The following is a 130,993-nucleotide window of genomic DNA, read 5'->3' as shown; positions in this document are numbered from 1 at the left end:
TATCATAGCAGCTGAGTGCTTGGAGTATGCCATGCAATTGGAGCAACAAGTCACCAGCCAGGTGCTAGTAAAACAGGACACATTAAAGCACAGCCAGTAAAGCTTAAGGTTCCAAGAGCTATTCGTTCACATTGCCTTTTGGGCACTAGAGAGTTTTAATACTCTGTTCCATAGCTTTTAATTTCACTATTGCATCTATTATTGATAATGTCTTGGGTCAGGTTTATGTTACCAAATAGTTGTCAATCCCCTTTTTGCATGACTTTGCTGTGTTATGCCATTCATACAAGAATATGGCATGAAATTCCTATGATTCCATCATAGAATTACCAAGAAAGAAACCTGAAGGAAGTAATGCCAAAAAGAAGCAGCATTCTTTTTTGGTATTGGAGTCACTTGTAGTTCTCCCAATCTCCAGCAGGTGCCACAGTTATTGCATATTGCAAAATGTGTAAATAATGTGTAACGTAAACATAATATGAACACATTTTTACCATAAACACTCATTTATGCCTGAATTAGTTGTAATTATCAATTCCTTTGTGTTCTCTGCAAAAGATATTCGCGTGCATTTCAAAATGACACTAAGTAACCCTGAATGTAATGTTCTCAGTCTCAGTTACTGTCAAATTATGTGACATGCAAATTGACTCAAATGATTTTTTTGGAAGATTCCTTTTTCTTTATGCTTCCACTGTAAGTACTTTTATAAAGTAGAAGCACAGTAGTTTGTTAGCAGCAAAGATTTTAGCCATATCAATTGAATTGCTTTAGTGGTACACCAAGGTTAAACAAAACACTAGGCATCCACTGCAGCTAAATATTTCCTTTTGTTTTCACTATTTCACAATCCTGTCACCATCATACTTCCTGCTCCAGTTGGGACACCAGATTAACCTTGGAAGAAAACATTGCTGTCCAACACAAAAACCATCCAAAGGACAAGAACACTTCTGACTGTGGGTATCGCACTGCTCCATTTGCATTTAAGGAGCTCTGCACAAGCAGAGGATCGAACTCATAAATTTCTAACCTGCCTTGGCTTCACTACTCAATGCCTTAAACAGCTGACCATCACCTGCACTGTTGCTTTCAACAACCAAATCTTTTTATTTAACTTGGGTCAGCCATTTGATTCCCTAAGAATTAATCCATCTCAAATCTCTCATATTGGACGCATTTCATTCTGAATTTCTATCTGCTGATAGTTAATGTCTTTTGAAGCCTTTTGACTTCCATTTTAACACCAGAGCATCAGCTAACAACTGACCTTCAATCGCGGAAAGATTCAGGCCACGTATTTAACCCCCGTGACAGGCAGGACAGAATTACTCAGAGAAGAAAGCTGCTAAGAAGGGTGGTTATAAAATGTGAATGGGGGTGCCCCATCCCAATCTGTTACAGAAATGTCTGCTGGTGCTTTTATACCAAGGGCTGGCTAACTGTGGACTTGACTGGGACCTCATTAACATATTTATGTTAGCCTAACCCCATTGGAGTTAGGAGCCCAGTTATAAAGTAACAACCAGTGGCTTTGTTTCCCAAGGCTCAAGAAAATTTAAGACGGTTAATAGCTCCATTAAAGTAGAAAAAGCAAGTTAATGTTTATACAATTGGAATATGACAATCTTTGCTAATTTAGCTGAAGAGTGGCAACCAACAGGTAAAATGTTTTAAGCCTTAAAAGCCTTTTATAGCATTCAACCTCAACATCTGTTACAGTTTGCAGTCAATGCCATGATAGGCAGCTTTCTCCCTCTGCTGTCACAGTGCCAAAAAAACAGCGGTTACAGAAAATAAAGGAAGCATTTGGTTCAAAATTAAATGGAAATTATTGGCTACACATTATTCACATAATCTTATGAAACCCTATTGGCCTGTGGTCACCATCACCACACACAGAATGGAACTCTATAACCTTGGAAAGCAATAACAAAAGTAAAGTAAAACTGCATTTTCAGCAGGCACACTGCACAGAGATTATTAATAGCCAGCACAAGCAGCAAATGTGCATTGGGAGTCCAGAGTTTTACCACATAGTGACCTTTCATACTCCCTACACACTGAATGCAGCACTCAAAATAATGCCTTGGATTTCCCCTGGGAAATTTGCAGTCTTGTCCAAGTCATCTTTCAGCTGATTTCAGTGTAGATCTGCTGTTGAATATTAAAAGTAATATGTATATGCCTTCATGAATTTTCTGTCCATTTCAAAAAGATGTTAGAGATCATATGGTTTATCACATGCCAGGAGTCAAACCCCAACCATAGCAATGATGATTTGTTTGTTGTTTGGAGAGACCTTTCAGGTCTATTGTTCCCAAAGTACTTCTCCTACTTGGCCTTGTGGAGGAACAAGGGCAAACTGCTTAGGATGTGAAATGAACTGAAGACTGACTACCCAGATCTCACATGGCAAATATAAGGTTTTTCACTTTGTCGGGAAGGATATTAAAACAGGAATTTCTTTCAAATGGTGAAAAAATCCAGTCAATACTGGCATAGAGGGAGATCTGGGTATGCTTGTAGACAAAAGAGTAACATGGTGGTGTAGCAGTTAGTACTGCTGCCTCACAGCTCCAGGGACCCAGGTCTGACCCTGACCTTGGGTGCTGTCTGTGTGGGGTTCGTATGTTGTCCCAATTACTGTGAGTTTCTGTGGGATGCCCCGGTTTCCTCCCATAACCCAAAGGCGTGCTGGTAGGTTAATTGGCTCCTGTGAATTACACCTTAGGGTAGGTAAGTGGCGTATGAAAGAGGAGTTGTTGGGCGTGTGGGAGAGAATAAGTAGTAGGGATGCAGAGACAGAAGAAGAGGGGGATATGGGAATGATGGGATTCTGTTGGGACCCTGCATTGACTTGATGGGATGAATGGCCACCTGTGTTGTACTAAGTAGGTTAAAACAGAGAAAGTTTACAAGCACTTGTGCAAGCGTTTTGGAACCCTATGGCACAATGGCCTTCATTGTCATGGGGGTTGGTGAAGCACTCTGGGGATACTACCCCTGGAATGCAGTGTACAGATTTGATCTCTGGACCTAAGGAAGAATATATTCCATTGGAGGGGGTGTAACACGGATTTATCAGATTGATTTCTGGGATGAGTGTTTTGTCCTTCAGGGAGAGATTGAGTAGGAAAGATCTCTACTCCCTAGAAGTCATATGAAAAATTGACAGACAATTGCTTAAAATGCCTCTTCTGGATGGAGAGTCTAAAACTAGAAGGCTAACTTACCACATAGAAAATATTAGGTATTTTTCACTTTTTCAGGAAAGATATTAAAACAAGAATATTTTTCAAACAGAAGGCAGAGACTCAGTATAAGGGGGACAGTTATTTAGGGCTGAGGTGTGGAGAATTTTCTTCATGGAAGGTTGAGAATCTTTGGGGTCTCTTTGCCAGATGTCTGCAACTTCTCAGTTTAAGGAAACTGGAGGTGCAGAGGAATAGGGACAAGATATTGGACCGCCAGGATCTTTTTGAACGGCAGAGTTAGCTCTAGGGGTTATATGGCCTCACCCTGATTCTATTTCTTGTGTCCAGACTAAGATACATGGAAATGACTGAGCAGTACTACTTCCTGTGGCTCAGGATTGGGTTCAGCTGAACCTCAATAACAGAGTGTTACTGTTTCTGCGAACTTCCTATGCGATACACCAAAGAACATAACATGGATTTGTCGAAAGAGTTTTGTAAAATCACTGGAGTAGAGATACCACGAGCAATGCCCACATTTATTTCACATCTGTAAATCACGAGTATGGACCTCAGTCATGAACTGCAGCAGTCATTGGAACAATGGCGCTCCCATGTTGGTGTAGGGATCAGGGTTTTAGTCCAATGATGATGAAGGGACAATGGCAGATATTCAAGTGTGGCCTCACACAGAAAGAGATCATTCAGTCCCAGTAGGTCCATGATCCACACAGTGGGAATTTGCAACTGGTTCAGTTTCAATCATGTCACTTATCTCGTGTTTCTCAAAGTGAACTTAAGTGTACACTCTACTCTGGCCAGTGCTGGAATTGGGAAGGAAATGTTGAGCTCAGTTCTGGTGTACTGATCAAGTGTCTTGATTTTGATACTGCTTAGAAAGAGTAGCCAATTTGTAACTTCAACCTACGAATTATAAGTGATTCACCCTGTGACATCGTGATGTATGGGGCTAGTGACTGGATTTCGATGGGAACCAATTGACACTGAAAGGGCCTTGTTCTTCTAGTGCTATTTGCTGAGAAGGTACTATAATTGATTGCTTGTTATGTTTTTGATATTATGACTGGTCGATCCTGTCCGATTGCAAGATAAGTCAGAGATAGAATGACAACAGGACAGAAAACACAAGAGCATTATTCATTTCTGTTCCAGCTGTCCTGTTGCCGTTAGAGATTTTCTCAATGTGCTTACTAGCAGATGCAGGCACAATCCTGAAGCATCTATAAGATAGATCAGTCCCTGCCTCAGGGTTTTTCCACCACATTGTAAGTTTACTGGATGCAGACAAGAGAACTTCTTGCAGGCTTGAGCCCAAGACCTTTATACTAAGTTGGATTTGCGAACTACACCGTATCCTGTACAGATCAGTGTTACCACATGCCCACAATATGCCCACTTAAACTAGTCCCATTTGCCTGCATTTGGCCCATATCGCTCTAAACCTTTCCTATCTATGTGACAGTTCAAATGTCTTTAAAACATTGTAATATTTATGTCCCCTTAGATTTGGATTCCCTTACAAGTGAAAGCATTTCTCTACTGCTGCCTTATCATTCATTTAAAGACCTCTATTAGTTTACCCCTATCCTCCTCTGGAGAAAGAAGCCACACCTTGTTTAGAGGAGGTTGTGAGGGAATAGTTAATGCCTGGAGGCTCGACTATAAATATAAAACCTTCTAGTGGCACTTTCTCTCATACATGAAGACTCTTGAATCATGTAGACAGTGTCTCCTGCAGTACATTACAATCCAGTCTTGTGAGGGTCCTATACTACATGTAGTTTCTTTCCCTGGTTCATCAACTCTGGTGTTGGAGCTTTTTTTGAAAGAACTTTCATGCTGTGGTGTCCCTGTACAAAGTGAGAGAGCAGCTGCTCGGCCAAGTCAGAATGAACCTCACCCGCGAAGACCCTGTCTGGCTGCCCCATCGGAGAACCTGTTCTTCGAATTGCAAACACGGAGGGTCCACTGTCGAAAACAAATCCCCAAATACCATCAACAGATGGGAATTACGCCTTTAGGAATTTCCCAAGTTACCACACTGATTGAAATTTGATAGTTAAAAACATGAGTTTCAGCTACATCTTTCCATAAATTTATCAAACTTAACATGTCCTCATAAATACCATTAACACACCAGATAGACAAGGCGAATCTGAGGCTTGTAACTTCCATCATCTCCAGAAACATTGGACAATCAAGGGCACACATTCACCTGTTGGACAGAAAATCACCGGCCATTCAGGGATATGCTGAAGCAGCAGATCATCTCTGGCGAGCCTGTGATTGACACAGACCGATTCCACTCACTTCTTTGAATTAGGTTAATGTTCACTCTCACAAAGGGAATTATATTTCAGAATAACTTCTTAACAGAATTTCTTCTAGCACGGAATTGCCATGGCGCCTGCATTGAAAACATTTTTCCCCAATTTTATTCCCAAAAGAACACAATGCACAGGCCGTGCTGGATGTAATGATCTTGTGAAATAGGGAATCAAAACAGAATTATGAAGTGTTTCCCCTCTCGTTTGCAAAAGCTTTAACTTTCTTGACTAATGCTTCTGAATATTAGCATAATTTTAAAGAAGTAAATAGCAGTAAAGACGCTATCAGAAACCACCATATTTGAGTAAAATCAACATTCGAGCTTTCAGATTTCCTCTCGGTCTTAGTTCAAGCAGTTCTTATGCCAAAAATCACGTCTACTTAAAAGGTTATCCTCGCCTGCAATAAACACTATCAGACAAGACAGGCTGCTGTTTGCAGGCCAACTGAATGAGCTTTAACATTTCCAGTCTGCTAATTACACTGAAACAAAATGTTTTAGAGTCTGGGCATAAGAAGCTTACTCTCGATGAATGCATCAACTATTTTAAAAGTAAAATCTGCTATAGATACTTTGCAATATTAGTGAAAAGCTAATGCCTTGCTGGTTCAGCTAAACCCCTGATCTGTGGAATTTTGTTGCTGAACCTTTTCACACTAAACCTGTCTCCTAATTTAAGACAGCTTAAAACCTACCATATTAAGCAAGCTTTTAGTCACGTGTCCCAAAACCTTTCACTGGTTTAATATCAAATTTTGTTCAAAACTCTCTCCTGTAAAGCACCTTTGATTGTTTTACCGCACAGAAATTATTACACAAGTTGTGGTTCTGCAGTGAGTACAGATCTTTTACTTTTAATGACACAGGAGGCCATTTGGCTCATCAAGTCCATGCCAGCTCCCAGGGGAGCAATCGTCTTAGCTCTATTTCTCCTCTCCTCATTTTCCTTTACTCTTGCAACTTATTGTCTCTTGCATATTTATCAACTGTGATTCTTCTTGCCATTAACCTACACTAAGGAGTAACCTACAGCAGCCAATTATCCTTTCAGTTATTCCAGATGAAGGGTCTCAACCCGAAATGTCGACTGTCTATTTCCCTCCACAGATGCTGCCTGACCTGCTGAGTTCCTCCAGTGGTTTGTTTATTGCTAACCTATCAGTTAATTAAGATTCACAAGCCCCATATAGTACCTGGATTCTTGGAAGGCATATCCACATCTACAGTATATGCAAATGTTCTGTCAGGACATAAAATAGGTGACAGCCAAAATTTTTGCTCCTACATCTCCAGTTGTTCTTCCTGTCCAATAAATTAAAGTTAAGCGATATTTGTAAGAAAATACACACCAAGAAAAACTGCAGCAGAATGGCTGACCCGAGGCGGATGAATCATAATCCTGAAAAATAGTGTCTTAAGATTCTAAGGAGCTTGTGAAATACTTTTAACTTCCAACATGAAACCTCTGCACTGCAGGGGGCAACAAAAAATTATGATTTCCTGTTACCAAATGTCTTTCCACCATTATTACAAAATGCAGTGATTATACCTTTCATTGCCTCAGCTACAGAGAGCTTATGGAGATAAATCATTGCTACTAATCATGACTCTGTCATCTGAGTTCCTGGGGCTTTCGGAACACATTAGTCACATATATCTAATGGAAGATAAAGGCTCACCAGCAGGAAATAGATTCTGCCTCCTTTTGTAAATGGATGATTTTTTTGGGAGCATACTAGGAACACTTAGACAGGAGAAAAAAGAATTTGCAGGGGAAATAAAATAATATGGATTAAGAAGTTTGGAAATAGCTGGCAATGGATGGAAAGGTAGGGAAGGAGCAGACCAGTGGAAGGGAAGAGGCAAATGAAGGGCAGAGATCATTTTAAGAGGAAAAATACAGGGGAGCCAGGCAAAAGGACAGCGTTGATGGAGGGGGCAGGATGGGCTTCTGTGGAAGGAAGAAGCCCAGGGCCCTCCAGAACCTCTGATTTGGGACGGAGGGTCTCCAACCTGAAACATTAACTCTGCTCCTCTTTCCACAGATGCTTCCAGCATTTTCTGCTCTTATTACAAAGATAGTGAGCTTAAGATTCCTCCGCATTTATGCCCAGATTTCACAAGTCCCAACAAACCCCCTCAAATTGAATAAGTCAATTGCAAGGTTGTAAAGATATTGTGGCATTTTGAACAGAGGTAAGTTACATGAATTACTACCATTTATGCAAGTCTCGTCAACTTAATACACTGTCCACCAAACCCTGATGAATCCACTAGCTTCCAAATGGGAGAGTTCCCCAAGCAGCTTTGTTCATGGGATGATTCAATGTCATGATCAGATTCTCAGCAGCAGGAAACAAAGTTACCTTTCTGTTCTTTTAATTGCAATTACTCAAGCCTTTTACTAAAACAAAAATATCTTCTGCCCTTTTTGGTATATGTTTATGGTACATGTATACCAGACTAAAAGTTGAAAATTCACTCCAAATGCATACACCTGTTGCACATGAATAACGATTAAGAGTTGCATCTTAAATTTTATTACTCAAAGAAGAAGAACTGTAAGTATAGCATTTCCTTGGGCCCTGTTTGTTTATGCTGAACTACATCCAATTTAAATGTGAACATTTTCTAAGAAGTTGGATTGAATATTGGGTATAACTTCACATCCACACAACATTAAGCACATCTTTGGGTCAAAAAGTTCTGCTTGACAACCGAGCTCCAGGGTCAGGAAAGCAGAAGTACAGTATCGTCCAATATTAACAAGAACAAGATGCATTGGGAATAATGACATGACGATTTTTCACAGAGAACATAAAAATGGTTCATTAATTGGGTCTGGCTGGGAAAATTAAACCCTTGTTATTAAATCCTTACCTGATATATTTGTTAATATATAATAAACCTTTGAAGTTTCAGCACTGTGATTTAAATAAGTTGATGTAAACAAATACCACACCATAGAAGGGCTGTAGTAGCACTAGAAAGAGTGCAGAAGAGATTCAGCAGGATGTTGCTTGGAGTAGAGGGCTTTAGTTATAAGGAGAGATTGAATAGGCTAGGATTGTTCCCACAATCCTATTGAGGGGTGACCTTATAGAAGTTTATAAAATTATGAGGGGCATAGGTAGGGTGGACAGTGACAGTCTTTATCCAAGGGTTAGGGGTTTCTAAAACTAGAGGACATAGGTTTAAGGTGAGCGGAGAAATGTTTAAAGGCGATCTGAGGGACAAGTTTTTCACACAGAGGGTGGTGGGTATATGGAACAGGCCGCAGAGGAGAAGTTAGAGGCAAGTACAATCACAGCATTGAAAAATCATTTTGACAGGTATGTGGATAGGAAACGAATAGAGGGATATCAAAGGTTATGGTGAGAAGGCGGGGAATGGGGCTAAATGGGAGAATGGATCAGCTCTTGATAGAATGGCGGAGCAGACTCGATGGGCCAAATGGCCGACTTCTGCTCCTTTGTCTTATGGTCTTACAGTCTTATGGATATGGGCCAAATGCAGGAAAATGGGAATAGCATAGATAGGCATCATAGATATGGATGATTCAGGTCGAAGGGTCTATTTTTGTGCTGTCTAATTCTATGACTCTATGATTCTATGAAATAGGTCCACATTGTATCTTTATATAATATCAAAGATAAAAATGCCAGAAGGACCTAGCCAAATGGCTAGAAACATTCTATTGAATAGTATTTAACATCTGTAATGCACTGCTGAAATCAGCCTTTACTCAGCTGATTGCTATCAGACTAAAATTTCTTGTGGAAAGTTTAACCACATTGCAGATCTTGATATGATTTTGTCCTCTATTAAGATCACCAGTACTGTACAGGTATAGGGACAGCAGTGCTACAAGATGTTTTCACCAAAAGCAGTTTATGCATTTCTAATGTAACCTTTTCATGCTTGATTCAATTTTACTCTTAATTAATTAATTAGTATTGAATAGCTTTCTAGAAAGTGAAAGCATAAATTTATTTTGTAATGTCATTCATTTCACCTTTGAAGCATAGTTATAACGTAGGGAGAATTGTGGTTGCTAAAATTGTATACAACAAGGACCATTGCATTGTGATAAATTGCCAGGTAATCTGTTGAATGTACAGTGGTGGAGGGTTGAACAGCAGCCTGGACACTGGGAAGACTCCCCTGTTCATCTTCCAGTCGTCAGTAATAAATCCAGTAAGAAATTCAGGAGGAGCTTCTTCACTCTGTTTGGAACTCAGTATCACATCAAGTACTGAGGCAAACAGCAGAGAAGCCAACTTATCTTTAGAAGGCAAATGAGTACTTACGTGAGAAAGGAATAAGAGGCTATGTTGACACACTGAGATGAAATAATTTGAATGGGATTCAACTTCTATGGAGAATTTTAAAATATTCCTGAATTGATTAGATAAGAGAATGGTCTGTTCCTTTTATTAAATTTAATACACTTCAACAGTAGGTACCATCTACTAATTGCACTGTATCAACCCATTGACAGCAACTCTGAAACCCAGACCTCCACTAACTGAAGGGGATGAGTAACACACACATCAGAATGCCTCCAGCTACTAGTACCCCTGCATCATGACTTGGAAAAATTGTTGTTCCTTCTTAATTGCTGGTTTTAAATCTCAAAGCTCTCTAGCTAACAGCTCTGTGGTGTACTTTCACCACCCCCCCCCCCCCCTCCCCAGGGACTCTTGCATCTGGAGAAGATTACTTACTTCTGTCCTCTCAAGGGCTGTTAGGAATGTACAATAAACGCTGTCCTTACCAGCAGTGTTTAAATCCCCGAGATAGTCTTAAAATTTGGTGCTGTGATTTTTTGTATCTACCTCAAAAAGCATAACATAAAAAAGACAGCACATTTTATAGCACAATTCTCTCACTATAGCACTAAATTGCCAGCTTCAATTATGTGCTCAAGTCTGTGGAGTAAGACTTGAACCTATGACCTACTGACGCAGAGGCGTATCAAGCATTCTTTAGCAAAATTGCTGCAAGTCACTAATATGTCCATTTAAAGGGTGTTATGACTGATTCACTAGGGCCCCATTTTAACATGAGAAAGCTCTATTTGCAGCATTTTTTCAAAGATTTACTTTAGTGTTCTTAAACCCCCAATTGCACTAATCTGTAAAAGTAAATTTAAAAAAAAGAAGCTACTTTATTAAAGAATCTATTCACATTAATTATAATTATGCTGCAGTGTTTCATTACCCCTCAATGATGCATTTAATCTTACTAAGCACAAGCATTGACACACAACAATTTTCATTATTAATTGCATTAAGTTTTGCAAATCTCACTCTTCTGTGAAAAACTAATTAGATTCAAGGAGGAAATTAATACAACACATGCAACTCCAGCCCATTCAGTTCATGCCATAGAGTAGCAAAGTTCACCGTGGGAGTTGACACCGTATTTTTCAATAACTCAGCATAAATATAGGTCAAAGAGTGATTGATTTAAAAGAGGACTGAACAATCTGTTGAGGATAGAACTGGTTCAGAAAGAAAACAAGAACTTTTGACAACTATTTTTAGAAACAGCAATTACACTGGCACTTCCACTCTGCATGTGCTAATCTTGCTTTTATCCTAAACCCAGCTGAGAATTATAAGGAAGAGATACTATCAGTCATTATAGTACACTCAATGAGGAAGCTCGTACTTATTTTCTTGAGTTGGCAATACAAGTTGAAATATGCGTGAGTTCTCAGAGGCATTTATTTTTGTGTGGAACTTTTTATAATAATGGAATGAAATGTAAATATACCGTACATCAAATCTGCAACCTGTAGCTGTTTTGTGTGAACTAATGCTAAGATATTCAGCAATGCTTTCATTCCATCCACCAAACTTTCATTTCATATGCAAACTCTGGCATATATGTGTAAAAAAATGTAGAATGCTATTTTAACAGCCATTATTAATGCAGTTAAAAGAGAGAACAGGTGATGTCATTTGTTTTGCCCAAGTATTAAAATGTCTCCATGGAATGGTTAAAAAGAATTCCAGAGGACTACCTGCATGCCTGCTAAACAGCAATTCATTTCAGGCTGGAATTATATTCTACTTGGTATTTGGCCCACGCTCTGTGAATCAATCTCCTGGAGATCATCTCTTAACTTTTCTTGAGGATGGATATGTTCTCCTCCTCCAGTAAGATGTTTAATTGTCCGCTACCTTTCACAACCAGATGTGGTAGGGCTGCAGAGCCACATACCACCAAATTCTAGAAAACCAGTATTAGAGCAGCAGCTTTACAGGCACAAGTGGAACTGCACCTAGAGCACTGCATTAGTTTTAATCCTGAGATTTAAGAAGGGATGTGTTTGCAGTGGAGTTAGTGCAGAGAAAATTCAGTAGGTTGATTTCTGGGATGAAAGGGTTGATGTATGAAGAAAGGTTAAGCAGGTTGGGCCTATTCACATTGAAGAGAAGTGAATATGGAAAACTTAAAGGTGATCTTACTGAAACATTGAAGATTTGGAAGGGGATTGAGAAGATGGGTTCTGTGACGATTTCTCCTTGTGGGGGTATTTAGTAGGCATTGTTTCAGAATGAACGACTACCCATTTCAGATGGAGATGCATAGAGGAAAGACTTCTTCTCTTAGAGGACAGTGAATCTTTGGAATTGTCTATCCCCGAGAGCTGTGGAAGCAGATTCGTTGAATTTATTCAAGATGGAATTAATCACCTTTGTACTATATTAACCAGTAAATCAGACCTTCTAACAAATATTCTCAAGGGAACAAAGCACTTCTTGACAAAAATAACTTTAAGCAAATGGAAGAACTATAATATATCATCTCCATTCCTTCCATATCCTATAGTTTGGATTTCTATGTGGAGTATTTTCTCTTCTCTGTACCTTACAAGGGTTTAAAACTATGAAAAACAAATTCAATTCGGAAAATTCTCCTTCACAAAAGAGGCAGGTAAACCTATGCAATGGAATTCCAGATCAGATATCGGAGCTAAAAAGCATGTGCTGAGTTCAAAAGCTTCCTTCATCGGTGCTATTTCTGTGATTGTATTTTAACTTCTGCTTAATTGATCTTAAAGTGATTCACAAATAAAATATCTCAACAAAATAAAGTGCATTTATTCAGAGTAAGGTTACTATTTAGAAATGACTGGATAGATTTTAAGAGTTCTCACTTGCAAATCCATTAGATGCCATGAACCCCATGTAAAATTTATAGTCCTGCTTGCTCTGATTTTGCTCATTGTAAATCCTTTATGAGTGTTCTTGACATCTGAGGTAGCTCAGAAGCCTCAGCAAATCAACACTATAATTTCTAGGCACTTCAAGTAAAAGAGTCTATATCTGATATCTACTTTGTTCTTTTACTACTATACTGCATGTTACTGTAACATTATTTGTGCCTACTCCTTCTCTTGTTTCTTACTCTCTTTTCTTACTAAAGCTACCTAGGCAATTTTTACAAGATGTTCATATTTCTGCTAAAATTTTATTGGACACACGAAGTAATCCCACAGAAGTTCATCACTTTGTAGCAGTTTATTAGGTTATGAGTTATATCACATGTAATGATATACAATGGACTTATGAATGATTTCTGATTTCACTATTTCATATTTTAAAGCTACTTATGGAAGAGATCAGCAAATAAAACATTCCCATTATTTGAAGGAGGTTTGAAATATAATATAAGGTCTTGAATAGACCCTATCTGACATCTTATATTCAGTGCTGGGAACTACACCAGTGGGATGATATTTGGGCCTTGGATGGGGAACAGTACAGGTTCACAAGCATTAGACCATAGTTTAGAGTTAAATTATGAGGACAGGTTATATAACTTTGGCTTCTATTCCTTTGAGTTTAGAAGGTTGAGGGATAATCAAATTATTTTCAAATGATGAAATAAAGTTTGGGAATTCTCCACACAGAAGACTATGGATGCCACTTCAATTGATATTTTCAGACTGTGATTGGCAGTCTTTTATTAGATAAGGGTATCAAGGAATAAGGCTCAAGGCTGAGTACATGGAGTTGATGTAGTGGGCAGCCAGGATCTAATTAAAAGGAAGAACAAGTACACGGGGTGCATGACCTCCTCTTGTTTCAACATCTCATCATGGGACCATGTTCCAGTGTCAATATTTACTTTGTATGACATCATTACCTTACTGTTGAGTTTTTTTCATGAAGCAACTTAGATAAACTATTTTCTTCTAGTGGGGCAATTCAAATCTAGGGAGGGGAGAGAGGTGAAGTTAGAAACTTTAGTTTAGAACAAGCTGAACTTGAAGCCTATTGGAAATGAAATCAATGAGCCATGTGTTAAATCAAGAGTTAGTGAAGCCTGTTGGAAGTTAAATCATTTTTTTACAAAATGTAATGAAAATGTAGGATTCTCTAACCAAAAGGTTGTGGATACCATGTCAACTGACATTTTCAGGCTGTGATTGACAGTATTTTATTAAGTAAGAGTATCAAGGGATAAGAGTCAAGGCTGAGTAAATGGAGATGATGTGGGGCAGCCAAGATCTAATTAAATGGAAGATAAAGCTGAAGGTCCAAATGGCCTGCTTCTGCTTCTATGTTCTCATCATGGAACCACGTTCTAGTGTCGACATTAGGTTCACGTGGAATAAATATTTTACAATTCGTTTTCTCCTGAAATGGACATGAATCATGTCCACTTCAAAAATTGCATTTGACATTGTTGAACATGCAGAGCCATCTTGAATTACAACATGACAAGCTGTTGCATACTATGTTCCATTTACCTCACAGACATAGGTCACCCACAGTGATGAAACGGCATGTCTTCTCTACATGTTAGCAGCCTGATAAGTGGGCAATCAGAAATCAGTTCCATTTAGGTGTAGGTGCTGCTCAGATCTGTTTGTAAGCCTGTATACATTGACTCCAACATGGTGTTCTTATCAAATAAGTGGTAAATCCTTCCTTGAGGACAGATTTAAAGTATGCTTCAGTGGCAGATGATCAGAGCTGTCTTCTGTATTTGACTCTACTATATCTGACCTAAGAATATTTCATTCTGTAACTGGTTTGCAAAGGTGGAAATGGTTTCCAAGCTCCTCTGATGTTCTTCAGGCATATATAGAAAAAATCATCAAGTGAGATAGTTAAGTTAATCCAATGGGCATAGCTTCAATTGTTTGGAGCTATTTACTTTGATCCTACTTTGAAATAAACAGACTCATCTCCAGAATTAGTACTTAAAATCCCTCAGAAGCAAATAGATTTTAATCAGACTTGTGATAAACAGACTAACTGGAAGCCCCAGAATTTCATTGCCTCGTCATCCCAGGAGAGGAGAGGCACTGAATGGTTAATTAACTCCATCCAAAATGTGACCTTGTTCATGTTAGTGAAGGGAGACATGTGATTTAATGCCTATGCAACTGTAGTTGTAATACTCTTAACTGGACACCTTGAATCTTCAAGCACCAACTGTATTTTTCCAGTAAAAACAAAATAGAAAACAAGGATCGATACGACATGATTTTCTTTCAAAGCTTTGATGTAAAATGCTGATAATGTTTGTTTTACTAATAAAACAACAAATTGCTTTTGGTCCTCAATATGAACCATATATCAAGAATTCTATTTCATGGCAGTCTCCACTGACTACTCCACGTGAACTTGATCTGTAACAAAACTGAGGAATTTTTGAAGCTTGTTAAAGAGACACAGCCAATTTTGATGATTTACAAGTCTGGAAGTCTAACACTCAAACCAAAGATGCAATTTTGTAATTCAATACAGTTGGAAAGGATTGTAACTGCACAGCAAGAGGATCAAAACATTTTATTGAACGTTAACATCAGGACAGACATGTACGTTCCCATCAGCTTAATATTAGCTCCAGGCTGCCAAAAACTATTATTCCATGACAACATGTATAAAGAACTTAATACCGAAGGTTTCATGTGGTACAAAGGTCTTGAACCCTGTAACATGTGACAAAACTTTGCAATACTGATGACATTCTGATATTTCAGGCTTTGGTTTTTATTGCAAGGTGAAAAGGACGTTGTTGATATTCCTTCACTATAACCGTGGCTTTACTGCAATAATAAGGAAAGGCTGCCTTGTTGGAGTTGTTTTCTTTCAGATGAGATGAAATAGGTGAATGTAGAAGCACAGCCAAATTGAATTCTCAGGTGGATTTTTTTGAATGAGAGGAGGAGAGTAAGTCCCAGAGAATTGGCCTTTATTTATCTTACAGCTGACATCTGAAAAGTACTTTGGCCTGAATTTGCTTCCATTTGCAAGCCTCCCACGCGCAACACTGAATTGCTCCCTAAGCCATCCAAAGGGTGTGGACCAGTGAGATGGGAGTGGACCAGTACAAGGAACACTCATGAAACAGCTGGAATAAACTTTGTTAGCTTGCTGATCCTTGGGTTACCAAACCTGTCAAGGATTTGAATGCTTCCCAAAATCATTAACACCCAAAAAGTATTAAAAAATCAATGAAGTAATTAAAACATCAATAAATATTAAAATGTAAAATCTTAAAATCTCAAAAATGCTCTTAAATAATTAAAGCTAAATTATTTGAAAAAAACTAAATTTCCTTGTGTTTACATGGGTCCATGGCAACTGTTCCCCTTTGTTGAAACCTAATGAGTAGGTTGTTCCTGAGACAGATCAAAACTGATACAGATCCAGCATGTTGATTCATTCCACATCTTAACTGCTGTGTAACTGTAGAAAAGTTGCACTGTCAGTGCTGCACTTCATGAGGAACATAGAACATAGAACAGTACAGCACAGAACAGCCCCTTCGGCCCACAATGTTGTGCTGACATAGCTATTCCCTCCTACCTACAGAATGCCCATAGCCCTCTATTTTCCTCTCATTCACGTGCCCATCCAAGCCCCTCTTAAAAGCCCTCAATGAGTTTGCCTCCACCCCCTATCAGGCAACGCATTCCAGGCATCTACCACTCTCTCAGTAAAAAAAGTACCTCTCACATCTTTTCTGAACCTACCCCCTCTCACCTTAAATGTATGCCTTAGTAATCCATCAGAGTGCAGTTGGGGAATCACCATTAAAAATTAATTGGCAATTATGGACTTGCATGTTCATCCAGGAGTTCTGAATTTGATGGAACTTGCACAAAATAATATTGGCATCTCCCAAAAGTATTTAGACTATTATCTGCACATTAATACGTTGTTACCTAGTGGAGCTTCTGTTCAGAAAATGGCAGTTGTGTTTCCTCCATTACAAAAGTATAACTGCAAAAATACATCAATAGTTGTAAATGAATTTAGAACACAATGAAGGTGTGAAGGGTGCTATATAAGTGCAAAATAAGTACCTAAGAGAAAGAAGTAGGAGTAGTTTACTTAATCCCTTGATCTTGCTCCAGCATTCAGTCAGATCATGGCTAATCTTCTACCTCAATATCATACATCATATCTCTATACTCATTTAATAACCAGAAATCAAACAATTTCTGTTTTGAATGCAAGTTTTTCTTTTTTTATCAAATATTATACTACTAATAAGGTTAAATATCCATGACAAATAAAATACCTGCATTTAGAGCACATCTAGAGGATGATTCTACATATCCATGCTTCGGCATTATACAAATGCAAAATAATCTGGAGCAATCTGATCTAAAGCCATAAAATTACAAGTGATTACAATTGCCCTCTGTTTTTACGAACAGCAGGAAGAACTTGAAGTTCCCTACTCAGACCAAGTTCCCATAGGAATACTTGATAAGTGACTATAAAGAGCAGTTTAAATGGAACTCTATTTTAGCAGTTGAACAACACTGCCACAAACACAATCATTGGTCCAGAAAGTTGGATATTCTTGCCTGACATATCACTTTTGCAGGGAGAGGTTTAGATCAGCAACTTATTGTGGTTCAACTTCCTCATTTCCCTTCTATCTTACTTTTTCAATGGCTTCATGATCCCACAATGTTTAAACCTTTGCAATACTTAGACGCAAAAAAAAACATATCCCCATTAAACTCTTCAGTTAATGGATAGTTCACATGTGGTGCACCAGTATTTGTTTCCACTGTGTTTTAACTAGTCCAAGCTAATGCTCCACATAGTAATTGAGTCCAAACAATCAATACAGAATACTTTGAAGTAACAAACTTTCACAGAGATGGACTGAAAGCCACCAGGTTAACAATACCCAAACTCTGTGGTCTGAATTTTGTAGTTTGCTGTTATTCGACTGTAAAACTGACAGCAGCTTCTGGACTATGCACATATACAGCTCAATGCAGGAAACCAAAAGTTGCTGTTGACGATTCCCTGCTGATCTACAGGATTCATTGTTTTAAAACCTTCTCCAACGTAGTGTTCCTGAATTAGTGAAATTATTGAAAACTTCAGATTTTTACAAACTATTCCTGCAGTAAACCAACAAAAAATATTAGGTTTTGTTTCATGAGCTTTTAATAAGGTTCTCTTTTAGTTTATGCTTGGCAAACTCTACCTGTAAATAACTAGTTTATGTATGTAGGTATTTTTCAAGTATATAATCATTCATGGGATGTAGACATTACTGGTAATGCCAGCATTGATTATCCATCTTTAATTGCCCTTGAACTGAGGAGGCTTTTAAGAGTCAACCATACTCTTAGCTGTTAACCATATGGATGAACATTTTAAAATTTATATTATAATAAATTTTAAAATAATTTATATTTCAGTTTCAACCTTAATCTCACATGCACAAAATCTTGGAAAAATATGGATGGACATTTTAAAATTTAAATTATATTAAATTTTAAAATAATTTATATTTCAGTTTCAACCTTAATCTCATATGTGCAAAATCTTGAAAAGATGTTTTTTTTTACTTCCTGGTTTGCTGTCTGGATGAATTCTTTAAGTTCAATTGGCTGCTACTGTCAGGGGCTGCCAAGAACTGATGAGTAACAGTGACTGACTTTAGAAATGGGAAGCTCAATGCCACAGAGATTGACCGATGTTTACTGAGAGCTTACTTCAAGACCAGTGGCTGCTAACCACAAAATCCAGGCTAATTTAATTTCAGATGTACAGCTGCACAATGGTCTCCACAAAACTGATAACCATCACCCTGGCCTTCAAATTCCATCAAGGGTTCACGTGTGCTCAGTGTAATTTTACTGCTCCCTTTTCTGCTGCCTGGACTTCTCAATGTGGTTGCAGTGACCCTAAAGTCAGATTTGATGCTGCATCAGCCACCACTTCCATTCCACCTCCCCAAAGACTACATTTTTTAAAGAAAATTAAACTACAAAATTCTGAATATTTGATTTACGGTTTCTTCTTCAGTGAGGTCTGTCTCTCTCCCAGCTCAGAAATTCCAAGGTCTAATTCTTGTACCTAATTTAGAAGTATATAAGACTTACTCACCAGTTGCAAGTATGGAAAAATGTTCTATTTTGGAGCACAATCTTAACGAGGATTTAAAAAGGCATTTATCCTGCTGTTCTTGTTTGCTTTCCATCTTATCTGTTTATCTTATCTTGAAGGAGTTTTTATTCCACTTTGAATACCTTACATTTGGGATTGCTCTCTGCATAAACAATAAAACAGACTTTAAGTTCAGGCTACATATTCAAGCATAGCCTATGATCAAGCCACACAGAGCAGATGATAAATTGCATGTGGTACTGTAACAAAGATTAACTGGAAGTTCTGAAAGGATTTAAATTTTTTGAGAAAAATTCTAGGAAAGCAATCTGTTGTGTTATAGTTCTAAATTCCATTGTTCCAAATCACAGCATAATTGTTTCAAGTTGTGTAAAACAGAAATTTTCAAACTGGGTCTAGGAGGTTATGTCCATCTGTGACTTGGTATGCTGCTCGCTGCGAGCTTTATTTTAAAGTGATGCATTCTACATCTTTCTTGAATCTGTAGACATAAAAATATGCAGTTCCCATAGCCCTATACGGATAACGGAGAGTTCCTGTGGTGAGAGCCCTGTGGTCATTTGGGTTTCTGTTGCCAAATTCAATGTGAGGTGTCTCTGATCCTCTATCAATATTTAGAAGGAACTCCTAAAGTGTTAAAAAAAATCACTCTAGCTCCCACTCAGCCAGAACTGCTAATTGGGCCTAGGTTCTGAAACCCTCCTTGGTAACCAGTCCCACACAACATGAAGCATCTCTTGGAAATGCCCTCAGTGCCATTCCACACCACACAGAGACATTTCCTGTAAGGGCTGCTCCTACACACTCTCCACTTCCTTACCCTTGTCTGCCATTGGAACATGCCTTGGTAGTCCCTTCTACCACCTGGCAGTGAGGGGGGCACACTGGTGGTCTCTCTAAGTGGGAGCCCTTATCTTTTACATTGGAGATAAGATAAAATCAGATATCTTTATTAGTCACATGTACGTTGAAAAACACAGTGAAATGCATCTTTTGTGTAGAGTGTTCTGGGGGCAGCCCGCAAGTGTCGCCACGCCTCCGGCGCCAACATAGCATGCCCACAACTTCCTAACCAGTACGTCTTTGGAATGTGGGAGGAAACCCACACAGACACAGGGAGAACGTACAAGCTCCTTACAGGCAGCGGCTGGAATTGAACCTGGGTTGCTAGTGCTGTAATAGCGTTACGCTAACCGCTACACTACCATGCCTGCCCAGGTGGGGACCAGGGGTGGAGAGTGTTGCATAGAGCAGTGCCATGCAGCTGGTTTTTAAGTTGGTTCATGGCTGCTTGCCAATATTGCGGCCTGGAGGAAACTGTGTTCCATGTTTATATGGAATGTGAAAGGTTGCTGTCCCTGATTGAGTGCCTGAAGTAGCTGGTCTTCGAGACCTGGTGCACTGGAGCCCTAGGCTCCTGATCTTTTGGCGCCTGGTGTGTGGGGGCAGAGTGGGGGTGAGAGAGTGGTGGTGGAGATGTGAGTGGGTTAGGAGACTTCCTCAGTGGTCTGCTCCTGGGTCTGGCCAAGAAGACCGTTAACAGGTTCAGGCAGCAGGCCATTGAGGGACTGCCTGAACTGCCTGCTTGTCAAGGATATGCCGTGTCGGGGTAGGCCTGGAGAGAATGCATACAGAGTTGCTGACTCGCTGGAGGACTTCCTGAACCAGTGGGGGCTGGAGTACATCCTGGACAAGGATGATAATGTTTTAATTTGAAAATTATGTAAATATTGTAAATATTTAAATAAAGCTTTTATTAAAAAAAAAGAAATCACTTATGTTACTTCACAATCATTTGTGCATTCCAAAGTTATTCCATGTGAACATAATTGTTCTATAAGATTTCAGATTGTATCCTGGGAATTGTAACTGTTTTAATAGTTGAAAACAAAATTCTATTTTTTATGAGATGTAAAATTCATGGAAGTATTAGCAAATTAATGAGCAAGTTAATTTACTGCCTTTGCGTTTGAACAATTTATAATGCAAGTGCATTGTATACAATATGTCGGATTTCCGTTGTTATTATCTCTCAGGATACAGGTTTGATTCTTTTTTGATAATTTTCTCAATATAAGCACCAGTGTTACAATTATAGTAATTAAGGTCTGTATGGTTTTTATATGCAGCTTTCACATTATCATCTAAGCACACCCTTAGGATATAACCAAGGTATTCCACAGCAATTCTTCATCCTGTATATAGGTGTAGTCACTCCTAGTAGTTAAGCTAGTGCAGCAGCTAATTCATGCCTCCATAAAAATCCTCCCATAACAAGCAAATGAGATAGTTCTCTATAATTTTGTTGGATTTATTGGTTGAAGGAGATACTTTGTACAGGAGAACAGTGGCACAGTGATGCAGCTAGTAGAGATGCTGCTTCACAGCTCCAACACCCTGTTGTGGCCGCACATATCCAGTGACCTGGGTTCAAATCCTGGCCTCCACTGCTTCCTGTGTGGAGTTTGCCCGTCCTCCCTGTGAACGCATGGATTTCCTCCTTGTGCTCCCGTTTCTTCACACAACCAAAGGACACGTGGGTTAGTAGGTTAATTGGCCACTGTAAATTGTAGATTCTGCTTGGAGGAGTGATGGAGAATAATAGGAGATAAGTGTACGATTAGAGTAAATGGGTACTTGGTAGTTGGGGCAGACTCAGTGGGCCAAACAAGCTGTTTCTGTGCTGTAATATTCTATGGTTCCTTTCCTCAAGTAGCAACAGAGGATCTTATTGCATGCAACTGAACAGGTAATTGGAGCCCTTGCTTTAATGTCAAAAATTTGACATCTGTAACAACGCACCTTCCCCCAGTCCTGCAATGAATATCTTGAATCACTGTACCACTACCATCTTTCAAACACATTCATATTGTTCTCTGATAAATGTAATCTGAGCCATCTGGTCTTCTTCACTTGAAACTTTAATAAAGGGACCAGAATGAACATTTTCTCTCTTTCGACTGTGTTCTCATTATCTGCACCTGCATTTTGTCGGACTTCAATCCACATCTGAGTAATTTGTTACGTGTTCTTTCCCAGATTTACTTAAAAGTCAATGTGTTCTTAAGCTAGAACTGACGCCAAGTGTTTGGATCCCATCAGTGAAGGATTTGCACATGACAGATTAGCATTTCCTATAAACAATAATAAAGAAATATGGTTTTAAGTCATTGTGTCACAAATTTATATGTGGATGAAGAACATGTCTTCAGTGGTATATCATGTTATCTGTTGCTCTGCATGAGTACCTTGATCAGTATTGTTTTATTGCCAGTGTTTTTATCCCATTGATCTCAGGCCAAATCATTTATCTCATTGTACTGGAATAAATCAAGTTTAACCTGAATTTAACTAGTCCAAACCATCAGATGCTATTCAATTTAGTAAATTCATCCAGATGCAAAATATATCTGTCTGCGATACCTCTGCAAATTGCTCCAAATCCATTGGCAGAATAAGAGATTCAATCTCTAGTCTAATCAAGGGTCTTCAACTTGGAACATTACTCTTTTTTCCTTTTCCACAGATGCCATCTTACCTGCTCAGTATTTCCATCATTTTTATTTTCAGATTTCCAGCATCTGCAGTTTTTAAAAAATTTCCATAGCTTCTTCACATGGACTGAGAAATTATCTCAACCATTTTTCCAAGTACTATCATTCTGTTACAAACCTGCAGTGTCCAGGAATGGTAATACAAGAAATGACAGTATTACGCATAACAACGGCAAATAGTTTGCCAATATGTTAATAGTAAGTGATCCAAAAACACTTACAAATAAATATTCTGCAATAGCGGTTAGCGTAATGCTTTACAGCGCCCGCGACCAGGGTTCGATTCCGGCCACTGTCTGTAAGGAGTTTGTACATTCTCCCCGTGTCTGCGTGGGTTTCCTCTGGGTGTTCTGGTTTCCTCCCACATTCCAAAGACGTACAGGTTAGGAAGTTGTGGGCATAATATGTTGGTGCCGGAAGCATGGTGGCACTTGCAGGCTGCCCCCAGAACACTCTATGCAAAAGATGCATTTCACTGTGTGTTTCGATGTACGTGTGACTGATAAAGATATCTTGTCTTGTCTTGACTTATACTGTTGATGAGAAATGTTTGATATTTGTTGCATTTTCAAGGTGAGTGAAAGAAGTTCTAGTCAAACTACTGCACTATAAAATATGGTGGATTTACAATTCAATAAACTCTGGTCAGGGCTGTTAGCTTTGCATAAGCCAAACAAAAATATAAAAGCAGTGCTGTGTATAACTTGTTAATTAAACAAATCCAACAGAAATTATTTGGTTCATTAAGAGGGATATGTATTTTGTTTTGTTCTATTAAAATTAAAACGTCTAAGGAATGGTGAATCTGTACAACAAGTACTATAGGGCATAGCTGTAAGTTAAAGGGGGGAACGTTTAAAAGAGATGTGCAAGGTAAGGTTTTTTTACACAGAGAATGGTAGGTGCCCAGAAAGTGCAACTGGGGGTGATGGTGGAAGCAGATATGATAGTGATGTTTAAGAGGCATTTAGACAGACATAGGAACATGGAGGGAATGGAGAGATATGGATCATGTACAGACAGACTTCATGTTCGGCAGAGAAATCGTGGGTTGAAGGGCCTGTTCCTCTTCTGTACTGTTCTATGTTCTATGATCTAAATAGTAAATTTTCCATTCTCTTTCAACTTGCCAATGTACCAAATTATTCAAATAAAGGAAAATAATGGAAAGAGGTGTATCAGATTGCATGGAGTATTACAGTAAGAATTTGTACTCAGTTAAAACATTTGTACCACAGGAATTGGTTTTAACTCCCTTAGTATATTGGAACCAGGCAGTACAACAAGTATTTTACCATTTCATTACCATACTGTTGTCTGTCCTTGTTAGCCAGCTGAGCAGGAAAGACGTGAGAAATATACATTTTAACTCCCCTAGCTCCTGGCTTTCACTGAATATGTGCATAGTAAGGCAAGTGGCAGCAGTGTTAAACCTGAGGCCACAATTTAGAGACAATTGTCACTTTATAACAAGGTACATCTTGATCCCAAGTAACTCCAATCAGATCTGTTCTTTGCTCCATCAAAATCATGGTCTTCTGTAATTTTGTTAAATTCAGAAGCTATTTAAGAATGATAGTGCTATATTTAATTTCCATGTCATAAAGTGAGACATTAACCTAACAATTAGCTTTGACATAGAAAGTCAAGTTCTCAGACAGCTTTATCCATCTTCAGCTAACCTGTCAGTTCAGCTCAGAAGCTGGCTCCTACTATACTCATTAAACTTAGCACATACCTAAATTTAACTTTTTCTATTTATATATGCTGTTAAGTAGGAAGAAAAATATATTACCATTACAGAAAATTTTACATTATTACCAAATATGAAAGTATTTTTTTTGAATGTGTGTCAGGTTTATAAGAATCTTTTGTTGCATTCAAGCAGCGAAAGACAATTTAGGATTATTAATTTTGCAGAGCTTGCCGCACTTCTGGCAAGAGAACATAAAGTAATATTAGTCTAGCACAACACCATGTAAAGATCTAAGCAACTTGTTGTTTGACACGTACAACACAGACCTAATAGACTGAGCTAAGTGTGTATTTCTGAATATGGTCTTTTAACATCAGTTTTCAATTTTAAAAATAAGATTTAAGGGTATCAAAGCAGTGGTTGCTTTCCAACATTGCCTGAAGCTGCTTAACCCTAATCAATCAGCGCCATCTGTTAATTAGGACCTATTTGATGTAATGGGTCAAAAATGGACCAGAGAACAAAAGTCTCCAGCAACAAATTGGCCATTATAATTACTCAAACAGCAGTCTAAATTCATTTCTTGTTTATCTTGTTAACAAAACAAAAGGGGATTGTTACTTTTCAATAAGAAATCCACTGAGCTTATTTCATTTTTTTTTATTGTGAACTGCAGTTACATGTTATTTCTTTCCGGATTCATTGCCATGTCTTTGAGTTTATTTCTGTCTTGAAAATTAAAGATTACTGACAAGATTTACTACCATTTTTGCAGTGGAAGGTTTCTTCCATAAACCAGTCGATAATTTATAAAGGGGCATGTCTACCTCTCAAAGTGGTCTTGAAGCAAATAAATCAACGGTAGGGACAGATGCTATATGGCCAAAACTTCACAGGATACAGATGCGTGTACTCGCCTAAAACTGTCTTGTCTTCAGCCAAGCTCTTGGAGTCAGGAGAAGGTCCTTTGATAACTATTGACAGAGTCAGATTATTCAAATAGAGAGGCCTTGAGGATACCAGGCTCCAGAGCAGAACACATATTGCAACAGAGCTAGGGTCAGGAAGGAAGAAGGGTTGTCAGCTTCGACTGTACATTGCCCTGGAAACATTGTCATGTGGCATCCATTGATCCAAACACCACTTTTCGGTGCAAATCAACAAATCGGCAGATGCTGAAAACCTGAGATAAAAACAGAAAATGCTGGAAGCCCTCAGCAGGCCAGGCATCTATGGAAAGAGAAACAGATTTAACATGACTTCTGACAAAGGGTCTCATATCTGAAACATTCACTCTGTTTCCCTCACCACTGAGAACACCCTACACTGTTTCTCTCTATCTCGCCAGCTCTTTGATCCATGTCTGCATTGTAGATGTGATGAGATCTGAAGCCAAACTGGCCATGAGCGAGCAGTTTAATGGTGAGTGAGTGCCAATTGATAACACTGGTAATGACAATCTTCCATTGTTTAACTAACAATTGGCAGTACAATGATTGGTCAGTAATTAGAGGTTTGATTTGTCCCTTTGTTTGTTGGTGGGTCATACCTGCCTAATATTCTGGATTGAAATTGTACTGGGACAGTTTGACTAAAAGTATGGCTATTTCTGGGGTGCACATATTCAATGCTAGAGCTGGGGTGCTGCCTGATCCTGTAGCCCTTGATCAATCCAGTGCTCTCAGCCATTTCTTGACATCAAACAGTCCACTTCCCCACAAATGAGAAAAAAAAATTTAGTTAATAATTTGGTGAGCTTTTGCTTGCAGTAGTTTCCAAGCTATCAATTTTAACTTTGTGGATTATTAACTCACAAAGAAGTAATGCAGGCAGCTAAAGTGTCACTGCAGTGTCAGTGGATGTTTTTCTTCCTCTTCCAAAGTTATAGGAGAAACCTTTGATTCAGGTTCTTGGAAAAATCTGGCATCTAGTCCAGTCCAGTTCTCTTTCAAACTCCTCCATCCACTTGTGGAAACTGTTCGGAAATAGTCACTGGACACATCAAGACATGCACACTCAGATGACCCAGATACTTATACCTGGATGTAACATTAACATTTGAGAACCTAGACACATACACTTGGATAGTCAACGCACTCACACACAGATCACCCAGACAAGCATACTTAATACATTGAGGCAGATGTCCTGACTCACTCAAAGCATGAGCTTCCAGAATTCCAAATATCCAGCAACCAGTGAGGAGGAGTAATGATCAACTGGTGATTGGCTGCCACGCCACTTACTATGCAGCCAAGTTCTTATTTAAATGAAATAACATGCAACAACAGGCAAGTAAACTACAAAGAAACAGTTTTCCTCAGTTGACAGTGACAATGGTCAGGATACAAGCTATCAATAATGAGAAATTCCTGACAAAAAGAGGGTTGGGAGCTTTAGTGGAAGACTACCTAATGACATCCTTTGTAAAATAAATGTTTCCTTTCTTTAGTGGCTCTGTACTAGACCCTCAGTTGGAGCCCAAAACTGTCTTCAGTCATTAAAACAATTGTTGTACCAGTGCCGAGCCCCTGTCAGATTTAAGTTGACAAGAACTCATTGTGATCATGTTACTGAGGATCCAGAGATGTGAGTTTTTGAATCTCAGTGTGACAGCTGGGGAATCTGGTACCAGTGATAGGGATTGTGAAACTACTGAATTGTTCGCTGATTTCCTTCAGGGAAGGAAATCCTTCAGGGAAGGAAATCTGCCATCCTTACCTGGTCTGGTCCATATGTGACCACAGAATCCACAGCAGTGTGCTTGATCCTTAACTGCTCTGCTCTGGAAATGATTTAGTCAGCGACTTGGAACAGGGTAATTGGGGAAGGGCAATAAGTGCCCGTATTACCCACATCTGCAGCCAGCTGATAGATCAAACATTATAGCTAAGATTTCTAATGTTCTTTGTCCTGGTTCATTTCAGTTGTCAAAGGCAAAATCAATATGACAGCTAATTAACTGGATAATCGATGGCTTATGGCTTAGGTATCTTGCTTTCTGGGTCCTCAAAGCAGCAAGGTGATGCTTTCTGCTGAGATATTAGGAATCCTTGAAGACCAGTGCGTCGTTTGCTGCTCTGCCTGTTTTGCACACAGTGTTTTGACTTTTATGATTACTGAGCTGTATGAAGCTCCTGTTTCTGACCCTTCCCTATCGAGTAAAGAGCAGGTGATTGATGTTGGACTCCAGTATAAACGTCCCTGATAGATTTTATTAAGGTAAAGTCATGGGTAGGGGATGTTTAGCATAAATAGCCCCACGTAAACATGTTTTCCATGGTTTCTGCAGATTTACAATGTCATGGACCTCATTTAAGCAAGTAGTAGACTTCACTGTTATAGTCACCATTATACTTTAAACTGTTTAATACAGTCCAGGGCCTACAATAATTTCTGGTGTACATGTATCAATTTTTTAATGGTCAACATTTCCCTTTGCTTCAGCAGAGCTGACAGATGAGCTGACACTTAGGACAGCCCTCTTGGCCTTCCTTGTTATTGTCACCTCCTCCTGCTCACCTGGGCTGAAGGATTTTTCTAACATATCCCTTCAAAATAACTATCGAAGACATGTGGTCTGCTGAATTCTGAGCCAATGTTTAGTGTGGTAGGATGTACACCTTAAGGAAGAAGGGAGAACGATTATAACTTAAATTATGCCAGGAGGAGAATACACAAACCAACTTATCTATGCATGTGTTCTGGAAAGAAGCAGTTGGATTGGCCAAGAGGTAAAAAGCAGGTATGGCACAATTAGCTTGTTTTGCTAGTATGTGAAAAAAAGTACAGTTAAATCTTTGTTTCCTTCATTACTTTCTTTGATCAGGTCTCTCTGATCTTGTCTCTTTACTTGTTCCATTCCCACCCTCTTTCACCTGTCTGATCTTTCCTGCCTTCCTCCCTTTCACAGACATCCCCTTTTATTCTCTCTTACTTTTTATTTGTATCTTAAGACCTGTTTATCATGAACCTTTGCAACTCTTAATGACCATTGACCTGAAATGTTAAATCAGTTTACTTTTCCACAAATGGTGCCCAGGCTGTTGAGCATTCCCAGCACTTTCTTTTTATATTTCAGATTTGCAGCACCTGCAAAATTTTGCTTTTACCATGAACTCTTCTCTGTTACTGTTCGAGAAATATGCTAAGTAATGAAAAATTATTGATTGTGCAGACCCAAATATAGTTATTGCATGTTAAAATAAATTTCAGGTGTACAAGGTTGCTTTAATAAAATATAATCTTGAACAGAGAAAGACATTTGAGATTTTCCAACTAAGATTCCATGTAATTATGTCTTTTTTAGATTTCATATTGTTTTCAGGCTTTTGATAAACACAGAAAACGGTCTTAAGATTGGACAGCATCTATGGAGAGAAACAGATTCTGCCCGAACTATTGATAACTTCCAAAATCTATGTCTGGAATTCTCTAACCCAGAGAGCTGTTGGATCTCCGGACATAGATAAAGAGAAAGTAGATACATTTTTGAAAGATCAGGCAATTGAGGACTATGTGGAACTGGTACATAAGAGGAGCTGAGGCCTGGGGTAGATCAGCCATGAATCATACTGAATTGCTGGGCAGGTTTGAGGAACCAGCTGGCTTACTCCTGCTTTTATCTTCTTGTGATCATTTTGCTTCAAATTTTCCACATTTAACAATGATAATACTGTTACCTGATTGTTATACTAATGTGTGGGATACCACAATTCAGAGATTATAATGGTGCAATAAAAAGAAACAACAAATCGATATAATGTTTGGAATCTATCATCTACAAAGGACAAAACCACAAAAATTCAAATAAATTTTCAACATTTCTGTGCTTAAAACAAATCATTATTAACTGTGGTTAAATCTAACTCAAACCAACCACCAAATAAATTATATGATGGGCATCACTTGACTTGCAGCACAAAATATTAGGCTAAAGAAAACAGTTTTGTAATGTGTAGCTTTAACTATTTTGTAAAATACCCAGTGGGGTAAAAGAACATACATTTTTGTATCAAACGAGCATTGTACAAGTTCCTGTTCAAATGCAAGGATTAATTTTTAGCAATTCTTTGGAACACATAATCATAAAGTAATTACATCTCAAAGGAGAGAAAATATATTTCTTCCTGATTCCTTTTCTATTCAAGACTAGAAAATTGATGCTAAAGGGTTTTGTTATTGTCTATCAATAGAGGTGGGGAGTAGAGAGTGTGAGCAGGAGAAAGACAAATGTGACCAAAATAATTTCAATCAGAAAAGGAAAGTACACCAAGTACTCCGCATTTGTTTGAGTCTTCTAGCCGATGATGAAATGTAAAATGAGTAGTAAGAATTAATGCTGGCTGATGGCTACAATTGCCTTATCAAGAAATTTCAACTGAGTCTTTTGAGCCTAATCAGTAATGAAATGTATGTTTGTCTAAGGTGGTTACTAGGGCAACTATTGGTTACTTGATATTGACTAACTTAAATCTAAATAAATTCGAGGATCAAATAGCACCAGCAGCATCTAGGTGGTAAATGAATATTGAATTTTATTTTAGGTAAAAGATAAACCAAATTGAAATTAGGATTGAATCAAATTTCTAATTATCTTGCTTCTGAAGTTTCAGTTATTCTGCATGTTATATTTGCTTCTCTTTCTGATATCTTAATTTACAGAGTAAGGGTAGATTGTTCCACTCTCAATTGGGACCTAGCCTTTCAATATAAAAAATACCCATTGGTGCACAAGTAACTGGAGTGTTATGGAAACCTGACCTGTTGGTGAAATAACCAAAAGGAGATGAAAAATCATTCTTAAGACTCTTGCACAGATATTTAATAGCAGGGGTAAAGACAACTGTGCAGCCATTGACAATGTACATTTAATTTTAATGCAGAATTATACTTTTACATTTCTGCCCAGATCCTGCCTACCCATCACCCTTATGACCACTTGGCTTCAGAAAAGCAATGCTTCAGCTTGAAAACTCTCATTCTACCTCTTTAATGTCCTCCTGCCCTTTACACCCAAGTTGACTTTACATATCCAAATCTAGACTGTATTCCCAATGTTATTTGCTCCCTCTTTGGTAGCCTTACCTTCAGCTGCCTCTCCCCGAAGTTGCAGAATTTGCTTTTTAAACATCTCCACCTCCTTCAAAATACATCTTAAATCCAATTTCTATGGCCATTGTCATTTGTCCCAATAGATCATTGGGTGGATTGGTGTCCAATTTGTTTTGCTAATGCTCCTGTGATGCATCTTGTGAGATTTTACTAAGTTAAAGACAAGGTGTTCCTATTTTTGTAAATCAATCTGCAATTAATATTGTAATGAATCAAAGCATTTAATACAATCTAGAAGCAACTTTAAATAATTTTCACAAAGCACAAAAAGACAACTAATTTAAGCAAAAGCTACAGTGATAGTGAAACCAGGAAATAGCTACTAAAGATAAGTAACACATTTCAACAAACATGAATGGTTTCAGTGAAGAAAAATGCAAGGATTTGTTTGGCATCGTAACAACAATGCTCATAACAGAAGGTTACTAAAAGGTCTGTGCAATCAACAAAGTTTATTATACAAAACATTGCACAGAACTTAATAATTTCATATGGCACGCAACAGAATGCATTTCTAAGAAAGGTAACTCTACCACCTGTGTCCAATATGACCACCAAAAAATGATTGCAAATTCTTCTGACCAAGAGACCTGAAAATGTTTTTCTTAAAGTTGACTCAAAGAAGTCATGCACAAGGATATTATTCAGTAAGTTTTTTCATAATAAATTTGCCAATAGCATGCAGTAAATTCTTATGAACTTTAATCACAATATGGCTAAACTATTTATATTTCTTATACTTGAAAAGATTATTGGATGCATTGTAAAATCTTGTTGAAAGTTCAATTAGTAAAATTACTTTCTGATGTCACCATAAATGTGCATTCCAAACTCAGTCCTTTGTTGTTATTCCTGGAACCCATCCCCACCTTGGAGAAGAATGTGACATAAAATATGAGAAATCTGGCAGTGGATGGGGAGCATGAAATGCAAAGTCACCATTGTCCAGGGATCAAATCTTGCTCTGTTTGATTGCACTTCAGGATGAAGGAAATGCTCAGGAACATCTTGAGGTGCAGATGAAACCACAAGTGATGAAAAGACATATCAGTTACAACAGGCAGGTTACGGCACACCATCCCACACATAGTACAAAGCATATGCTGGACAAAGGGCACAGTTACATATGACATTCTCTGAAAATGAAGTATAGTTCTTTTCCACCCCACCTCATGATATTGTACTGCCCACCTGTTTTAATCTGCTCATTGCGCAAATTGTGATCTGTTCAAGGATATCATTGATCTGATCTTCAAACAAAGTTTCAAAACCTCAAACTTAACAAAAACTCAAGATGTACTGTGTAGCAGTGATTCCCCCCTCTCTTCCCATATGCTTCCAAGACATGAATTACATATAGCAGCCACCTCAAAGCACTAGAGAGGTTCCAACAATATTGCTTCCTTAAAATCATCCAACAGGATAAGCAAACTGTCAGCATTCTCTCCTAGACATCCCCAGTGCTCTGGCCCCAATTGCACCACATCACCTCCAATGGGCAGGCCACATCAGTTGCATGCCTGACACAGGTTTCAGAAATAGGCACTTTATTTAGAGCTCTGCTCTGGCAAGAGATTACCAAGTGGATGAAGGAAAAGATTCAAGGACATTCTTAAAGCCTCTCTGGGAAAAAAAACTGGCTCGCGGGAATCCCTGGCCCATGATTACTCAAAATGGAGAAAAGGTATCCAGAATGGCTTTGAGAAATGTAGTACTGATATAGTTCTCAGACAAGACAAAATAAATAGCAACCATTGATTTTTGAGATAGAAAAATTGGTAAATTGGTTTATTATTGTCACATGTACCATGGTACAGTGAAAAACTTGCAGTGCATACCGTTCATACAGATCAATTCATTACAACAGTGCATTGAGGTAGTACAAGGTAAAATAATAACAGAGTGCAGAATAAAGTGTTACAGTTATAGAGAAAGTGCAGTGCAGGTAGACAACAAGGTGCAAGGTCATAACAAGGTAGATTGTGAGGTCAAGAGTCCATCCGAACATTCTAGGGAATTGTTTAATCATCTTATAACAGCAGGATAGAAGCTGTCCTTGAGCCTGGTGGTACGTGCTTTCAGGCTTTTGTATCTTCTGCCTGATGGGAGGGGGAAGAAGAGAGAATATCCAGGGTGGGTGGGGTCTTTGATTATGCCGGCTGTTTTACTGAGGCAGCGAGAAGTGTAGACGGAGTCCATGGAGGGGAGGCTGGTTTCCGTGATGTGCTGAGTTATGTCCACAACTCTTGATGTCATGGGCACAGCAGTTGCCGTACCAAGCCTTGATGCATCCAGATAGGATGCTTTTTATGGTGCATCAATAAAAATTGGTGAGGGTCAAAGGGGACATGCCAAATTTTAGTAGTTCATAGCCCTTAGTCTCTGGGGTCTCATGGACATTGATGATGTAGGCTTCAATGCAAAATTAACCAAGTGCATTTAGCTTTATCCCTCACTCCTCAAAGGTCGATCAATCAATATCCACATGGGTTTTAACCAAGTCCACTGGATTCACTGTTTCCAGTGGTCAAAAATACCACAGCTACTTAAAACCCCAGTTAATACTTAGCTTCATCCAGATTAGCAACTCACAGTACAATAGCATTGTTTAATATTATCTTCCTCAAACGGGTCATTTGCCTTTTTAACTTGTCAATTACATTTAAAAAAAGTTTACTAATAAATTAAGCTATCATCCCAATCTTTGTTCAATTGTATTTGTTTTTCTAATGTGATATTCACACCCATTCCAATTCCATTCTTCCTACAGTCTTTCAACCTAATAAATAATTGGTCATAACCAATTACTAACCAATCTGCAAATTTAATGACTCTGGTATTTTGGTTTGCCTCATCTCTGTTCCCAATCTATCAAAATAAGAAATTGATTGCTCATTGCATTAACAGTTACTTCATGGAAAGGCTACATTAATAAACCCTTAGTTTTGCAGCAACTTCTCAGCTGATTACCAAACCAAAGAACCTTATTGTAGTTAACAGAAGCTATCACATGTATGGTTTACACAAGTTTTAATCTTTAATTTACTTAGCCAGGTTTCCCATCACACCTTAAGCTTGCAATCTTACAACTATTCACAAATAAAGGACAAAATGAGGTTTGTTAAATTGTACAAGATCTCAGGAGCACTGCGCCTCCAAAACATCTCACCTGCCTGTCTCATCAAGAACTTCCTGCCCCACTAGTAACAGTGTCTGTGGGTTCCACAATGGCCTCATTGACCACCTTAGAACTGAATTGGAAGCAAGTCATCCTTGATCCTGACAGACTGCCTCACTAGTGTCAGCAGTTGAAACAGGGGATGAGAATGGAAAACAGGGGTGGAACTGCAGATATGTGGTCTGAAAGGCCTCATAGGGATAAATATAACACCAATGCTGTGATTAGTCTGGGGTTGTTTTAGAGTATCACCCAGAAGAGGGATTCAAGTCAGCAGCAGAGAAAGGGATCTTGATCTTCCCCATATTTAGTGATATTTTTCCAGGATAGCAATGTTCATGGACTTATAGCCATCATTTGGGCATGGGACAAGAATGCCATCTATTCAGCATACATTATAAATTGCAAAATGTTTTTTTTAAAAAAAGGTTTATCATTTCTTCAGTTCTGTTCCGTCAGCATTCATCATGATTTCAAATTATAGCATGAGCCTTGACAGTTTATTAATTAATTAACCTATATATTTTCCTTTCAAAGTCTCTTCTTTACAGTCTAAGCCACTGAATCTATAACTTTTGTCATTAGGTGACCATTTTGCCTATTTGAGGAGAGCACTCGGTACAGAAATAATGAACAACAATTACAGGCCACAATATTAAGGGTCATTCATTATCTTGTCTAAAGACTGTACTAGAACATTACCACCCTTGACAGAGATGGGCTTCAGATCACAAGTTCATCACCAAGACTGCCTGCTTTCACTCCTGTAACATTGCACAATTCCTCCTCTCCCTCAGATCATATGCTTCCAAAACGCTTATGTGTATTAGCAATAGATTTGACTATTCAAAAGGTTTCCAGGTCAGTGTTCCATCTTCCATCCTACATAATCAGCTCATCCAAAATGCAATATATTAACTTGTATTAAGCCCTGCACACCCAGGACCCTTGTGTTTTCTAATCCAAATTAGTTTTATTTGATAATACCTAGATTTTAAAATTCCAGTCCTTGTTGGCAACTTCTGTCAAGGCTTTTCCCAAATTTTCACCCCTTATCCAGACCAGGATCCGAAAAATGTTTTCCTTCACAGGTCACGTATTACTTTCAGTATATGTTCCAGCTGATGCAATCAAAAATAATCAATGGCGATGATTATCTCAATAAAGAAGTAGCTGGCTTTCCAACAGACAAAATCTGTAGGCAAAACAAAATATTCTACTAGCATGAGACACACTATAACTACAGGAGAATGGTCCAATGTCTCAAAAATCTCATCTTTATTAACAATGAATGAATAGAATGTACACGTTTGCATGTATTGCTTTTGCCAAAAAAGCAGCTAATAAAACTGTTCATTATGGTTCCTATTCCTGTATAATTGAAATAAATAGATAAAATAAAGGTTCAGCAAAAGGTCACATCTCTTTATTTATCAAATCTTATTAAAATAAATGAATACTTTTACTGTACTTTAATGCCTGTATTACTAATTAAGCACTTGAAGTAATCCTGCTACGCTTTCATAATTCATGTACAAGTACTTTTTGCTAATATCTTTCCATATCACTGTATTCACGTTCATGTGTTGTAGATCATTTAAGGCAATACATTGCAGTCAATATGTTATACCAAATAATCTGTGCAGTTTTAAATATTATAGTAAAACAATCACTTTACATCATACATTCTTAAAGCTCAATATACATTCAATAATTGTAAAACATCTTTCTGAAAGATATTTTGATTAATTCAAAGCAGACTACCTATGAAATCAGTAATAACTTCACAAAACATTTAAAGATCATGAAATATTCTTTTTCACAGATTCAGTCATCCATTCATTAAATATTTTGTCCATCATATTCCTTTCTTGCCAACTTCCATTGTTAACTGTAGGAATAATTTTATTTGGTTTAAGCCACTGTACAAATCTCTTCATCTCAAGGTAGCTGCTGTGTTCACTATAAGGTACACCTGCAAGAGATGGGAATTTCAAGAAAGGAAAATCACAAATTAATAATAGGGTGAATGTTAATAGATAATCCCCACACCATTCTACACATATTAATCTTGTTATATTCCTGACATTTCCCTTATATTTTCAATGTTTTATTTTGATTATGCTCAATGATGAACAAGTTGGTAAATTATCATGGTTTAATTTCTTTGCTAGCAATTTATGCTATATATGTAACTAAATAAAACTTGTTTCCTCACAAAAGTCATGACTATGAATCAAGTTTGCAAGGATTTTTGGGAAGTGGGATCGTGCAACAAATTATTCTAGAATTTAAAAAAAATTAAAACTATTCACAGCATTGCTTAGTTCAACATGAATAGGGTCTTATTTTCCATATTTTGGCATGTTGCTTATTGCAAAAGTAGACCATAATTGAACAAAAAAAAACTTTACTGTTGCACTTTTGCTGAACACAAAGTTTTTAAAGGACATAGAAAAAAGTACTTCCACGTCTTACTAATAATGTACCAACCATATATCGCAATCTTTCCTTGGACCCGAGGTTTGATGTCAAGAACTGTGCCACTCTGGCTTGAGTATGTCCATCCAGTTGGTTTGAATGCTACAACTTGGTCATACTTTCCTGGAAATTTATTCATATGCGCTTGTAAACCCTATAAATAGAAAAAGCAGTTTAAGAACACAATCAAATTATCAGATTTTTCAATAACTAATAACAATCTTGCCCTTCCTTGGTAATTATTTAATAATTTATTCATAGACGATTCAAATTTAGTAGAAGAGTTAATTTGCACATAACATAATATGGACAAGAGGCTTTAAAAATGTTATATAGTTGAAAGCATACTGATTTTTAAGTCAATTTCCAGCACTGGATGTTCACAAACTTAAATTACAAAAAATTTCAATGGTTTCATTCAGTTTGTTCTACAATACATTCACTTGTATTGGCCCCTAATGATTATTTTGCAGCAGTTTCTTAATTTTCTTTAGTTATTTATTGCTAGAGGCTCTGCCACATCATAAGATTGACAACTCAAGCTCCACTCCAGACATTTGAGCACAAAAAATATGGGCTGATGCCTCCAGCATGTTCTTTCATGGCTCCCACATCTTAGATGAGGACCTGATTGCTCACTCAGGTGGGTAAAAAAAGCCCTGGTTACAGTAAACCTGCACGCTCAAGACTTTGGTTGTACCAGACTGGCAGGTTTATCAGACTATTGGATATTATTCCTATTGACACCCAAATGACATAGTTTTTTTTTAAACAAAGATGTTACACAGTGTTATAATACATTTTCCAATGGCAAATTTAAAGGGCGTGTGGGGCACAGGCCCCAGTAAGTCTAAAGGGTGAATAGGGAGCAGCACAGTGTTTAGTTCAAGGGAAGAATGGGAAATATCACCTGTGAGCCAAATGCCAAACCATCACGATTTCCATATCATACAATAGCTGATTACTGGAGTTTTACTGAAGGAAAGACAGTAAATTATTCCTGGTCCCCTGACTATTATTTGATTCTTGATCAAAATAAAAATGCAGATTATCCAATTGTCAAGACACCATTATTTGTGGAAGCAAATTGGTCACCACAATTTCTACACCACAACATTGATTACACTTCAAATATATAACATATTGTGCCTTGGTTATTCTTAAGTCATGAAAGATGAGACAGAAATGAGAGACTTTTCATGCTTGTTTTTAACCACAGGAATATTTACTATCCAGTCATATGGAGACCTGCTATTTCTTGATATATTTTGTTTAGTAGATGTTTATAGCTAAATGGGTTCAAACAGAAAATTTGTTAATTATGTGCAAAGTTATTTTCAGAATAAAGAGACATTTCCACAAAATATGGTTCAGGGATATGGGGTTAATGCAGGAAAGTGGTGCCAAGGTAAAAGATCTTATTGAATGGTGGAGCAAGTCCAAGGCTTGCAATCAAATGGATTTATTTCTTTATGCTTTATTTCTTACGCTCACATGAAAGAATGCATGGATGTTTTCCATTACTTTAACAGTGGGATAAGCAGACAGTCTCATTTTTTAAATATTTTGAGCTGCTTGGTTGCATCACATTAAAATATTTAAAACTTCAGTCTGCTGTCCCAACTTGCTGGCCCACATTTATGTGGACCAGGTGCAGAGGGCTGAAAATGCTGAAAACACAGCAGGTTAGGTAACATCTGTGGAAAGAGAAGCAGAATTGACATTTCAGCTCCTGACCCCTCAGCAGAACTGGGGAAGGGAGAAAACAAGTTAAAGGTGCAGAGAAGATGGGGGAAGGAATATATTGGATAAAAGGCAATACTCTAATAGGATGTGACCACATGGGTTAAGGTGGCAATCAGAAGCACATTATGCTTCTTTGTCTGTGTCATGTGTTACTAATGTGGGACATGCTCAGCAGTTCAGCCTGTGCTAATGGAGGAAGAAAAACTAAGCCAAAAACCATAGATAGATGACTGACAGAAATGGCCAGTTCTGACACAGACAGAAAGAGCAAGTTACCTAAAGTAGAAGAATTTAATATCAAGTCTGCAAGAACTGCAATGTGCCCAGGTTGGAAGGGGCTTCTCAAGCTTGAGTTGAATCCCATTGTAGCAATGCAGCAGGCCATAGACAGAGGTCAGAGTGGAAGTGGGATGGAGAATTAAAGTGGTTGGCAATAAGAAAGTCAGGTTGTTCATGTGGACTAAACGTAAATGCTCCACAAAGTGATCACCCAATGTGTATTTGGTAGACCACGATGTGAACGGAGAATGCTATATGTTAGATTGGAAGTGCAAGTCACCCAGGTCTGTGCATGATGGAATGGGAAGGGATCAAATGACAGGCATTGCATTTCCTGTGGATGCACGGAGAAGTACCATAACGTACAACATGGCTGTTGGAAAAGAAAGAGTGAAATGTGCTAATGTTTGTATCAGGGACAAGATAAAGGGGAAAGGGAGCAAAACTATCAATGAAAACTACCATTTTTAATTGTAAACATTTAAATTACAGATTCAGCTACATAACACTTGGAGTAACTTTTTATTACAATGGAAAAGTTCAGATAAGGAGCTTAGTTTAATAAATGTTATCTCAGAATTCACAGTTGAATGTACCATTTCAGGTTCTAGCCACAGAATATTCAAAAGTATGTTTTTTTTAAAAAAGGCAGGAAGTTCTTCTGATGTTCTGGCCAACATTCATCTTTCAACAAAAAACATCAAAACAGATTAACTGGTCTTTCATCATATTGTTGTTTGGAAAGTACTTGCCATATTTCTCTACAAAGTAAAATTTCAGAAGCAATTTTAGAAAAAAGATTATTTAAATAAAAGCACTTTCTTTTACTTATTTAGCATATGTCAATTAGTTGAATTGGAAAGGAAGGTATAATATTGAACACTGCAAAATAACACCCCTATTGATAATCCATATATACACTTGTATATCCATATTGATAATCCAAATGAATATGCTTAGAAAATATTGCAAATCCAGATAAAGCAAAACAAAATGGAATATTCCTTCTTCATTGGTGCACTATTAGTGTAAAAATACATAAAGATAGGCATTGTTTTAGCACCTTTTCTAACCTCAATGTTTCAAAGCAGTTTCCTGTAACTTCTGCGGTGTTACCACTACTGATGATAAATTTTGCACAAATTATGCACACAGCAAAGCTTTCTGACAATGATCAATCTGGTTTTAGTGATGTTGACTAAGGGACTGGTTTGGACACCTCAGGTAACTTGTCCACAATACTTCAAAGTAGTGCCACAGGAACTTTTACAGAGAAAGCGCAATTTGTAAACTGGTATCTTTGAGAGTGTAGCATTCTTTCAGCAGAGCAGTGGAGTGTCAATCTACACTTCAAAGTTCAAGTATTCTTAAATCCACAACCATGAGATTCAGCAGAGACTGCTCTTTAAGCCTCAGCTGACATTAACAGATACAGGTATTAATAACATCCTTTTCTCACAAATAGACTTTTTTTTAAAATTCAAAATGGAGAATACATCACAAACATTTGTTGCAATGAACTGGAGAAGCTGGATTGATCATGAAAACTGGTAGGTTTATACTTTGTAAAGAACCATATACCATAATTACCTAGATTATCAACGAGCAATTCCACACTACAATCTACAAACACTGCTTGCAACCTACCAATTATTGAATCAACTGCTTTAAAATTTTGGAGAGAAACATTCAGGGCACTATAGATAAAATAAGAACTGCTGATAAGGTTAACTTAATATCTGCTAAAAGGACAGGATTTCATATCATAAAGCGACTCATTAAATAATCTAAGTCAAACATTATTTGTTACATGAGATGGTTAATGCTTGAATTCCAGGTAATATGATCATACTGCCTAGATTCATACAAATATAAATTCTGAAGTTTTACAAGTAGCAGTAAATAACACATTACTGACATAACACATTTAATTACAAGTAGTCCTCAAGGTTGGACAGTCAAATGATAAAGCACCGAGGGATACATAACTTCAAGCAGTATGCAAACATACGATGAAGATAATTTTGAAAATAAATATCCTATCAACTTTTATATCAGCTACACAGCTATTCTGTACTTCTGCAAGATTAATTTTTGCTAATGGAAATCAAAAGGATTTTTCTTGTTGTGCAATGCATTCTATTTTCCAAAGCCTAAATAATCGCAGGGAATAAGAAATCCATCTACAATATTTGCTCTAATTTTTTTGAGTCAGAACAAACATCTCAGCAGTGTTAACTAAATTGTAAAACTATAATCAATTTTAATATTTTCAACCTTTTTGTATCGGAGAAATATCCTATCTTGTTAAAACAACTTAATTAGCTGCTATCAGCTATCTCAGGAAAACAAACTCAGGAAGTAAGTAGAGGATATCCCACAGAGACTAGTGAAATTTAAGGTTCTCTCTCACGTGAAGAGATCCAAATAACTTAAGTATTTTCTCGAGTTAAAGATAATTTCAAATTAGACAAAAATAAATACCAACTTATACCATTTAACCTCTTCAATACTGATTGCAATTATGTTGCAAGAAAACACGTTGAAAATTATGCTAATTTGTGTAGAATTTAGCACGCAAAACTAATTTACCACTTAAGAATTTCTCACAATTGCAGTCTAGTCCAAGCATTCAATAGTTTCCACATGGCTAACAGCTAGAACTGAGCATAAAATGTTGTCACAGATAAAACTTAAACCTCCTCACTCCACCAATGATAGCCATGCTTTTGGTTGCCTAGTCCTAAATTTTAAGATTCCTTTCCTGAACCCATTATCTCCCTCTCCAGATTTAACCAACTCAATTTTAGCAAGGCTTTTGACAATGTCTCACATGGCTGACTGAACAAGTAAAAGGCCCTAGCATCCAAGCGAAAGTACCATGTTGTATCCTGTTCAGTGGAATAAAACAAATGGTTGGTGGGTATTTAGTAACAGGAAGGTTTAATGTAGTGGGGTTCTCATCTTAGTACCAAGCCCCTCGCTTTTCATTGTATAAATAAATTATTTGGATCTAAACCACAACTAAGAAATTTGCTGACAATGCCAAAATTGCAACTGTGGTTGAGTGCAAGGAAGAAAGTTCTAAGTTACAAGATGATAACAATAGACTGGACAGATAAACACAGAAAGGGTAAATGCAATTCACTCTGGAGAAGTGTGAAGAAATGAATTTGGGGAGGCAATCCAGGCTAGGGAATACATGATAAAAGGCAGGATTCCAAGAAGGATAATCTAACAGAGGGATCTTGGAGTGCATGTCCACAATTCCTGAAGGTAACAGGATAAGAAGATGAGATGATCAAGACAGGATGGAGCAAATTTGCCTTTCTTGGTTAAGGGACAGATTAGAAGAACAAAGAGGTTGTGACAGAACTGTATAAAACTTTAGTCAAGCCACATCAAGAATACTGGGCACTGAGTGGCACTGCTAGTTGAGCTGCTGCCTCAACTCCAGCGACCCAGTGCTGTGTGAAGTTTGCACTTTCTTCCTGTGAATGTATGGGTTTCCACCCACATCCCAAAGACAAGTGAGTTAGTCAGTTAATTGGCCACTGTAAATTGCCCCTTTTGTATAGGTGAGTGCTAAAATCTGGGGTGGGGGAGGCAGTTGAAGGGAATGAGGGATGAATAAACGGTAATCAGTGCAAATGGGTACTTGTACTCAGTGAGCCAAAAGGTTCTATTTCATTGCTCTAAGAATATGACTTCTGGCCATCACATTACGGAATGGATGTGATAGCAGTAGCAAAGGTGGAAAAGACATGCAAGGTTTTCTGTGAAACAAAGGTGCCAGAATTAAAAAGTGTACAAAATTAAGAGTAGCCCAGATAGTTCTGTAGTGTTTAATCTATTTCCCTTAGCAGGGAGGTCAGTAAATAGAAAGCAAAAGATTTAAATTAATTGGTTGAAAGAGCAGAGAATAGTTGAGAAAATAAAAATCACTCAACAAATTGTGGTGTCCTGTAATTCTCTGTCTGAAAGAGCGGTGGAGGCAGAAAACATCATTATGTTTAAATACTTGACGCTTCAAGTGAAGAGCTATGGACCAAAAGCCAGGAATGTAATTATGTAAAGTTCATTTTAGCCAGCATAGATATTATGGGCTGAATGGCCTTCTGCTATGAACTACCTTGGAATCCCACCACTTGGTACTCTTCCTGTCTTAAAAAGATGGCATTGTGTGCTGTTATTGTCACAATGCAAGCTGGATAAATTGCATTAAATGCACAATTTACCCTTAAAATCGCTGTATTTAGCCATTAATTTTCTACATTACTTTTTGCTTAATTTAAATTGGCCAATTCAATTAGTTTATGCACAAAAATAGCTGAATTATCAGGATATGCATGGCACAAGAGAATCAGTGCAAGCTCAGCGTGGAAGAGCTGAATAAGAAAATAGGATGGCAAGTTATTTTGTAACTTGCAAATTACCTAGGAAAGATGAATGAAGTTGGTGGGGAAGGTGTCAAGAAAAGAGGAGAGGTGCTTGAAGGGCAAGGGGATGAAGGAGGGGCAAGGGGCAAGAATTTTTATTCCCTCAGGATGGAAAAGTAAAGATAAAATTCAGAAATATTTGATGTGGTTCAGTAAGTCACATATGATAACTTTGTGCCAAGACACTTTTACAGTTACCAGCAATGGACTAGATTTCCAGAGCTCGATGACATCAACAGCTGAAAGGAAGCAAGAACAGCTGGATCCAGAGGGCAAATGTGCTTCTAGCAATTCTTGAAAGCCAATATGCTTCCCTCCACTCCATGACAAATGTCTTCCCCACACTCCAACTTTACTTACTGTTTTGCATCTCTTTTTGCCTTCTATCCTGAATGTCCAGCCCCAGTATTATCTGTACAGCCTTTCATCACAGGCTTCCCGTCAGCCAGTCTCTCAATCTGGCTGGCTGCCAGGGTGCCCACTGTTCAGCATGGATGAGTTGGGCGGAATGGCCCATTTCCATGCTGTATGATTCTACTTCCAATCTTTCTGCCAGTGGGGAGCTTTCCTCTATTACCTGGATTTTAATTTTGATAGCCCTTAATTTAACTTTTTTTCTCCACATCTGTACCAACGGTGTAATCTTACATCATTATTTATCATTACTTAGAAAGATACAATTTTGGAATTATGCCTTTTGAATGAATAAACTCTTAACAAACCATACTGACATGGATTGTGTATTTATAATTAACAATGAACAGCCTAGATCAGTGCTAGCTCTTTAAATGAAACACATTACCTTTGCCTTTTTCAACTACTCTCCAATTCCACCTAAAACAAAATCACAACCTCTACCTCAATAATCAAGTGGTAAATATCTCCATATTCTAATAATGAGAAAAAAAACTGCTAATGTTATTGCTACATAGGTGCCCCCTTATTACAGATTTCTCAATGTATGGAGACTACTGCCAGAGCAAAGGATAGAATATTGTAAGGAAACTACTTAATAAAAACAGAAGCATTTTTATCTTAAAGCTGATGCCATACTGTAACTGAATATGGGCTCTTATGCACAAATGCATGTGAAATGAAATAACAAGATTGAAGATTTTGAAAAATGCTGGTCACGTATTATTTAATTTAAGCCATGTTTTTAATTAAAATAAATGATCCAATCAAAGACTTACTTGTGCAGTTTCCCCAGTGTGGTATTTAACTTTGAACTAATTCCATATTTGATAGAAAACAGCAAGAAACAGAAACAGTTTAACATCAGAGTTATTATGAAGAGCTTTTAAATAGAGTGCACAGTACATAACACCCACCAAACTAATACAAGTAGAACAGTTGATCATTCTCAAAACAAAAGTGTTCCAAGGGAAGAAAAATATTCACACAATTAAGAAAAAGTCATGGAAATTTGGATTGGTAGTTATTTAATGAAGTTGAAGCAAATAACATTATTTGTAATGATCACAAATGTAAATATCAAATAAAGTACTGTAAATCCAAGACAAAAATGGCAATTCTCATCAGCCAATTTCACAATGGTGTCAAATCATCAGTCATTTTTTTTAAATAAGCCATGCAGTAAAACTGCACAAAGAGATGAAACTAAAGGTTAATACTCACCCAAAACTGCATTCAATCAAGTTAAATAATGTCCATTTACGCTATATTTTCTATTTACTAGTTCATTTTTACAAAAATTAATTCAAAAGACATAGGCATAATTGGCAAGACCAACATTTAATGTTCACCTGTCATTGCTCCCTAGTGGCTTGCCAGGTCACTTCAGCAGAGATTTCAACACCAATTCCAGTGCTGTTGTATGAGCTTGCATAGACCAAAATGGGTAAAGGTAGCAGATTTCCTTCCATAAAAGGATATTAGCATTCTAGATAGGAATTTTCCATAGCCGCATGGCCACCACTACGGATACTTGTTTTTGTTTTGGAAAGGTAAAAACCAGATCCATTTAATTACATTTAAATTCTGCAGCCTCAATGTTGGAATCTAAACTACATCTCTGGGTTATTTGTCCAAGTCTCTAAATTACTGATTCAGTAACAATCATGATGCCACCATATCCCTGAGCTCCTTGTGAAACACCCATTGCAAATAACTTATTTTCAAATTACTTGGATCAAATTTCAAAATGCATTAATCTCATGGAAAACAAAAAGTCATAACTATGAACTCAGGCTAGAATTATATTTGAAACAAAAGGCAAATGCCAGACATTCTCAAAAATATGTACCATAAACTATCAGTTAATGGGCTGCAAGACAGACTGGAATTAGACAATCAGAAAGGGAGAAACTATATTGTTTGCGTGTGTGCGCGTGTTTCAAGGATGCTGCAGTCAACAGCATTGGCTTCAAATGCACATTCGACTCTAAAAGCGATCCCTCCTACATTATAAGTTCAGTCTAGTAGTAGTGAAATTCAACCACAAGTTTGTAAAGCCGATGGAGGGGAAAAGCTTTCAATTTACTTTTGTCGTGCATACTCGTATCTCAAACCAACCATGGAATCAAAGGAAAGACAAAGAAATAAACGTGACTAGGAAGGAACAGGGTTCCAGCTACACATGATCTCTGCCTCCCAACTAGCAATGCTGAAGCCAAATGTCATCCAGAATTAAACAGACAATCTACAAAACACCTACAGGAGGATCTTCTGGTCAAGAGGACAAACTAAATTATCAAAGAACACAATTGTTGGATTGCCTATTCCATCCAAGAGTGCAGTCTTATTATATACACAATTGTAGAAGCAGTTGCATTTTGCTAACATAATATTAATCAACCAGATTCATAACATAATAATTTGGAAGAAATAGCTTTAGATTCAATCATTAAAATACACCAAAGGAACTATTCTAGTACCTACTTACTCTGATGTTCGTCTCTTGCAGACGAGTGCTGAATTATCAGGAAAGTGTCTCTTCCACCTTCAGCAGAGAGAACAGCTCTCTCAGGAGAGTTTCACAAGTCAAGTGCCCAGAAGCAAATATCACAGTTTGTAGCATTTTCAAGTATAACTACTTAAGGCAGACAGGCACTTTATGAAAATACTAGATGTTAAGGAGAAGCTTAATGGTACCTTGTATTTTGTTCTTTGAAACCGAACCCAGGAAAAGCTTAGTAATAAACTAACAAAGAATCCTTATTCACAGAAGGTTAGCTATTTTATTTTTCTCTATCTTCTTAATGGTACCTAGGCAACAGCACCATTTTATATGCACTAAACAACATTTTTTTTGGAGTTGTTTACAGAGAAGTTGTCAGTTTGCTTTCTTGCTGAATGTTGTATGCAGATAGATTTCTATCCAACCAAAGGTATGAAACATACGTTTCTTCCAATTTCTAGTTTAAAGTCTGCAATTATTCATACAGATCATAGTCAGTGCTTAAAGACAAAGTCTATCATCCCTTGGAGGAAAATGGGTTCAAGGTAACTTACCTTAAAAGTAATCTGCATCATTGGCAATAGGTGAAGTTGAGATCTTTCCCAGTCCAAAGTGATAACAGAATTTATCTGTTCCCAGTCCAAGCATCGTAGAATATCAAGCTTATTTTTAGTAGTACAGACTTTACACCCAAGCACCTCAGCTACGGCTTTAAGTAAAATTACAGAAAAAAATTAGTATGTCTTCTTGGATATTCTGGCCCCCCCCCCCCCCACCCTTCTTTGCAAGTATGCAATAGGATTTAATTACGAGTTTGTTTACTAGGTAATTACAAAAAGGAGCACTCTGGCCAAGCTAAATGAATATAATATTCAGATGAGTTAGCATGTAACCAACTCATACACACATTCTAATATTTTGGTCGCATTTATCCATTGTGGTTCAATAAATAGGTCATGATGAAGTATTATGGACCATTATAGTTTGTGTGTCAAACTTACAAAATACGCCATGAAGATGTCTATTTATTGAACCAGAATGAATAAATGTGACCAAAATATTAGAATGAGTGACTTCCTGAAAAGTGATATTTCACTAACAGAATCTTTTGAGGTCTGTAGTTGGGTATCAGTTGGTTGCATGCATACTCATGAAATCTCATTGCCAGGCAGGCAAGCTGGTTAAAACAGGAAATGCTGTAAAACTTCAGCAAGTCAGGCAACATCTTTAGAAAATGTTTCAGGTCTGCAAACCTTTGTCAGCTCTGACCATTTGTCTCTCCAGAGATGCTGCCTGACCTGCTGAGCTTTTACAGCATTTTCCTGTTTTTATTTCATATTTCCAGCATTTGCATTTCATAACAGGCCAGCGAGTCTGACGTCAGTGGTGGGCAAGTTACTGAAGGGGATTCTGAGGGACAGGATCTACCAGCATTTGAACAGACAAGGTTTGATTCGAGATAGCACGGCTTTGTGCATGGGAAATTGTGTCTGACCAATCTATTAGTTTTTCAAGGAGGTGCCTAAGTGGATAGATGAGGTGAGGGCAGCGGACATTGACTACATGGACTTCACCAAGGCCTTTGACAAGGTTCCGCACGGTAAGCTAAACTGGAAGGTTAGATTGCAAGGGAGGGCTAGCTAACTGGATTCATAATTGGCTCAGTGGTAGGAAGCAGAGGTTGATGGTGGAATGTTGTTTCTCGGACTGGCGGCCTGTGACAGCAATTGGTGTTGGGACCTTTGTTGATTGTTATTTACATAAATGATTTGGATGAGAATGTATACGGCACGATTAGTAAGTTTGCGGATGATATTAAAATAGGTAGTATCGTAGACAGTGAAGAAAGTTATCAAAAATTACAAAGTGATCTTGATCAGCTAGGTAAGAGGGCTGAGGATTGGCAAATGGCGTTCAATCCAGCCAAGTGCCAGGTGTTGCATTTTGGAAAGTCAAACCAGTGCAGGATTTCTACAGTGAATGGTAGCCCCCTGGTCAGTGTTGTGAAACAGAAGGACCTAGATGTACAGATACTTAGTTCACTGAAAGTGGCATCACAGGTAGACAGGGTGGCGAGGAAGGCATTTGGCATGCTGGCCTTCATCAGTCAGGACATTGAGTACAGGAGTTGGGAAGTTATGTTGCAGTTGTACAAGACATTGGTGAGGCCACACTTGAGAGTATTGTGTCACCCTTTTATAAGAAGGATGTCATTAAGCTGGAAAGAGTGCAAAGAAGATTTGTGAGAATGTTGCCAGGACTTGAGGGCCTGAGTTATAGGGAAGGGTTGGGTAGACTGGGGCTTTATTCCTTGGAGTGTAGGAGACTGAGGGGTGACCTTACAGAGGTGCATAAAACCATGAGAGGCATAGGTAGGGTGAATGCACAGTCTTTTTCCCAGGGAAAGGGAACCAAAAACTAGAGGGCATAGCTTTAAGGTGAGAGAGGAAAGATTTAAAGGTGACCAGAGGGGTAAGTTCTTCATGCACAGACTGGTGCATATCTGGAATGAGCTGCCAGAGAAAGTTGACACAGGTACAATAATGATATTTAAGAGACATTCAGATAAGCACATGGATATGGTTTAAGAGGGACAAGGGCCAAACGCGGGCAAATGGAACTAGCTTAGGTGGTCACCTTGGTTGGCATGGACGAGTTGAGCTGAAGGGCATGTTTCCATGTTGTATTACTCTACGACTCTACAACAAGCTAGTAAGGTGATGCGACATGCAAGAAAGATGGAAAACATTTACATCCATGTATGTACAAAATGAATATACCGCATGGAAGCCTTACCAAGGAAAACCTTCTCTTTTCCAATCGAATATGTACCACAGACAACTAATGTCCTAGGGTTTATTGTTACACTTTCAAAAGCAATATTTCCCACAAGTTGTATGGCTTCTTGCTGGGAAGGAAAGGTGTATTCTGGACTGCAATATCTACCAAATAAACAAAATTGTGCTCAGGATACAGTATTTAATCAATATGGTCAATATGAATATTCCAAATATCTAAATTAAGTGATTCACTCTACAAACAATCTATTCTCATTACTGTCATTTTGAAGGATATTCCAGACATACGTGGGCAGCAGTTCTAGATCAACAAATTTTAGCCACACATATTAATTCACCAGAAAATACCATGCATTCAAAACAATTAAATATGCTTACTAAACATCTATTGTCATTCAGTCCAAAGGTTTGTCTTTTACTAATGCTTGGCATTCTGGGCTGAATTATCAGACTCAGCATATATCAGTACAAGTTCTTGGGTCCCCCCGGGCAATACTTTGACTTAGAAAATGACAATACCATCTGGAATGCACTTGGATGCTGCTTGCTCTTTGCTATCATGTGCCCTAGGGAACTGTTCATTATTGGATAGGCTCATCTGGCTGGCCTAGAGCAGCTATGCCAAATAGCCCAGCTCCTCTTCCCACATAATAAACACATCCATGCTCTACTTCTCACTTACAGACAAATACGAGTATGCAATGCAAAAACAAGTACCACAACCATATTTGAAAAGGTCCCTCATGGTAGGTCCAGAAGATTAAGGTGCATGGGATCCACAGTGACTTGGATGTTTGGATTCAGAATTGGCTTGCACATAGAAGACACAGGGTAGTGGTTGATAGGTTTAATATGGATTTAATTCTGGCTGGAAGTCTGCGACTAGTGGTGTTCCACAGGGATTTGTACTGGGATCTCTGCTGATTGTGATATGTCTTGGATCAAAATGTAGATGAGTGGGTTCATAAGTTTGAAAATGACACAAAGATTGGTGGTGTTGTGGGTAGTGTAGAAGATTGCCAAAGGATACAGTAGGATATAGATTGGTTGCAGATCTAAAGAAATGGCTGATGGAGTTTAATCCAGGCAAGTGTGAGGTGTTGCACCTTGGGAGATCAAGTGTAAAGGGAAAATACTCAGTTAATGGCAGGACCCTTAACAGTGTTGATGTACAGAGGGACCTTAGGGTTCAAGTCCATAGCTCCCTGAAAGTGGCCGCACAAGTCAATAGGGCAGTAGAGGCGCCATATGGCACGGTTGCCTTTATTAGTTAAGGCCTTGAGTCAGGAAGTTATGTTGCAGCTTTATAAAACTCTGGTCAGACCGCAGCTGGAGTATTGCATTCAATTTTGGCAGCCCCATTATAGGAAGGATATGGAGGCTATGGAGAAGGTGCAGAAGAGGTTACCAGGATGCTGCCTGGATTAGAGAGTGTGCGCTATAAGGATAGGTTGGACAAACTGGGGTTATTTTCTGTGGAGCGTCAGAGGCTGAGAGGAGACCTGATAGAAGTTTATAAAATTAGCGGCACAGATAATCTCCACAATTCCACCCCCCCTCCCCCCCCAAAACCAGGTCAAATGTCTAATACTAGACTACTAGACGGTATTCATTTAAGGAGAGCAATTTTTTTTTTAAAAACACCAAGAGCAGTAGATGCCTGGAATGCGCTGCCAGGGGTCATGGTGGAGGCAGACATGATAGAGATGTTCAAGAGGCTTTTAGATAGGTACATGAACATGCAGAGAAGGGTGGGATGTAGACCATGAGCAGGCAGAAGGGATTAGGTGTCATTAGCTTAATTAATTCGGCACAACATAATTGGGCTAAAGGGCCCGTTTCTGTGCTATATTGTTTTATATTCTAACCATATGCAAAATAACAGCATTTATTCCTCATTGTTAATTTACTATTCACAAACCTAGTGGGCAAGTCAAATTAAGAGATACTTTATCACATAAACATATGCAAGTAATTTCCCTTACGTGGTATCAAGATAAAGAATATCAATTTTTTGACCCATGAGATGAGAGTAACGCTCCATGGAGGTATTAGCTCGAAAATCACCAGTATGCAAGAGTGTTTTGCCATTTGGAAGCTGAAACAGCAGCATAACAGCACCTGGACAGCTGTAGAATAAAAATTACAATGATTAAAAGATATCAACTTAAGTGTAAACTTTATTATATAAATTATGCCTGTTAAATATTTGAGCAATCATATAGTTACAATTTTTTTTTTTTGCAGGCTTTACTACCAAGCTAACTTCACCTGCACTTCCTGGCACTGCAATCTCCAACACCAAAGTCAATGAAAACACCTAAAATTAAAAAGCAAACATCTCAAAGCTACACATCATCCTGACCAGGATGCCTATCTCTGCTTTTTCATCAACATATCAAAATCCTGGAATTCTTCAGCCAACAGTATTATTTTTTTTTCTAATTGGGTTTGGTGGGAGAAAGAGTTACAAGGAGGGGGCAGACAAGGGAGAATTTCATTCCAATATTTGGTTTTTATGCCCTCAATCCTCAGGTGTTCCAGATGCTTTCTAGTTAATTACTTTTTTGTTTCCCATTGAACTTACTGTTTCCCAGTGATAAACGGTGCCAGAATATCTGAAGGCGACTCTTTCTCTTCTGAGGTTCCATAAGTTTTTTTAAAATTATTTAAGGGCATCTTATCTGCTAAATGCTGTACTGCATGTTGTATCAGGTTAGATTATATGATCAGTTCCTGAAAAGGGACCAGAATCCATAACCCACTACTGAGTAAAAGTTGATATCCAAAGATACCAAGACTTCAGAAGGAATCAGTAAGCTTTCCACAAAGTGCCTGGGACTTCAAGTCCTTCCTTAGCATCACCTTTGACTTCTTAATGTTGTTGGACTTAAAAAAAAGTTGTTCGCTTAATGTCAACTTTAAAAAAAATCAGATGGGAAATCTAGAATGGCAAAAAGAAATACCTTCAGCAGGGGAATAAAAGAAAATTTCTAATGGATTAATCCAGTAAGAATTGAACTGGTTATTTAATATTGCAGCCAGTCATTTAATTACTGATGGCAGAATTTCAAATTTTGCAAAAATATTTTCTTATTTTTGTTCTGAATGAACTTATGGTGCAGGGTGTCCAGAGTTCTTATTAGAGGCAGAAATCATTCTAGACCTGACCTAAAGTCAAAGGACTGGAAGACTTGAGGTAGGGAGTAGGATAGTTAAAAGAGATTGAAGTAATGGTAATGCCAGTATATTTAAATAGGACACATGGTAAAACACTTACTGATTTGCATCCAAAAGCACAACCTTAACTCCATCCACAATACATTCAGTGTTCATGGGTAGACTTGTAACATACTGATCCTGTACTTTAAGTTTAGATATCACCAAATTGCGTGTTATCTGAAAGTAAAAAAAAGGAAAAGAGATCAATTTTAATCACCAATCTAATTATTATGGACATGTATGCTTTCTTCCCAACAACGTTTAAAACTATTAGCATGATTCAGCAAATCCTGAGAATGGTATTATCATTAATTAGTTGAGCAAACGTCAACACTCTAATATTAATCCCCTGATGTACACAATACTCTGCACATCAGATACCACCTTAATAGACAGAAGAGGGTCAAGTATTAAAAATTTCAAAATAGGGGGAGGATTTTCAAGGTGATGGGACTTGTTTCACTGCACGCACTTAATAAGCATTCAAATCAGGTTCCCAGAATGCAATTCGGAGGCAGATTTAAAGTTAACAGCTCTCTATTAAACTTCCCAGGAAACAAGGGAAAAAAAGGAGAGCTGGGGGTTGCCGGCTCAAGTAAATAGGTATGTTTCATAGCATTCTTCAGCCTTAATCAACAGGACTGTGATAACAGAATAATGAAATAAAACAATTAAAGCAAACTTGATTTGCTGCACCAAATTGAGATCAAAGCATTATTAAGATCCATCAAGAAATGTGTCTCTATTTTGTAAATCATCTTAGCAGATTGTGAATGTACCTGAACTAGTTTATATTCTTGACAGCAAAATCAGATTTTGAAAACTTCAATTCAGACTGGATTGCAGTAATGGTATCAAACACAAATACAGAAATAATATGGAATAGGCTATCTAGTTACCTACTCTGTGCTTGCACTCCTACTCCCAATACTTTTCATATCCATACCAGGCAGGTTAACAAAACTGATGTAAATGGAATTAGAGGGTCAACTTGGGATTTTATAAAAAGACTGATTTAAGGATAGAAAACAGGGAATTGTAATAAATGTTTGATCCTAGGGTCAGTGCTAGAATGAATGCCTCTTTTATTACATAAATGAATTAAAAATTGTCATAAAAATAAAATTTCAAAATTTGCCAATAATACCAAACTTGAGAGGCATGTTAAACAGAGAAGATAATGCCAATCAACAAGATAGGAAAAAGGGTAGACAAGTAGAATTTAATATAGAATTGTGAGGGGATGCATTTAGCAGAGGAAATGGGAAACCATTGCATTAATGGCACAGTTCTGAACAGTGTGCAGGAACAGAAAGACATAGAGCTCATGTATATAGATTGTTGAAGGTGGCAAGACAAATTGACAGACTACTAAACAAAGCACATGAGACTTTCAGCATCATTAGTAAAAGCATTGGGTACCGAGGACAAAGCAAGAAGTTACCGTGCTTTGGTTAAGCCACAACTAGCGTACTTCAACTGGCTCTGGTCATCACACTAGATGATCTTTGACAGAGTTGAGTGGAACTTAACCAGAATGGATTCAGAGGTCAGGAATTTTAACTACAAGGCTGGATTGAAGTTGGGTTTATTTCCCTTTGAGCAAAGCAATTTGAAGGGAACATCTATAAATGATGTACAAGGTTGTGACAGGTTCATAAAGTAAATAAAAGATTGTTACCATTAGCTTATGGTGCAAGAACCAGGCTAAACAGATTTAAGATTTTGGGAAGGAAATACAGGGAGAATGGGAGGAAGAACATTTTTTTTAAAAAAAAACATCACGTGCTAATGACCTAAAACCGCCCTTACTGCCTACGAGGGTAGTGGAAATGGAGACGATCAATGAGACCCAAAGGAAATTAGATAAGCAGTTGGGGTGCAGGGAATAAACTTGCAAGATTAGACTAAGAGGATAGCCCCACAGAGTCAGCACGAACTCCATGGGCTGAATGGCCTCCTTCTACGTCATAACGACTATGACTCAAACTTTTGATAACCAAACTGCCCCACTTTGCCAAATTGTCTGAAACATTCAAAAACTTTAAGTAAATTAATTTTGGAACATACATAATTCTAAACTTTACAAAGAATCAGTCAGAAAGTTCCAGACTTATGCATGCAGATACATGTGCCTCAAAATCCTAAATTTACTTGCATTTACATAGGTAATTGCCAATAGCTTACTGTGGAAGTCTGGCATTTACCAACAAGATTTGGCACCATAACCTCAGATCAGAGAGCATTGATTTTGGATTTCCATCACCAATCATATTTTGCTTGTGTTTCTGCCTAATAAAAATCATTGACTAGCTAATGTGGTTTGCTTGGAATATTGTTTTCGTAATATAGACTAAATTTTGCATAAATACTTTGCGTACACACCCAAAAGAGCAAATGAAGTTCCTCTGTGTACCATTAATGAACAGCAGTAATCATTCAGTAAAAGATTCAACAATTGAAAAATGTTGATGCACTTGTCACCATTCCATCTTACCAACATACACAAAATATATGTAGGTATGCAACAGAAATACTCAAGTATTGATGCCCAACTACAATGACTATTAATGTTATTTACTGATCAGAAATGCAGTTTCCACATCTGGAGTGCCAATAAACTCAGGGGGGCGAGTGATTAACATTATTCAGTGCGCTATAAATGTCACAACCCAGATCAAACCAAAGAAGGGTTTGCATTAAAGAAATGTTATTACATTCTATTACTTACTTTTCATTGGTTTTCTTAAACAGACTTGTTATAAACTTACTGTGCTGCAGTAAATGGGGCATCTGAAATTCTTGGTAAGACCTCCATAATGATCTGAATGAAAATGAGTAAGAAAGTAGCCAGTACAACCCTCAATAACACCATATTGGAAGGCATCCACTGTGAAATTAGTTCCTGAAAGCACAAGATAACTCATGACAGCAGATTGCTTGCTGTAGTGTAACACAAATATTGAGGATTTTTCAAAGTAGCATGCAGAGAACTTACATAAATAGCTAATTTTTTTGCTTGGGGAAAATAAGGCTGATTGGGAAAACTATGCCACATTTATGTTAACTTTCACCCAGTCTTTGTTGTCCCATTAGTCCTGTCCTTGCTCTTTCGGTCTTTCAAATATTTGTTATTTCGGTCAGATTCCTATGAGGCAGACAAGTGCTGCAAGCATCTTTTTTGTTACTGACTCCTCGTAGAGCTTAACTGAACATAGTCTGCAGAAGCATTTAAAAAAGTGAATATTGGGCTTCGCAATGCGGAAGTGGTTGAAATTAGAAAATGGGCATTGTGAATTTACTTAGTTTGAGAAAATACAAAGTCTGGAAAAACTATGTTATTTTCATTACAATGCAGACTACAGAGCAAAAAGATGAGAGAGAATAGTAGACTGTTTCCACAGGCCATCGATAGAAGTTGAAATACAAGGAATTCAGAACAGGACTCAAGAAAAAGCCTCGTTACGCATGGGTTGACAGCCTTTGGCATTCATAAGAACATAAAAGAATAGGAACAGGAGTAGGCCACTCAACCCCTCAAGCCTGCCCTGCCAGTCAATATGATCATGGTTGAGCTGTCCCATGCCTCTCCTCTGCCAGTTTCCAATAGCCCTCAATTCCCTGATCTTTCAAATATGTATCTACTTCCTCTTAAATACCCCTATGATACAACCTCCACAATCCTCTGGCATAGAGAACTCCAGAGATTCAGCACCATAAAAGTATGTTAAAGTTTGCATTAGGAGAAGGATGATTGAATTCTACAAAGACATGGGGAAGGACAAGTAAATATATTTCAATGCAAAGAAGGAAAATGGTGTTAAAAATTGGTTCGGCTGAATGTTTATTTATGCTTTGTAACATCTGTGTACTTAATCATAAAAGCTACAATTTAATAGCGGCAATATTACTTCTTGGCCAGTCCATCTTACCTAACAGTTAAGCAGCACTTAATTTCATCAGAATTTGAAAACTTGCTCCTGCTCTTTGCAAGTGCACATTATAATGGGAAGATGTGCAAGGACAGCTGGTCTTGCTTTACTGGCAGGCTCAAAAACATAATGTAAATAGATCCTGACTAGACACTCTTCTACATTATACTAAAATACCACAACAGAACTGCTTATAATTTGACACCTAACTAGTTATCTAAAAGAAAATAATCTGTCTTGAAGCAATGTTCAAATAATTGATAGCTTACCTGGGATCTTCTTGTAAAAAGGACACTGCTTATTTTTGCTGTATGTGCTTCTTCTTCTTCTTTGTCTTTTCACTCTGCTTTGTTGTTCATCAGTAGGCCCTGTTTGAAGTTTTTCTACATTCCCAATGCAAGCTTCATCTCCAACAGAGCTATCAATTTTCCTCTTCCTTTGTCTTTGTCTTTTAGCAATACATGAGATCTCTGAAAATAATTCTTTTGTTTTTCCTTGAGATACATTTTTGAGACATTCTTTTTCCTCTTTGATTTTTGGTTGAAGTCCAAAGAAAACTCCAATATCAGTTTGCTTTAATTCTTTATTAACAGCAGTCCTCTTGGGGGAATTTATGGAACCTCTTTCCAATAAACTCAGTGATGCCATTTCCAAAGACTTTGTTGTGTTTTTTGGACCATTATCCTTTTGTAAAATGTTTCCCAGTTCCTCAGTAATAAAGTTCTGAGTATCAGCCAATGAGATCTCCATGGGATATTTGGAATTACCTTCTTTTCTAATTTGATAATCAAAAAGTTTTTCAACAACAGCATGCATAGTAAACTGGGATGAGTTACTTTGTTCCTCTTTAATTTGAGGAGGCTCTAATAAACTGCGAGAATTTGAGTCTTCTGATTCCGATTTAATTAAGTCTGATCCTGTTAAATTAGATTGTGATTGATCATTTACCTCTTTATTGTTTTCATTATTTAATGGAATCCAGTTATATGCCGTCAGTACAGATTTTGGCTGTTGTAATTGGCTATTTTGTGTTGAAATATTAGCACAATCTGGGCCAGTGCCTTGAGCAGAAATACCAGGTGTGACCATGTCCTTAATGGCACTAGATTTGCACTTTAGCTCCTGACTCCTAAAGTCAGAAAACATTACATTTTCACTTTTACAACAACGATTAATACTCTGATCTTGAAACAACTGCTTCCTTAGAAAAGATCTAGAATTATGATTAGGAATTTCATCGTCACTAGAAAGTGGAGAGTAACTGATATCATCATCATTATAATTGGTAATTGAAGCAAGGGCAGAAGCAGATTTATCTTCTGAGAAACTCTTCAGCTTCATTGTTACATTGTTGACTGCTGCCTCATTAAACAATCCATCCATATTGATCCCAGGCTTTACTTCTGTTGTTAATTGTGGTGCTGAACGAGGCAATCTTCTATGAAGGTTACCAGATGATGATGTAGACACTCCTTCCTTTAAAACCTTTTCAGAAGAGTGTGTCCCTGTTTTTTCTCTTATGAGTTTGAATTTGTTTGAGTTTCTTTCAGTAGCTTTGCTAACAGGTGATTTTAGCAACAGCAGGGCATTTTGGGTTTTTCTTGCTGGACTTTCTTTAATCTGGACAGATTGACTGATTGGCAAGGATTGGCAATTATTGTTAAGGTCAGGGGAAACAACCAGAGTATCTTTCTCTAAGCCATTGCATGATGCAGATTGAGTGTCATTTTGGCTCAAAGCTCTATTTTCAGCAAGCAGGAAGTGGGAGTAACGTTTGTAGTGTCTTGGAATTGTATTGTTACAAAGCAAGCCATCTGGGCATTCTGAAAATAAGGAAACTTATTAGAGAAATTTTCATTCAAAAATTCTGATGAATTAACAATTTATTTTTGTCTAATTTTAGATCAAAATAATTCAATTCATTTAACTTTCCATGATCTCATTCCTTAATGACACCTAATGATTTTTTTTGGTATTTTGATTAACATTCCTTTTAAAAGAAATCCTGATGTTTAAGGACTTTGAGGGTAACTGAGACACTGGGTGTTTCTGCAATGAACCCAAGGATGAGAGAGAAGTTCCAGATGAACTCAACTATCTTGCAGAACTCTCTTCCTCATCCATTTTGGCCCCTGATGTACTCCAGAAGAAAACAATTGTACCCTACAGGCATATCAGGCTTAAGTCAAATGAACCTCCCTCCTCCAATAAGATGGGACCTGAGCCAATACAGCTTCACAATCCATATCCTGCTCACGAATCTCCTGACCTGCTAACATTCTGCTTGGTTAGTTTATAATCTAATAGTATGAATGTTGAATTTTCCAACTTTAGGTAACCCACACCAATGTTCTCCTCCCACACACACTCCCCTATCCACCCACTTTTCTTTGTCCACCTCACTTGTACCTCTCCATCCCACCATGGTTTCATCTGCCCATCCCATCTGGTTCCACCTACCACTTATCAGACTGCAACACCACCACCCCCTCTTGTACTGTTATATACTGGCAATCTTTCTTCTTCCCTCTCAGTCCTGATGCAGGATCTCAACCTGAAATGTCAACTTACACCCAAGATAAAAGAATGAGTTACCTAAAGTTAGAGCTTTTGATATTGAGTCTGGAAGGCTGCAATATACCCAGATGGAAGCTGAGCTGTTGTTCCTCAAGCTTGCATTGGGCATCATTGAAGCATGCAGGAGGCCACAGACAGACAGGTTCTGAGTATCAAATGGGATGGAAAATTAAAATTACAGATAACCTTAGGATCAATTCTAACCATCAGACAAGATGAAATTTGATCACTAATTCTTTCTCAAATAGAAGGTTTATTGACTGTTTAAGGGTAATTTATCATTGATAATTATTGGCCAAAGAAAGATTCCAGCAACTCTTTTCCAACTCCCAGCCACTGATTATTATAAATATCCCTAGTTATTTGCAGCCAATTACATTCTTCTGAAGTACTACCTTTATTGTAATATAGGGAACAACAGCTCACTTGCACACACAGGTGACCCACAAACAACAATGAGATAATGATCATCTGGGTTCATGATATTTTTTGATGAAAAATTCTGGCTTGGCTATCAAGGGAAACTGCTGCTTTTCCTTGAATACTGTCATGAGCCTTTTTAAAAAAATATATAGTTACCTGAAAAGGCTGATAGAACCTTGGTTTAAACTACTAGTTTTCAAAGTGGGGGCCACTGGATGTTTAAATAAACGGTCACTGTCTCTGTTGCTCTAAATAAACACCAGACTGCAGACTTGACAACTTGTTATTGTTGGACTGCATGGGAAACCATTTGATTAAATGGGCTGCTGGAAAAAAACGAAGTTTCAAAACCACTGGTTTCAACCCTTGATCAACTGACAGCGTCTCCAACAGCACATCAATCCCCTGTATGGCACTGGAATGTCAGGAGTTCCCAAACTTTTGTGCGTGTAAGGTTAGTTTCAGATTGGAACTGAAGACTCAATGCCAAAATTATTGACAGAACTTTTGTGCAGAACTTGTTGGTGCGTGGAGTTGTCTGTAAATGAACAGTATGCATGGCGCCACATGTGTAAAAGTTAATTGTGTGTATAAGGCCTGTGAAGCACAGAAGCCTTGAATATTGAAGCAGATTTTAAGTCTTCCCATCTTATCTCCAACCCTCCACAGGTCTCCACCCTTGCCGATGAAGGGTCTTTGACATGAAATGTTAACTCGGTTTCTCTTCCCACAGATGTAGCCTGCTGAGTATTTCCAACATTTTCTGTTTTTACTCTATCCTTACTACACCATTGATCCCCTTTAGGGGAACCACCCCGCAAGGGTTTCATCCTCTCTTCAATGGCTCATCCACTCGCAACCTCACTGCCTCTATCACCCCAAACCCTGGCTGCAATCCGCTCTTTGGGCTTTGCAGTGTGCTACCCAAAACTTTTTTTTAGCGATTCACACTTCACAATAGCAGGAGATCGCAGGGGAATTTTTTTTCATTTACAAGCACCTCGGCCTTGCATGTGGTATAATGTTTGAACCTGGGAGTGATTCAGAGGTACAAGCCAAGGGTTGCCACAAACCAAATTTGGCCCTTTTGTGTTAGTTTGATCATGACTGTCTCAAAGCTTATTGCTAGTCTATGACTTGAACCCACAGTTTATTCAACTACGACCCAGGCCTGATCACAAGGATTGACTCAAGTTCTCTCTTATTTGACTACATAACTTTTTTTTAAATCAATTCTATATTAGGTTAAGAAAAGCTAAAGTTGCATGGGCAAATAACATAGAAAAAAAATAAAACAACTGATGATCATAAAATCAACTAGTAAATGAGATATATTGCAAAAGCTACAGCATCAGACATTAATTACACTGTGCTAAAATCAAGAACACGCTCTCTCTGTAAAGATGGAAAATGTGAATATCACTTAGTCTTTTGGATTGAAAAGCAAGAACCTCATTACATTTGTTTAAGATTGTATGACAGTTCTATAAAACTAAATTTAAATCTCAGGCCAAAAGATGAGAACTTCTTGTTTTAATTCCTCTGTAAGTCTGGTACTAGTCCATGTCTCCCAATGTGCTTCAATTAAAATTTGTAAGTAGATAAATATTATTGAATGTAATTTGGGGAACTCAACCCTAAGTTTTCTAGAAAATCCTAAAAGATGTGTAGGTAGAAATTTGGCCTTAGACCTACAAATAATGAGGAATGTAGAACAGATTGTAACTACATAGTCTTTTGGGGTGCAACAAAAGTGGAGGAGTGGGATCTGGTGGAGAAATTTTAAAAGTTAAAGAGATAAGAATATAAACGGATAGTGCAGATAAGCAAAATGGTTAGTGATAACCAGAGTCTGTCAGGAAGAGTCAGAGCATACAGACGACACCTCCAGTTTCAGTCAGGGCAGGGAAAACTGGTATAATGACAAAATTGAAGGGTCTTTGTCTGAATGCATGCAGCAATGATGATTGTTAGGGACTATTTTGAACATCTTCAGATGGTATGGTTAATTCAAACGAGAACCAGTCTTTGATATATAAAAAAAACCTATTCACTATTTAACCCACTGATACTTTAAGGCCATCAAAGCTAGTCATTGGGTGTGGGATGTTCTAATTCTGTAACACTGTAACCACACATGGGAAGACAATAGATAAATTTTCATGTTATTTGGCCTTCATTGAAACCCCCATGATGAGATCAGGGAAGGCATTAAGTGGCCATCTTCCATATTAACACATTGTTAGACATATCCCTGCAACTTAATACACAGTTCAGGACATGTCTGTTTTGCCTGTTCTGGCTGTTTGTATATCCAGGCAGCCATCCTTCTACATTGTAACAAAAGTTGAGTGTTACCAGACATTCAAAATATACTACATGTCAGGCAGCATCTGTGGAAAAAGAAATGGAGTTAATATTTCAGCTTGAAAACTCTTCATCAGAACTGGGAAAGTGATGATTACAAAATATGTACAGAAAGTCTATCAATACACTTTGTTTTGCTTTGACAAACTTTAAATTTCAACAGAGAGAAAAGGAGACATGCATACAATGAATATCTATTTCCCTAATGTTCTAGCCTATAATATTTTCTTTCCAAGCCTGGAAATAACTTTCATCTTACTCTCCTGCACCTTTGCCAAGTCATCCAGAAGTCAGCCTGCCAGTTATCCCATCATCTGAACTTATTTATGACTAAGATTTATCTTCACTAAATTTGAATGAATTTTTATTGCTCTTAACTTCATGCTTAACCCTGCTAAGTAATTGCAAGTTTCTTACTGAAGCCATAGCTCATGTAATGTCACATTAATTCATTATTTGAGTAGGTATGGCAATAAATTACCAGTAAGATTAATGTGAAAATAATGTATGTTTGTAATCAATGAAAAGACTTTAGATTCTCATGAATCAGATGGAACTTGCAAACACATTACAAAGGGTAAAACCCCAGATCTTAAACATCTTTTCACAACTGGAGAGTAGGTAAAACTGGCCAGATATATTTGATGCAGGTATCACGAGTCCTTTCCTTAACTTTATTTGGTATTCACTATTTAGGATTGCCTGAATTATAAATACATTTTTTTAAAGAAAATATTATGTACTATTTAAAGGGAAGTACTGAAAATTGGGAGCAAAACAAAACTGGGGATTATTGGGGATTTTTTGCCTTATAAAAATATGAGAATTTTGTCCTTTTTTAATACAACCTTCCATTTATCAGTTAAACAGGCATGGAATACGACGCAGAACATTAGTAATACAAAGACTCTCCGAAGCTCTGACACTCTACTTTGAAAAACATCAGCTGTGGTCTGAACCTTTGAAAAGAATGCATTAAGTAGGGATAGGGAGTATCAGCATTTTTTGTGAGTGGGTTGAAAATTCTACCGTATAAAGTAACATCTGTCAAATTTTAATTCCAAATACACTCTATCCTCATGGCAACTCATTTCTGGAAGATAAGTATTCTATCTCTTAGCAAGATTGCAAACTTAACATACAAAATGCAGCGTGAAGAAGTCAACAGGCCAAAGTCAAGTTGACTTAGTGTTGCAAATTAGAGCCTCATATTGAGGTTGGATGGAATACATTAGAATTCAAAAAACGTAGAAGGTGATCTTTCAAATTTTAGTACCAAGTAGCTTCACAGCTTTGATAGCTTCCCTTCTATTTTCCTACTCCAGAATCACTATAGCACAGAAATACACTAAGAATGCCAATACAATTAAATTTGCAGGAAAAACTAATTCTGAGTTTATGTCTTATGCTTATTGAGTTCTGAGAAAAGTGAACAAAAAGTGCTCCTCCTTCTCAAGGATGCTGCCTGGAATGCGGAGCATGCCTTATGAAAGCAGGTTGAGGGAACTTGGCCTTTTCTCCTTGGAGCGACGGAGGATGAGGGGGGACCTGATAGAGGTATACAAGATGATGAGAGGTATTGATCGGGTAGATAGTCAGAGGTTTTTCCCCAGGGCTGAAATGGTGGCCACAAGAGGACATAGGTTTAAGGTGCTGGGGAGTAGGTATAGAGATGTCAGGGGTAAGTTTTTTTTACTCAGAGAGTGGTGAGTGCGTGGAGTGAGCTGCCGGCAACGGTGGTGGAGGAGGATACGAGAGGGTCTTTTAAGAGACTGTTGGATAGCTACATGGAGCTGAGAAAAATAGAGGGCTATGGGTAAGCCTAGTAATTTCTAGGGTAGGGACATGTTCGGCACAGCTTTGTGGGCTGAAGGGCCTGAATTGTGCTGTAGTTTTTCTGTGTTTCTATGTTTCCATCAGTCATTTCTGCCATAGTTCAGAGCTGCCTCTTGCACCTATTTCAATGGAGCTATAAAATGTTTTGTACTGCAGTCTTAAAAATAATCACTAAGGATTGTCAGGATAATGCTTCAACTTAAATTTACTTTAGCTAACTCTCCTAACAATTTGACCCATGTATGTTGGATGTGAACCTGTATTCTCACAACAACACCATTTTAATTTTCATTTACATACAAAAGCAAATAGCAACCCAATTTTCAAACTTTTTTTGACTTCATGCTGAATACTGAGGAAAATTTCTATCCTCATTTATTATGTTATACAAATGATTCATTGCAAAATATAATTAATATAATTTACCAATTCATATTTATTTATTATCAGTAGAGCAACCTGGACTGCAAACAAGCTCTATGGTTAGATAGAAATTCATGACTCAAGTACCAAACCCAAGACATTCATAACAAAATACATGTTAAACAAAAAGACCTTACAATGTCAAGAGTAACACAAAGTAATCTATTGCCTGGTTAACTGCAAATACCACCTCATAATCTACATGGCAACATGATTTGATTCCTCATTATTTAACATTAAGGGCAAGTACCCTGGAGCCTGGCTTCCCAACATGAGCTTAATTATTGGTGTTGGGTTTAGGTCAGTTCAGGTCAGATGAGGTGAGATGCATATTCTGAAAAAACATTTAGATTTGGCTTGGGGTTGGGCCAGGCCAAGCTGGCCTGATTGATATTTTATCTAGGTGAAGATAATATACTTGTTACTACTGCAGGTAAACTCTGGGGCATTTTGATTAAATTAAACATAGTAGTTTTAAGATTAGAAAATACAATGTCTACAGCACTGCTCAGTTAACACATAACTCAGTAATATGAAGATATCTATAGATACCAAAACCCTTGAGCTTGGAGGATCATTTTCTGGTCAGGGAGGAAGACTATATACCAGAATCTTTGCCTATCCTGGCCTCCTGTTGAGCTCCAAAATATCAGGGAAACCGAAAACTGTAAGACACACTGAATCCTGGAAATGCAATGGGCCCTGACAGCAACTAATGTTGAAGACTTGTTCACAAGGACTTGTTAGGTCCCTTGCCAACTAGTGAAACTACAACACTTGATCTACTTGTCAAAGTGGAAAACTACTCAGGTGTTTAAACAGGACAAGTCCAATCTAGCCAATTGCTGCTTTTAAGTCTACTTTCAATTATCAGCAAAATGATGGAAGGAGTCAACGGTGTTACTAAATGGTACCCTTAATTATGAATTATAGTAATTATTGATAATTGTATGCAAGCTGAGCATATCAATTGGGAACTTGTATCCACTCATGTAGGAGGAAGAGGGGCACAAGCTTATTTTGTGTATGTATGGTATGGAATGTATATTTCTGTGAATAAAAGATTGTAAATAACTAACGACTGAGCTCAATATTCCATGATACAACCCAAGTCCAATAATGGATTAAGAAGCTGAATTCAACAGAAGGAGTGAGAACGTCTGCCTTGGCAGCAAAACATGTCGGAACACAAATAGAATTAAAGTCAATAGGGACAGCAGCAAAACCCTTCACGGGCTGGGGTAATATCTAGAACAAATAAAAATTGTTGTGGATATTGGAGGCCAATGTCAGCCCTAAGATACCAATGACAGAGTTCTGCTGGCCAACCTCCCAAACCCACCATCTTCAGCTGTTTCATCAATGGCCTTCCCTTCATTAAAAAAAATCAGAAGTGGGTTATGTTTACACACTGGTCATTTCCACTCATTACTCTTCAGGTAATGAGGCAGTCTCTATCTGTTATGCAGCAGGACCTAGACAATACACAGGACTGAACTAGTAAATGGCAAGTAACGCAGTTGCATACAGATGTCAGTTAGTTATCATCTCCAAGGAGGTGGCTAAGCACCTCCCCTTGAATTCAACGCTATTACCATTGCCCCTAACAATCAAAATCCTGGAGGTTACAATTCACAAGAAACTCAACCGGACCAGCTACATGAATACTGAGATTACAAGAGCAGGTCAGTATTCTAGAGCAGTGACTAAACTTTTTCCCCTAATACCTTTTCACTCCACAAAGCATAAGCCAAGAATGTGAGTGGGTTCAATACTCTCTACTAGTCCAGATAACTGCAGCTTCAAAAGTACACAAGCAACTCGGCACCATACATAACCTGCCTGACTATGAGGCACTGAATTCAAATCTTATATATACATTCCATCCACCACAGTACATACAATCTACAGAATACACTGCAGTATCAAACCAATGTTTCTTCAACAGCACCAGATCTCCTTTGCCCTCCTTTGATCTCCTTGGGTTTCAGACACATGGGAACCACCAGCATCCATATTTTCTTGCAATTTTTTTGGATTGAAACCCTGCATCAGGTCCTGATACAGGTTTTCAACCCAAAATGTTGACAATTCTGTTCCTCCCACAGATGCTGCTCGACTGACTGAGTTTCTCCAGCAGATTGTTTGTTGCTCCAGATTTCCAGCATCTGTACTCTCTTCTGTCTCCGTAAATAGAAATCTCTAGTCAACATTACTGTGAGAACATATTCACCATATGCACTGCAATTGCTCACCACTACTTTTACAATGTAGTTAGGGGCGGGCAATAAATGCTGGCCTTGCCAGCTACATTCACATCTTATGAATTTAAAAAGAAACCTCATGATTCCTTAAAAACCTGCACCAATTTATCAACTTACCATTGTTCGTGCAACCTGGTGTATCCAAACATTCTGCAACATGCCACCGAGGCGTTTCTATCAGCAGCAGAGAGAAGGGCATTTGACAGATTGGGCAGTGGCCAGCGTGGGCCGGCTTGGAGTCTGTCAGGGTACATTTTCCATCGGGCGCATTGGTGTTGTCAGTCTGGTTGGGTGGGGTAGAAGGAGCAGCAGGCCGTGACGGAGGGCTGGGGGTGGCGTGGTGATGTGCTGGCGGTGCAGGGGGACTGAGAGGCCGAGAGGAGAGCGGCTCTTTGACCCCGGCTTCCCGCTCAGTGTGGCGGCATTTGACTCGGCTGCTAGACCGCAACCCATCGGCGACATCTCTGCTACTCCCTCCCCGCTCGGCTTTCGACCGCCTGACCGACTTCCCAGGAGGGGGGCTGCCGACCTCGCCATTATTTACGGGACGCCTCAGTTTGCGCACAGATTTATAATCCCAAATATCCTCCTCTCTATCGCTCATCGCGCTCCTCTGGCAACCGGCGGCCGCTCAAAACATGCCAACCTCGGCCTCAAATCCGCACATTCGACACAGTTTCTCAGACAATCTCAGAATAAAAATAAATTACACTCAAACGGTTCTGGATAAGTTAAGCAATTTTATTTTACGCAACACGTGGTTCTTGGTGTTAGATGGTAAAGTTTTGGTGTGAGGCTGCCGGTGGCGAATGTGAGATTGGCCGGGCGGTGATCGCTGTCTGGCTGTCGCCATGGCTGCCGCGTTCGCTGCTCAAGCCGAGCTGGAGGCCGCTCTGCCGACTGTCGACAGCCCGGCGGAGAAAGAGCGGCTCATCCTCCGGCATGTCAGAGAGATGGACGGCAGAGGCGCGGATTTCAGCGTCCCTGAGTTTGAGGAAGGTGAGTTCTTCCCTGTCCCACATATGCCCAGCGGGAAGGGAGGGAGGGGTCTCTGGTTCCCAGCTGACTTTGGAAATGAAACGGGCTGCCAACTTCAACAGTCATTTCCAAACCACGCAAAGACCAACGGCTACCCCTGTTAGCAAGGCTCCAAACCCAGCAAGTATTACCGCAAAGCTGTCCCCCGGACAGGGGTTTAGAGTTGGGGGCTGGGCGAGCGTGCAGCCGGCTGCCGCCGCACGAAGGAAGCGACAGGTTGGGACGGTGTTTCCTTTAGGAGAAGTAGCTGCTGTTTCTTTCGGAAGAGAACGAAGTGCTGGGTTTCTGTTTCCTGAGTCAGAGCAGTCACCGAGTTCTCTGCCGCTTCTTGCCTACAATTCGATTAATTGAAGTCGAATAAATAAAAACACCAGGCATTGCAAGATAATGCAGTTGCAGTTTTCTGCCCAGTCGAAGATAGTGAAATTTTGGGATTATGGAGACCTACAGTACGTTCTCTGCTCAGGCACAACATTTTGTATATTTTATGTCCAATATTGGATTGTCCATTAACTCAGCCCCTTATGGAGGGTTATGGAAGGGTCAGTTATTTGGCATTGTGCGCAGAATCTAGAGCTACCTTAGAAAATTACGTCGTTTACGCGGACAAAAAAAGAGTAACAGCTAAAAATATGATGTGATGACGATATGTGTAGAAATGGCCATAAAAGGTGAAATGGCACTGTGAGCATAAGGAGGTGGAATTTCCGTGCCTGGTTCTTAATAATTACAAGCCAATATTGCTCCCTCAATACGACCGTTAATTGAATTATTCGGCTTATGCCGTTTTTGACATCTTCCTATGGTTTCAAGTTATACGATTTAGCAGAGGACAAAATACTAAATGCGTGCATATCTTGTCCTATCTGCCCTACTTTACTACCCAGTTGTATTTTAATCTATAATGAATAATATAGATGCTTGCCTTTACCAGCATATCTAGCAGATATTCCAAAATCATTGCTGAAATTTACATTTGTAAACATTTAAATAACATCTTGTGGCTCTACTTTCTGACTAAAATAATCTTGTGTTTATAAATTAAAACACGAACTATTTCAAATTTTCAGCAATACAAACAACATGTGGAAAGGGAAATGAGTTAACATTTCAGGTTAATGACCTTTTATCAGAAGTTATCCCTCAGTTATTAAAAACACTAAATACTTTGAATGATAAAGGAGTGTAGTTAGAATTATTATGACTAAATGCAATGTTATGCTAAACAATAAACAAACTGCTGGAGGAACTCAGCGGGTCCAGCAGTGTCTGTGAAGGCAATTCTCTCTTCTCTCCTCTTCCATCTGGTAGAAGATACAGGAGCCTGAGGGCACGTAACACCAGACTTAAGGACAGCTTCTACCCCACAGTGATAAGACTATTGAACAGTTCCCTTATACAATGAGATGGACTATGACCTATGACCTCACGATCTACCTTGTTGTTACCTTGCATCTTATTGCGCTGCACTTTCTCTGTAGCTGTGACACTTTACTCTGTACTGTTATTGTTTATTTTTACCTGTACTACATCAATGCACTTGATGTAACTGCACTGTGTAATGAATTGACTTGTACAATCGGTTTGTAAGACAAGTTTTTCACTGTACCTCGGTACAAGTGACAATAATATACCAATACCATAAGGATGGTGGACAATTTTGGTCAAAACCTTGAAGTTTTAATTTTCCCTTTCCCTAACGAGCTGTGTGTTTTAAGTACTTTATTATCTGTAGTTGGTAGCTTCTGCATTTTTCTGACAAAATTAAATATTTTTAATTCGTTTTGGCTTTATGCTTGCTGTTTGAAATCCAGCTAACATACTTCAGTAAATTAAAACCAAAGAGCCAAACATAATTTGGTGAAGTATTTGCTGTATCACCAGTTTCTAGGTTCATGGATGAATGATTTAACTGAAGTAATGTTCTCTTTTTGTTCACCTTTCATGTGCCTGGCAGTTCCTATTTAAATTTCATTTTTCTGGTATTCAAAACATAGGAAGTCTGGGTGACCTTTTCTCTAGAATATACACAGATTTGATCTGCTTGATTTGAAATGCAACTTGAAAATCTGTTAAAGAAAAAAAAACAGCCAGATTGAAACTCTAGATGGAGAGACAGATTGGGTTGTATTTTCCTGGAGCTTTTTAAATTGTTGTCAACTCCAGACATGATATGAAAACTAAGAAGGAAAGGAATATAAAAGTTATTTACAATGTGCTGTTCTAGTAACTTTTCTACTCAAATTGGGTCACAGTTCCAAAACTATTCCAACTAAAGTAACCCAAAAGGAAAATACTGTAGATGCTGAAACCTGAAATAAAACAACATTTTGGAAATAGTAAATAAGCCACTTAACATCTGTGGAAAATGATAGAGTTAACATTTCAGGCTGATGACTTTTCATCAGAAGAAAAGTCATTTACCTGAACCATTAACTCCCTTTCTGTCTCCACAGATGGTACCTGGTCTGCTGATTATTTCCAACAGTTTTGGTTTTATCTCCAACCAAAGTAATAGTTGACATTTTCCACATGTGTGATTGCATTGTTGTCCCTTTTAATCTACTCCGACTACCCCTTCCTCTGATGTCCTATCGAACAGGAGTGTTAACCTCACGATCTACCTTGTTGTGACCTTGCACCTTATTGCACTGCATTTTCTCTGTAGCTGTGACACTTTATTCTGTACTGTTATTGTTTTTACCTGTACTACATTAATGCACTCTGTACTAACTCAATGTAACTGCACTGTGTAATGAATTGACCTGTATGATTGGTATGCAAGACAAGTTTTTCACTGTACCTCGGTACAAGTGACGATAATAAACCAATACCAATATTTGGTGTCTCTCTTGCCTATTTAATCAAAAAAGGAATGCAGTTGTCATTGAATCTTTTGGCATAGGAGATGCCCATTCAGCCCACTGTGCACAATGCAACACTTTAAAAAGCTATCCCGTTAATCTCACTCTAATTTTTCCATAGGTTTACAGATTTTTCTTTAGAATTATAAATATAGCTTCTCTTTTCTCAGTTGCTGCTACATTTGTTTCCATTATCCTTTTTAGGAGTAAATTCTAAATCATAATTGCTCATTGCATGTAAAGTTGCTTCTCATCTTCCTCTGTCAATCATTTAAATGAGTGCCTTCTGACTATAGACTCAGTCACTGGTGGAAACTTCTTATTTCAAGAACCTCCTTTTATCAAAGCATTTTCTCATATCAAAGCCCTTTATAATTTTGAAACCTTCTAAGAAATTTCCCTTTAACCTTGGCTCTCAGTGAAAAACCATCTTAGCTTGTCTATTCTCACTACCTAACGAGGTTCCTCATCCCTGTTACTATTCTGATAAATTTTCTTTGCACCCTCTCCAAGGCCTTGGTATCCTTCCTAAATATGCCAAGAACACTGTTCTCTGGATAAGGCTCAACCAGTAATTTAAGATTTAGCAGAATTTCCTTGCTTATGTATTCAACACATAAATTCATAAAGCCAAGAATCCCAAAACTTTTTACATTTTTTAACTTTCCAATTTATAAGTGAGCAAAAGAAGTGCACCTCCTTTAAAATTGTACCAGCTTAGCTTAAATTACCCAAAATGCATTACTTGACATCCTTCTGCATTTCTGCCATTTTACCAGTTTTTCTATGACCTGCTTATCTATAACTATACTCCTCACTGTTCACTATATTTCCAAGTTTTCTTTGAAGTCGTGCTCCCTGTTTGCAGAATCAGATTTGCCATATACAGTGCCTTTTAAAAACAAGTGCAGTGGTCCAAATACCTGCTCCTGGGGAAATACCAGTGCACACTCAAAGACAACATATCTGCCTTCCATCTCTTAACCAATTCTATCCCCATACTCTCACTGTCCCTTTAATCACATTAGCTTCAGTTTGCTAACTAGTTTATTATGTGGCACTTCATTAAATACTTTATAAAATCCCACCTAGAACAGTTTCATTTTCCATAACTGTACCATTATCTGAAGACTTTCCCAAAGATCCTTCCTTGACTCATTCCTCCGCACTTAACTATGTGCTACTATTTGATATCATCAACACGTACACTGTACTACTCTACAGCCTTCAATCTCAATACTGTTTTAATGTTGGAAATTGTTTGCCTCACATTCAATCCTGGATGAGCCATGATTTTTACCACTTGTGCATTAGCAATAGTGGAGCTGTCATTTTCATTCCTCCCATCAATCTTATTCACCTCATCCTGGTTACTGCCTTGGGCTGAACCAGAGTGTTTACTAATATGCTCTCCTACTTAACTTTGAGGTAGGCTTCTGAACCCCCAACAATACTTCCATGTTAATGATATTAATGGTGCCTTCAAGTACCTCTGTTCATCTTCTGATGCATCACTTGTTCATGCTTCTGTTAGCATCAGATCCTACTATTCCAGTTTTGCAAGCCAGCTATTCATATTCAGCTCATTGTAAATTAAGTATCATTCAAAGCTTTATAACTTAGGAACTCCTGTTAAAGGACTAAGCATCCAAACCCTTGCACAATATTGGAATTGGTTTATGATTGTCACTTGTACCAAGGTACAGTGAAAAACATGTCTTGCATACCGTTCATACAGATCAATCCATTACACAGTGCATTGAGGTAGTACAAGGTAAAACAGTACAGAATGCAGAGCAAAGTATCACAGCTACAGAGAAAGTGCAGTACAGGTAGACAGTAAGGTGCAAGGTCATAACGAGGTAGATATGAGGTCAAGAGTCCATATTATCACACTAGGGAACCATTCAATAGTCTTATAACAATACCCTTGCCATCCATTAGTTCTCCATCTTTTGTAACCACATTTAAATCCCCAGCTTTCTGTTTAATGTCATCCATCATCTTATACTTTTCCCCATTTTAAAATCCATTATATTTTGACATTTCTATCTGACTGAAACACAAACATAAGGCTTTTTATTTAGCGGGCTAAATATTTAATCCTGTTGCAGGGTTTCGACCCGAAACACCAATAGTTCCTTTCCCCCCCCCCCCCACGGTTGCTGCTCAACCCACTCCCTGAGTTCCTTCAGCAAACTGTTTGTTGTTCCAGATTCCAGCATCTGCAGTCTCTTGTCCCTCCTGCTAAATATTTATTATAGTTTAGTGGACCATTAAAATCTTTTAGTGTAACATTTTCAGTATATTTTACAGCAAAATTTATTTCTAATTATCTTAAGTCCTTTCAATTCAGCTGATTACCCCTGAATCCATTGGAGAAGAAGCAAAGCCCTGCAGCCTGTGGAGGAAGGATAAATCATTCACATCAACTAAGGGATTTCTGTGCTAAAGAATGCACACAAAGAAGTCACAAAGTTACTGTCAGTTTCTTAATGGCAGTGAGCCTATATATATTTATACTGTTATTACAACCACAACATTTGGGTTATGGTGTGAGTAAATCCTATAGATAGATATAAGCAATGATTTGAATTAGATTAATTTCTCATTTATTTTTAGAGTTCATATAGGGTTCTGTATAGATTTTATGATTCTCTCATTTTCCTAATGTTTGTCTGTTTAAAAGAGATGTCAATATTTTTCAACCAAAATTTGAAGGTAAGTTAATTAGGTTTCTGATAGTTATATTTTATTGGTTACATTAATTGCAGAAACTGATGTAATCGATAGACATATGAACAAATTATTATGTTACTCTGCCATTTTTAGCCAAGGAAATGGTAAAGCAAGTGAAGTAAAGTCATGTGCTTATAAAGCACACTAAAGAAATAAAAGAAGTATGAAGTTGAGTTTGGCGTCAACTAATTTTCTTAGCATTAGAATTTACTTACCTCTAACAGCGATTATTTATAGAGGTACCTTCATAATTCTGAGTAATTCAAAACTGCTGTGCTCAGATATTGTAGATTTAACTAAGAACACTATATTTTGCTTTCTCAAAATGTTGTGGTTGACGGTTTTGATGAAATTATGGTAGAGCTTTAGTGAGCTGAAATTAATTACTCTTTGAGTATAAAAATCATTCATTTATGAATAAACAAATATCACTTAAAAGTTTGTCAAATTGACTTGGAAAGTTTTTGCATGGTAAATGAGCAAAGCTCAATTGACAGTAATAGGTCCAAGAATATCTGAAGTCAAGCACAACGTAGTCTGGTGACAGACACAAATTATCAGGATCACTGGTGTTTGAAGTGATTAATATTTATACCTGCACAACAAAATACTTATTACATGATGGAAATTTAAAATGAATAATCTTTAAAAGCACAAGTGGTAATTCTGTAATGGTTTTTAGTGCAACTGGTATTACTATTGAAAAACAAATGCCCAGAACCTGTAGGCTCCCCATTCCACTAAGTGCAAAGTCTGGTAGTTAATCTTGAATGGATCTTTAGGATGCAACTTTCTGGACAAATCCAAATCCATCATCTGATGTTTCTAAAACAAACTAAAAACTATTCAGAATTAATAACCATTTATGATGTTTAAAATAGAAACAATACAAACTAAAACAATCACAATTAACTGCATTTAATCATTTTTATGTATTGTTAATTTAATTTGTTTATCGTAATCACTTTCTTCATTGAAACAAATGGAGTTGATGAACCTCTGTCACCTGAGGAATGGCAGGAAGTTGGCGTCCTTTAATGGACTCCATGAACTGTCCACATAGGAGAATAGTCAGTAAATTGTCAGCAAGTACCTGTGCAGAAGATTGTTGCTTCCATATTTGTGACACGTGTGGAGAGAAATGCCAATAGTTCCATGTAGAATTGTTGCATTTCTTACAAGATTCCCAGACACAGTTACATTTCAATTCAAATGAAATAATTTTTCTTGAATGGCATTCTGATAGCCATAATTGTATTATATAATTATTCTAAAATGTATTATTATGTTATTCATTGTTATAGCACACTTAAATGGAAACATTAGTGCCCAGAAATTTGCCTTGGCATCCATTTTTTAAACACAAATTTCAATGAGATATATTGCTCATCACTGTTCATATCAGTGTGGGAAAAATTTCTCTAATGAAAAGACTGGAATCACATTTTGAGCATGTCTGGCACATTCTCCCAACAAGATTCTAGTGCTTGAGGGGTTATCTTATAGTAGTATTGTGTAGCTGTGTTAAGTGATCACAGAGAAGTGAAGGAAAGGAGAGTGTAGCCCTTCTGACTCAGGATCCATCCCTTCAAGCATTGGTAACCACTGAATATATCTGACAGGTCACTCTCCCTAAGGATGAACATGCTGTGGATGCTGCCAGAAAACATGGCATTGAACGTGAGGAACACCTTGCAATAGTCTTGCATCATCTAGAAGTTGACAGAGTGGAATTCTTTTCTGTTGAGGAAAAGGTCAGATAATTGAGTGGAGCTCTATAGTCATGAATGTTGTCAACTGCACTTGCAGTAATGTTAACAAATCCTACTGCTAAGATGACACATGTGTCTCACTAAAACTAAAGTAAATAAATAAAATTAGCCTTCTGCAATTTGGGTGACCTCTCTGATACCGCAGTTAGTAGCAAATTGTAATATGTTATGATATGGCCACTTGAAATGATCCCATAGTGAGGAAGTTCAAAGTCAACATGACCTTGACCTCAAAACTGTAGAGCCAACCAGGGAACAAGTTATTTTAGATTGGTGTCTAAAATGTAAGTAAAGACAAATACAAAGGTATGAAGGCAGTGTTGGCTACTGGGAATGGGAAAATAGGTTAAAAGAAAAGACAATAAATAGCAATGGCAGCCTTTAAATGGGATATTTGCTCTTTTTCAACAAAGATTTATTCCCTTAAAAATAAAAATTTTATGAAAAGGATGATCCATTGTAGGTATGTCAGGAAGTCAATGATGATACCAAATTGAATGACAAGGCATATAATGCTGCAAATATCAATGGTAGACCAAAAGACCCTTTATTAGTTTCTAAAATTTGACAAAACACAGAGACAAAATGGATTATGAGAGTAAGCAAGCAAGGAATATAAAAGCAGAAAGCAAGATCTTGTATTGTATATAACTAGGAAGAGAGTAACTAAAGTAAACAATAGTCCCCTAGAGGATGAGACTGAGGAATTAATAATGGGAAATACAGAAATGGTAGACTTGGAACAAATATTTTGAAATTATCTTCACAGTAGATGACACTAAAAATATCCTAATAATGGTAGAAAATCCAGGGACCAAATGGAAGAAGGAATTTGAAACAATCACTATCAAAAGATAAAAGGTATAAGGCAAGCTATTGGAACTAAAAGCCGAAGTTCCCAGGGCCTGCTGGCCTACATCCCAGGATCTTAAAAGTGGCTCCAGAGACAGCGAATGCATAAGTTGCGATCTCCAGATTTTCTAGATTTAAGTCTGAAGGTTTCAGTACTTGAAACAACGATCACATCTGCAGACAGGAACACAAGCACGATACTTTTTGAATGTGTACTTACTAAAGGGAGTGTGAGGGGCAATCACGTATAATCTCTGCTCTCTTAGCCTATTTTTAGAGATATATCTGCTGACTGATTGTTTTGTGTGGAAGGTCACCTGATCTGACATTCTATTATGCAGGCTGGTTAAGAGAAACATCCCCCTATAAGGGTGTCCCTTTTTGCCTTTGCAGTTGTGACTTCCCATCTCCACACTTCTAGAAAATGACATTATGGGGACTTGATCCTCATTTGCCACACATTCAGACTTCCCTTTCTCTTCCTGTAGGCCGTACAGCTCTAGGGCTCATTCAACTGCTAAATTTAATAGCATGCAACACACAGTGATGAAATGTGCATATTTTCTAGGAGTATACTGAAGGGCAACTCCAGACTGATGGAGAGACTGGAATCAATTTTGAACATGTCTTGGTGTACAGCAGGATTCTGGTGCTCAATTAGCTGTCTAAGAAGTAATTCCAAATACACTCTGAACTTGCTACTTCAGTAATAAATGATCCACTAATGGAAATCTCACTGTAGGTTTTACAGATTAATGATGGCAAAGAAAATAGCTTAGCTAATTTTGATAATTATGGCTTTCAGGTAGACACTAAACTAGTTTTTCCTTTTTAGTCTAAAAGGGGTGACGTTACATGAACTATCATTGACAAAGCAAATTTTCTGACGTGACTTTCATTTTCAGGGCAGGCTCCAGAAGATACTTCCACCTCTAGGACTTGCCACTGGAGGAGAAAGATTTGTTAGAGTAATGTCAGTTATAAATATTTATAAAAACTTTAAAGACTAAACTTAATTAGGGAAAACTACTTTGTTTACCCAAGCAGGAATTTGCAGTTTTTGAAAGATATATCCTCCAAAGCCTGGGACGGAGGCAGCATAACTGCTGATCTTCCCGGTAAGGATGAGAAGGCCTCTTTGGAATTAACAAATAAAGTTAAAAGGCAAGAGCATAGGTCTATTAGAATAAAGTAGTTAGGGTAGTGACAGCTACACAAGTCTCTGCATGACAATCCAATGCAGCAATAAATTTAATGGCTACTAAGATTACCACTCACAATGCAATTTCTTCACTTTAACATTCATTATTATCTAATTATGCCTCTAGTTTTCCTACAATAGATGTGGTACCTAAATGGGAGTTGTTAATATGTAAGGCAAGGTAAGAAGTAAACTTGCCTTCTAAACTTGCCTGAGAAAGGGCCTACGTGTCATAAAGGGAGTACGACAAAGGTTCACCAGTCTGATTCCCAGGATGGAGGGACCGACATGTGAGGAGAGATTAGATCAACTAGGCTAATATTCACTCAAGTTTAGAAGATGAGATCTAATTGAAGCAACTGAACAGATCAGTGAATATCACCAATAGCCTGTCCTGGTCCAACCACATAGATGCCACAGCCAAGAAAGTGCACCAACATCTCTACGTCCTCAGGACTCTAAAGACATTTGGCATGTCCCCTTTGACCCTCACCAATTTTTATCGATACACCAATAGAAAGCATCCTATCTAGATACATCACGGCATGGTATGGTAGCTGCTTTGCCCGAGACCACAAGAAACTGCAGAGAGTTGCAAACACAGCTCAGCACGTCATGGAGACCAGTTTGCCCGCCATGGACTCTATTTCTCACTGCCACGGTAAAGCAGCAAAAATAATCAAGGATCTCACCCACCCCAGACACTCTCTCTTCTCCCTCCTCCCATCGGGCAGAAGATACAAAAACCAGGTTCAAGGACAGCTCCTACCTTGTTGTTATAAGACTATTGAACAGTTCCCTCATACAATAAGATGGACTCTTGACCTCACAATCAACCTTATTATTGGCCTTGCACCTTATTGTCTGCACTGTACTTTCTCTGTAACTATAACACTTTATTCTGCATTCTGTTATTGTTTTCCCTTGTACTACCTCAGTGCATTGTTATAATGAAATGATCTGTATGGATGGCATGGAAAACCACATTTTTCACTGTATCTCGGTACATGTGACAATAATAAACCAATTTACCAATATAGAGAGGACTTTCCCCTTGCTCGGGTGCCTGAGATGAGCAGTCACAAACTCAGGTTAAAGAGAGAGAGAGAAATTTCTTCACTCAGAGGGCAGTTTTGAATGCCACAGATCTAGCCCTGAGCAGACTGCAAATCTCGCTTCTGGTTTGGGAAGACTCGGTATATTTTTGAAGACACACACTCATCCACACAGGTCTTGATGACGTCGGTGTACATTTAGCACTTATTCCCTTAGTGTTCTTGTTTTTGGGAACACATCCTGAGCACTTAGTGAGGTACCAGTGCTATAAGCTTTGCGCTATAAAGAACTGAACTGCCAGTTATTATAATGCTTTTGGTTTTTTAAATTTAATTTGTGACTTCCTAGTAACTCAGAGCAATCTCTCGATATTTGAAAAGTGAAATAAATGAGTGCATTATGTGGGCATTGTGTCGAATACATTACAATCATACCAATAGTTGTGAAGATGCTGATTCTTTCCTTTATTATGTGCTTTAATATAAATTTACAGTAATTCTATTGTGCATAGTTAAGTGTAGTGAAAAATATAAGTCAGTTACTTTTTACTGGGTAACATTACCAAATGTGCTCATAAACAAATAAATTCTCAAAATAAAGTCTCCTTCAGATACATTTAAAGATTTGTCTGGAATCACATGGAAGACCCGTGCAATGTATGATCCTTTATTATGAGAAGTAGGAGATTTAAAAGGGTTTAAATTTTTGACAGAGATTTGTTGATATCTGGAACATGCTGCCAGAGGAGGTGGAGGAATCAGATAGAATTACTATGTTTAAGAGGCATTTAGATAGACATTTAAATAGGAAAGGCATTGAAGAATACAGCCCTAATGTGGGCAAATGGGATTAGTGTAGATGGGGTGGGGGGAATAATTGGCATGGGCCAAAAAGGACCCGTTTCTGTGCTCTCTGCAACTCTGATTTGTACACCTGACCAATGTAGCAATTGACATTATCTTTCCTAGACAATACTTTTGTTATGTTTTCTTAATTTCATCATCTTGCTATTTTCAGTGTCAGCAAACGTTAAATAGTATCTTGTATCTCTTTTATTTTCAGGTTTGGAATGGATAAACACTGAAGGACCTCTTCTCTTACACACAGACCTATGTGGTAAAGTGGTGGTGCTGGATTTCTTCACTTACTGTTGTATCAACTGCATGCACTTGCTGCCAGACCTTCACGCCCTGGAGCAGAAATATTCTGCTGAAGGTATCAGTCACAATAATTTTTACCGGTGATGCAAGAAATACTTAATCATATAAGTGAACTTACTGATCCATGGCACTCACTAATGCCTGTCTGTTAAAATACATGGCTTATTAAAGCATTGTACAATAATAGGACTAATATGCTTTTACAGTTATTGTGATTGTTGTTTTTACTACAATTTAAAAGGAAATTAATTTGCAAATGGAATAGTTTTACTGTTTATGACTGCAACTTAAGGGTATTTAAGTGATTCACCTCCACCCCAACTAGCATTCTTGGTTATTTTATAGCTCTCTGGAAATAGTCTTTAAATTAAATGGATCTCCCGGCTTCTCAAATTTTTAATGAACATAAAACTGATGCTGTTAAATTTGAAACTCAAAAATAAAACCCCAAGCAATAGTACCCTGTTGTCTTTGCAACATATGAATTCTCATTAGACCCGATTGGGTACTTCCTGTCACAGATTACCCTTGTATTTCAACCATTATTGCAGCAATGCATATTCCTGAGCTGCTCCCTTTTAATCTTTTAACTTGCATCCTTTTCTCAGTGGCTCCCTGACCCTGCCTTCAGTTGCAGATTTGATTTATCTTCATGCACATACTCCACAGTACAAGACGGAAAGTGTGCAAGGGGCCTGTGGCATCTTGCATTTTGCTCCGTCAGCCCCATAACCAAAATGGCCATTGGTATGCCATTCAACAGAATAAATACCGATGAATTTTTAGGCCTTTTAGTTTAAACCCTTGTTTAGGTCTAAATTCTTGAAGGAGAAGAACAGGCTAAAAACATTGCCGAAAACATTTTGAATGCTATGCAAGAACATGATGGCTGGTTTGTGCAATCACAGAGTGATGTTCCCTCACTATAAAATACCAGCTATTGTGTGTTTCTCAAGGGAAAACATGACAGCATTAACATTAAAAATACCTTTCAACACCACCTACACAAATAACAGATATTGCAGGCTTCTAATGAATTTTCAGTGGAACACATTCCCAACTTGGTAATAGTATATAATAGATTGTAAGAGAAAATCTACCTCTTTCACTAAAAATGTCCACCTTATCAAATATTACTAATTTTTTTTCAACAACTGCAAGGCATATACAATGATGTATTTCTGTTTTACGCAAATTGACAATCAATTATGAAATTATACTGAGCTTAATTTATGCTTAAATATCATTCAGAAAAGATATACAAAAATTAATTGCTAGTAAGAGGTTCAATTTTCAGAACTGCTTTTGGAGGCATTAAAGATTAGGAGTTCTTTAATAACAATTAAAATATGATAGTTTTTGAAGATAAACATGCTCCCTGTTTTCTTGACTTTCTAATAATGACGCATAATGTAGGGTTACAAGGACTTAACAGTTTTCATAACAAGCAAAAGAATTTGTCCATTTGGGATTGTGAAATAATTGTACAAATTATGTCCACAAAGCTGAGTGAATACTGAGTGAATAGCTGAGTAAAATAAAATAGAGGGCTATGGGTAAGCCTAATAATTTCTAGGGTAGGGGACATGTTCGGCACAGCTTTGTGGGCCGAAGGGCCTGAATTGTGCTGTAATTGTTCTGTGTTCTAAAGCAGATAAAGTAATCAAACTGATCAGAATGGGTGACTCAGCAAGCATTAATTTGTGATAAAAGTTACACATAAAATATCAGAAGAGGACTGCTGACCACCCAAGTTGCTTGCAATTCTATCTCAGACAACTTGGTGCCGATAACACTAAAAATAGACAGCATGCATTTTGTAGTCAACTGAAGATATTTTAAAATACAATGACTTTTAAAGTAGGGGTACAAGGTCATGACTTGTAAGGAAAATCATATGGCAAAATATAAAGAAATATTTGAAAAGAAGAAATGTGTCATGACTAATTAATTTTGTTTGTTTAAGAGAGTGTTTATGTGTTTTTAAAATTAAAATTAGAAATTAGTTATGAAAATAATTACGTGTTCCAATTGTTAAATTTATGAATACATGATAAGGCTAGCGACATTCTTGCATGAGGATGCCATCAAATCTTGAAGGCCATGCAAATCTGCTACTGAAATACTACTTTGTCTTTTGTCTTGGATGTATAGGGTTTAGTAAATAGCAAAATGTACCAAATATGTGTTAATGGGAATGCAGCACAGAAATCAGTTAGTGGTAGTTTCTACTTTTAAATAAGATAAAACATCCTTGGACTTTTAGTAATTCCCTATAGTTTTGTCCTTTTTCATAGGACCATGATAGGAGGTTTTGCATGTTTTTAATTCCCATAGATCCCACTCAGGATAAACCTTGGAGACTTTTCCTAATTTAGCAGTTCCCTTTCTGCTGTTCTAGGACAACAGAAAGGGAACTGCTAAATTAGGAAAAGTCTCCAAGGTTTAGTTTTTCAATCAAGTGGCCCTGAGTATGAGCATCAACACTAGTACCAGCAACACAAGATCAGACTACCTTAAGCAACACACCTTAGGATGCCAGCCATGCCAAATGATTACCTCTATATCTTGCAGTTAAGTAATTAAATTACTAAACTGTATTTTTGTGGATAGGATGCATGTGATCAGCTTATTTTTTCTATTGTATCTCATAATTGATTCATTGCTAGGTCAATTTTTTTATTGTGTACTTGTCTCTGCTGTACTTTTGTCAAGATTAAGATGGGTATCATATCTTTTTTGCAAATATAACAGTCAACAAAGAAGAAAAGGAATTCAAAATGACACAATTTGTGCACCTATAAAAGATCAATTTTGTGAATCCTAACCTATAGAGAGAGAAATTATAAAGTGCATGATTATGTGCTTAGGATGTTTCAAACTGCTTTATAGATGACTTAATTCCCCTTGAAGTTCAATGCTGTTAGTATGCAGCCAATTTGAATACAACAAACTCTCAAAAAAACAAATTAATCCTTTTTTTGGTGTCGGTTTTCAGAAAAAGCAACTTGTTTTTCTTCAAATAGTTCCTTGGTTTTTTTAGGGCCATGTAAAGAAGGAGGCAGATTGTGGTTCAGTGTCTTAGTTGAACAGCAGTAGCTCGGCAAGCAAACAAATCCCTGAATACAATATAGAAGCCTAGGTCTTTGTTCATGTTTCCAGTGGGGCCTTAACCAACCATCTTTTCAGCCTAAGGTGGCAACATAACCAACTGTGTGTATTTTGTTGAGTTTTGCAGTTCTCAATTGTGCAATAACGGTAGTGTCTTGCCAAGTAGTTTGTGTATTATTTTTGTACTGCTGGATGATGTTTGGGAAGCAAGCTGTATTCCACAACAGAGCCAATCTTAGTGCAAGCTTGAGTCGACCAAGGAATGACCCAAGAACCCCTAGGAGACAGTAGCACCTTCAAAACATCTGTTAGCTCTGTTAACTCTTTATTACAGATTAACATTAACTACATTGTGTGCTGGCATTGCATGTATGATGGCATAATTCTGGCATATGCATACATGGCTCATTTAGATACAGACATGTCGTACTGCTTTCCCCCTTCTAAAAAATGTTTGACATTGTTATCAGCAACCACAGGTGTAGTCTGTTAACTGGCTTTCTCAAAGCATAGATCTGTGTTTGGGTATCTGGCAATGTACATTTCTTGATCTAAAGAATGGATGACAGTCTGATAAAACAACTTGGCTTGTATCTGCTCTTCAGCAATTGGTTCTACACTGTGCATGATCCAACATATTCAATCCATTTAGAATGAGCATTGAAAAGAACCAATACATTGTCATTGCCTTTCTAACAAAAATCAATGTGGGCTATTTGAAATGTTAGTGTTGACCAACTCCATATCTTGGAGTATCTTTTGGTGGTTTTGTTGCATACTTCTGACAGACTCTACATGTTGAAACTAAATCTTATGCTGCTACCTGGAATGTATATGAAGCTTCTGGCAATAACATTTATATTTACATTGCTGGTAGATTTTCTCGACATTTCATCTAAGGTTTGTCCACTCAGGACATCGAGAATGAATTTTCTGTGTTTCCATTTCAAGCATTCTTAATTAGTGGACATTTGGAATCTTCGATTGTAAAATGATTGCATATCCACATTCAGACACTTATGTCAGTTGGATCAACCATTGAGAGTGTGTTCAATGTTACCTCAATGATGTTTATAGATGTGACTGGAAAGTCATCATTTACTATTTGTAAAGTGCAGGTTATATTTTCAATATCCTAGAATCTTTATGTGGTAGCCAGAATATAATAATTTACGTGGTAGGCTGATACTCAACAATGTAGTCATTGGGAGAATGGAATCGCCCATCTCTGCATTCTAGGAGAATTAGTTGGATTTGCTGATTTTGGACTAAGAATAGAGGTTTGTGACCAGTAACTAAGATTCCATTCTTCCCCAGCTTATCTAGATCTTTTTCCACGAGGATTTTTAGCAGAAGTGGCACTGGTCAACATTTCCAATAACTGGATTGGAACTAGTTTTAATGCTTATGGGTGTCTTGTAGCCAGTATGTTTAAAGATTTCTTCATATTTGTATAATAAATCTCCAATTGATCTTTAGTTTTCTTAGTTGATCATTGCCTAACTAATGCTATGAGTAGTCAGTTATGACTATTGACAATGCTAATTGAGAGTCATTATGGCACAGGATACATTATAATTGATTTGTTCCTTCAGTACTTCACTCGAGTATGCCATAACTATGGTTTCTGTTGAAGGCTGAATTTTCTGCTATAGGTGTCTCTACCCTTGATAGAATAACTCCATTGCTGAATCCGTATTCCTTTCTACTGACAGATCATTTATCTGCACTTTCATCTTGAAATCTTGCTGCTACCTGCCATTTCCACTTGTACAAGTGTTGCTACACAAATCTATTTCTACGCTAGCTGAATTGATTACCATATTATGCACACCCTCTCCCTGAATGTTTCTGTTGGATAAATTTTCTCCATGAAGGAGTTGTGCTGGTAGTAATGTACTGGTTATTTGTTCTGGATTTGGATTTTTATATGCCAATGCTATATGTCTCTTCTTCAGGCCCACATAATGCTTTGCCTCCTTGAAGGATCATATTGCAGTAAATGGCTGCCATTCAACTATAGCAAAAGTTCCTGTCACTTATATCCATGTGATGAAAACCTTATGGCAGGAATGAAGCTTTTGCTGCTGCTTTCTGACAAGAAGGCAACATCATATTTAAGCCTGACGATGGACCCTTGGTATTTTTTGCTGCCATTTCTGTAGAATCATCAGATGAGTAAGCATATGATAGTTGTCAGAGCCAATCACTGTTGATAAAATAGCCTTCTTACCATCTCTTTTAGGAATATTCAATGCCTGTGCATTTTCAATATGACCCTCCCATCTCCCATTCCAGAATATTATTATTAGTGGAGAACATTTCCATTCTTTCCATGTAAGCTGTAAAGGATTCCCATGCTTACTCATGCACTCCTAAACTGTTGTGTTTCCTTTCTGGACTTGAACAGCTGCTTTGGCCCATTTTTCAACTTAGGGTGTTGAGCCTGTATCAGGTTTCTGCAGATGTGATCCTAGTCACTGCCATATATATGATTTTTTTTCTTGCTCAGTGTTTCCGTGCCCACATATATCCTTTTATTTACCCCCCTCCCCAGCTCTTTTCTCTTTCCCTACTTCTTCCACCACTTCTATTATTAATCAGCATTTGTACAGTTTCCAGTTCATCTTATGGAACCATGCTATCAGCAGTCTGCCTGTGCTTGTTATTAATTGTTCCTGCAACAAGCCTCAATGAAGACTTGTAGTGCTTCTAGCATTCTGAGAAATGACCTCTTGGAATATAGTTTGAAATTGTAGTAGTGTTATGTACTAGCTATTTTGTACTACAACGAGATTAACTTCTTGAGAAACTAGCTTACTTTTATACAGTTTAATAATTTTGTATGTTCAGTATATGTGAAGGTAAGTTTTCTTTCTACTCTAATAGTGAAATGTATTGATTATAAAGTAAATAATCACTCAAAAATAACAAATTTTAAATCCTTCTTAGATAGCGCTCCACAATATTATAATTCCACCAAATTAAATGCATTAGTTAACGCACCAGTGTTCTAATCTCAGTACAGTGTCTGTGAGCCACCCTTGCAAACAAGTAGAGAAAATCATAAATATAGCGACACACATTATTACACGGTTCATACATTTTACCTCAAATACAGTATATTGCTTGCTTCATTGCCTTTTAGTTGCTTTTTAAAAATATAAATTATAGGGAAGATCATTGTACAGTGTTCAAAAACTTACTTTTCTTATATTCAGCATCCTGCAATTTCCAGCCTGAAAGCAGTTTCAAATTGCAGTATTGGGTATATAAATTATATACTGTCTCTATGTAAGAGCAATCCAGCTAGTCCTGCTCCCTCTTCCCATGCTCTTGCAAATTCTTTCTTTTTGGCTACATGTTCTATATTTTGGCTACAGTTGGATTTGCCCCCACTATCACCCTTTGCAGTGTATTCCAGTCACAAACCACTCTCTGCATGGAAAGATTTTTTTTTGTGTTACATTTGGCATTTTTGTCAGTTGCATTCATTCCTCCCCGTGTTTCTTGACCCTTAATTTGATATAAGACAGGAAAATATTGTCTGTTTCTGTTTAATATTTATGAGTTATTTCTTAGAGTTATAATTCTTAAAATACAGTTAATATTGTACTGGAAGTTATCATTGCTATGCTATCAACACTTTGTATTGATTGTTTTTCTTTAACACAGTTTTGTTTTGGTAACTCATTACATTTTACTTCTCATTACTACTTCTATGTCTGTTCCAGATGGGCTGGTAGTTGTTGGTGTCCATTCAGCGAAGTTTCCGAATGAAAAAGTTCTTGAAAACATTCAGAGTGCTGTTCTTCGTTATAATATTACACATCCAGTTGTAAATGATGCTGATGCAAACCTGTGGCAGGAGCTTCAGGTGACATGTTGGCCAACACTTGTAATTCTAGGTCCAAGGGGAAATATGCTGTTCACTGTGGTTGGAGAAGGACATAAAGCAAAGCTTTTTTCATTCATTTCTGTGGCATTGAAATATTACAAAGAAAAAGGAGAAATTAAAGATCATGGAATCAAATTGAAATTATACAAAGATTCCTTGCCACCTTCTTCTTTGCTTTTTTTGGGTAAAATTGCAGTGGATAATTCTTCGGGTAAACTAGCAATTGCTGACTCTGGCCATCATAGGATTTTGGTTACTGAAAAAAATGGACAAGTCCTTCATTCCATTGGAGGTAAGACTTTAATCTGATTATTGCATTTAAAGTAAAAATATCTTTTATTTATCAAGCATCCCAGCAAATATATCACTTCTAAGCAGACAAAATTTTATGCGGTAATTAAATTATCATACGTGCTGTATGTGGAAAAACAAAAGAGACATATCAACAGAAGAAATTCTGGAAATACATACGAGATTGACCAGCATTTGAAAGAATAATAGATTAAGGAGCAATGAGTAGTTATGGTGAGGATGTTTATTTTTGAGGGATGCTAACTAATCTACTGTGCACTTTTAATGTTCCTGATTCACATAACTTGTATTCTTTCTTTGTATCTCTAAACAATTGTGATATCTTTCCATCTCTAAAGGTACAGTGGAGGATCAATGGAGTGAAAATCAAGCTGATCAAACTGCAATTATATTGGTTATGTTATGGGGTCAATATTAGCAATGGTGGGAGAACAATCATTTCTGAATACTCTGCCTAATAATTACTACACTTTCACAACACAAGTTTGATGGATTCATTCATGCAGAAACAATTAACTGTAGATACAAAGTTCTCCTTCATAGTCAGGCTATATCTAAACCAAAGCAAAACCAAAGGTTGATATACAGACAAAGAGAACTAAAGGAGCTGTAATCAATTCTAATACTGTTGTTTTGGCCTTGGATTGACTTGAAGTTCAACAGACATTATCAGTTATTTGAAAAATAGATTGCAACTTCGCAGCTATTTTGCATACAGTGAATAAAGTTTAAAAAATCACTAATTATGCAAATCACCACTTCTTTTCTTTAATACATTATAATGACAATTCATAAGCTCTTAATATGTTCATTTGTTTGTGAACGTAAAAGTTACTAAGATGAATATTGACTTCAAATCAAAATTGACCTTTATAACAATAATCCTTTCACGTAAAATCAAAACTGTTTGAAGCCAATTATTAAAAGATGCCACTCAGGACATTTTGGTCAAAGATGAAAGTTTTAAGGAGCATCTTCAAGAAGAAAGAGAAGAAGAAAGGCTTAGAGGTTCAGAGAGAGATTTTGAAGACTTGGAGTTTTGGCATTCCTGCACAGCTTTAACACACACGACCTAGTATCAAATTTTGTCTAATAGTTCTCCTTTGAAACCTTTTTGTACATGTTATTAAATTCAAGATATCATATAAGAAATCATTGTTATTTAAGTATAAATCTTCATACTTAATTATAAAAGCTCCATTGAGATCAACCATAAACTTGATAGCAACAGCTCTGGAAAATTCAGCATAAAATGGTATCATTTCTGGAGTAAATGCTGTTTAAAAAGAAATATGTCTGAAAATGTCATTGCTACTTGAGTATGAAATAGTCTTCTAGCTCTGATATCTTTGTAACAGCACCTAGATTGTGACTTTTTAGGTAGAAAATAGGAACATATACAGATGGGAAAATTACATTAAACATAAACTGGTCAAGAACTTTCAGCATTTCTAAGTGGTTTAATTATATGAATTTAGCACAGTTGTACTGTGAGTATTCCCAGGCTTATAGATTTGACTTGCTGCAGCTCCTTCTAACTTAGGTTTGTACCATTTAAAATCGGAAGGGGTTACAGCCCTGCTGTTTTGGTGTCTGAATATCCCAAATTCTTCATCACTTAATCATTTTGGCTGAAGATACTGGAGCTAGGATTCAAAGTCTCATGACAATGGATCAGTCTTACAGGATCTTGTTCAAGGGAATTTCTTCTCTGAGTTGTGAATCATCAAAATTCTCTATCCCAGATCGCTGTCAGTACTCTGTCAATGAATGTATTCAAGATGGAGATTGATTGATAGATTTTTGTGATCAGGGATTATGGGAATTGGACAGGAAAGCAGTGATAAGGTAGAAAATCAACCATGCTTCTTTCGGATGGCAGAACAGCCTGGAGGGGCCATGTGGTCCATTTCTGCTCTTATATCTGTTTTCATCCACTCTTATTCCAAAGCGTCTGATAATTTTTAGACTTGCAATTAGATGTTTTTAATTTTATTATTAAATAAATGCAATAAAGTATGTAAAATTTGTTTTCTTAAACAAACAGGACCAAAGAGCGGATGGAAAGATGGGAGCATTTTAGAAGCCACTTTCAATTCACCTCAGGGGCTATTGATGAAGGATAATATCATCTATGTGGCAGATACAGAGAACCATGCAATTAGAAAGGTAAGGGGAAAAAATAAATGATCTAAATAAATCAGTACTGCTGGGGCTCATGATAGTCTATGCTGTTTACTTTCTATAAACTAACATTGTTCATTTGTCTCATTTAGAGTCGTAGAGTCATTCAGCATGGAAGCAGGCCTTTCAGCCCAACTTGTCCATGTCGACTGTGTTGCCCAGCGAGCTAGTCCCATCTGCCTGCATTTGGCCCATAGCCCTCTAAACCTCTCCAATCCATGTACTTATCTAGATGGCTTTTAAATGTTGCTAATATGCCTGCCTCAACCACTATTTCTGGCAGCTCATTCCAAATATGCACCACCCTATTCATGAAGAAGCTGCCCTGATGTTTCTTTTAAATCTCTTCCCTCCGATCTTAAACCTATGCCCTCTTGTTTTTAACACTCCCTCCCTGGGAAAAAGACTATGTGCTTTCACCTTGTCTGTGCCCCTCATTATTTTATATGCCTCCTACGTTCCAGGGAATAAAGTCCTAGTCTACGCAACCTCTCTTTGTAACTCAAGCCCCCAAGTCCAGTCAACATCCTGGTAAATCTTTTCTGTACTCTTTATAGTTTAATAACATCTTTCCTATAACAGAGCATAACTTGATATTAAGAATGTAAATGGAATTGTCTTATGGTAGTGTGTAGATTATTTCTACTACTTTGTAGAATCATTATTTTGTATGTTTTTTAACAATAGAAGGAAAAGACATTCCAGCCCATTGTAAGAAGGAATAAACAGGGTTTGGATCCTGGAAGTGAACACATAGGTACAAATAGTGGAAGAATTGGAGTAGTGCAGATATTCCTACAGTTTCAGGCTGAACTTAAGATAATGGCATTTGACCAGGAGTGCATTAGGATAATCTCAAGTGGGATGGTTGTAAGAATACTTGAGTTAATCCCAGAGGGAAAAAAAGAAAATAATAGAACCTCCATTTCTGAGATACGTTTATAAAATATTCTTTTAAAAAGTATCAACCACAAAGTTGCACATTGTGTTGATTTCACTAACTTTGTTTCAGAATTTCAACCTGCCAAAGATTTCCACGATTAATTAAATTTGGATTTTTAAATTTGCACTACTTACATGCCATTATGTGGGGATCTGGCATCGGGTAACTTCTTCAGTATCTGTCTCTTCCAGCCAAAGTTAACTATATCGCATTCCCCATATTCCCTTACAGTCCTGAAGGGAGCTGTTAAGCCCATGAGTTAATGCCAGGTTCCCTTCTTATTTACGTGCAACCTATTCACTCTCACATGCCTAAGTCCCCCCTGGTTTTGCTGCCACCTACCTATACCTGGGGCCATTTACAGTAGTTAGTTAACCTACCAGCACTTCTTTGGGATGTGAGAGGAAATCAGCCCACCATGATATGATCTGAGGTCTTGTTGCGCCACTCCGCTGCCCTGTGAGGGTTATTGTCACTGGAGGATGGTTGAGGTTGGGTAAGTCTTGGCATCCTGGGCACCAAATATGCCAAAGGCATTGGCCGCCTGCCCAGCAGAATTGAACCTGAAACCCAAAAGAAATACAGTGGATCACAGGGGCTGATATAAATGCACTGTGTTCTGATGTGTAAAGGCTTCCAGCATGTGAACAAGTGACTTGTGTATACAGGCAGTTCCCGGGTTACGCTAGGGTTCCATTCCCCATAACCCGAACTGTTTGTAAGTGTCAGAAATGAACAAAAAACTATGTGGATCACAGAAACGACTGTGCTGGGAGAGCGAGCAGGTGCAGGAAGAGTGGCTGCCAGCTGGTCTCACTGACTCAGTGATTGACCGAGTATGTCTGCTCAGTGCTCCCAGCTATGTTCAGTTTGACCCAGCCCCCGATTGTTGTGGCTTGGTCGGGGGAGGGGAGGGTGGAGGAGAGAGAAGGCATGCAGAAATACTCCGTTCCCACCCGGCAGAGGATGCCTGCAGCTCCGCAGCAGCCGGCAAATCCATCCCACCCACTTCTTTTTCATATGTACAGGGTGTCCATAAACTGAGGAGGATCTGCACTGTAATAATCACCACACACTCTCTTATTCACACACTCTTACTCTCATTGCTGATTCAATCACTTGCCTTTAGTATCCTCACAGAGGTTCATCTAAACTGATGTGAGGTTCTGTCAATAACTTTTAAAAAAACAATTTCTCCATGCTCAAAATTCCCCCAGGGGAGTCAAATCTCCTAATGGGCATCATCAAATGTATCCATGTCTCTAATTTAGATTGTATGCAGACTTGCTAAAGAAATGTATTTTGACTGGCACTATTTCCTTGTTTAGATTGACCTTACAGCCGAAAAAGTGAGCACTATAGCAGGAACAGGAGTTCAGGGAACTGACCAGGAAGGTGGCAAAACAGGAGTGGAACAGTCAATTAGTTCACCGTGGGATCTAGCCTTTGGCTCTCTTGGTGAGATAGTTACTTCCTTACAAGCATTTGCTATGGCAATAAATCATCAGTAATATTTGCTTCTGAGGTTAGGTTTCATATAAATACTACTATGTTCAATAAGTAAAGTTGTTTTGTGTTATATATAATCAGGATATTTTAACATTTCAATGAATTGCAGCTGTCACAATGTGAATTTTATCAACTTCATATGTACAAGCACTTGTCTTTTTCTGATCTTGTACACTTTTTAACTAGTTCATTATCAGTTGTAATTTATAGAGGATCCCTTCTTCCCTTCAGAAAATCATTTTGGCTTCCTGGTTCTTTTACATAAGGAAAGTAGAATAAAGGAAAAAGAGCAGTACTCAGTGATCAGAGATCTTGGAATCCTCTTTAGCCATGGGCGAGATACCAAAGAACTGGAGAAAGGCCAATGTTGTTCCATTGTTTAAAAAGGGACTAACTCAGAAATTATAAGCCAGAGAGCCTTACATCAATAACAGGCAAACTATTGGAGAAGATTCTCAGGGACAGGACTTGTTCACCCTTAGAAAAGCATGGACTTATGAGGGTTAGTCAACATGGCTTTGCTTTGTCCTATCTCACAAATTTGGTCAAGAGTTTTGAGAAATTGACGAAGATGATTGATAAGGGTAAGGCAGTGGATGTTATGTACATGGACATGTATTTCACAAGATCCCCCATGGTAGGCTGATCCAAAAGATTAAGTCATGTGGGATCCACTGTAAATTGGATCTAAAATTGGCTTGGTCATGGAACACAGAATATAGTGGTAGAAAGGGTTTTTTTCTGTTTGGAGGTCTGTGACCAGTGGTAGGACCTCTGTTGTTGTAATATATATTAACGATTTGGATGAAAATGTATGTGGTCTGATTAGTAAGTTTGCAGATGACATGAAAATTTGTGGAGTTGTGGATAGCGAGGAAGGTTGTCAAAGGATAGACCAAGATATAGATCGGTTCAGCATTTGGGTGGAAAAGTGGCAGATGGAGTTTAATCTGGACAATTGTAAGTTATTGTATTTTGGGAGGTCAAATTCAAGAGAAAAGTATACAGTAAGTGGCAGAACCCTTAGGAGCATTGATATATAGTCCATAGCTCCCTGAAAGTGGCAACACCAATGGAGCAGATGGTAAAAAGGGATTATGGCATTGTTGCCTTCGTCAGTCAGATATTGAGTACAAAATTGGGAAGTCATATTGCAGCTGTAAATAACCTCTGATTAGGCCACATTTGGAGTACTGTGTGCAGTTCTGGTCACCACACTATTGTAAGGATATTAAGGCTTTGGAGAGGGTGCAGAAAAAGTTCACTAGGATGTTGCCTGGATTGAAATGTATTAGTTATTGGGATAGGTTGGACAAACTTGATTGTTTTCTCTGGAGCGTTGGAGACTGAGGGGCAACCAGATAAAAGTATATAAAATTTAGAGAGGCATAGATAGGGTAGATGGACAGAATTTTTTCCCAGGGTGGAAATATCGGATACCAGAAGGCATAGCTTTAGGGTGAGAGGGGAAAAGTTTAAAGGAGATTTGCAAGGCAAGCTTTTTACACAGAGAGTGGTAGGTACCTGGAACGCATCGCCGGGGAGATGGTAGAAGCTGATACAATAACAACATTTAAGAGGCATTTAGACAGACGCTTGAACACAGGGAATAGAGATTTACCAATCATGTGTGAGCAGATGGGATTAGTTTAATTCTGCTTCATAGTCAGTGTAGACATGGTGGGAAGACCCTATTCCTCTACTGTACTTTTCTATGCTCTATAAAAGTGGAGGTAAATAAATAATTAGTATAATAATAAACAAGAAAATGAATGTAAGACCCAGGATCGAAGGAGGTTAGTTAGTATCGTCGGATCTGGTTATTTTCGAATCCACAGGTTCTTTCAGGAGTTCAGGAATGAGTTGAAGACAACTTGGTGCTTCACAAAGTTTTATTGGAAAAGTTTAAAACAAAGAAACAGTCACAGAGCACATGGCACTAGCTTTGATGAGCTGAGACAAAAGGGAACTAAAGATGTTCAGGGGGCAGGAAGAGCAAGAGCGTGATTAACAAAAAGTGACACCTTTTATACCTGAGATAAGAGAGACTCCTTAGCTAACAACAGTCCAATCAGGAAACCTATTAGATACTTGTGGCCAAACCAACCAATGAAAAAAACATATATTCACCTGATGGATGAACCAATAAGCTAGTAAGCGGCCATTCCTTGCGCTGCCGCTTGAGGTGTATTAAACACTATACATGTTAAAAAAAACTAATTAAAACAGTCAAATCCAACAGTATCCTAGCAAAGGAAAAATACAAATGTTTCTATTGTTCAGTTAACATTTTTATTTCATCCAGGCTCCTGCACACCCAAAATAATGGCAAGCTATCCCTTATATTCATAAACATAAAACAATATACAATGGAAAAAAGTTCAGAAAACATATAAATCTACAAAACCATTTGCAATCAATACTTCTTGAGTCTCATTTTCATTTATTCACCTAAACTCTTCCTTGTATAAACGACCATTGCAGATCATTGCATTTACAGTGGCTATGTGGAGCAATAAAACTCAGGAATATCATCAATACCAATTAAGTACTACACATACAGAACTTAAAACACAGAGTCTAAAAACAGGTGTGCTCAAGAGGAAGTTGTTGCATAGATTTCTGATAATACTAACAAAACTTTTTAATTTCTGTATATTAAATTTAGGTGTCATTTTTAGAGATATGTAGTTTGAGAATTAAAAGCCAAAATGAGAATTTGCACTTTGGTACCTTTTATAAGTGAATGCTTCATGGGAAACACTTTAGTGAATAGGGAATTACTTTTCTAAATTAATGTGTTAATTCTGGTACTTGCTTGTCAAAATCCAAATATTGCTAGATTTCTTTTCCATTCTCTTTTATTTCTCATTTTTATCTCCTCAAAAACATGGTCTTTGCCTTGTTCTAATCTCTACTCAAAGACTGTTTGCTCCCATGTTGCAACATTTGCAGTCCTACTGAGAACAATGGCTGTGAACAGCAATTTATCATCTGATAAGAACTTTAGTCTACAATGCATAGCATTGTCAATCAAAATTGAGAGAGAAAGCAGGAAGGGACTCGGGGTGGGGTCCTTCAGCACTGATTTAGTTTGTGGAAAGTGGCTCTTGAATTGCTACTGTTAGAATGCATACTGTTAACTTTCCAGAGATTAGAAATGGGAATGGACAGGAATTTGTCTGTAGTGAAACTTGTCTTCTACAACAGCCCTGTTACTCAAAGGTCTTAATTGCGTGTGAACAGGAACAAAGACGCCACAGAGTCAGGAAGACTGCATGTTTCCTTCTAGTTTATTATCTGTGACAGGCTTTTGGTTTTTTACTTTTGAACACAAATTTATCTCTATATCTTGCATGCATGAGCATCAAGGAGTATTTGATTTCTTGTTTGTATTGTTAAAGGAAGCATTTGCAAAGTGTTTGGAATGTGGGGTAACGAGGTTGACTTTGTAACTAATTCAGATTAAGGCAAAGGTTTATGTCAGAGATACCTAAATTGTAGAACACCAAAGCCATGGCAATTTGGAGTAATTCTATTAGTCGAACATTTCTTAGAATCTGAATGAGTCCCAGTAGAATTTGAGGGATGTAAAGCCTCTTTCTAAATCAGAACACACAGAATCTCTCAGTTTCGGCAGTTTAAAATTGAGTTTTAAAGTAATAGACTATGATCATGGCAGATACTTGGAGAAGTTGCCCGCCGTGGGAAGAATGGGGGCATAGGGTGATCACCTTTTCATAATGATAAGATGAAACCACATAAGTTTTAAAACAGTAGGGAGTATAACCTAGCCAGCTTTTCTGCCCGGGGCTTGTCATGATCTCACATACATGGCAGCTTTACGGCATTGAAGACCTTATCTATGTGAAGGGCCTCCCCATGAGGGATCAAGTGGATAGATTCTAGTTCTATTCAGTACTAGTTTACTTCTCCAAATGAAGGTCCTTTTCCTCAAACTCTACTGCCAATATTGGCAATTAAAGCTGGCAATTTCAAAGTGTGGCCAACAGCACAAATGCAGTGTCACAAGCTGAATTATGCTGCTTTTATCTGCTTATCTGAATCCGTGCACACCACAATGTAGTTACAATGGTCAGGATTTTGTTGAAAAATCTCATGAAATCTGTCAGTATTTGTCAACCTTGCCCTGCGGTACCAGCACAATTTCTGCATTTTCATGCATGGGCATGCAAATACAGAAGCCACAAAATTACAGTTGACTGTTTAGTGATTTTTTTTTCCTGAACTGTGCTCCACTGTACAAGGAAATCTGAAACTGCAGCAATTTACTGTCATTTACAGTAGAGAATCTGCACAAACAACCTGTGTAGGATTGCACAGTCATTGACTTAAATGGAAGGGAATAACTAAGCACCCAAGGTAGGTAATGTTTAACTGAGTTATTTAATTGTTTGACTGTAATTAAATGTTTTTAAGTTTTCAGGTATTTTAATTAACATTTTTAAAAGGCTTGTAATAGTTTTTTCATGTTTCTGGACATCAGAAATGATACAGTATTTTGACGTGTTTGATGGTTATCGCTATGCAAGTGGTCATGGTTAACTGTCAAAGTTTTTTCAGTACTTGTGGATGGGGTTTGTTCTGCACCCATGCATGCCTTTGAGTTATATCACAAAAGGCCATACCAGTGTATAGGCCCTAACTTCACTTGAAGCTGGCACCAGATTGCAAGTTTGAGGTAGAAGAACTATGCAAACCAGGTGTGAACTCTCTTTGTACATCAGCAGTGAACGTGGGTAATTTGCCTTTTACCATAAATTCCAAGTCAGATTAGACTCTAGCAGAAATATAGTCCCAAGGTTAAGGAGACTGCATCCCTTTAGGAGGTACAGCCCTAGCCAAAAAGGGACTATGGTTATCCTGGGTGATGGGAAGGCAGTCAATACCAAAAAGTATCCTCATACAATTGTGATCCAGATTAATGATGATGCTTCAAGCATGATGGAAATGCAAACTTTTGCCCACTTAATCGGGAAGATGTTTAGGACTCCAAAGTGAAACTAGATGTCCTGAACTTCTACTCTTGTAATTGTCAGTCATGGAACACTTATGCTTCACAGAAACTTCCTCGCACTTAGGCTGGGAAATTGGCTGCTGAACCTGTGCCAGATTAACCTGGTGTAAATTCACTGTCCCATTAATTTCAAATGAGTCAAAATGGTTGCATAGAGAAAAGTAAGTAACAGATATCTTATTTATTATTTGATTTAATTGAATCAATATGGACACATTTCAGTTTTTAATTGTGTTCTCGTGCTTCATTGGTTGTAACTGCAGTTCTGCAGTCAAAATCAGAGAGACCCTGTGTTGTTGTGCTGAGAATTGCTATTTAACTGGGAACTCACAAGAGAATAGAAGCCGGAGCAGGCCACTTGGCACTTCTAGCCAGCCTGCCATTCAATGTGATCATGGCAATCTACCCCAGGTTCAACTTCTCCTCTGTGCCTAATCCCTCAATCTTTCAAAAATGTATATACCTCCACACCCCTCTGGGGTAGAGAATTCCAGAGATTCAGTAGCATCTGTGAGAAGAAATTTCAATAAAGCTCACTTCCCGGTGGAAGATGGGCATTGTGGTGAAGCAACCTGCAAATTGGGAGCAGCTTGCTAGTCTGGCCTGATGTATGACTTAAATATTGTATATCTGATTATTAAATCTGTGTCCCCCAATGTTAACATTGTGCTTTGTTAAATCATTAAGGCTCAAGTATTTCATGCTCATAGGTGATTCTTTCAGATGTTTTAAGGACTTAAAATCTCTCTGTTAAAACATACAAACTGGAAAAATTAGAAAACTTCAATCTATAATTGTGTGAATGCGTTTTTTTTGACAGTAGTAAAATTGTCCAAGCTTCAATATGGAATGTCATGGCTTGGATATTATACTGGACAGGGCCACAGTTTGGACACCCGAGACAAAATCCTTTGCCTTTGTTTCAGAAATTGTTACACAGTCAGACATATAAATTAACATACCAAGTATATTACAAAGCCTTCTTTCACAATGTTACCAACAAAAGTTTGACAGCCAGATCAGAATTATGTGTGTGTATTTTCCTTAAATGCTACGAGCTACTTTGCCATAGCTTAGTTACATTAGTTTAAAAATTAAGTTAAGAACAAGAAGAAGCTGAGTTGTACAAATTCCTTTAAAAGCAAAAGACTGCAGAAGCTGGAAATCTGATGATAAAACAAAAGATGTTCGAGATGGAGTAAAACTCCATTAATCCAGACCATTTGGGATTTTGGTGGTGGCGGATTAGCAGACTTCCAAGCCATCAGAAATTATTTTATTAATACTCCAACACACTTTTAAATCTATTTTTCTTAAAAAGGTGATACCAGGTTCACTGCCATGTTTCTGTGTGAGTTTACAGAGAACACAGGAAACAGAACCAGGTGAGTTTAAAGGGAACCAGGGCCCTGGGGAGTGGAAGTAAGCATGGAACCAGGACCCCAGTGATTAGAAAGTGAGCACAGGAACTGGGAGGGGGCTGAGGAGTTGAAAGCAAGTGCAGGAACTGGGGCACTAGTGAGTAGAAAGCGAGCACGAGAACTGGAGTTAAGGCAAGTGGTCAAGGAGCACCAGAACCCAAGCCCCAGTGAGTTGTCAGGGAGCATAAGGACAGGGGGCCAGGTGGATGCAATTCACAAACATCACATGCTGAGCCAGGATTTCCCAATGGTCAGATAGTGATTATTTGCAGATTTACTTTATTCAGCTGGTCAGGCAGCAGGTGTACGGAGAGAAGGAAAGTTAACTTTTCAAGTCGATGACCTTTCTTCATCAAAGCCATTCTCCATAGTTCATTTGATTCAGATTATATATTTTGAATTGTATTGGAGTCATTTCATTCTGTCTTCAAGTTATCCGGTATTCCTGCATTCCCATCCTGTTTCTCAAAGAGAACTTTCTTGAATATTTTCATCGGCTTTCTTGCCACTGAATTTGTGGATATGTTATTTTGTTAATTCAAGGCAGTGATGGTTAACTCAAATTAATGAATCTCGTATGATAATTTCCTAGAAAATGCAACCCAAACATTGGATACAGGTCAAATAAGCCATACATTTAAACCAGGAATTTTTAATTTAGTGTTTGGACTCATTTAGGCAGATATCAGGTTTCAGCTGATGGGGTGCAAACAATAGTGCTCCTCATCTTGAATAGGATGGAAGAGAGAAAATGCAGAATTCATTGTACCCTCTGTCGTGAACATCAGTGTTGTTCTTGTGATTTCTTTATTATTGTGGCAGTAACATACTGTAGGAAAAATCACACAAGGTCAGATATTTTAGCATTATGTAATGTTCTGAATTAATCTCATTACATTTGTTCTAAACAATACTGAAATCAGTATTCATATCTGACATTACTTCACCATGTTACATGCAATTCAGAATTCTCTCTCCAAGTGTAATGGAAGTATGAAAGCTGAGGATTTTTCCACAGATCAAATGGAAGGAACATGAAAGTGACACATTCTAGCCATTATGGATTGCTATGAAAATGCTAGCAGAAAAATGGCAAAAATTATGGTCACATTAAAATTTCACATGCTATCTATGTACTTCACTCAAATCTAGCCAACAAGTTTTCTGTTGCAATCAACACAAACATTCAGTGACTTAAAATTATGCATTCTCTGGCCATCCTAACCATCATGTTGATTGAAGGATGTATATGGTTTTTATATGTGACCAAAATTGCACTGTCACGTTTATTTTCATAAAGATTAGTAAATTATTGATGTGGTAAATTGCTCAAAGAATCAGCTATTAATTTTCTAGATTCTGATTGGAATATGACTATGGGACAGTGGAAAATATCACAGCATTTCTGAGCAAAGACTAGAGAAAACTGTTTTCTTTTTTCTCAACAGAGAATGAAAGATGTTAAACGGAAAGTTAATAAAGTGATCAAAATAATGAAGCGCTATGATAGAGTAAATGAAGCAAATCTTTCTAGTGGTATAAGAATCAGTAACAGAGGATACAGATTTAGGGTAATTGGCAAAAGAACCAGAAGCTTTACGAGCAAAACATTTTTGAATGTTTATGATCTGAAAAGCACAACTTGAAAGGGTGGTGGAAGTAGATTCAGAGATAACTTTCAAAAAGGAATTAGCTAAATACATGAAAGGGAAAGATCTGCAGAGTTATCAGAAAAGAGCACAGAGATTGACTAATTGAATTGCTCTTTCAAAATCCACTAAAGGTACAGTTAGCTAAATGACTTCTTTCTGTGCCATGTCATTATATGATTCTAATATTAATTTCCATCTCATGATTTAATAGGAGATACAATTTCTTTAGTTAAGAACCAAAACAGGCCTAATCTTGCATCACATCTGCCCATGACTTGCTATTCCCAAGCTGAAGCTGTATAACACAGCAGAGCACCAGCTACAAGACACCCGCAGTGCACTGGGGAGTCCTTGGGATCCGACAGGGCAGCAAAAACCTCTGTGTATTTCCTGGGCTTTAGGCTGGGAAATATGCCTGCCAAACCAGTACCACATTAACCTGACACAAGTATAGTAAGCCAATTGAAATGAATTGCAGGAATCAATTGTCGCAAGAAGGATAAGTGAAGCTTTTTATTTGCTGTAATTGATGATCTCAATGTTTTTGATTGTTTTTATGTGTTCTTAATCTATTTACTTTTATTTAACATAAAGTTTAACCAGCAGCACTGGGGATGGGGTCTTATTGGTTGCTAAAGTTGTTCTGTCAGTGCTGTCAATCACTGCTTCTGCCATGCTGATAAGTTGAGAGCCAGGCTCCCAGCAGAAGACTGTGTCTGGACCACACCAGAAGCTGACTGAAGTTCTCAGGGCAGCATAAGATTTCCCCCATTATGTTTGGAATTGCAAGCCAATTTGGAGCATTCAAAAGCAGAAAACATTTATCATTTAATATGCAGTAAAATGTTGCTTTAAGATATTCAAGAAAAATATATTTAGCAGGCTAAATGTAAGGTACACTTTTATTAATCAGAATTACCTTACCATTCATCAGAAAAGCTTCTTGATTTTAAAGAGCTTTACTAGTTGACTGAGCACCTTCACGGAAATGCAAGATCTGTATGGAGGGAGTTAAACTGATTAAACAGAACCTCTCATTCCACACCAGATATGCCTCTGAGCTGAGCACTGAACAGTACAGACATTGTTGGAATGAATGATAAGTAGGGATGAAAAATGTTGACTTAGAAAGAATCATTATAGGCTAGCAAAGACTTCCTATTAGTTAGGTATTTTATATTCCCTTTATTTTCAGATGGCCTTCATTTTCTCAATTCCTTAATCATTTCATGAAGATTTACCAATTGTTTATATAAGGAATATAAGTCAGAACAGCAGAGCACTGTGGAAATCTGTGCATTACAAATAAAGTTTTATTGGCTATTTTAGAACTGCATTGGAAAAAAATTCCAGGGGATGTTTAGCTTATCCACGGTAGAGTCACAGCAATTTATACATATATTGATGTGACATGCTTGCTATTTATGTTCTTGATATAGGAGATGGTACCAGTTGTAGACCTTGATTCTTTCATTTTGGGCTACTACTGCTAGGCTTTATCATTGTTTGATTTCAACCCATTTTAAGATAAACAAATTTAATGCGATGCTTTGTGCTTAAGATATTTACTCAACATGTCAAGAGTGACAAAACACCACTTTGTCCTGTGTATCTTTTCTTGGATCACTTGATAATGGGAGATAGTAAGACCATCTGAAAGAAATGTTCTGTAAACGCTTATGTTATAGTTTGAAGATTAAACTTAGTATAATCTAATAATCATGATGTTTATTTAAACCAATAAATTGTCCAAAATCAGCCATATATATGCTTAATTGGCTAATGAGGTATTATTTAGCCATTGCCACTTAGTACTGTTTATAGAGATAATGGCAAATCTAGTGTGGTATGTGTTCTCATTTAATTTTTAAGCGGATATTGGGTCTGACTCTTGATGTGAAACACACTGATTTCATGGTTGAACTGTAAGCACAGAAACAAGTAAGTTTCCACTTTTATTATTTTAAAAGTTCAATCGAGTTAAGTAATAATTTTTCATTAACTGATACATTGGAACAAAACTGGAACTGACTTTACCAAAGATATTTTTGCTTGCTGAATATACAAACATATATTCACTGTGAATGCAAAACTTAGCACATCCAGCAAGGTGTAGAGTCTATTCTGACACAAGTAATCCAGATGCAATGATAAGAACAGTTTGTGATAGTAGTGTGCTTTACATACTTCATCTTTGTCTTTGCTGAAATTTAAGATTTGAAATATTCCCTTATAGAAACCAAAAAGCTAATCAAAGCATACTCTAAATGCTTGCTTATATAATTGTTTTTTCTTCTCACAGTGCATTTCTTCCATTGATTTCAATGGGCTCACTGTGCTCCTGCCTCCATTCTGGAATTGCCCAGTTATGACCATATCCACCAGGAGATCCATTGTGGATCTCAACAGAAGATTTGCCCCATTAAACTTTGTTATTTTAACAACCATCAGATTCGGAACTGAATTAAAGTGATTAAACCTGTACAGCATATTAATGCAGGAGTTTTGTATTACTAAAAGCTGAAATACTGAATTTAGTAGGAATAATTTTGTAAGCTTGGTATTTTGGAGAATAGCCACAGGCAACAGCTTCCTATTTAATTTTTTCAGTATGTACTGTATATAGTTTGTCTTTATAATTCTTGAAGTGTTGTATTTGAAGCATTCCCTTGTGGGAACCAAAACTCTACTCAAAGCATAACCTAATTACATCAGTGTGTGAATGTTTTCCTCTTAAAGATAATATTATTTTGCTATTGCATATGTTCTATCAGGTAATAGTTTTGTTTGTGAACAGTTTACAACATCATGCAGCAAGTGACTCAGGAAGCACAGCAAATTGTGGCTGGTGTATCAGTAGCTCTGCTGCAGTCAGAGGTTCAGCTATAGGGACCTGACTTCATGCCTAACCTTGCCTGTGTGGAGTTTACACTTTTCTTCCTCCACAACTGTGCAGGCTTCCTCCAGGTGATCAGGTTTCTCTCGCATCCCAAAGATGTGCTGGTAGATTAATTAGCTCCTGTAAATTAACTCTTGCAATAGGTAAGTAGTTAAAAAAAAAAAGAAGTTTATGGACATTGGAAGAGAATAAGTTGTATAAGCTGGAAATAGGAACGGGGCAGAGAGACTGATGGAATGGCTTTGCTGGGAGCTGCGTGGACCCTATGGGCGAATGGCCTCTTTCTATGTTGTAATAAGCAAGAAAATAAATAAGTAATTGTGATCAGCAGATTCGCCAAGCCTACATGCAGATATACAGTGTTAAATGTGCCAATTTCAAGGGATACAGGGAGGCACAATGGTAGAGCTTCTGCCATACATCTCCAACAACCCAGGTTCAATTCTGGCTGTATGGAGTTTGCATGTTCTTCCTATGTGTGTGTGTGGGTTTCTCTCAGGTAGTCCAACTGCCATCCACCTTCCGAAGACATGCACATTGTTAATTGACCACTGTAAATTGCCCTTAGTGTGTTGGTGAGTGGTAGAATTTGTGGGGGAGTTGATGGAAATGTGGGAGAAAAAAAATGGAATTAGTGTGAAATAGTGCTTGATAGCTGGCATAGACTCAGTGGGCCAAAGGTCTATTTCTGTGCTTTATGGTTCTGTAACAGAATCTTACTGAATCTAACAACTTACACAAATTCCATATGGGGATGGTTTTTGGGAAAACTTCCAATTCAGAATTAGTACAATGACTTTAATGAAACTATTTGGCAGAAAGTAAACAAATTTAATTGCAAATGGATTAGCAATATCATGGCATATTCCCCTCATAATTAGCAATGGCTTAGTGGTAGTTCCGACCTCTGAGAAAGAAGTTGTGGTTACAAGTCCCACACAGAATCTTAAGGGCAGGATCCAGACTGATGTGTTGGTAAGAATTCAAAGTCCTGCAATGACAGTGATATTGTCTTTCAAAAAAAGGATAAGCAGAATTGCATTTGTTTTCTCTAGGAATAAAATAATTCAAAATGGTGACCTAATAAAGATCTTCAGCATTATGAAAATGTAGTCAAAGACTGTAAAGATGTGCTAAGCTGGAGACTATCAATGTAACATAGTCATTAAGACATTAAATGGGGAATTCAGAAGAACCTTCTTCACCCAGAGTGATGAGAATGTGGAATACACTTCCACAGGAAGTAGTGGAGGCAAATAGTAAAGATGCATTTCGGGGTAAGCCACATAGGTATATGAAAGAACTGGAAAAGCATGTCACATTGATAGAGCTGGGTTGAAAAGATGGGCAAAAGCTCAAGTGGAGCATTGGTTAGGCCAAAAGACCTGTTCCTGTGATGTACTTTTGTGTAAATCTGCCCCCTTGGATGGTTATGTGAAATTCATTTGCACCATTTTTGAGGAAGAGCACTCAAGTTCTCTGGTGTCTCAGCCATTATTTCCACTTAACTAACATTAATAAATGAGATGAAGTTAAAAAGATTTTTTAATGCCAGACTATCTTTTTGTATAATATTTTCATATAGCTACCTTGTTATAATTCTATGGTGAATCTGCATTTCAGTCAATTATGGAAGTAAAAATTAATCTCTTGCTGAAACCCTCATCTATGACCATTTCAACACATTCATAGCCTTATCCCTTGTTCTATTCTCAGTAAACTTGAGCCTACCGAAATCTCTACAGTTTGTTCTGTTACAGGTATTGTCCCAATTACCCATTATACTTTTTCATGCTGACTTTGTATGGCACTCAGTTAAACAATGCCCCAATTTTAGCATCTCAATCTTCTTTTCAAATCATTTATGACTCACCCCAACCGAATATGTAATCTTTTCCAGTCCTGTCCAGAATATCTACTCTCTAATTCAGGCTTCCTGCTATTATTCATTCACTTCATCTTTGGTGGTTTTGCACTTGCAGCTGGGGTCCAGTGCTCTGCAATTCCCTACCTAAACATCCCCATCTTTCTCTCACCCTTTAAAGTGTTCTTTTAAAGCTTCTGGCCATCTGTCCTATTATCTAATTATGTGTCCTGGTGTCAATATTTGTTTGATAATGCTTCAATGAAATGCTTTTAAAGATGCTTGCTTCTTTAAAGACACTGCATAGACAGATTGTTTTGACCACTAGCATAACCACCACATCATGCTTGCACAAATTATTTTTAGGATAAACAGGAAGCCTTTCATTTCATCAGTTTATACTGGACTTAAATCAACAATAGTGCCTGATCCTCTTCTAGATTTTTTATAAACATGTTGAAGATAACTGATCTCAATACCTTTTGGCAAAATGTAAAAATATTTAACGTTTAAATATTGTATAACTTATGGTTTCAAAGTTTCAAAAATAAGATTCACTTAATATGTAATCAAAATATTGGAAAAATATATGGAGCGATGGCAGATTTGGGTAGCATTTAAGTTAGAAATCAAATATTGCTAGATTTTTGGATAGTAAGGGAATTGAGAGATGTGGGATGTTAGGGTAAAGGTTCATCCATGATCTTGTTGAATGGTGGAGCAGGCACAAGAGGCCAAGTGGCCAACCTCTGCTGCTTCTGTTCACCATAAGATCACCACAGCGGCACAGCTACTAGAGCTGCTACCTGACAGCTCCAACGACACAGATTCAATCCTGACTTTCAATGCTACCTGAATGAAGTTTATATGTTCTTCCTGGGTGAATTTCCTCCCACATTCCAAAGATGCGCAGTTTGGTTGCTTAATTGGCTACTATAAGTTACTCCTAGTGTGTGGAGATGAGTGGTAGAATGTGGGGAAAAGCTTTAAAAAAAATGGGATTAGCGTGTGGTTAATGTGCATGGATGCTTGGTGGTTGGCAATGAGCTCAGTGGGCCAAGGTGCCAGTATTCCTACTGTATGACTTGGATGACTGAAGATTGTCCTGAATGAGATGGACTGAGAACAGATCCAGCAGCTCAAAATGGTTATCAATGACCTTCTGTAGACATGAGCAACAGCAGAAATGTACACCATCACTCTTCGGTGAAGAGTGCATGCTGGAAACAGAAGTAGGCATATCTAAAAAATATGGTGAAAATACTGAATATCGCTCAATACACAGTCTCCCAACCACTGGCTAAGATTGGCACTCTGTATTCCTGCCACATCTAGTTATGAATAGTAGTAGGCAATTAAACAGCTAATGGAAGGAACAATCCTCAACAATAGCAGGACCCAGCATGCGAGTGCTAAAAGTCAAAGCTGAAGTATTCATGACCATGTTCATTCTGAAGTCCTAAATAATCCATCTTGGCTTCCTCCTGAGAATTCCACAGTCACAAAAGCCAGACATCAACCAATTTCATTGCTCTATGAGCAGTGAATGTGGCAAAAGCTCTTGGGTGAGGCAGACCCTTTATCCTGGTTCTAGTACTGAAGATCATTATAATCATTTATGGATCATCAGCATCAGCACACATAGGTCTCCCCTCCAAGTCACACATCATCCTGACCTTGAAATGTGTTATCAGGTCTAATTCCTGGAACTCTCTCTCAGTCAGTACTGTGGGAGTATCTTGACTAGATGGACTATAGCACTTCAACAATGAAAGTCATCACCACCTTCTTGAAGATTTTTAGGGATGGATAACAAATGCTGGTCTTGCAGGGAATGACCACGTTTCTTTAAATGAATAAGTAAATAAATTGACATAAGGTCATTTAAAATTGAAATAGGAGGCAAATAAGTCCGTGCAGCCCACTGAACCTGTTTTTCTATTCAATAAAGTCAAGGCTGAATATCTGCATAATTCTACTGTTGCATGTATCCCCATTTTCCTTTCTTTAGTGTGCAAAAATCATTTTGATTTCAGTCTCGAATATCCTTGTGCATGACTGGACTAGCAGTTCCAAAGATTCACATTGAAGTAATTTTCATCATCTCATCCTGAATGATCAATCTCTTGTTCTCAGTTACCCCTAACTCTCCAAGCTCTCTCAAGAATTTATACTTTTCAATTAATTCCCAATCTTTTAATTCTTCTTCATCCAGGTGATACTGAAGACAATCTTCTGTTCATTGCCATGGCAGGCACTCATCAGATATGGGTCATATTTTTAGAAGATGGAAAACTTCCAAAAGGACCGTAAGTAATTGAATATAACGTTTTATTAATTTCTGAAAGTCACCCTGCAGCAGTATTAAACTGAGTTAACTTCCATAACCTTCAATTGTAGTTTAAAATTAACCAATTGGCATAGATATTTGTATTCATTGCTGGGTAGTTCTCTCTCAAGTGGTAATTGCACGCTTTTTATAGTAGCTGCATGATTTAAATTCCATTGCAAACTGGATGATGATGTGGTTGGAACTCCAAATACTTCAAGTATGCTCTTTTAGGTAGTGATAGTTAGTTTCAGTTTTTCATTGTGTTATCATGTATTCTTCTGTCTACATTAAAATGTTCATTAATGAAAACCCTGCAGCATTTCAGCAAGCATTACATTATAATGTATCCATAATTTGTAATTAAAAGAAGCAATACAATTTAAATTGAGTTTTTAAAAATAATACTGGTTAACGAAATGGCACAAAAGGATTCCACTCAACAATACAGCAGTCCATTTGATTAATCATGGGGTTCCTGTATTCGTATGTATATGACATGATTTTACTGCTTTTAAATGTTGCCTCAAATAAAATGATTTTTTTTTGTTGAAACCAATTTTAAATGAATACCTTTTTGTAGTTAGAAAAAAACAAGAACTCTGCCAAGGAATAGTTTTACCTAGAGTATTTCAGCTATTATATTAGGAATGGTTTAATTGGCGGAGCTGTCTATTTATATCTGCTAAATATCAGTAAATGTAAACAAAGCTTCACAATGGAAACAATCTAATGGAAACAATCCACAGCTTAAACTAGTTGCCATAATTTGCTCTAGGACTGAATTGAAACAGTGTCTGCCATTAGTTAAATTTGCCCTTGCACATTTAGGTTTATAACATTTTTGTGTGGCAAGCTCTCATATCTCCTCCCATCTTCTAAAACTAACTTGCTTTCTCTCTTTCCCAGTTATAATGAAAGATTTCGGACCTGAAACGTTAATTCTGTTTCTCTTTCCACAGATGCTGTCTGACCTGCTGAGTGCTTCCAGCATCTTCTGTTTTTATTACTGAAAGTGCAAGTTGATGGTGCAGCAAGGGAAGATGAGCACTTGGAACCTAAGTGAACAGGGAAAGCTGACCAGTTAGATTGAATGAGAGAAAAAGAGGACTGCAGATTGCTGGAATCTAGACGAAAAAACAACAAGATACTGGAGGAACTTAGCAGGCCAGGCAGCATCCGTGGAGAAAAGCAGGCGGTCAACATTTTGGGTTAGGACCCTTCTTCAGAACTGAAGATAGGAAAAGGGGAAGCCCAATATATATGGGGATAAAAACAGAGCAGTAAAAGATGGACAAAAGAGGGGAGGTGGGGTGGGCACAAGGTGGTGATAGGTAGATGCAGGTAAGAGATAGTGATAGGCAGGTGCGGGAGAGGAGGGGAGGGCAGATCCACCAGGTCGAAGGTATGGAGGCAGGCGCCCCATGGGGGGAGGGAGGAGAGGAAAAAAAAAGGTGGAGAAAAAAAGAGCGAGGCAAGGAAAAGGAAGAAGAGGCAAGGATGGGGGTGGGAGGGTGGTTTGGTTTACTTAAAGTGGGAGAATTCAGTGTTCATGCCGTTAGGCTGTAAGGTTCCAAGACGGAAAATGAGGTTTTGTTCCTCCAGTTTGCGTTTGGACTTCACCTGGCAGTGGAGGAGGCTGAGGACTGACATATCAGTGATGGAGTAGGAGGGGGAGTTGAAGTGACTGGCAATGGGGAGATGCAGATTGCGGTTACAGATGGAGCGCAGGTGTTCTACAAAACCATTTCGTATAACACCTGCTGTCCGTAACCGCGAGTCACTTCAACTCCCCCTCCTGCTCCATCACTGATATGTCAGTCCTTGGCCGCCTCCACTTCCAGGAGAAGTCCAAACGCAAACTAGAGGAACAGCACCTCATTTGCTGTCTTGGGACCTTACAGCCTAACAGGATGAACATCGAATTCTCCCACTTTAAATAAACCAAATCCACCCCCCATGCATCTTCTTTTCTTCCCTTTCCTAGCCTTTCTCTTTTTTCTCCTTGCCTATTTTGTCCCTCTCCTCTCCTCCCCTCCCCCTATGGGGCAGCTGTCTCCATACCCTTGACCCATTCATCCCCTGGTAGATCTGCTCTCCCCTCCTCCCCCACACCTGCCTATCACTATCTCTTACCTGCATCGACCTATCACCACCTTGTGCCCACCCCACCTCCCCTCTTTTGTCCACCTATCACTGTTTTGTTTTTCCTCCCTACATGTTGGGCTTCCCCTTTTCCTATCTTCAGTCCTGAAGAAGGGTCCTGACCTGAAACATTGACCATCTGCTTTTCTCCACGGATGCTGCCTGGCCTGCTGAGTTCCTCCAGCATCTTGTTGTTTTTTCAGTTAGATTGAATGATTGTGATATTATCAGTGAATAGACTGAGATGGGAGCATGAGTTACAGTGAGTGAGTTTAACATAAAATCAAGTACAAAACAAAAAGGAAAGTAAGACTGGATTAGAGAGGAAATGAACAGTGTGGATAAGTTAAGTTTTAAATGTTATATTTTTAAAATCACCAAGAGAAGTTAATATATAAAGGAATTCAAACTTCCATTTGTTGTAGCCGATTTCACAGCTAGCAAATTTAATTGGCAGTAATTAACGCATTATTCCATTGTTAAAAGGTACCTACTAGAATGGATATGACTTTCTCTGATGTGCTTAGTTCATTTCTGCAATGTAAATACAGGAATTTTATCCCATTCAATGCTGTTAATGGTGAGGCAGGCAGCAAGGTACTATTTTCCTGTAGCTAAAAGGAAAATGGCACAACTCAAAGAGCAGCCACATATTCAATGCTAACCTGAAGTTCCTGCATCATTTGTGCATAAATAACACATAGCACTAAAAGCTGTTGAACAGCAAATTCCTGACATAGACTTAGAAAGCATTTTAGGCCAATGGAAATGTCCTAGAACAGTACATAATTTCATACATTTTCAGTTAGGAAATGTGCTAATCACCATCTGTCTCTCTATATTCAGGAACTACTGGAAAAATTGCAATTTTCATTTTATTCACCCATTAGCTTAACAACATGAGGAAATTTCTCATGAAGCATCAGTATCCGTTTCTTAATTATTTAGTACCTTTCACTCTAAATGCTTTACAGCATATAGAGTATTTCTAAGAGTAGTCACTTATAGAAAATACAACAGCCAATTTACACTCAGCTAGCTTCTATTGTAATGAAATAATGAACAGATAACTTATTTTCATGATAATTAAAGAGTACCTTTGTTCAAGTCACTGGGAATACCTCCTCAATGATATCTTCAGTATAATTCCACACCTTTTTTCTTAATTTATTCATTGTATGGGATCTGGACATGACCGGCAAAGCTAGCATTTATTGCCCATCCAATCCCAAAGGGTTACTCAACCTTTTGCTCATCTAAGAAAGTAAACAGAGCCTTGGTTTAAAATCTCATCTGAAAGGGAACATCTCCAACAATACTGTAGCCCTCCATTCTAGAGTGTCCATCTAAATTCTTATGCCAAAGTCTTGAAAGGATCATAAACCTTCAAATTTCTGACTCAAAGGCAATAATGTTATTAACTGGGTATGTTATCATAGTTGGTGCAGAATGTTCATTAAGGCAATTATTTAAGAAGTTAGTGTTCTTGCCTTTTGAAGTTATCCCTGGAGACTGTCAATTACATAATGTTCACTGGTTAGCATTAAGACCTCAGATTCAAAACAATTGAACGTGGTATAGTAGAATTCAAGATTCAAAAGAGACAATTAAGGGTTTACACCAAGGCCAGTACTGGGAAATTTAGATGCAGCTTTTCTGTACTCCTGCAAACCACCAGGGAGTCCAAACCAAAAATAAAATCTAAAAGCAGCCACATACCTCTCTGGCTGCTGCCAGTCTGCCTAGACACATTCCAGGCAGTGTCACGGGCCTGCAAAATCTTGCTTAATGCATCTTCCAAAATAGTGATGCATATTATGCGGAAGAAACAAATTGCTATGTTGTTCTTTGTGAATAAGTTCCAATTATTTTTAAGAGAACATGTTGTTCATAATTTGAATTGGACCACATTCGGAATTTATAAATTGCCCAAACTGTTGACTCAATTCAAATATTGCAGTAGTTTTTGTATAACTGGATTTACCTACATAGCTTTGTAGAAAATACCAAGATATTTTTCATTGTTTCCTTAAGTAACCACATCTAATATGATGTAATGCAGCTGAAATGTTTATTTTATTAATGTGTGTATTAATTTACTTGTGTCTCCTAGTGAGTACAAGAAGGGAACATGCATTCGTTTTGCTGGAAGTGGTAACGAGGAAAATAGAAACAATTCCTATCCTTACAAAGCAGGATTTGCTCAGCCATCAGGCTTGTCTGTAGCTCCCCAGCAGTGGAATTGCCTTTTTGTCGCTGACAGTGAGAGCAGCACAATCCGTTCTGTATCACTAAAGGATGGTGCTGTAAAAAACCTGGTGGGAGGAGAAAGGGATCCTCTGGTAAGTAAGTTTAATATTTTAAAGTGAGGTTTATATAAATTTTGTGCATAAAATAATAAAGCAAATATTATAAGGCATTTGGTTGAAGAATATAAGATTTTAGACAGGTTCAGCTGCACCAATTATTTTCTATCAGTATTTTGCTGATAACCAGAGAATTACAAAGATTGCTTCAGCGGCTAGAATGGATAGCTGCTGGAGCTACAAAATAAGATGTCTTGCCACACTTCTCTTTACATTGCTACTATTGGTTCAATTGTACAGGAAGAGGTTCAAGGGATATGAGCTTAGTGCAGGAAAGTGGTGCTGATGTAAAAGATCACCCATGCTATTATTGAATGTCGGACCAAGCATGAGGGGACAGAATGGCCTACTTCTATTTTTTAGTTCTGACTCACATTGAGTAAGTCCAATTTTTTTTAAATTTTGCTGGTTAAAGCACTACTTATAAAATAAGAAACCCATAAAAATTTAACAGTTTTGAGCAACATACTTCCTTAAGCCTGGACTTTCTAATCAAAATTATTTTAAATAACAGTAAATAGGCCGGGGTCATGTTAATTAATACCAAGTATTAGTCTTACCCATGTGATGTTGAGAATCTGAGAACCTTGTACGTGCTGTGCAAGATTAATGCTGCATTTGGAGTACATGTTTGAAATTTGAGATTTACTGTTATCAAATGAGTTGTTCGACCTGGAATCTCATTATATAACAGCCTGTTAGAGCATGGACTATGTCGACACATGAACGTGGTGAAGGATGTTAACTGCACAGTTTAGCAAACACTAAGTAATTCCTGTTAAATAATTTTGGCAAGTTTGCTGGGAAAGATTAATTGATGGAGTCAACTATTATGGATATGTCTGAAAAATTTAGATAACCAGGAAATTTTACTTTTACCACTGCAAAAACATCAGGTTATTTTTAATTGCCACATTGTGAATTAATTTGCCACACATAACTGTGTTTCTGACTGGAATACACATGGATTTCAAGTTAACAAAAATGCCAAGATCTGCAAAATATTAATAATTGCCACATCCCCTTAAAGTATAACATTTACAAAAGTACAGATAAAGTGAGAGACTGCAGACAAAATCTTGCACAATTTAGAATCCTTAGTCCTCCATCTTAAGAGAATAAGGATTAAAAGCAATTCTAATCATAAAGCCTTATGGTTGCTACTTAGCTATTGCTATAGAAAGGAAAGGTTTGGAAAACCTGGAACATAAGTTGAAGACTACCTTTTAAAGTAAGTTAATTTTTGTAACATTTAAGTGTAACGTTTGCAAGGTTTTCGAAGAACAACATGGAAGTTTAAAAGACAGTCCCTGGAGATTAAAAACTTCAATGAGTAGCTATCAATCCCAGTAGTTGTCTACAATCAGGAAAACTTAGCAAGTGGTTTAAAAAAATGAGCAACTCGCACTTTACCTAGTCCCTAGTAGAGCTGCATGTGACCTAATTTTCCTTTAAGTTGAATATTAATCAGCCAGTTTGAATAGGAACTGAAATAAGAATGTGTACAACGTGCAAGTGAGAACCTTAACAGGCTGGCAGTACTTCCACCCATGAAACGAATGCAATAATAAAAAAATCTGTTTGAGAAATGTCATTTTACAGAATGTAAATAATGTTTTTAAAATGAAAAGCAACAAAACTGCAGATGCTAAAAACCAGAAGTAAAACCTATAAATTCAGAAGATGCACAGTAGGTCAGGCAGCATCCGTGGAGAGAGGGAGAGAGAAACGGAGTTAATATTTCAATGACTCTTCATTAGAACTGGTAAAACAATAAAATAAGCACGGTTTAAGTTGTGGACATGAAGAAAACAAAGGAACATTTGTGGTAGGATGGAGACTGAGGTTGACCAGGTGACACAATTGATTTCAATGCTGTCTAGTTAATCATAGAAAATCTACCCAGAGGAATGTAAGGAGATTAGTTAGCCAGAGGAGATGAATGAGGGCACTGAGGGAAAAAAAAATCAATGTGGTGTCCCTTGAGCTTTTGTTGAGCTTCATTGGGAAAATATAGGAGACCAAGACAGAGAAGTCAGTGTGGGAGTGGAATGGAGAATTAAAGTGACAGGCAACTTGAAGCTCGGGATTTTGTTTGTAGACTGCATTCTGCAAAATGATCGCCCAAATAGCATTTGGTTTTTCCATTGGTAGAGGAGTCCATATCATGAACACTAAGGTGGAAGAAGTGCAAGTGAATCATGCTTAACTTGAAAGGACTATTTGGGTTTCTGATGGTGGGAAGGGAGAGACGTTGCATCACATGCAGTTGAATGATAAAGTGTCATAAGGAGGGAGAGATGGAGAAGAAACTAGAGTCACAGAGGGCTGAATGCTGAAATGGGATTTATTTTCTAATTTTTTGGGGAAAAATATTAATTGCACACTGATTTGTTTCTAAAATGCCAAGCTAAATCGTTCTTGGTGACAAAGTCCATTCTGAGTTAAAAATGTGCTGTCTTGGTGTCAAATCTCAGAGGTCGATAGGTCAGGGATGGCTGGAGACCATGGTCAGATGGAGTTGATTGGGAATATCTATGTGCTGTGGTTGGTGGAGATTGAAGTGTTACCAGAGGGATTACAATGCTGTAGTTGAGTGAAAAGTGGGGAAGCAGGGATTGGAGCCTGTTATGGTCTGCAGAGTGAGAGGACGAAGAAAGATCAGAGACCAGTGCTGTGATCAGGGGTGAGGCCAGGTGGTGAGGGGAAGAAGGATTATGACCATATTCTATGCTTGATAGTGCAATGGGGTATATGAAGGGCGGGGGTGGGGAGCAGAACAATATGGTCAGACTCTCACTGCAGCACTGCAAAAGGAGCGTTGCATAGCAAGTGATATTGTCCTTTGTACTTTTGATACAGAAATGTTGTCAAGGGCCTGATTGGATCAAAGCTTGGAATTATCCGGTTGATTTTCCCTAGTGATGCAATGTGACCTAGAAATGATCATTATCAAGTTTTATTCCAGAAAGAAAAATTAATTTTCAATCATCTGGTGCTGAAAAAAAACTCCATACAACTGCATTTCTAAGCATATGCATCGTGGAGTTGAGCTGTGCTGGTGCTTTTATGTGTAATATCACATAACATGCTTACTCTTTGATACAAGATCATTCACAACCAAAATAGATGTCTAAAATGCCTACTTCCTTATTATTTGTCATCACCTTTGCTATCTTCTCAGGTCTTTTGCGTAATCAACACAGTTTTGACCTTGGCTGCTGCTTTGTTCCTAGTAAGCTGCATTGTTGTCCTCTAGGGAAAATGCAGTATAATACCAGCAGGGCATCCCTCTTCACTCATGCTCTTCCCAGTACTGCTGTAAAATTACAATTCCTGTAAATGATTCTGCTTTTCTGAAGTTTCATGTTGACTGGAACAGCAGGCATATGGATCATTCAGTTCACCAAGCAACAAATGGTATCAGGTACTACAGAGCCCTATCACTTGCACCAGGTTATTTTGCCTGACTCTGGCTTCATGGCTATAATGTTGAGTGCATTACAGCTTTTGCGAAGGTTTCACTTAATTTAGGCAATAAATGGTGGTCGATTTTCACTGGAGTTGCTGTGTGAAAACAGGATCAAGGAGAGAACATTTTATTCCTAGCATTCCAGTCAACACCAGATTCAGAAGAGTAAGTACCCAACTTATTCAAGCAATAGGCTGTTTAACTATGTCGATCAAACATAGGGCCCATTTTGTCATTTCAGGGCAGTACTGTAAAGACAATGAGTTGACTATGCTTTCCGTATTATGCACCAATGGTCCAGTCAAGGAGAAGACCAGCATATAAAATTATGTTCATTTTTGTGGGGCTAGGACAAGTAGAATTGTTCCTCTAGGCTCAGATACAACCTAAACCACCTTTACATTAGGTACCTCTGCTCTCCACACTCCACACCATAACCAAGAACAGACCTATCTTTTACTAGTTTGAAGACAACCAAACCTCTGGGCTGCTAACCCAGGATACATTTCCAGCTACAAGCTGCCAGACATTTTCTAAATCTAAATGGCTGGATCTCCCATTATAGCTGTCACCAATATTTAAAGTCTACTACATAATGTTTATAAAGGCTTTACAAAATTTATATCTGAACTACTCTTTTCTTCTCCAATATTAGCTTGGCAACCTCTCAGCACCAGGCTCATTGTGGGTTTTCCATAAATTATCTTAGATAACCTGAAAGCATTAGGTGTAACCTTAGCATACAGGGATAATCTTAACAGACTGGTTGCTGCCCAAAACTGACAGGACCTGGATATCCATTCCCTTGAAGGATTCAGACAATAAATATACCATTTTTCAAAATTGTTTCGGGCATTTCATTACTCATAAAGGACACTGTTAAACAGGGCCCTTCTGTGAATTGCCATAATAATAATCTTCCTTTCCGCTTTATATAGTATATTGTTCTAAACTCATTCCCCTTGCATTTTTTTTAGTCATCAACAGTGATATTGACTGTCTCTGCACACTTACATGCTGAAGAATTTGCATGTCTACCCATATTTGGACAATTGGCTAATCAGAGCTTGTTGTCAGGAAGCTGCATATGTATGTATCTAAGCTCTATGTACAAAAATGCTGCATCACACAGTGTGTCTTCCATTAGAATGTTAAAAAACAATTAATGTTTTGATCTGATGGATTGATCTGTATACTTTTAATAGTTTATATCATTATTTCAAGTTCATTATCATTCTTGAAACAAGATGTAAAGAAAGGTTATACTTCATACATTAACAATTCTTTGTCATAGTACTAATTATTCATAACTGCCAGCTTTCAGATTGCTTAAGGCATATATTTTTTTCCCCATCAGAGCACTTCAGGGTCACAATATTCAAATGTTTCACCTCCGAGAAATGTGTATAACTTTTTGGTCTGATGTCAGCAGCTACATTTTACCATTTAATATATATTTTATAACACCACCCTCCATCTGAATTGTTTGTCAAGTGATCAGTGCTATGTTCCCTATTGTTGCGTTAAAGGCATTAGGTTCTTCTTTTACATTCAAGATACAATCTGTGAGTTACACTGCCACTATAGCCTTACCTCGTATCTTTATCTCAAGATGAAATATGTTAATTTATGCAGAGCCCAGATTGGAGCCTGGGACTGTGATCTACTTATGTAGTACATTTCCCTTCAATAAATCAATTTCATTTGAATCTCAACAAATGATAACATAGTTGTGAAGCCTGTAAGTGAGGAGATCTAACTCTGGTTAATTCTAGAAAAGTTCTCAGAATTCATCAAGGCACAATAGTCTTGACAGGTAGATTATGGATAAGATGGAGTACTAAAGGTGTGAAATTCTTTATGCACATGGTCTTCCATCATCTTCAGTAATTGGGGGGCTCTTTGGCAGCCTAAGTAACTAAGAGGTTGCAACAAAAGAAGTGCCTGGATTTGCAGTTATTATAATGGGAATGCAGGGAACACTCCGTGTCGTTAGACTTGAAGTTGAGATCAGCTTCTTCGGAAATACACATGTAATCAAACACAGGAAACCAGAAGTAGGTGTCAATGATTCACTGCCTAAAGATTCTCAAAATTCACCAATTTATGCTAGAAAAAACATAAATCCATTTACAGGATAAATTGGCAAATTTTGAGAACTTTTAGGTATTAGAAACAAATATTGTAAAATATCCTACAAATGTTGTGTTTTGTTGCATGAGATACAAGTAGTTTTGAATGCCATAGTAAGCTACTGGCCTGGATTTTGTGATAAGCAGAGAATCAATAGCACTCACCTTCAGTTTTGAAGAAAGCTGCCTACAAAAGTCTAGAGATCTTTTGGGGTCAACATTTCCCTTTTTCTGACATCAGTTTCTGTCAGATGTCAAAACAAAGGGACCCATGGCACTTAGCACCCCTAATGTAATCAAACTAACAGAGCAGCCAAAGTATAACATTTTCAGGATATTTTACAGCTGGAATAGTTTGCTTAAAAAAAATGAAATTTTAGTCATTTTGACTAAATTCCCCTTATCATGCTGGAGTAGTCTGCAAAGATGGAGCTAGTGGGAGTAGGATGAGTCACTGACAGCAACTTTGGGATTTCCACATTAAATTACATTTGAGGGGAAATCCCAAAGTTGCTGTCAATTTCAAGTGTAATGGCAGCATACACCAACAGCTTCATCATAATTCACCTGTAAAGTCTGGGCCATATTTACTAGGTAAGAACTCCTCTGAATGAAAATGTTCTGTATGTGTTGTAATTGCCTCAGATAAATATTAAAAATTCTATTATATTTTAAAATATGTTTACTATATTTCAACTTCTTCAAAAGTTTCATGTATATATCCTGTCTTTGTTTTGCTTCCTGTCAAGTTATGGAAAGTAAACCAGCTTGTTACTTCCAGATTTTGCTGGCATGGGTAGTACAGAACCTAACAGCAACAGACACAAAGAGGAAAAGGGGTTTGCTAGATCTTTGCGAGCAGCTTTCTTCAAAGTCAACAGTAAACACTGTTGTTTCAACCACCTAACTACAAATCATGACCCATATTTCTCTAGAGGTAGTTTTATGGTAGCTTTCCTTTCCCTGAAATTATTTTGATTTTATAAACCCTGAAAGGCAAATAAAAAATATATTATTTATAATGCTTTAAACATTCATCCTTATTAGATGTTCCAAAGTAAATGACTGACCAAACAAGGCAAAATAACTAAGGTTCCTCAGTCTGGTGCTATAACTGTTAGATGAAGCAAATAACCTTATTTTAATTAACTGAAAAAATAATAACTTATGAGAAAATTTGAAGTTTCCAAAGTTAAATAAAGTCCTCTCATGCAATATGTTGAAACCATGACTAAGTTCATGATTGTGGTGGCGTTGATCTATAAATGAGACTGGGCATTTTACTTTCATCCATTTTGTTTATTTCCTTAGTGGAGAATCCATTTGGAGAAAATAAAAATTTAATGACTTTTATTGTTCATCCTTCCACTTATCCATTAATTCTTTCTTGGTATTGGAATTTGGCAATGCGCATCAGTGTCAAATGTATTAGACTAATAAATTAGTAACTAACATCTTGTGCTTCAAGTGATCACATTACTTGACTTTATTTAGTAGCAAGGATGTATGAACTACACATAAGTAAGGTTGGAGTTTGTCGAGATTATGCATAGTTTAGCTGTTTCTGTGATTACAGTAAGCGCAAGTAATAGCAGATCTGGCTAAGTGTGTCTCTAAATTTCAGCAGTTGTTTGAGATTCTGCTTTTAAAAATCACAGGTGAGTCAGGGTAAAATGGTAATTATTCCAGTCAATTTGCTATATATAAAAAAAGAATTGGCTAATTGGCCCATCAGATCTATGCTGATGTTATTTTTCACTTGAGGTTATCAAATTTAATCTCTCTGTCCAACCTACTATCTATTCACTTGAATGTTCAAGCACAACCTAATTACAGAAGGGTAGTAGAGACAGAAGCAGTAGGGCCATTCAGCCCCTCATACCATTTCAGCCCCTCTGCTATTCACTAAGACCACATGGTACCTTTTACCTCAGCACCACTTTCCTACATTAATTCCATAACTTTTAATAACCTAAAAATCTGTGTATCTCTGTCCTGAATATACTGAGCAATATATAGTCCAATTGGGTAGTGAAAATCAAAGATTCACTACATTCAAGGAGACAAAATTTCTCCTTATTTGAGATTGTGACCTTTGGTTCAAGCATCATTCCATGTCTGCCCTGTAAATCTTTGTAAGAATTTCATACATTTGAGATCACCTCACATTTTTTCTAAATTACGAGAATATAAGTCTTGCCTACATGATCTCTCCTCATATGACAAATCCACCAGCCCTGGAATCCATCCGTGAACCTTACAACACTCACCCTATAGCAAAAATGCCCTCCTTTAGGAAGACCAGATTTGTACTCAGTAGTCCTGTTGCCATTGCAAAAGGGCAAAATACAATTGGAGTAAACATCTCTACTCTAAATGTCCTCTCAGTCCGCCGCTATTTAGTTTATTTCCAGCCCTATTTATATGATTCACTAGAATACTTGTCCCAGACTGATTAAAGTGAAACCTATCCAATGGAGCAGCTTCCCCTTTTCCAGTACAGGCAACCAGTAGTCCATGAATTGAAACCCATTTCTTTCATTCAATTCTCTAATCTTATTTTCCCATGACGATTTGCATTTGGCTCAAATAACAATTCAGTAATTATTATCTCTGTGGTTCTGCTTTTTAATTTGGACTTTAGCTTCTCATGTTCTTTCTGCAGAACTTCTTCTGTGTCATAACACTGTCAATAGTTCCCACATCAACATGACAACCAGTTCTTTCCCCTCCTACTTCAAATTCCTCTCTAGCCCTGAGGAGTAGTCTTTAATCCTGGCACCAGGCAGGCAGCCAATACACTCTTCAGTGTGCTCATGACTGCAGAGAACAGTATCTTCTGAACTTAACTGTCCTCTAATGCCACTGTATTTTTCATTTCCCCAACTTGATTGGCTCCTTGTGTCATAGTGCCTTGGTCAGTTCATTCATCGGCCTTGCAGTTTCTGCACTCATCCAAATAAGCTGCAAGAACCTGGAGCCTATTGTACATGTCCAAGGGCTGAGGTTGCTGCAACACAACCTTCTGGTTTCCCATACCTGTCTCACTTGCAGTCACACCCTCCTGCTCCCACACCTGTCTCACTTTCAATCACACCTTCCTGCTCCCCTTGGCTGATCATTTCTATAATACTTAATCTAAGGGGTGTGACAATCTCCAGTGCAAAGTTTTTCGATAACTGTCCCCTTCTCTGATCCATTGCAATCTTATACTCTAGCTCATCAGTTCTGAACTGAAGTTCTTTGAGCTGCAATCACTTACAACAGGTATGCTAACTATGGATCCCAATAGTTTCCATCAACTCGCACACACTTTAGCTGAAGCACATCACCAAGCCTAAAATAACCTTTGCTTAATTTGATTAATCTCTTTACTTCTGTTACTGATGCCTCCTACTCATCAAAAACTGCACTCCAAGGACACTATACTAAAAATACATTGTGCTTTCCACAAGATTATTTTCCTGGGTACCATTACCTTTGAGTCACCTGATTTCAATTTACTAGTACTAGTTGGCTACCCATTCAAATGGAGGGCTAAAATCCACTTGTTTAACACCTTGTATCACTGTAATTTAAAACTACAGAGGTAAGAGAATTTAATGGTTGAACAAATACATTTTTAAGTGAAAATAAAATCACGTTTTAGTCACCGAAGTCCACACACTGGCACTGCGCTAATAACCTTCAAAGAGTTTACAGACTCCACCCATGACAGGGAATTCCATGTCCATGCACCCACTCCAGAAACAGTTTTTTTTTAAAAAGGCCTTTGCAAAGTCTTAAGTATACTATGGATCTCTTTTTTTAAAAAGTAGTTCAAGCATTTTGTGATGTGTTAATCACAGAAATACAAGGTTCAGAAGTTACTACTCGTGTTATCCACCTCCTCTGGGTACAATGATGGAGTCTTGCCCGTTACAATCAACACAAGATGAGTGATTTGACATCAATCTCCTGCACACTATTGAAAATATTGAATGAAGGTATAATTTTTAATGGTATGATATGACAGCAGGCCAAGTCTTGCTAGCCTGGTCCTTCAACTTCTTGTACTGGGCCCATGCCCATAATTACCCAAATGTGGTCAGCTTAATTTATTAGGCCTCTGCATCCCAGCAGTGTGATCTGAATGATTGGGATTTGGCTCGCACAGTAAGGAGGGCCCTGCCCCTGAAATGCCCTGGCAGTCTTTGAGAATCAGCAAAAGTTAGGAGTGGAGGCTTTGCCAGTTGTAAAAGTTGCCTATCAATTTTTAAGACCAATATGTTTTTGACATTCAGAGACATTTTAGAAATGATTTACAGTAGAATAAATAGTTTCTCAATAATTATGTAGTTAACCAAAGTACATAAAAAGTTATAAATAGTTAACAGCATTACAGCATAGCAAGATAATTTTTTAATAAAAAAGTTAAGTCCCCTATACCTCCTAGTGTTTTCTTCTACAATTCCCATTGAAATTACTGGGATCTCAGACTGTGTGCCACATCTGACCCTGTGCAGGATACAAGAGGCAAATCCCAGCAAGGCTTAGCCCCTCCATTTAACTCCACGTGTAGCCAGTGCCCAATCAGATTGACACATAGAGCCTTTTTGGACTTCAATATCAGAATTTGATTTTTCCAGTCAGAACCAGCAGCAGATGTTGATGTGATCTGACCCATTATTACCATTGATAATTCTCTCTGGCCCTGATCAACTAACTTTATTTATGCAAGTTGTTGCTCCATTGGAATAGAGACTAAACCTTTTAATGGTTTACACATGTTAACTTTAGTTATAGAGTTTGTTTATATTTCAACTTCTACCTTAATCCCATGTGTTTGTTGTCTTAATCCTTATTTAATTTTCTGTAAAAGTGTTTAAGAAATTAAGTATGGTTGGCAGATTTTATTTCCTGGTGTGCTATCTAAGAATTATTTAATCCAATTAGCTGCTCAGCTTGCTTAATAGCATCAGTGTTGCTGGATGCTACAGATCCCCTATAAAAAGCCACAGTTCCAGATTGGTTTAGAAATGGGGACAGTCATAGCATGATCCACCAGTCTTTCTGGGCAGGTTTCAACAAGGTTGTGGGCTTCCCACCATTGAATGGAAAATTTGGGCTAGTTTGTGAATATTAGCTAAATGGTTAAACATGTACATCTACTCAAGATGGTTCCTTTAGAATCCTTAATTATAAAATGACCAAAAAAAAGACGTAAGTATAATAAGTGATTAGTGTTTATTTTCAGTTTTGATATCCATTTCAATTTTGGTCTGTTATGTATTTTAACTATAATACATAGTCATCTTGTAGTTTATAAGTTCCAATATTTCTAACTTATTTATGGCACTATGTGTAAAAATCATACAAGGAACTTTTCAAGTTAATGGTCAGCAATGATCTGAAGATCTTTTAAGATTGAAGCAAGTACCCTTTTAGTGAGCTACCTTAGCCCAAATTGTTTGGAAAACCAAAATCTTATCCGTAAGTAGTCATTTTGCCTTGGTTTCAGGATCGATGCTTGAAATGGCCTGATGTGATTACAATTGCTATCTCATTGCATCTTCTGGAGGTCTTGAATCTTGATTATAGTGAAAAAAGGGAGTTTCACTGATCTTCTTCTATTCTGTCAAGCTAAAGTGGCGTGAAAAATTTATTTTTCAGCATGATTCCATTTAGCACTGTTCCCAGTCATACATCTGGTAATGGTAGATCATTGCTCAGCTGTATTTGAGTTTAATGGACAGAAAATTATGTTAAATATATCACCTAGATAGCAAGCCTGCTAATGCATTCTTAGTGTACAATTTTGTAAGTAAATACTTTTGAAAAGCATTTCCTTCACATGCTTTAAACAAACTATTCATGTAAATGGTCTGATAGTTGAATCCATTTATTTTGTAGCAGTGAAGACAGATAATTTAAAGTAACTCCAGACACCTCATTCTATTTGATATTCCACTTCAGAGCATAATCTGTCCCCAGTTCATTAAAAAGATTGAGGGTAAAAAAAACTGTAACAGAAACCAAACTAAGGAGAGATGGAGGAACTAATTAAAATGCAGGAATACATAGAACAGTACAGCACAATACAGGCCCTTCGGCCCACAATGTTGTGCTGACCTTTAAACTTCGCCTAAGACTAACCCCTTCCTCCCACATATCCCTCTATTTTAAATTCCTCCATATGCTTATCTAGTAATCTCTTGAATTTGACCAATGTACCTGTCTCCACCACCACCCCAGGCAGCGCATTCCATGCCCCAACCACTCTCTGGGTAGAAAACCTTCCTCTGATATCTCCAGTGAACTTCCCACCCATTACTTTGAAGCCATGCCCTCTTGTATTGAGCATTGGTGCCCTGGGAAAGAGGCACTGGCTGTCCACTCTATCTATTCCTCTTAATATTTTGTACACCTCTATCATGTCTCCTCTGATTCTCCTTCTCTGCAAAAAGTAAAGCCCTAGCTCCCTTAGTCTCTCCTCATAATGCATACTCTCTAAACCAGGCAGCATCCAAGTAAATCTCCTCTGCACCCTTTCCAATGTTTCCACATCCTTCCTATTAATGAGGCGACCAGAACTGGACACAGATATATAATTAATTATAATATTTGGATTCACTTCAATTACTTTTATTAGTTTTTGTTATTTTAGGTACAAATATCTGGAGTCATTTGTACACTTCTACACTCTCAGTGGGTGACCCAAGGTTGATCAGAAATTGGCTGTGCTCTTGCCTTTAATAATTTGGCAAGGCACCTCCTATACCCTTCTCCAAATCTATTGACTGACCTGTTGGCATTGCCCCTCAGATAAATATTAGGAAAGGGTAGAGACAAGGAGGAGACAAGCCAATCATTGCTGGCAGTATTAAATGTGCCCTAGAATTACAAGGAGCACAAGTTGTCATCCTCCCTGTACATGAATTAAAAATCTTACCTTTTCAGTAATGATCTCTACACTCAGGCCTGGAAAATCATGAGAAGATCTCACTATTCAGGATTGGCCAGATCCTTAACATTAGTATTAAATCTCTCAATGCCAAATACAAAGAGCCTAAAGTCCACTTTACACTATTTGAAAAATAGGCAAACTAATTACTGCTTAAGATGCTTTTCAGGCAATCTTGTTGGACGTGCAAAACAGATACAACTAGATCCGATTTCTATCCTAAAAATCATTTCAACAATTGAAAACTATTTATAATAAAGTAAAGCATGTTTTGTTAATTTTCAGAATCTGTTTGCTTTTGGAGATCTTGATGGTATTGGAATCAATGCAAAGTTGCAGCATCCCCTTGGAGTAGCTTGGAATGAAAAACGGAATCTACTGTATGTTGCAGATTCCTACAATCACAAGGCATGTCTTTACTGTCAATCAATTTATTTTCTTTCAATTATTTACTTTGGGTGATGGTAGGTATAATGAAGTGGTTTAGGATAAAATGTATTTGCAGCTCACAAGTATGAATAATACTGGTATTGTATCAAAATATTTTCTTTGAAATATAAACTTACATCTTTGTATATATGATGAAGATAAGGTTAAATAAGGTCTCTTTCTGTAGTGTATGCTTTCATTGATTTAAATATATATGTATATCTAATATGAAATCTGAATTTATAGCAAGCACTTCAGAAACAATAGGGCTGTAAGTCTGGCATCAAAATAGAAAGGAAATGAAAACTGCAGATTCATGAGTCTCTATGATTAATAAGCTCTAGGGGCTTCAGACCCTGTTAACAAACTTACCAAGAGTTGCCTATCTTTAAGTGACTGTGTATGATGGGGAAGACCTTGGATTAATGACCTCTTCAAATTGAAGGATCAAAAAGGCCTTTTGATCATTCAACATACACCAGTGTCCTATAGATATTCACAAGTTGTTACAGATAACTCGTTTTATAATAGCATGTATGCTTTATCATGAATGTCAAGGGACACAGCAATACACATACTTTTTACAGGATTATCAAACTAATAAGTTCCTTATGAAAAAATGTAAATAGTTTTTATGTTCTAATTGTGATTACCTAAATGTTTCCTTTTATGGGGCATTCAAATATATATTTACTTATTTTCTATTCAGATCAAAGTAATAGATCCAAAAACAAAACAATGTACTACAGTAGCAGGAACTGGTAAAGCCAGCAATGTAATTGGTCCTGACTTCAACCAAGCTACTTTTAATGAGCCAGGAGATGTGTGTGTTGGTGAAAATGGGAATGTCCTCTATGTAGCTGATACCAACAATCACCAAGTTAAAGTGCTGGATTTGGAAATGAAGACAGTCTCTGTGGTAAGTTACATTTTTCACCAGAGGCAAGTTAAGTTTCTGACCCAAATTACTTTACATCTTGCATCAAATTCAGAAATGTTTTTTGTAGGCAAAGGATGTTTTGAGGATGTGGTAGGCTCAAAGTGACACAGCTACGATGCATCCTGCGTGTAGAGGAAAGGATGATCCAACAACTACTCTTCCAAGATACCCTATTGTGGAAAAAATTCTAATGGGAAAGGGAGTGTTCTGAATACAGTGTAATATATTACCTTGTTTTACCTTGTTGTACATGAACTTTTTTATTCTTTGTATAAAATCTAATCTGTGCTTTTGAATTTTACGTAATTATTCATTATCAAATTTAGCCCTTTATTACTATAGATTGGCTGTAATCTCCAGTTCATGATTTCTGCTTTTTCTAGTAGAGCTGTCAAAAAAGTAAAACAAAATAGTTGTGTTTTTAAAAAAATAGTTATGAGTTATCCAGAGCTTTACATTCACTGTTAAGCAATGAGAAACTGCCAATATTTTTCAATGATCCAAAGAAAGAAGTTTTACCTTTTGCTTTTCATTGGTTAGTGGTAAATACTTTGCCTTTCACTCTAGTGATGTAGCTGTCTTTGTCTTAAGTGGCTTTTTAAATAATTTATCTAGAATATCTAGTTTGCATCTTGCATCCATCACACTCTGGGCATGTACCCTTCATTCAAATCTTGTTGCTAATGCAAATCCTGATATTCTTCAGCCTGCTGATTGTACTGTATAAAATATCATTTGTAATACAAAGATTTTAAAGGCTTATATAATTTTCAAAAAAAATATTTTGACATCCATGGAAATATCTATCTTCTGCTGAAATTGTCTCTCACCTCTTGATGCCTTGTGGTTTCAATTTGCCTTCTACTCCCTTCAATGCTCTGCATTGTCAGCAAAAGCATGCAACTAATTCCTTAGATGCACCCCTAGTCATTCCAGGTCTGACTCTGTGCTCATCTTGTATTCTTCAATCCTCCAGCCTGCCCTAAAGCCACCTCCCAACTTGTTACTCACTCCTCACTTTAGATCGCTAACTCCTGACCCTACACAGACCTGGTGTCAGTCCTCTGTTAGAGAAGGAATTTGTAGAGCCCTTAACCACCTGGCCTTAAAAGTCGTGGTTCCAGTCTTCTAGTTTCACCGGAGGTGAAATGTGGCCAACATTAATTCTCCTTAAAATATCATACCCAGTTTCACCACAGTAATGCCATGCCATTGCTTCAGGTCATTTATTGCCTCAGCCATCAGACAAAAGTATTTACTCAGTGACATTATTTACCTCTGGAATTTCTCTTCCTTTCCCCACACTATCAAGATTCTAAACATGGATGTATTTCATCATGCAGCCATACATATGTCCCAACACACTCCCTCTCTCCAAACCCAGACTTTATCCTAAACCAGATTATTACTATTTCTTCTAATCAGCCTCCTCTGATTCCCAGTCTAGGGCATGAAATTTTCCAGTTTCCAATCCTGCATACAGTTCTTAATCCCTTCTGCATGTTCCTTTCACATTTAATTCACCAACACCCACCTCTTTCCCCACACACCTTACCTCACTGACCCCTTCTGTTCCAGGCTTTCACAATTCTATCAATATCAAAACCTTTGGCACACCATAAATCAGTTTTCTACACAAACAACCAAATGCTGAATTTAAAGTTAAATTACCCTAAAAACTAGACTATAAACTCCCGAGAGGTCATTGTGGTGGTTGTAATTTTTATTATTTTCATTCTTCTATAGCTGCCAATCACTTTTACTGATGCTGTAGATTCTTCCCTACCTATAAAACCAAAGAAAGGTTCTAGGTTGCCCAAATCTGCTGCTTCAGTGCAAAAGTCTCCATTAGTTGTAAGACCAGCTCAGACATTGCAGTTTCATCTGAAAATTGAACTTCCAGAAGGAGCAAAACTCACAGAGGGCGCACCAAGTTTCTGGGCTCTCTGGGCAGAAGGTAATGTTTTAAATGTTGTTATTGTAGTATGTCATAATCATTTGTACCACATAATCAAACTAACTACAACAATTATTTTGCAAATAAGCAATCCTAAATATACCAAATATGGCTGTTTGTTACAATGTGAAATAGTGCATTTGATAATTTCTAGGCATAATGGATTATAAGGGTGTAATTAGATACATAATTTCTGTCTAAAATTTCAGGAGGGTTTGTAAGCCCCTTAAGAGAATGAGCTTATCATTCACTTTGACAAAAATTACTCAAACTCATCTATTTTTGTCTCCTTTCAAGTATTTTGCATATATAAAATAATGTCTGTATTTAGTACTGGTATGCAAGCCAGACATAAACAGAAGCATTTTATCCCTCATTGGAACAAAATTGTCTCCATTATCAGAACCATTCTATTTCAAGTGATTGAAGTAGGTTTATACACACCTTCTTTAATGAAAAGGAATTGGGTTCTCCCACAGCAGTGTTATCCATATCAACATTAGCATGTAACCAGGGCACTTAGTATTTCATGGTACCAGAATATCTACCCCAGTTATCAAGTATTCTGAAAATGTCCAGAAATACCTTGGATTCTATAGAGTACCACAGATGGCAGAAAGTTTTTCTTGGGAAAGTGAAACATTATTCTTTAATGTCCATTGGTGATTAGAACAGAATAGCAGTCTAGGATCTTTTGTAAACTAAAATACTGCAGATGATGAAAATTTGAAATAAAAATAGAACAGTAAAACTCAGCAGGTCAGGCAGCATCTGTGGAAAGAGAAACAGAGCTAACATTTCAAGTCAAAGATTGTTCATCAGAACTGGCAAAGAGAGTCTTAAGTTGCAGAGAAGGGAGAGGGTGAATAGTACGTAGGAAATATTTCTGTTAGTGCAAGGCCAAGGTTACCCTATAGCTACCAGAGTCATCTGGTTAACAGATTTAATAAAGGCAGTTTGAGAGAGAGAGACAGAGACAGAGAGAGCAAGGGAGAAAATAGACGAAGTGTCATGTGAAGCCGTGAAATGCAGTTCAGAGCTGCTGCTGAAACCTGAAACCAAAAAAAGAAATTCTGGAAATACCCTGAAGATCAGGCAGTGTTTGTGAAAAGAGAAAAGATGAGATGGATAACCTAACTGACCTATAACCTGGTCAGTTCTGATGCAAACATCTATCTGCAATATATAATCAATTTATCGGTTTCCACAGATACTGCCAAATTATGTTTTTATTTATTATCAGTTCTGTTTTCAAGCTGCAATCACCTGTTGATACTCTTCTGTTTAAAACAAAATTCTGTAATCCTAGCTTAGATTTTCTTTTTGTAGTGCTGCAGTTCAACACTACAGCCTGAATAATGGAACTAATGTAAAAAAAAATGGAGGTAGAAAATGAATGAAGCAAAGGAATGAAAGAGACTTTAATATCCTAAAATCCTAGAATTTGAAATTGTATAGGCAAGTGAAGGGAGAGCCAGAACAAGTCGACCAACAAATAGAACTTAGTGCACATTTTGGAGTCTGGTCTTCATTGGGGCAACAGTAGTGATTAATGAGGAATAATTTTTATTATGAATACTTTGGTCCATCTTATAATATTGGTTAAATTATATATCACCTTTAAGTGTGACCTTGTAATTATATATCACCTTTAATTTATATTTATGCTTTTAAAAAAAATTTACAGGGCACGAGTGGCTCTTTGTGGGCCAGAAGATCACTGGAGAAATTGTTAATCTTGAGGATGAACCTGAATCATCTTTGTGGTTCCTGCTCGAGTACAGACAAATGAACTTGTGTTATCAGTAGATGTGTGCCTCTATTTTTGTAGTAAAAATGACAATAATTGTCAAATGAAAGGAATCTCATTTAAACAACCATTACAATTCTCCAGCACTTGTCAAGAAAACCATTTCAAAAGTGGACCTTCCCTTCAGCATTTAAATAAAAACAGTTAACGGCTTAGAAATTTCACTCCAGGTAAATAAAGAATTAAAAACAAATTGATGTTTAGGTCTGACCCATCAGAATAGCTGAGTAAATTTTAATATTGATATAATGGGTTAATAAAAAGAACACCTATCTCTGTCAACATGAGTTTGAAAATCTTGACATGACTTAGAGCAGCCTAAATTCAGTTGGGAGAGGCCTACTGTTGTAAAAATCCCAGCTTACATTATTTGGCATTGAAACTAACAGTATTATATCTGTGACAAAGAAAGTTAATCCAGATATGGAAATAGTGATTGATCTTTTGCAGTTGCAATTATGACTCATTTTGGGAAAAATCAAGGAAGCTTTATTCTGCACCTTGCTGTACTGCACCAGACCTAAGAATGTTTTATTATGGAAACCTTGCCTGAAATGAGAAAATGCTGAATTCACAAACATTAATCTCACTTACTTTGCCAAGCATAATATTCAATTAAAGAAAGTTTTTGCCTTCTTCAATAATAATTTAAAAAATATATCTGGTTATTTCTGCAAATTGTAACTGAAAGTTTCTTGTTAAAACACTTTCTATAGTGGTAGTATTCAGGTAAAACCACAAGGAAAAATCATGTAACCAAAGTTTTATCAAATACATGAAAGAGCTTTGTGCAAGTCTTGGCTCAGCTTCAATATTTTACTAATCATCAGTAAAAATTAGTTGCAGCAGTGAGAAACCTTTGTGGCATCTCACAGTCACAATCAGTGTAATTTTATTTTTAAAATACAAACAGATGTGACTTAGAAGCAGAGTACTAAAGTGCCATATAAAATTGTGAATGTGGTAAAAGGTTTACAGATGCAGGAGTATGCATTTTTAATTTGTATCTATTGAAGCTTCTATCAAAGTACCAGATGAATTGGATGAAAAAGTCATAAATGTATGATTTAAATAAGGTATATTAATATATAAAGAGTTTCTAAATTTACACACAGAACTTAACTGATGAGGAAAAGCAAAACCATTTGGAGTTCCGATAAGACTTTATAATGATAGACGTTATTTTAAAGTCTGGACTATAAAATAATTTGGTGTCATTAAACCCAGCTCTCTTGACAGCATGGAATTAATCTTGTTACTTTCTCAGGATTGACATATTACCAAGTAAAACCAAAGAAAGTTAAACCTTTTATATTTACTTCTCCCTTGTGTTTACGCATTTCTGAAGATTAGTAAAATATTCCCAATTTACTTTAGGGAGGTATAGCAAAGCTTTGTATTTCTTAAGATACACATGCCCTTATATAAATGTATAGAATTCTTTCTAGAGAACAGTTTTGCACCAGCAATAAAGTCAAAACCCTTCTGTGCAAATTGGAAATTGTTTTGTCACAAGTGTGCAAAGTCATTTGGAGTAAATTTATTTCTGGTCACAAGCTACATTTTCAGTTCTGTGATTGCATGTGTGGGGAACATTTGATGCTTTATGACAAATGTATTTTCTTATTTATAATCAAACTGCTTTGAACAGTATGCTAATTTAAAATTTTATACATCAACTTTTACCTGCTAAATACAGCATGAATTAAACATAACTATCTAACAACATAAAAATAGTAGGAAGTTCAGTCCTTCAAACCTGCTTCACCATTCTTCCCTCAACTCCAGCTGTAATCTCTTAATCACCTAATATCCAGATATCTATCAATCTTTGCCTTGAATAGATTGGTGCAGCTCCAGGGATTTGGGTTTGGCCTGACCTTGGGTGCTGTCTGTGTGCAGTTTTCACATTCTCCCCAGGACCATGTAGGTTTACCCCAGATGCTCCAGTTTCCTCCCACATCCCAAAGAAATGTGTTAGGTTAATTGTCTTCTGTAAAGACCCCATTGCATGGATTAATGGCAAATAGAATCAAAGGGGAGTCAATGGTCATGTGAAAGAGAGAAGATGACTTACAAAGAATTGAGAGTGGGAATGGGACTCTCCTGGAAGCAAATTCTCCTCAGTCTCTGCTCGTATGGCAATCTCATAATCCCAAAAATCAGTAAAAGGAACCTTCATGTTACTCCCTCCAAGCCAAGTACAATGAAACCTCAGTAACCTGGTGTGCTCGATGCTTTAGTGGTACTGGACTGGCAGGTTTTCTGGATCATTGGATATTATTTCTATTAATTCCCCAACACACTTGTAATTCTTATTTTTTTTTAAATGTTACATGATATTAAATAAATTTTCCCATGAACCAGTTAAGTTTAATGGGAGCATGGATACTGGAGCCAGAGAGTGGGAAGGGATTGCAGGATCCAGGGTCCCAGTGAGTGGAAAAGAAGCATGGGAACATCACCTGGTGAGTTGGATGCTGAACCATTGGGATTCCTGGATAGTCAGATAGCAGATTATTAAGATTTTACTACACGTACTTCCTTGAATAAATGAACCAAAACTGTTCAGAGTATTCTAAGTAAAGCCTCTTTAATTTCCTATGTAATTGCAGTAAAGCTTAACAGAAGTGTTAATTTCACAGGAAGTATTTTTACTGATTGTAAGAATTTAAATCTTAAATGGGATATAAAGAATCACGTAAGCTAACACATCTTATACTTCTGTACATGAAAATTTTGAAAATTTGGAAACTAAAATATATTGGATATTGGAAATAGCAAATAAGACATTCAACATTTCCGTTTTTTAACAACCAGACAGCTGTGGAGACACTGCTTACTTTTTCCTTTAACTTTTCAGGTAGATTGCCATAGATCAGAATTGGAAAAAGTTGGAGGTGTTGCAGGTTTAAAGCAAATAGAGGGATATGGGGGAGACAATGAGGAGTGAAAGGCAGGAGAAAGTAACAGGACAAAAGCAATGACAGGGCAAAGCACAAGTGACAATGTATCAGATAAGCAAAAGATAGTTCTACAGGAGGTGTAAACAGCAAGAGACGAGCCAATACTAATGTAGAGGACAGTGGTACGGCAGTTAAATTACTGAACTAGTGAAACAGAAGCCTGCACAGATGATTTGGAGATGAAAGGTGAAATTCCACAGCTGCTGTGGTGGGATTAAAGTTCTGTTAGTTAAAGAATCAGATCTCTTTTGGGGGAAAAAATCCAATCTGCAATAATGTCCATAAAGTAAGCAATTCAGCAGTATCAAAAAAATCTCTGAACAAAATAAGAAACAAAGATACTCCCAGGTCTGTTGACCTTGCAAAGTCCTCACAAGCATCTGGGAAGTGGTGTCTAATTTGGGAGAGCTGTCGCACAGACTAGTCCAGCAAGTCAGATTCAAAGCCATCATCCCAGATTCTTCTAATATAATCTTTGGGTGTTGGCCACTCCTACCACAGGACAGACCTACCAGAGGAGCTCTCAACATTGACTTCAGGTCCCATGAAGTCTCAACAAGGAACATCTGTTCCACATAAATGCCGGACAATGATCATCTTCAAAAAGAGAGCTTACCACTTCCCCTTGACACTTCATAGCAATACCACTGTCAACATTCTAGGGGTCACCACGGGCCAGAAACAATTGGACAGCCACCATGACTACAAAAACAGGTCAGAAGTTGGGATTCCTGCAGTGAGTGACTCATGTCCTGAACTTCAAAGGCTTGTCATCAT

At 37.6% G+C, this 130,993-nt stretch overlaps 2 protein-coding genes across 3 annotated transcripts; one reads left to right on the top strand and one right to left on the bottom strand.

Annotated features, from left to right (window-relative positions):
• Nucleotides 1-34,756: 34,756 nt before the first annotated feature.
• Nucleotides 34,757-65,928, bottom strand: dclre1a (DNA cross-link repair 1A (PSO2 homolog, S. cerevisiae)). 2 transcript variants are annotated; one of them, XM_052027466.1, is made up of 9 exons: nucleotides 65,332-65,928; nucleotides 55,594-57,147; nucleotides 54,164-54,297; nucleotides 51,451-51,569; nucleotides 50,156-50,299; nucleotides 48,169-48,314; nucleotides 45,927-46,081; nucleotides 36,001-36,142; nucleotides 34,757-35,482 (listed from the first exon to the last, which is right to left on the bottom strand). In XM_052027466.1, the coding sequence occupies exons 1-9, from the start codon at nucleotides 65,816-65,818 to the stop codon at nucleotides 35,310-35,312; spliced, it is 3,054 nt and encodes a 1,017-aa protein (XP_051883426.1). In that variant the 5' UTR covers nucleotides 65,819-65,928; the 3' UTR covers nucleotides 34,757-35,309. The 2 variants fall into 2 exon arrangements, with proteins under 2 accessions (XP_051883426.1, XP_051883427.1); XM_052027467.1 differs by lacking the exons at nucleotides 34,757-35,482; nucleotides 45,927-46,081; nucleotides 48,169-48,314 and having other exon boundaries at nucleotides 36,005-36,142; nucleotides 65,332-65,821.
• A 55-nt stretch (nucleotides 65,929-65,983) lies between these two features.
• Nucleotides 65,984-129,838, top strand: nhlrc2 (NHL repeat containing 2). Its single transcript, XM_052027868.1, is given in 12 exon segments — nucleotides 65,984-66,213; nucleotides 77,799-77,951; nucleotides 84,742-85,197; nucleotides 87,265-87,386; nucleotides 89,673-89,802; nucleotides 104,943-105,036; nucleotides 109,315-109,543; nucleotides 122,400-122,522; nucleotides 123,253-123,462; nucleotides 125,230-125,440; nucleotides 127,128-127,202; nucleotides 127,205-129,838. Coding segments are annotated over 12 exon segments (2,145 nt in total). The 5' UTR covers nucleotides 65,984-66,065; the 3' UTR covers nucleotides 127,399-129,838.
• Nucleotides 129,839-130,993: the final 1,155 nt, after the last annotated feature.

This window comes from Pristis pectinata, chromosome 12 (assembly GCF_009764475.1).
Source record: "Pristis pectinata isolate sPriPec2 chromosome 12, sPriPec2.1.pri, whole genome shotgun sequence".
Lineage (NCBI taxonomy): Eukaryota > Metazoa > Chordata > Chondrichthyes > Rhinopristiformes > Pristidae > Pristis > Pristis pectinata.
The sequence above is the reverse complement of the archived record's forward strand: the minus strand, read 5'-3'. Positions and strand labels throughout refer to the sequence as shown.

Excerpts from the sequence above, each read along its gene's own strand:
- dclre1a (XM_052027466.1), bottom strand. The coding sequence starts at position 65,818 with ATGAGCGATAGAGAGGAGGATATTTGGGATTATAAATCTGTGCGCAAA. Across the intron at positions 57,148-65,331 it reads ACCAGGTTGCACGAACAATG|AATGCCCAGATGGCTTGCTT; the intron begins GTAAGTTGATAA and ends CCTTATTTTCAG. Across the intron at positions 36,143-45,926 it reads TGATGCAGATTACTTTTAAG|GGTTTACAAGCGCATATGAA; the intron begins GTAAGTTACCTT and ends TTCTATTTATAG.